At 43.4% G+C, this 144,179-nt stretch overlaps 3 protein-coding genes and 1 long non-coding RNA gene across 12 annotated transcripts in view; 2 read left to right on the top strand and 2 right to left on the bottom strand.

Annotated features, from left to right (window-relative positions):
• Gigyf2 (GRB10 interacting GYF protein 2) overlaps positions 1 to 73,551 on the bottom strand; it is a 129,484-nt gene extending 55,933 nt beyond the window's left edge. For 3 of the 8 annotated variants that reach the window (XM_013359165.4, XM_021727065.3, XM_021727066.3), the window contains exons 1-9: positions 73,430 to 73,551; positions 69,802 to 69,864; positions 67,987 to 68,050; positions 44,161 to 44,243; positions 35,080 to 35,209; positions 34,035 to 34,130; positions 26,370 to 26,481; positions 20,390 to 20,501; positions 19,572 to 19,612 (exon numbers count right to left, since the gene is read on the bottom strand). In XM_013359165.4, the coding sequence (XP_013214619.1) occupies positions 19,572 to 19,612; positions 20,390 to 20,501; positions 26,370 to 26,481; positions 34,035 to 34,130; positions 35,080 to 35,209; positions 44,161 to 44,201 (532 nt within the window). In that variant the 5' untranslated portion in view covers positions 44,202 to 44,243; positions 67,987 to 68,050; positions 69,802 to 69,864; positions 73,430 to 73,551. Of the gene's footprint in view, positions 1 to 19,571; positions 19,613 to 20,389; positions 20,502 to 26,369; positions 26,482 to 34,034; positions 34,131 to 35,079; positions 35,210 to 44,160; positions 44,244 to 44,663; positions 44,735 to 67,986; positions 68,051 to 69,801; positions 69,865 to 73,429 lie in introns of those variants that run through there. The other 5 variants (XM_078018244.1, XM_021727064.3, XM_005326424.5 and 2 more) reach the window with 5 other exon arrangements.
• On the top strand, positions 3,595 to 15,368 carry Kcnj13 (potassium inwardly rectifying channel subfamily J member 13). 2 transcript variants are annotated; one of them, XM_005326421.5, is made up of 3 exons: positions 3,595 to 3,748; positions 10,612 to 11,087; positions 13,017 to 15,368. In XM_005326421.5, the coding sequence occupies exons 2-3, from the start codon at positions 10,628 to 10,630 to the stop codon at positions 13,637 to 13,639; spliced, it is 1,083 nt and encodes a 360-aa protein (XP_005326478.1). In that variant the 5' UTR covers positions 3,595 to 3,748; positions 10,612 to 10,627; the 3' UTR covers positions 13,640 to 15,368. The 2 variants fall into 2 exon arrangements, with proteins under 2 accessions (XP_005326478.1, XP_005326480.1); XM_005326423.4 differs by having other exon boundaries at positions 10,612 to 10,851; positions 13,017 to 13,247.
• Positions 73,552 to 87,114: 13,563 nt separating the features above from the next.
• On the bottom strand, positions 87,115 to 126,390 carry Efhd1 (EF-hand domain family member D1). Its single transcript, XM_013359118.3, has 4 exons — positions 125,920 to 126,390; positions 102,388 to 102,535; positions 96,131 to 96,265; positions 87,115 to 88,280 (listed from the first exon to the last, which is right to left on the bottom strand). The coding sequence occupies exons 1-4, from the start codon at positions 126,264 to 126,266 to the stop codon at positions 88,146 to 88,148; spliced, it is 765 nt and encodes a 254-aa protein (XP_013214572.2). The 5' UTR covers positions 126,267 to 126,390; the 3' UTR covers positions 87,115 to 88,145.
• On the top strand, positions 88,258 to 91,023 carry LOC144365671 (uncharacterized). The gene is made up of 2 exons (XR_013424404.1): positions 88,258 to 88,469; positions 90,597 to 91,023. It is a non-coding gene; the product is annotated as an uncharacterized LOC144365671 (long non-coding RNA).
• Positions 126,391 to 144,179: the final 17,789 nt, after the last annotated feature.

Genomic DNA, 144,179 nt, shown 5'->3' with positions numbered 1-144,179 from the left:
CAGTGATAGTAAATACTTGTTTCTGCCTTAATGAATTAAATCTCAATAAGATTCTTCTAAAAATAAAATTAAGTTAAATGAAAATGCAGTGTTAGTTTCTGCCAGGTCTGACTGAGTGGACCTCCCGAGGAGAAAGAGCAGTAAAAGGGCACCTGCGTGCATGTTTGACTCATAGCCAAAAATGGTGTTTATGGAAAACTTCAGATGGAGCAGGGAGGCACTCAGCCAACAAAATCTACAGCTGTGAGACTTGGAGCTTACAAGTGCCCAATCTCCAAAAGCAAAAGGGGAATTATGGGACAGACTTTGAAGCTTGTTTATGTGCAAATTTTTTAACAAGTGATTTTGTATTCCTCTATTCTGATATATATTCTCTGATCAACACTAAAATAGCTGCTAACACTTAAAAAAAAAACAGTGAAAGGGAATCCCACTCAAATGTTGATATTTACTCCTCATCTCCCATAACACACTTGTAAATATAACTCAAAGATAGCAAAATTTAAATTCTAATTCCAGAGATCTACAACTTTTCTCTGAGCCAAACCCCTGAAGGGATAACAAAAGTTCTGCTAGTTAATATTGTCGTGAAAACACAGCAGATTCTAGCTAGAGAGGGACTGGAGAGGTTGTAGCACATAAGAATCTCTTTGAAAAGGCACCTGTGCAGGTGGAGTCTTCCCATGTCCTAGTGGTTCACACCCAGAAGCTACCTGCCCCTGGGAAGAAGAGGGGCTTGAACATGCAGAAAATGGGAATAGATGAAGCGTATCAAAAGCAAGATAAATTATACTGCCTAAGAAAGCAAGCCAGGACCAGATACCTATAAACAGAATCAGGATATTGCTCTACAACAAATGCTTTGCTGTTTTCAAGAACAATGTGGCATATATGTAGATTACATACTAGACTACTTCAGTCAGAAAATCAAATACCTTTAGGGACATAGAGTTGGATTTAATAAAGAACAATTTATCTGATCTTGGCATCTGGCTTAATCATTATAGTTCTGAATTTAAAAATTGGTGAATGAAAAGATATACAGCATTGATCTTCATTCATAGAAAAGATGTTTCAGAGCCATCTCCAGTCACCTTACTGCCAAATACCCCAAAGAGAAATCACCAAGTTTGTTCAGATGAGATGGTCTGTTTTAGGGTAAAGTTGGCATTATCACTGTGTCAATATCAATTTCATCCCAGCTAACCTAACAACCTCAAGCAGAAATGAATTTAAACATCCTGGATACTGTCATGGGAGTGCTCTGCTCCTCTGTGAGCACTCCAGCATTATTGTATAATATCCACACAGTTAGCAATATGAAGTCATTGTTTATAGAAGATCAAATTGGAAAAATACTGGAATCAGAAACCATCTTCACCTAAGACTTTTCTTTCTTAATAGAGGATCATTTTTATAGTATCATTTTTGTCTCAATATATTCTAAAATGGAGGCCCCTAACTAGGTGCACCTGTAATCCCAGCAACTCAGGAGTGGAGGCAGGAGGATCACAAGTTCAAGGACCACCCTGGCAAGTTAGCAGGACCCTATCTCAAAATAAAAAATAAAAAGGACTAGAGATGTGGCTCAGTGGTAAAGTGACCCTGAGTTCAATCCCTACCATCAAAAATAAAATAAAATCAAGCCCCTAAAGTTGAGTAAAATCTTTTACTATCTTGTCTACTCTAATGTCTGTGTAAGACACATATAAATGCAAGTGTTTCTACTTTCTGGAAGGTAGTGTTACACTATAGTTGCTTCAGTATGTTTTTTTCCCAATCAGACAGCTGGGAAGTGACATAAAATATAATTCCTACTAACACATGCAGGGAATGCACCTCACACTACAAGTCCCTCCCTGAAGCATTTGCCTTCCCTAGTTCTGAAGGTCAAAGTTTCCAATGCTGTGTCTGAACTTGTACTGAAATGTTTGGCATTAATAAAACAAAGAAAGAATTAATATATTTTTTAAATTGTGGGGGAAAGGAGAGGAATCTACAAAGGCGGATTTCCTTAAGTAGCATTATATTAGTCTACATTAATAATTTTCCCAGCAGGCCTTCCTTGATTTTACTTTGAACAATCACAGTCTTTGTTTCTCAGATCCTCTTACATGTGACATTTGATCAAAGTTTTAAAATCAGCAGCTAACAGAGGAGGAGAAAAGTACTGCTCACTAAGGCATTACACAAAGCCATACTCAGTTCACTTTGAGGCTGATACAAGCTGGATCACAGACATTTCCAGCTAAACATTATCTAAGTGTTGAGTAAAATTTTATATACCTTGAACACTATATTTTACTCTACTTCATCTCATTTCATGGAAACATCCTCTAAATATTACTAAAACAATCTTTAAGAAAGTTCTTCAGTTCCTTGAAACAGGTGTGCTTTTTTTTTCTTTTTTTTTATTGGTTGTTCAAAACATTACAAAGCTCTTGACATATCATATTTCATACATTTGATTCAAGTGGGTTATGAACTCCCATTTTTACCCCATATACAGATTGTAGAATCACATCGGTTACACATCCACGTTTTTACCTAATGCCATACAAGTGACTGTTGTATTCTGCTACCTTTCCTATCCTCTACTATCCCCCCTCCCCTCCCCTCCCCTCTTCTCTCCCTACCCCATCTGCTGTAATTCAATTCTCTCCCTTGTTTTTTTTCCCTTCCCCTTCACAACCTCTTATATGTAATTTTATATAACAATGAGGGTCTCCTTCCATTACCATGCAATTTCCCTTCTCTCTCCCTTTCCTCCCACCTCTCCTCTCTGTTTAATGTTAATCTTTTCCTCATGCTCTTCCTCCCTGCTCTGTTCTTAGTTGCTCTCCTTATATCAAAGAAGACATTCAGCATTTGTTTTTTAGGGATTGACTAGATTCAGTTAGCATAATCTGCTCTAATGCCATCCATTTCCCTGCAAATGCCATGATTTTGTCATTTTTTTAGTGGTGCGTAATACTCCATGGTGTGCTGTTTAAAGATAAGTACAAAGCAATAAACAATTATTTTTATTCCCAAGTCAAGGTCTTTTTATGCAGTCTTCTTAAAAAGTCTGTTTCTTTAAATTAAAAAAGGAATGGGAAAAAGGTTTCAGTTAACTCAACCACCTATATTGCTAGTTCTGGAATTAATAGAAGCAATTCTGATGAGATGGGACAGAAAAAGAAAAATTATTATTAATTTATGACTAAATATCCTGCCTTATATAAACATATCTACCCCAAAGAAATGATGGAAACAAAAAGATTAGTGAAGGAGATATCTCACACTTTAACATGCTATATAAGGAAAGACGGCTGAAAGGAAATCTTGCAGGGAATTTTATCCCTTTGAACTTTCAAATAAACTCTTAAGTAAGATTATGCAAACTTACTAAAAACCGGTCCTGATTAGAGGGAAAAAATGCACCCCTTCTCCAAGTCAGTTCTAGAGGCTTTCTCCAGAGTTGTTAAGGTTTGTGTTGGGTAAAGAAAGACCTCCTAACAAACCAGCATTCTTTTCCACATGATCAGAGCTAATTGGCCCCCCTGCAGACTAAGTGACCAATCACATCAGCTTCAGCTGAAACCAGCCCCCACAACATTATAAACACAGGAATGTAAGCTGTAAAGCCAGTCCAAGAAGAGAACCTACAAACTAGACTTGTAGATTTAAACTACCTAACCAAAAAGAAAGATTGTGCAAGCTTCCTTAGGACCTACCTTGGTATACAGACTGACCCACAAAAGAACTGGTGAGTACATGAAATAATATTATTTCTTTCCTTAAGTGGAACAGGTAAAGAAATTGACCACCAAACAGAGACAGAGCTAGACTAATTCCAATAGATTTTAAAAACAATTACCATCAAACAGAGACAGAGCTAGACTAATTCCAATAGATTTTTAAAATAATTACCTGTAGGTTCATACATTAAGGTTCTTTATTTTCTTTTTCCTTAAATTTTAAATTTGGAATAACAGCCCTACTGAAAGCATTACTGGCAGTTCTCTTAATTATCTTATTGTATGTACACTAGTTCTCTTTTAAAATATATAAATTCAAAGAGAAAGACCCTAGATTAAATTCAGTGGCTTAAAAAATAATAAAAAATGTCTTTTGGAAGGGATTATAGGAACACACCAAAATGCCTAAAGAATAAATCACTTTGTTTTAGCTTTTTCAATCCATGAAAAAGTGATGAATATTCTAATTTTAAAGTTCTTTTAAAGAAAGGAATTTTTACTAAAATTTGTGGATGCTTTTGAAAAATAAAAATATGAAAGGAAGAATGAGCTTATATAATAGGGTAAGAATTCACATTGTTTGCCCTAATTACGGCAGGAGAGATGATTATAAGACTCTCAATATAGTCTTAAAGTGTTAACATCAGATGTGAACAATATCATATTCATTTAACATTTGTTAAGTATGTCCTGGATCTTAATTGCTTCATAAGAACTACAGAACTACTTTAAGTTACGGCAATAGAAAATACATAATTTTAAGGGCTACAATCAAATGAGTAGAATGAAAACATTATTTTGATGACTAATGAAGCTTTTTCAACTATCACTTTTAAAATAAGTACTGTTTTTTTTTCTACCAAACAATTTAAAAATGGGCGAATATTTTACAGCCCACACATAGAACTGCAAGCAAACTTTCCCAATATTCCATTCTATTTTCTATTGAGATTAGTTGATCAGTATCATATAAATACAAACCAAAATAAATACATTAAAAAGCACTTGTGGGGGGGATAAAATTAACTTAGAATTATAATAGTATACACATATTGTATATTCATTAGACACTTTTAAAATTGATGGGAAATCCTATATATATCAGGCAACAATAATATAATTTTTAAAACTGTAAGTAGATGGAAAAAATCATAGAAAAAAAATGAATGAAATCTCTGAATCAGCTGAAGGAATTAGGAATAAGTTTACAAACTTACGAGGCTTTAAAGAATAGTGTTTAATTCCCCCTCCCACCCCCTTTCTTTGTTTAAACCTAAAGACACCTGGCCAAGAGGACCAGGTGGCTTGCCCAAGATGACACACCTTCGTAATCAACAGAAACAGAATCTGATAGCCATAACCCTTGTTTTGTGTTCTTTATAGGACACCACATGAGTCCAGTGAATAGTTATCCAGGGTAAACTATTAGGTGAGAATAGAAATCTTACTTCTCTCAACACAATCCAAACAAGATACAGCAAAGTTTTATGTGGGAAAAAAAAAGATACTGCTTCACTATTTTGATAATGGCCTTCGGATTTTCCTGGTCATGTCTTTTTCCATGTTATTTAGTTGCTACAGAAAAAAATGAAATTTTAAAGAATCTAGATTAAGACTGCTATAAAAACTGTAGATAATAAATAATGGTCCTGAAGAAACTTGAATGAGAATAATTAACTTTGTAAAGTACAGAGTATACAGAAAGGCTCTCTAAATCTCAGAACGTTCAAGAACAAAATAGGCTGAAATCAAGAATAATTGTGGAGATCTTCTTAAGATTTTTTCAAACACTGAGCATTTAGTAGTATTCACAGGAGAGTGGTTTGTTCCAAAAGCAGACCAAGCACTAGCAGCCAGCACCAGCAGGGCTTCCACATGGGAGGAAGCAAGGCATGAAGGACAACAGAGTGTTCGTACTCTCTGTAAAAAGAGCGAACTAGTCTTTCATGGTTTTATCCTTCCTCTTTTGAGTGTCAAAATAGTTTCTTTGATAAAAGTATGCTAATAGCATTGTTTTTAAAATTATCTACTCACCTGGCAAAATATAAACCTAGCAATGCTACATAATAATTCTCCTCTCCTCATTGTTTAATTTTACTGGTCTGCAAAATACAACTAAACTAATAATTCTGATTAACCTCTAAGTCTTCAAAGAAGTCTTCCTTAAGTGAAAACTCAGTTCTTACCTTCAAATCAAAGGTCTGAACCTAATAAGCATTCCTGAAGAATAATCCTGTAGAGGCTCTTGAACAAAACTAATCAAATAGAACACTGTTTTTCACAAAGGCTAACCAGGGTCAAATGTCTGTTTCTGAGGCAATGTAGCAGCAGCTCTAGATTAACACCCACCACTTACTACCTTTGTGATCTTAGGGAAATTCACTGTGCTGCAGTTTCATTACCTGTAAATGGGAATAATGGAATTTTTTACTATGAGAGTAAGGAAACATTAATTAAGGCAATTTACAATTACTGAGAGCTTCTTCTATGCCTATTGCCTTCACATAAGCAAAATACTTGTGAAGTACTTGCTATGATTTCTGTCAAATAACAAATACTAACTTCTATTATTAACTATTACTGTCATAAGAATCATGTATAAAGGTAACAATGGTTAGGTTAGTTATTTGAGTTTGAGGGTCAAAAGGAGCATCAACTAAAAGTGCTAAAATTCTGGCTACTGAACACTAGCTTTACAATATAATACCAATCATCTTAGGAAGGATTTTTATTTGACCAAACTATGAATAGACAGCTTCTTATAGTTTAAAAAAAATTTTTTTAAACTGGCTTTGCACTTGGGCAGACTTGAGATAATAATTCAAATAATACAAAGCACTCATTTATCTTGCATAAATTTCTAAGTCCAGGTGGCCTTATCTGAAAAATAGGGACAGTTAATGTCTATATTCCTGAAATAAAGATTCAGAGATAATGCAAGATTAAAAATACCTAGCATAGTGCCTATGAAGATTTTGTTATTATTATTGCTGTCCTTATTGCTAAAAGGACAGAGATCAGGTCTTTTAAAACATTTAGATCCAGAGTGCTCTTGCCTGAGATGAGCAGGCTGGGCCACAACTACTGTCACCATTGTCATGGGCAACAACACTCTTGATATGAGCTGGGCTAGGAACACCAGGCTCAGACCCCAGAGTGCTCTGTGCTATGTGGAGACGGGTCTGGGCTAGATGTGGGCTGCAGAAGCCAGGGCTGGTTTGGGCTACCTGCCTGGCCCCAGCCTTAAGACCTCTCTCAGGTACTTCCTATAGGACTCTGTGATTAGATGCTAGGGTGCCTGAGTTTACCATTCCAGTAGCAGGTCCTTCCTGACAAGAAGCTGAGCCATTGCCTGTTGAGGGGTGAGGGGTCGGCCCCTTCCCCTGAGTTGGCAGCCTGGGCTTCCCCTAGCCAGCTAACACACTTGGAATTGTGGGGCAGGCTACCCACCCTATTCTCCTAAGGGCTCCAGGCATTCCCTTCTGTGACCCTCTCTCTGGGTGTTGCCCTTAAGCTGGAACTCCTGGAACAGAAGTACATGAGTGCTATCAGGACATAAGTGGGACCAACCCCCAATATCTGCACCTAAAAGTCCCTCAACCAGCCCCTACACCTTTCCAGCTACCTCTCAGTTCAGGTAACAACTGCCCCACCACCACGGTCAGCCTGGGCCTAAGTTGGGTATGTGGCTAGGGTCTCTGGGCTGCTGTGGAAGGAACCACAAAAGTGCTTGCTGAGCCATGCTCCCTACCCCAAGCCCTCCACGGAAAATCCCCCCAAAATGGCCAAAGCTTCAGCACACACAAACAGAATGGAAAGCTATGACCTTGGCCTTGGCCACCAAGTGTAGGGGCTCTTGAGGTCAGGAGGTTGAGACCGGATTCCAAGTTCTGGGCCTGGTGAGGGTTAGGGAGGGCTGTGGTTCTTAGTTCTGCCCTTTCCTTTTGCTTTCCTCTCCAGCCTTTGACCCCTCAGCCTTATTTCTACCTCTGTGGCAGTCTGGGGGAAGGGATCTCAGGGAGGACAGACAACCCAGCTAAGTCCTGGGGTAGCTCGCCCTTCTGGAGGAGGCCTGCAGATAACGCCAGAGGCACTGTTGCCCCCTCCCACCAGGTTCAGACAAAACACCTGACCCTGAGGTTCTTCAGGGTGTGGCTAGACTGGGGAGCTGGAAACCTGATACTCAAGGACTCTTGTCCTCCACATCCAGCAGGGTAGGGCTAGGTGGGGTGAGCATCAGGCTGGATGTCCCTGGCCCTGGGATCAGGTACCTCTCCTGCCTATCCCTAAGTGGGAACTACAGGAGGGAACAAGGAGAAGCCACCTGGGATGACAAATAAGGCAGCCTCACACAACTCTGAAGATGCCATACTCAAAAAATGGAAGTTTCCTTTTGTGCCTAGGGCCACAAGGCTGGCTGGAGGCTGGGACCAGGCCAGCTTGAGAGCACCTGCAGTTGCCCACTGCTCAAGCTGTCAGCTTCTGGGCAAAGGTCTTGGCCTGGGCTTGGTCATCCAGGACCTCCTAGACTTTTGCACAAAGGAAAATATATCTATCTAAGCCCTCAAAGATCTGTGTGTGGCTGGCCCGCAGTTCTGGCCAACAGCCTACCCATTCTGTTCCATGTGCCCCCACTCTCCCAACACTCTCTTTCCTAATTCAAGAGCTGCCACTGAGAGCATCCTTAGGTCCCCGCTCATCTGCTACCCACACCAGACCTCTGGGTACTATACTTCTCTGGCATCCCTGCATCCTCTGCATCATTCCATCATCAAGCGAACTCAAGGCAGTTGCAACCCCAATGGGGCTGGGGATGTAGTACAATGATAGAGCAAATCTGCTTAGCATGTGTGAGGCTCCGAGTTAGATTCACAGCACCACAAAACTACAACAAAAAAGAGCCTAACAAAATAAGGATATAGCTTAGGAGTGTGACTTGGTGGTAGTGTGGACCTAGCCATGGTTCAATACCCAGTGCCAAAAAAACAAAGCCAAGTAAAAAATATACTAGATAAAATAATTATGATAACTTGCCAGGGTAATAAGTTACAAAACATTAACACTAGGACTGGGGAACCTAGTTCAGTGATAAAGCACTTGTCTAGCACATGAGGGTTCAATGTGCAACACTCACAAATCAATCAACAAACAAAAAAAGACTTTTTAAAAAATTTTTAATATTTATATTTCAGTTATTGGCGGGCACAACATCTTTGTTTGTATGTGGTGCTGAGGATCGAACCTGGGCCGCACACATGCCAGGCGAGTGCGCTACCGCCTGAGCCACATCCCCAGCCCAAAAAAAGACTTTTTAAAAATCTGTAATATAAAACTAAAATGACGAATCTAAATAAAATGAACAATCATCCTAGTGTTCAACCAGTAGTTCAAACCTAAGGAAAATACAAAAGACTGTCTCTAGTGTCCCTGAAAAAATATTAAGTTAACCTGTGGACAAAAGAGAAAGCTGCCCAAAAGAGAAAGCTGTCTAATTCCAACAACACAGAGAGGCAACCTCCACAGCCCCAAAGTCCCAAGACCCAAAAAGATCTAGTAAACCCATATGATAGCCTTGCTCCACAAGTGTTCAAAGGCCCTTCCTAAGCATCATTCAAAAGGCAAGAAAGGGTATGCGATATCCCCAAAAGTATCTACTTCTGAAAGAAGAGTCAAACAGAAACTCCTAATGCTACCTGCCTGCAGGAAACAAAAGGAGGACTCAAGCAACAGGCTACACATTTTCTGGTGTGTTCCAGGGAGTCCCCTTGTGACTATCCTTGCATGTATGTATGCAAGGATAGTCACAAGGAAGGCACATATTATATTTCTATTCACAACACAGACAAAAGCATAACCACTGATGAAAACTATTCAGCAGAAAAATTAAATAACCTATTTAAGACTGCCACTTGATCCCTTAATGATTACTCTGATTCATTAACTCTGGAAACCTTTTCCTCTGGATTACTTATTTCGAAGGTAATGTTACTGAGACTGGGCTTACAATTCAATAGTAGAACATCTCCCTAGCATGTGCAAGGTCCTGGGTTCAATTCCCAGAATTACAAAAAAAAAAAAAAAAAAAAAAAAAAGCAAAATAAATGCTACCTAGAAATGTCCTACCTTGAATTTTTTTATTTTGCAAAGAAAACAATTCTCTCTCCACCCATCAATCTAGTCAGAACCTAGAATATTCAAAAAGACAACAATCTGTCAGCCAGGGCAGACAGAATCCATGAATATCTCTATAGAGTGACAAAACAAACCCATTATGAAACAGGCTAATTACAACAGGCAATAAGGACATTAGAACTGTGGACCCCTAAAAGCTTATCACAAACATGTCTTATCCTAGTACTAGATTGGCTTCAGAAGTTTTGCACACAGTTTAATAGTATTTCCAAATGATTTCTATTTATTCACAAAGAAGAATATTTATATGCTTAAACATATTCCTTTTAATTATGAATTATTCACACTTAAGAAAAGCTGTTAATTTTACACATACTATTTGCTCAAAGCATTAAATACTTGATGTTTAGACTTGTGCAAAGAAGGTATAAGAGTGTTAAATAGGCACAAACATAATCCTTACTCACTTCAGGAATTCCACAATATACTTAGAAAATGTTAAAATATTGAACAATATTTTAACAGTCATTCAGGGAAATGGTAAGAATACCCTTGGGTAAAATATGATTAACTACCAAAATAATGACTCAGTCAGTAAATGCTCCCTTATGGAATGGGAAAGTCTGCCCAAGTTATAGTCAAGAGAGGCATTCTCAAGAAAGCAGAAAATGAAGGTTTCAAACTTATGAATATTAACTATAAAAGAGTTAAGGGCTGACTAATTTACTCTTGATTTCAGAGAATTACAGCCTGAAATGGAAAGCAGTAATTGCAAAGTCATTGCTCCCCTCTTAAGTCAGAGATACCGAAGGATGGTCACCAAAGATGGCCACAGCACACTTCAGATGGATGGTGCTCAAAGAGGTCTTGCGTATCTCCGAGATGCATGGGGAATCCTAATGGACATGCGCTGGCGCTGGGTGATGCTGGTCTTTTCTGCTTCTTTTGTTGTCCACTGGCTTGTCTTTGCAGTGCTCTGGTATGTTCTAGCTGAGATGAATGGTGATCTGGAACTAGATCATGATGCCCCACCTGAAAACCACACTATCTGTGTCAAGTACATCACCAGTTTCACAGCTGCATTCTCCTTCTCTCTGGAGACACAACTCACAATTGGTTATGGTACCATGTTCCCCAGTGGTGACTGTCCAAGTGCAATCGCCTTACTTGCCATACAAATGCTCCTAGGCCTCATGCTAGAGGCTTTTATCACAGGTAATTGTCTTTATTCTTAAAAAAAAAGCGCAAGCATTTTGGAAAGGGCATAGTCAGTTATAAGTGATTCTGATATAGAGTAATTTATTCATATAATTAGCAGGTAATGCCTAAGAAAGAAAAAAAAAGTAGTCTAGGATCAAACAATAGACTGTAAAAGGAATTTGATGCAATACTTATATTTTACCTACTGAAACTACTTAAGGGAAAAATGTGGGGAGGGAATGGGGATCATTCTGACACTAATTTATAGGAATATCCTATGAGCAAAAAGTATTAACAGAAAGGTCCACAAGTAGTTTTTTTTTGCATAAGCTAATCATTTTGTTAAATAAGTGAATAAATACATTCAATGAATATTTTGACAGTCATGTTACCTAACAGGAATTTGATTTTTTTTCTTTTTCACTGTGCTAGAATTTTTTCCTCTGAGATCATCTATTCAACATTTACTCAACATTAGTGAGCGTACAGCACCACAGGTAGCATTATATGTTAGAAAACAAGTTATATATGTACATCTTAAACAAAATATGGCCATAAAGATCATGAAATCTTGCTTATAAACCGCTTAACATGCAAGACTCTTTAATAAAGTAGAACTTGTGTCCTTTTTATGTGACATATACAATTAAGAAAGAAAGAACAGAAAAACTGGCTTTAACATTCTATCCAAAAATAATCTGAGAAGGTAAGCACTGGCCTTCCACAGGGTGATCTAGAATGAAGTCCCAGTGTGTTAGCAATAGGCTCTATACCTGAAACAAATCACTTAACTTCCAAAAAAGTTCTTACACGGGGTCAGTTCTTGGATAAAATAAGGAATCTGTGAATTCAGATGGGAAAAACTTATAAATTTTTGCACTAACCCTTAACTAAACTTGGCATTTCCTTCAATTGTGAATGTAGGCAATAAAAAACAATAGTGTCTACTGCTACTAATACAAACAGAAATTACAGATTATTGAAAATATCAACCAATAATACTTCAAAATCACAGTGTTAAATCCACTGCTAGATTTTGTTATTTAATGCATTATTAAAGAACATTTAGTATTATATTGTTTTTTAAAGCATTTAACTCAATTCAGTATACTTTTGTTTCTTCTGTATTCACTTTACTTTTTTGGGGGGGGGGGCGGGGGGTTGCTGGGAATTGAACCTAGGGGCACTTGACCACTGAGCTACATCCTCAGTCCTTTTTTATTTTGAGACAGGGTCTCACTACATTGCTTAGGGTCTCTCTATATTACTGAGGCTGGAAGGGTTGCACGGGTCTTACCAGCCTGCCAATGAGATCTACTGGCACAAAAGTGGTTAAGAAACCCTCATCTATAGCTAGGGTCACAGGAAGATGTACCTGAGTGATGTGCTAAAATCCCCTTATAACCAGAGTCTTCAGCAAACAAAAAGAGTTATAAGTTTCAAGGTTTAAAAATTCTTTAGTGTATATCACTCTTTGTACTGATCCCCTCCTACCTCAAATCATTCTACTTTGAATCATTCTAGCTCCATTCCAACTTGAAATCATCTGGTTGCAACCAAATTGCATTTATTTTCTATAATTTTTTTAAAAGGGTATGAATATAGGTAAGGATCAATTCTTTGACTCTTTTAAGAAACTAAGTGTAAAGTTTTACATTTTATGTTACAAAATCAATTCTGTCTACCCATTTTGAAATCATGGCTTTTTAAAAGAAATGTATGTATACTCTGAAAAATTCTTCAGGCAATTGGGACCATCCAAAATAATAATAATAATAATAATAATAATAATAATAATAATAATAATAATGTTAAATTCCTGACTCACTGGAAAGCATAACACCAAGAAATGTATAATTATTTGTTATACTCCTCTCATTCAGAAATAGTCATTGATATTTAACATCTTCATTCTAAAAAAATATTCAATGATTTCTAATTTAGGTGCCTTTGTGGCGAAGATTGCCCGGCCAAAAAATCGAGCTTTCTCAATTCGCTTTACTGACTTAGCAGTGGTAGCTCACATAGATGGCAAGCCTAATCTTATTTTCCAAGTGGCCAACACACGACCCAGCCCTTTAACCAGTGTCCGGGTGTCAGCTGTACTCTACCAGGAAAGAGAAAATGGAGAGCTCTACCAGACCAGTGTAGATTTCCACCTTGATGGCATCAGTTCTGAGGAATGTCCATTCTTCATCTTTCCATTAACCTACTACCACTCCATTACCCCATCGAGTCCTCTGGCTACTCTGCTCCAGCACGAAAATCCTCCCCACTTTGAACTAGTTGTGTTCCTTTCAGCAATGCAGGAAGGCACTGGAGAAATCTGCCAAAGGAGGACGTCCTATCTACCCTCTGAGATCATGTTACGTCACTGTTTTGCATCTCTGTTAACCAGAGGCTCCAAAGGTGAATATCAAGTCAAGATGGAGAATTTTGACAAGACTGTTCCTGAACTACCAACTACTCTAGTCTCTAAGAGCCCACATAGGACTGACATGGATATCCATATCAATGGACAAAGCATTGACAATTTTCAGATCTCTGAAACAGGACTGACAGAGTAACACTTATCCATGGCATCCCATTGTCTAATATATTAAATATACCCAGCCAGTATGCAGCTATTTCTCCTTCACTGTATCTCATGTTTTCTTTTTTTCAATGCTGATTACATCTCTCTGATTATATCATGATAATCATGCCAATACCCCCCCACACACACACAAAGGCTGAGCTAACAATACACATCCTGAAAACAACATTCTACCTTTCAAAGTTTGTATCTGTGTTATCTGCTGAAATCAACATGATTCAACTTGACAGATACTTATACAGAAATGTTGCTGATGAATTTATAAGGATGTGGTATGCCACCAGTAATGAATGGAAAATGGGCCAAAGTTTAACACAATTGAACTGTAAGAAAATCAACCATAAATCTCTTATTTTCATCTGTAAATTGGAGCAGTATGATTTCAAACCTGGCTCCCTGGGTGGAAAAATGATTTCACAATAGTTAGTGAACATCCTTTTATAACTGTTATTTTTTTCAAGACAGCAAAGATTATTCCTTTGGTTCTTATTCATATCACATCCTAAATTTTTAATGGCTTAGAATGGAAATTCAAAATAACAACAGCACAGATTCATACATAACCCATAAAAGCATTTGAACATAACTCCCAAACACATGTACATATTCATGTATTTGTGGCAGAAAGTGATCAGAGCAAGTAAGAGAAGCTCTAACCCAAACCTTCAAGGTGATATTTGTGGAAAGGAGATATAAATTATTTGTGCTTTAACACTCACTTGCATAATAATCAAATAATGATTTAGAACCTATAATCACCTATTCATCTGAATGGCTTCTAACCTAAGCAAAAAATTCATTCAATGACATGAAAAACCATGATGGCTCTAAATAGTTCATAAATATGCATATGTTTAAGTTTTTATAGATATATAAAGGTTTAGTTAGATATAAGTCAACTAGGAAAAAATCTCCAATAGATAAAGCAAAAAATAATTGGGCAACAAAGTATTTTCAAACCCAAATTCCTGTTTCCAACATCAAATAGTTTTTTCTATAAACACAAAATGAGTGTTTATTCACCAGTAGGAGGTTGGACTAGATGATCTCTATTATTTCTTTCCAAGTCTAATGTGCCATGAAAATTATGCTTTCTCTGCCTTGGTTTTCATTTATATATACTAAGATGAATACTTTCTCTATATCCAGCTTAAGACATTTCTTTGAATTATTTTCATTTCCGTTAAAAAAATGAAGCTGTCCTCAAGCAAAACAAGAACCAAAAGCAATGCCCTATCAGATTTCAAACAGATTTGTAGCTGCTCTTCTTTTCTGAAATTTCCCTTATTCAGGCTCATGTGGAAAAGCGAAAGATTAACCTTCCCCACTGGTGATGACCCAGGCAGGAATCATCTCTTGAAATAAATACTAGCTGAGAAAAGGCAAGCAGTTGTAAAGAGCAGGGCACAGCAGCAAGTCACATTTTTCTACTCTTTGACCAAAAGGAAAAGAAAATAATGAAGAACTTTGGAATGGTCTAAGACTGATAATAGCAGAAGAATATCAAGGACACAGAAACCTAATTATCACGGACTTTGCTAGTTAAGAATCTTAGGCATTCATTAAGTAGGAGTCAGACCAACAGATTTTTTTTTTCCCCAACCCAAAACTATTGTAACACAACAGCAGGAATTCTTATTTCATTTATAATAAATAAACAAGATTTGCCTAACCTATGAAAATAAACGCAGTATCAAAGACTCACGTGGTATGTTTTTTTCCTAAGAGCACTATGTCACCCACACAGACAACTATTTAAACAGGTGAGTGAAGCTGTTCAAGGTGACACAACATGCCAAAGTGTGAGGCCTGAGCTCTGAGTCTCCCTCTAGATGCTTGATGTTCCCATTTAAGTCAGTCTCATATCACCCAATTCACGCATAAACTTTACATAAACTTGACATCTGAAAAACTAAATGTGACTTTCCCCACCCATTACCCCCCCCCCAAAAAATTAATGCTGTCAGTTAAATTAATGCTATTAAAAAATATTTTACAACTAAAAAATGTGTTCATAAACTTCAATGCAGGGAATAGAAAGCTTTTTGGAGCACTATTCATCATTTTTCAAAACAAAAATCACAGTCTCCAGCCGATTTTCTGCAGAGACCATTAGTCTCCCAGAAAAATGGAGAGGAGGAGAAAACTACTATAAAGTACGAAAGGCAGCTCTACCTTCCAGGGCTGTGCAGTTCACTAACCTGGGTCACCAGGGAGCTCATACATGATTAGATAGACAACTCTGGAACTAATATAAAGTAAGTCTTAGAAACCAACACAGGTGGTCTGACAACTCTTAACAAACTGAAGACATGTGGTTTCTAAAAATTATAAGGTTCTAGATTTATGTATGTAAAAATCCATATTATTTACTGCCATAAATAGTCTACAACCAAAATTTCCTATCTGTTCCCAAGTATTTCATACCAAAATGCACTAGTCAGTATGACACTTGGCTAAGCTCATTTACTGGTATTATGTGGATTATTCATTTTACAATATTATCCCCAGAGAATCATACTACAAGATTATTACAAGAACTGATCTCCCCCTGTGCAGTAATCAATTACTACTAATTATACAATCCCAACAACACAGGACTTTTTCTACCTCCACATTGTCCATGGGTATTCACAAGGTTATACATGACTCTTACCCCAAATTATCAGTAATTCCACCATTTCTCTTCTTATATAAAGCAAATACAGGGGGTTGGGATTGAGGGCGGGATACATTTCAATGATAGTGTTTGCCCAGAGGTATGAGGCCCTGAGCAGCAAAAAAAAAGGCAAATACATGATATGAAAATCTCAAAATTTTATAAGAAACAAATCATTCTGGAATCTTCAAAGCTTGAATTATCTTAGTTCAATGTCACAGATCATCTCACAAGTGACTCATATATCAAAAGTGTTGCACGAACTAGATTAGTACTGAATAATCTTTTAATCCATATTACTTTCAACAAAAAGATTATGTGATGAAACAAGATCAAGATCCTTAGCACAGTTAACCTGAAGGAGCATCTTATCAAAAAGCATTCAATAAAAGCCACTATAAAAAAAAAAAAGAATATGTGCAGCTAGGCATGGCGGCACACGCCTGTAATCCCATCAACTTACAAAACTGAGGCAGGAAGATCATAAGTTCAAAGCCAGCCTCTGCAAATGCGAGGTGCTAAGCAACTCACTGAGACTCTATCTCTAAATAAAATACAAAATTGGGCTGGAGATGTGGTTCAGAAGTAGAGTGCACCTGAATTCAATTTCCAGCCCCCCATACCCAAAAAAGAACATGCAACTATATACTATGTGTGCCATGTTTTGTTGTATTAGTAGCTAGCATATCAACCTCCTTAATGTTCTTGAAAACTTCATGTCAATTTGGTTTTGTGAAATTCACCTCTTCAAAGTTATTCCTATGGAGTACAAAGAAAACCACCTTTATTTTTAATAGAGGGAAGCTAGGAAAATTTGTTGGATTAACAAAAGAACTAAAAATAATGATGAAAAAGAACTTTCACTCATCTATTCCTATCACAAAGTGTAAATATAAATCAACAAAATAAACTTCAGATATTTAGTCATTTTCAGACAACTCTAATTATCAGAGAATGTATCAAATACCTTCCTCCTTGAACCTTCCATCGTTCAGCCTCTTTCTGTCCTTGAGACTCATGCAGGTTAATTCTTAATTCCTCTTTCACATGATCATTTAGCAAATATTTGCAGACCGTGACCCTGTAAATCCTGCTGCCCACTCTGCCCAATCTACAGCCTTGCCTTCTATATAAACAGCCCCATTTTCTTTATGCAGTCCTCATCACAAGGCTTTAAATGCCTGGACCACCTACTCCAATATATGGACCTTTCAAGGTGTGGCCCCAGAAATAAACAGAATGTTTAGGTTGTCCTGTGACAACATAAATGACAATGGGCCTCTGCACCTGAGGAGACTTTAGGTCTAACAAATACTGCACTCAGCTTTGAGGACACCATCAAGCTGCTGATTAACATGAAGCATACTATCAGCTGACAGAGCTGAGCCTTTCCCAAGTAGGCTGTTACACACAGCTACTCTACATTTTAAATTCAGTAACTTATAAGAGAGCTTTTTCTGCTGTTCAATTTCCATTTAATTAGACTCGGGTTTTTTGTTCCACCTTAATTCTGATCCCAAGTCCAAACTGTACCACTCTATAGCTAGCCCTCTTAATATTGAATGATTTGCAAATCTAATCATCATACCAATGTCTTCCAAAGAAAAGGAATAGGTATTTAGCACCTAGAACAAGGGCAGGCACACAATTAGGAATTCCAATATTTGTTGAATGAAGAAATTTCATGCAGTCTCTTTTAATCCTAAAAATTTCTTCAGTCATTACCACCTTTTTCATTATCAGATTAATAAACATCTCAGAATTCAGAATACCCAATCTTTTGTTTCTAAATCATCTATTATTTAAATCTCGATGCCTCTCCCTACTAACTGGTAAAAGTACTGAATTAGACAAAGTTGAGAGCAGAGGCCCTAACAAGTCCTCCAAGATAACATTCATCCAATAGTCTACAATATGGATAAAGCTGACAACAAATTATCCACACAGACTGATTCAAATTTCTTCATGCCTCACTCATGCACTGTTTTTTCATTAATATAAAGCAAGTATTTCCAAAGCCATGTAAATGAATAATAAATTGAAATCACTGGGGCTGGGGATGTGGCTCAAGCGGTAGCGTGCTTGCCTGGCATGCGTGCGGCCCAGGTTCAATCCTCAGCACCACATACCAACAAAGATGTTGTGTACGCCGAGAACCAAATAATAAATATTAAAAATTCTCTCTCTCTCTCTCACTCTCTTTAAAAAAAAAAAAAAAAAACAAATTGAAATCACTGATGCGTTTAAATAAATTTTATATGGAAACAATAAGGCAAAAATTGTTTAATAACTACTTTGTTCTCAAAACAGTCTGCAAATCAATCTATGAAAGGTATTTAAATACTTAACATATTTGATGAGAAATGCTTGTCACTATCATACAATAACACTGAAGAATTTTTTTGGCACTTGGAGGAATTTAGAAATTGCGTGGTAATTTTCATAACCCCAACAGTAGTATGAATAGGGTTTTTTTCTCTCAGATACTAATATCTACAGGCAGTATATAATGCAGTGCCTTTAATCAGTCTGAAAACCATCTTAACATTATAAATTATTTTATATAAACCATGATTAATTCAGCAACACTGAATTCCTGTTCCCCTTCTCCTCTTCCTCTTCAGTGAGTATCTTAACTATATAATTTAATTGCTCTTAAAACAAGAAAACAGAAAGTATATACCACATACAAAAAAAATTGTAGATTTAGCTTTTACTACTAAAGCAAAGATACTAGCATTTTCCCTATTTCTTCTCACATATGAGATGCTATATATCCTAGGAATTAGGATTCCTATCCTGAAATTTCAGTTCAAAACAGGGTCCTAATGCCAGGGAACAGTAGCACACACCTGAAATCCCATCTACTTGGGAAGCTGAGACAGAAGGATCACAAGCCCAAGGTCAGACTTTGAAAGTTAGCAAGTCCTTGTCTCAAACTAAAAAGGGTTAGGGGTATCCCCAGGTTTAATACCCAGTACTGCAGAAAAAAAGGGGACAGGAGGCTTAGGAACAACATAGGCCTTGTAGAGAACACACAAACCTAACAAGTAAATCCTAAATGGTTCATTCATCACCTCTGGTTTCATGCAATGGAGACCTGAAATAATCATAAAATTCTAAGTGCAAACAATGCTATAACCCCATCTACTGGAGAGGTGTAGGTAATGAATCAATTTTTAATAAATTTATCCTTTCCTGTGAGCCTTGGAGGGCCACAAAATATTTCAAGAACCTTACTTACCTACATCTTTTCGCCCTGGTTTTTCAAAACGTCTGTCACCCCTAGAAAAGATAAAACAAGTTTCAAACAAGGTTTGCGAATAATATATAGACTTTCCATCCATGGCATCTACTTTCCTGTATTTCCATTAATAGTAGATTTTTCTTTCTTCAAATGTGTGGTATTGCCTAAATTTTAGAAAATATAGGAAGGAAAGTACTACACCACAAACCAAGATAAAGCTTCTATTATCCTAGAATATTATTTCTTTTAATTAAACACATGGAACCTGAATGTGCTTCCCCATAATCATTAAACATGTTCAAAAATCATCCTTATCTTTGTTATATAGTATTTTATTTATAGCATTTTATTTTACACCATTATTATCAGGGCAATGTCAGTCTGTTTCACTTGTTTTCAAATATTTTATAGTATAAATGTTATCAGAGTGAACATCTTTGTACATTCACCTTTGTGCAACTGTTCTCACTCATCTGCACAGACTTCATATAAAGTTAAACAATAAAACGAAGATGCTTTTACAATGCAGGTTAATTCTTAATTCCTCTTTCAAAACGGCAACGCTTCCCACTGAACACTAATCAAAAAGCAAACTGTCATCCATACTGGCACTAACATTACTTAGTGCCAGTATGCATCTTCTTTTAAATAAAGATCATTTAAATTTTTTTCACAAATTAATATTCAATAATTAACAGCATTTAAAAAATAAATAAAACCTTGTAACTACACAGAGGCTTCTCTGCAGAAAGCAAAAAATAAGTACGTTTTATATACCAAGAAATCTTTACACCAAGATCTAAATCCTTCATTACCTTTCCTCCCAGCTCTGTGATCTATGCATTTCCCTGCCACCTCCTCGACCGAACACACCCTCTACTTCATCAAAACTTCTTTGGTAGAAACCACATTCACCTCTACCTCTGCCTGAAAATAAGAAAACAGGAAAAAATGGAAAGTAAGAAGTCAACATCCAACATGTTTGACAAGACAGATTATCCTCTAAAGTTCTGTCTCTACAAATAAGATATATACATTTAAATATTTTACAAGGCCTGATGGATCTTAACCTGTGGGACCAATGATAGCACCAAAGTAACTACCCACCCAAGGCTGAAAAAATAATAAAAATAAAAAACTAAAGGAAGAGTCCCACCCAGTCCTGAGCAATAATGAAAATTAACATAAACTCTTGTTGTTGTTGTTGTTGTTGTTGTTGTTGTTTTTGGCAGCGGTGGGGGTTACCAGGGTTTGAACTCAGAGGCACTTGACCACTGAGCCACATCCCCAGCCCTATTTTTGTATTTTATTTAGAGACAGGGTCTCACTGAGTTGCTTAGCACCTTGCTTTTGCTGAGGGTGGCTCTGATGTCTCAATCCTCTTGCCTCAGCCTCCCAAGCTGCTGGGATTACAAACCAAGATATAGCTATGCCTTACTTGGGTATATAAACCATTATCATCAAGAAAAGTCATCTGAGAGACATCAATTTAGAGAAGCAATCCCCCATGATACATAAGGAAACTTAAATATAGAAAGTGAATAAAGGAAAGGAGAATACAAAATAATGCAGTAAGAACAAATTCAAGCTGAGAGCCCTTGTTATCATTGTTTTAAATTTGCCACTGTGCCTGGCAACATAAGCTCTTTAATAAAACTTCAATAGTGAAATTCTAAGTAGATCCATAAACAGTTACTGCAAATTAAGCCTTTTATTGGATTGTTTTCAATCAAAATGAGAGAAATCTTAATCTGAAGAGTGTGAAAAGAGAAACTACAGTAAAAGAGTCAAGCAAAATGTTAAAGAAATTTATCTAATCTCAGAAAAAGGATAACTTAATAGGGTCAATTCTAAAACTGTCAATTTCATAAAAGAACTTCTTAGAGGCCAAAAAAAGCACCCTCTACCTTCTACTCAAATCTTGAGATAAGGAAAAGTATCAGGACTAAATTCCAGCCACAGAGCTTATTACTGTATAGATATAGGGATTTAGATGATCTAGTGGTTCAAATATAAACTGGCCGTTACTAAAGGTAATTTGGCTAAATCTACCAACATTTGACTAAACAATTCTTCTCAAAATTTATCCCAACAGAAATACTTGCACAAATTTGGTCAATTTTGGACTGCTTTTCCAACAGTAATTAATCAGATTACAATGGAGCTGAAAACTATCTATCTACCTGTAGAGACATCCTACCAACATAATGTTTTAAGAGAGAAATCCATTACTCACATGTTTGGATAATGTTGCTGCTACACTGCCAGTCATAAAAATATGGCACATACAACAATGTACAACCCACAGTACTTGGTAACAATAATAAATGACTATGTCAGTGGCATATGTGTTTATTATATTATACTTTTATCACTATTATAAAACATTTCTTCCACTTATTAAAAAAAAAAGTTTACTGGACTGGAGGTGGTGGCACATGTCTGTAATTCCAGCAGCTTGGGAGGCTGAGGCAGAAGGATCGGTAGTTCAAAACAAGCCCTAACAACTTAGTGAGACCCTAAGCAATTAATGAAACCCTATCTCAAGAAGAAAACAAAACATAACATAAAAAGGGCTGGGGATGCTGCTTAGTGGTTAAGCACTCCTGCATTAAATTCTTGGTACCAAAAAAAAAAAAAAGGTTTACTGTAAAACAGTATGTCATGTTACACTGGCAGCAGCCTCATACACTTTGTCTCTCTCAAGTGCAACAAGGAGCCAAGTCAAGTAATTGAGAAATACTATCTAGGTTTGTGTAAGTATACTATAGTGTGCACACAACAATGAAATCAAAATCATCTAATGATGCATTTCTCAGAATGTACCCCTTAAGTGATACATAATTAGACATGTATATGAAAGTGTTCATTGTAATTTTTAAAAATAGTAAACAACCTAATCAATAAAGGATTGGCTATAAAAATTCTGATAAATCAATATGGTATAACATTATGAAGCCATAGAAGACAAAGCACTGATTCTAACTGAAATCTACATTATGCTACTGAATAACAAAAGCATACCATAGAGAAATGCATATAAAAATTATTCCAATATTGCTGCACAGTTAGGCTCAGGAAGAATGACTATCCAGTTGCTGGATCTGGAGGCAGAAAGTAAAATATATACTCTCAGCTTTATACTTCATGTACTATATTCCTAACTAATGTACACATTTGTATCTGATACACTGGTGAAAAAAATGGAGGAGGGATAGGGGTTGGGGGATGTACTTATAACTAGAAGAAATCTTAGCCATCATCCCGAACTCAATTTCTCCCACAGTACAAAATGACTCAATAGAAAAATGACTGATCTTTTTATTTATTTATTTTGTGGTGCTAGGGATGGAATCAAAGACCCCATATGTTAGGCAAGCACTCTATTACGGGACTCTATCTCCAAAATGATGGATACTAAATAAAACATGAATGTATTCCAAAGCCAAATAAAACTGAGTTAAAATTATTCCAGTTATTCACTTCTTCCTTACTATCTATCAAGAACTAACAGAATATATCTGTACTTTTCTATGACCACATTATGATATATTAAAATAATGCACAGAATTGTAATCTTAGGAACTTTGGTGACTAGTCTTAAGTCTCCACCTCTTCATCTGTAAAATGGAAGTGAGAACCACAGTTGAACTGTAACAATATTAAAGTCACCTTTCAGTTCTATAAAATTCACTTTAAGTCAACTTAAAATCAACTCACAATTTAAGAACCTTTCCCCTTCATGAAATGTATACATTTTATAACAGTGCAATACAAACTATAATGTAAGAGCAGGGTATTCCACAATGATGATCTGGGGATTAAAAAAAAAAAGTTCCCTCTCCTTTTAGAGAACAATTTTTTCAAGGAAGCCATTACACATGTATCATCTTAAAGAAGATTTTTTTTCTACAAACACATTAATATAAAAAATAGCTTTCAAGTTACCAGGAAAACACATATAAAATATGTTCTGCCAGTACTAGCACTGGTCCTGGTCCTGGTCCTGCTTATGAAATTGAAGCTTGATTAATGTACACATAAAAAAGAGTCAGATTTTACAGCTTCCCAGTTTATCAAATTTAAATCATTTACAAATATGGTTCCCAAGAAAGAATAAGAAAATATGTGATGAACCTTTCAAAAAGCTAAATTTAACCAGGTGCAATGGTGCACTCCTATAATCATAGCTACTCTGAGTAGGAAGATCACAAGTTTGAGGCCAAATAAACTAAACAGGGCTGCAGACACAGCTCAGTAGTAAAAAGCTTAAATGGCATGCCTGAGGCCCTAGGTTCAATCCCAGCACCAACAAAAAAAAAAGGACTGTCCTGTTGTCTGAAATTTTATATCATTCTTTGGGGAATTTAAATATGCTTCCTTTTAATAATGCTGAGAACAGTGGTTGACAATTGTACAGATCTGTTTTCTTTTTAAACATCCAGACCAGATAAAAAAGAAAGACAACATTATATTGTTTCCTCCAACCAATTGTTTAATGATTATTTAGAAATCTACAACTCAATTTTCACACCAACATTTCCTAGAGTTGGAAAGAGACAAAATAATCATCTAATGTTAGCTCTGTCCATGCAAAGAAAAGCTGCAATAATCATTATTTAATCACCAAATTAAAACTAAGTAATTGAAAAATACAAAACCACAGATTTAATAATTACAACCTTCTTTTGTAAAATGAGCTGCAGAGATTACTAAACAGAACTACAGGTGGTTGTGACAATGGAGTTAAAAGTATTTTTCACAAAGTCAAGTGCATTCATTTGACTAGTTTTATGATTTTTCACATTATACACTGATTTAATCACTAGGTTCTTCTATGTCACAGCATGTATTTTATACATACTCTATTTAAGTTCTGTTATAATCCTCATTTAAATAAAACCAGAAAGCAAGAGAATCCAATTGTTTATCAATACGTAGGGTTTTTTATAAGGACCTGGAGAGACTAGTTCATATTTGCAGCACAGAGAATCAGTGTGACTCATACTTCTTGATTTAGAAGATCTCTCTTTGACAACCTGAAAGGCACTGGAGGCAAAGTTGCCTGGGTGAAACCTCTCTTGTCACATTAAATAGGAACACACAGAAAATGCACAACTAGAGGCAGAGCCATGAGGACTCAGTCACATCCCCAAACACCAACACATCACCAAGATGCAGAGATCTCAAGCAAATTCTGAACAACAGGAACCTAGCCAGGTGTGCAAACCTGAGCTGCCTATGGAGGTACTGCAGCACAGATACTGTGGCAGAGGCATTTCCTGAAAGTCCTATAGATGAGTCTAACAACTTCTCAGGTTAACAACCACTGTTCTAAAGATAAATAAGTAAATTCAGAAGAAAAAAACATGAGTAGGTAACACTACCTACAAAAACAAGTGAAGAGTTTTAGTTAACCTCTTCACTATTTATAACACCTGCATTCCTACTTTGTACATAAACTACTAAAAGAAACATAATTAACTAAGCGTGATGGTGCACATCTATAATCCTTATGATTCAGGAGGCTGAAGGAGGAGGATCATAACTTTGAGGATGGCCCTGACAATTTACCAAGACCCTCAGCAACTTAGCAAGACCCTAACTGAAAATAAAAAATAAAAAGCACTGGGGATGCAGATCAGTGGTAGACCGCCCCTGGATACAAATTAAAAGAAATCTGAGGCTGAGGTGAGGTTGTAATGCAATGGTAGATCACTTGCCTCAACGTGTGAGGCATTGGGTTCACACAGAAATAAATAAATAAAATAAGAATATTATGTCCATCTACAAAGAAAAAAATATTTAAAAAAAAACTAATTGTATATAAATTACCCTATTCAGAAAGCACACTTTGTTTTTTTTTTTTTTTTGGTGGTGCTGGGGATTGAATCCAGGGCCCTAATGCATGTGAGGCGAGCACTCTGCCAATTGAGCTATATCCCCAGCAAAGGCACAATCTTAAAGTTGCAAAAGGAATTCAGGTACCCCATATCATGATCAAGCCAATGTGGAGGTATAAGAAATGGGGAAAATGGTCTGTCAAAGCAGACACTACATTCTTCTACTTCTAAAGCTTCTCTTAGAGAAAATGAGATACATTCAGGCTACCACATAATTTAACCAACACAGGGTTAATACTCAAATAAATTTTTATATTATAATATCATGAATGTCTTTATTTAGCAGAAAATCACTGGGCCCAAAATAAGAAGCAGATATCAAAAAAGCAAGTAACAGTAAAACACAAATTACTTTTCTAAGACATAAATCTATAAATGTATGTTATATAAGTAAATACTGCCTGATTGTTTTTTGTTCTATTCCCTAAAAAGTTCCCAGCATCAATGAGACAATTTTTGATGAAGTCCCTCTATGGCTGAGGTCATTCCTAGCACACAGCTCTCATATATAAAGTCTATGCATGGAGACCACAGGGGCCTCAGTACTGCTTCAGCAGCCAAGACCCTTTAGGACACTCTGATTCCCAAAATACAGAGCCCTCCAGGGAAGAGAAACATGGATGACTAGAATTTTCACATATTAACTGGGACTGTCCAGGCTCCCTCAAGTTCAAATATCTACCACTGGAATTACTCTCCTCTGCTCAAAACCAGGGACTGCAGAGAAGATGCCTTGAAATTTTGTTTAGGGAAGACATGTGCAGGGCATTGAGTATGCAGTTAATGTCAAAGAGCAATTGTTGTTTTTAAAATAAGCATTAAAATATTTAGTAAGTGATTTCCCTATCCTCCTCTTCCTTCATCATTATTTTTCATGTGAAAACTCGCTCACCTCTCCCTCTTGAAGAACTTCGACCTCTAGGAGCCCCCACCACTGTTCCTCCTCCTCCTCGTCCTGTCAATCGCAGGACAGCGGCACTATTTACAGACATGGAAAAGTTTCTCTGCCAAAAAATAAAAAAAGAAAGAAAAATGGATAAAACAGATAAAACTACATGTTGCTTCTCCCCACCTCCCACTGCTAAGTATAAAATGGCATCTAAACACTAGCAATGTGAAATCATAACTACACAAGATGCACAGATAATCCAAAACCTGGTTTTACCTGACAATTTCAAATTAACATTTCAGATCAATACAATGAAAACTAATACCTTACACGATGCTAGGTACATTGAGGAAATACACAAGTAAACAAACTAAATGCTGTATATAACTAGAAGCAAACAAGGTAAACAGGCAACAGAGGAAACTTGGTAAGAGAGATCTCATTTTGAAGGGTCCTTTCAACTAATGAAAAAATAAAAGAGTCATAAAGTCCAATGCACCTGTAAACCCACCAACACATGAGGCTAAGGCAGGAGGATCACAAGTTTGATGTCAACCTCAGCACTTCAGTGAGACCCTCAGCAACTTAGCAAGACTTTGTGTCAAAATAAAAAAGAACTAGAGATGTAACTGGTAGAGCACTGCTGGATTCAATCCCCAGTATGAGGGAGGAGGGCCTAAGAATCTGATGAAAGAGAGAATGATAGAGAGGAAAATTATCTTTCTGCCTCATTCTGTCCAGCACTGTGAATTAGCAACTCAAAGGTGTATTTGACAGAGTGACAGGAATCAGAAGTGAATGGGCAAAGGCCAACTAAGAATCTATATATAAGATCTGCTACATGAAAAATATATGAATGAGAAGGAAAGGAAATGCTTTTTAAAAAAATCCAATCAGTCATTAACATGCACTTACACCCACAGTAAATCTGGAATAGGGTCAAGTACAATGTGATAATGGTGGGGAGGTAGGTATCCACACCGCAAGAGGAGAGGCCAAGAAATAACCCTTTGGAATAAGTGGAATAAATGGGGGCTTATGAAAAGGTAAACAATAAATAATCATAAAAATTTTGAAAAATAATCTATAAATAAAAAAATACTTGGCATTTGATGGAGAATTTTGCAAGAGGGTTTTAAATTAAGAACATGCTGAATCGGTGGGAGGCAGGGAAGAAGGGGGGAATGCTGGAGAGTGATATTGGCCAAATTATATTGTTATATTGTGTGCTTGTACAAATATTTAACAATAAATTCCACAATATGTACAACTATAATGCACTAATAAAAAATGTGGGGAAAAGGGCTAAGATTGTGGCTCAACAGTAGAGCACTCGCCTAGCACATGCCAGGCCCTGGGTTTGATCCTCAGCACCACATAAAAATAAATAAAATAAATGTATGTGTCCAATCAACTACAATTCAAAAATAAATATTTCTTTTTTTAAAAAAAGGTGGAGAAAAAAGGAAATGTTGTAATAGGTCCTTCACTCCTTCTGTACCCTTGGAACCTAACAGACATTTGCACAAAAGTACAAAGTAGTATATTGGGGAAAAAATGAACCTTGTGTTGCTGAAGTCAAGAGCCCTCATGGGAAAGGAGTGAGTTTCAGAGTTGGAGTGAATAAGAAACCTTCAACTCAATTCATGCTTTAATCCTAAGTGGTTTCCAGTGATTTTTTTTATTATGACTTCAAACCAATTAAAATGATATCCATACCTCTCTCTTTGGAAGACTATATATGGATTTTAAAAAACTACTTTCTTTATTGAACTTTCTTCTAGTTCTAGGCCATTTTCTCACTGTTCGTCTTTTTCAAAATTTTATTCAAAATAATGTGTTCAAGTAAATTTTAGAAACCTTATCAAGTTTTTTTCCAGTTTTATACATATATGATCATACAACAGACTTAAGATGTAATTGAAGAACGAGAAAGCACCTAACCAAAAATATCTCATTTCAAATTATACTTAAATAAAACTAAATTGGTTGAAACATATATAACTTACCTATTGCCAGAGTACTGAACAATGCCTCTAGCTATTACTATAGTAAGCAAGACTGCCGTCTCCAAAATGTGATTTACATACTGTAATACTAAAATAAATAGGTCAGAGGTAACTGCAATTTATATGCCAGTATCCCATGCTAATGATCACCTTACTACCAAATTATCACATGCATTAAATCCAAATACACCATCTAGAAATGGGGGAAACTCATGTTTTTTCATATACACTTTAACATTACTGCTAAAAGTGCAAACTGATAAGATCTTTTTGAAAGGTAACTTCTCAAAATATATTTAAATGCTCATACCCTGTGACACAAAAATTCCACCTGTTACATATGCAAAAAATAACATAAGCAGAAAGATTTTAACTACAGTACAAAGCAAAGCAAAAAAAAAATGGAGACCATCTATATATTAATCAATAGAGGCTAAATGAAAAACTGTAGGCTTAGAATTCCACACTTGTTTACAAAAACGAGGAAATTCTATTTCTTAAGTTGGACCATATGAAACTTAATATTCATCCATTTCTCATCTACCAACACTACAATTTCCTATGGAGAGCCTAACATACAGGGATACAGAGTATTTTTATCTAACTTAGGGGTTGTTGCAAGTACTCTACACATTAAATGCCAAGTATTCAGAACAGCGTCTGAAACATATTACAACTCAATGTAAGTATCTGCCATTATCTTTTAGACAGATGCTCAGGTTAAAACCATAAAGTGTAAAACTTCATGCACAGCATGCTCCCATTCATAGTGTGGAAGGGTTTAAAGGAATATACAGATGGTTGTAAATGTCTTAAACACCCCTGAAAAGAAACACAAGCAGGGGAAAAAGAAAGAAAAAAAAAATGGTTATCCCCGAGGAAAGTAACAGTAAACAAAGTTTACTTCTCCATTATTTTTGCTTCTTTAATTTTTTTTTTTTTTTTTTTTTTTGTGTGTGTGTGTGTGTGTGTGTGTGTGTGTGTTATCTATTTAAGAATGCAAATTTTCGGGGCTGGGATTGTGGCTCAGCGGTAGATCACTCCTAGGCAGGGCCCGGGTTCGATCCTCAGCACCACATAAAAATAAATATATTGTGTTTTGTCCATCTTCACCTAAAAAATAAATATTAAAAAAAATGCAAATTTTCTTTGATGTCAAATAAATAAAATTCACCAATCTCCTCTAAGGTTTCTTGCCCCCATTTTTGGCAGTACTAGAAATTGAACCCAGGATTGCCCTCCCATTGAGCTTACATCCCAGTCCTTTTATTTTGAGAGGGTCTCACCAAGTTGCTGAGACTGGCCTCAAATTTGCAATCCTCTGCCACAGCCTCCCAGGTAGCTGGAATTACAGATACGCACCACCGTGCCCAGAGAATTTACCAATCTCATATTAGTTACTTACAAGTGTAGTAAAGAGAACCATCCTTCTCAAATTGTGCTAGTCAAAAGAAATACCAAACCAAAAGAACTAGAAGATCTTTGAATAATAATTTGGATCTAAGAAAACATTTTTCTCCCTGGTTATATTTGATACATATATATAAATATATATACACGTACACACACAGAGAGACAGAGAAAAGGGAGGGAGAGGCAGAAAGAGAGGGAGGAGTGGGGAGAGAAATAAACCACTTTTTTGGGGGGTACTGGGGATTGAACCTAGGGATGCCCTACCACTGAGCTACAATTTCCTATTCTCTCTGAATTTTTTTCTTTGAAACAGAGTCCCACCAAGTTGCTTAGGACCTTAAGATCCTTGGGCATGTGCCACCATATCTGGGGAAAGAACACTTTAAAGACAAAATTACCTCTGTCAGTAAGCACACAGCCAAAAGCTCACTTTATATCATTATAAATATTTATCTCCCTATAGGAGTACTGAAATAAAAAGTATATAAAACTCTGAACAATGAAGATCTACACAATCCCTGGAAGGGTAACCTAATCATCCAAAGAACAAATATCAAATTTTTGATAAATCTTTAGTCAGGCATAAGCAATGATTCCAAAATATTTTATAAATAACAAAGGCTACCAAGTAAGTACCAGGAAATCCTAAATAATGCCATTTAAATGCCTCCAAAGACAGACCCTAATGATCTTCTGTGGCTGCAGTGAAAATCTCCCAATCCTCATATTAAAGCTAGATGATCGTAAAATGTAGCCCTTAACACAAACAATTCTATAATAAAAAAAAAAAAAATTAAGACCTGATCCTTAAGTTATTCTAGAACTAATTTTGGTGTGTAGGTGGAATTCATACCTAATTTATTCATTTCTAATAAATTTCTAACAAAACTGTTATTGGTTAACTTTTGTTAACCAACAACTCCCAAACATTAATTTATTAATCTTTGATTTTCCCAAATGACTTATATAGACACTTACTACATTCTAATTTCTTAGGAACGTTAAGGGATATTTCTGGATGATTCAATTACTTATTCTGTTGCTTAAAAGTCCACCAGGTTTTGGTAACTAGTAGCAAGTCAACTTCCCTATTCATTATGTAGCTTTTCTGGCCCAGATAGTCTCTAAGAAATCTAGAGAATCATTTAAGAAAAAAATGAAAAAATTTTTTAAAAATTACACACACACACACAAAACAACTAAAAAATAGAATAGAACTAGTATACTTAACTACATAAAAATTAGGGATGTAGATTTTAGTGGGAAAGCATCTGCCTAGAACACACAAGGCCCTGTGTTTGGTATACAGCAGTGCAAAAAAAATTAGCTTCTGTCTTTTAATAATAAATATAATTTAAAAATTCAGAAAACCTATGGGGCACAGCTATGCCAATAGAAATATAAGGAGCTCACATATATACTGTAAATCAACAACAACAAAATAAGATCCAAAAAGAAAAACTGGCAGACAAAAAGAAAAAGATTAACAAAAATATCATCAATTAATAAATATTTGATAAACTCTTCACTGTTATGAACAAAAAAATGAAAGATACAAAAATGGAAGAAATTTTTTCCAAATTTGCAGGGAATACATTTAATAAAAATATTCAATCTTGGGCTGGGGTTGTGACTCAATGGTAGAGTGCTTGCCTTGCACGTGTGGGGCACTGGGTTCAATTCTCGGCACCACATATACATAACTAAAGGAAAGGTTCATTGACAACTAAAAGAAAAAAAATTTTTTTTAACTCAATTCTTGTAACAACAGAACAATGTTCAGTCTGTACTGCCACTTGAAATTAAAGGAGGAAAATACATACATATATTTGCTTGCAAAAGTCTAGAAGAACTGGGTGCAAAGAACCAAAACCCAGTGATTACAACACACTTTAAGAATGATCACTGCAGAGGCTGGGCCTATATCTGACAGAGAACTTGCTTAGAAAGCAGAAGGCCCTGGGTTTGATTCCCAGAACCTGGTGGGAAGATAGGGAGCACCAGATATGGTGGTACACACCTGTAATCCTAGCAAACTGGGAGGCTAAGCAGGAGGATCCCACATACAAGGCCAGCCTCAGCAACTTAGCAAGACCTTGTCTCAAAATAAGAAAGAAAAAGGGCTAAAAATGTATTTCAGTGGTAAAGCACAACAGGGTTCAATCTCCAGTACAAAAAAACGGTGGGGGGTGCAGGTGGAGAAGAATATTCACTGTATCATAAGCTATAGTAGCAACAGCAACTTAAAATAACCTAAATATCCAAAGATAGAGGATGGGAAAAACTGTGGACATTTCTCATACCACAGAATGTACTATAAAGCATAGATGACCAATTGACAGCTACATGTATCCACATTGTTAAATCTAAAGATCAAAATGTTGAGAGAAAAAAGCTTCAGAATAAACATAAAGTATGCTAACTTCAATGTAAAATGTATAATCCTATAAAATGAAAATATTTTTATGGCACTTGGATAAATATGTAACAAAAATAGGAAAACATGAATAAGAAAAACCAATTCATGGTAATCTCTGGGAAGAAACAGAGACATATAGCCCTAAGAAGTTTCAACTATATGGAAAATCTTATTTTTTAAAACCAAAAAAAAAGGATAGAGCTGGACATGGTGGCTCACTCCAGTAGTTCCAGCAACTCGAGAGGTTAAGGCAGGAGGATGATGAGTTCAAAGTCAGCCTCAGAAACTTAGCAAGACCCTATCTCAAAATAAAAAAAAAAAAATCAATAAAAAGATTGGGTGCATCGGCAAGAAATTTCAGCAATCACAAGAGACAGGGTTCTTTCTTTCCAGTGTTCTTTACAGCATAAACTACTGTTTTGTCAATGAAAATATCCATTATGATCCTAGAAGATAATGGGTTTTATGAATGAAGATAGAACTAGCCTGACTTAGAAGCTATAAATAGAACAAAACATGTTTATGAAATTTAGGTGCTAAGGGCTGGGGTTATGGCTCAATGTTAGAGTGCTCGCCTAGCATGTGTGGGGCCCTGGGTTCATCCTAAGCACTGCATATAAATAAATAAAGGTAGTGTGTCCAACTACAACTAACTAAATAAATAAATAAATAAGTCTGTTTGGTTTTTTGGTTTTTTTGGAAGGTTGGTCTGGGTATTTACTCTACCTTACTGCAGGAAGCATTTATAGCTACTTACACTAAAAAAAAAAAAAAAATGCCCTTTGTTTTGTGAGACAAATATGTCTTTTATAAAACTTATAAAAATGAGGTACATTAAAATTTCTTTCCTCTATATTCTTTCTCAATTTATATAAGGATGTAAAAGAAGTTGTAGTATTTAGGTGCTAAGAAAAAGAATCACCAAAGATGACTACTATATCTTTCTTAGATCTTAACACAATTCTAATAGAGAACTGTTTTAATAAGCTGCTCCCTCTTGATACAATGGCTTCATCCATGAAAAACATGAGTTACAGAAAATATACCCATTATCACAAAACATAATGATGAGAATGTTCTGCAATTAAGATAGCAGTGACAGCTGTGTAACTCAGAGATACACTAAAAGTAACTGGCTTATATACTTTTAAAAGCATAAATTGTATGGAGTATGAATTATATCCCATTAAAGCTATTTTTTAAAAGTCATAATAATTTTTTATTTAAATTAGCACTCAAGCATTCCAAAAAATTCGTTTCTCCATTGTAATACAATCATCATAAGCTTCTTGAAATCACTCATTTATCTTTGCATAGGACACAGTGCACTATGAATAGGGAAAATACAAAATTTGTTTCTTTCCAGCCCAGAAGTTTTTCTCTCTCACAGTATTATGAAAAAAAGACGACAGAAGAGTTTCAGCTGTACTCTTGAGATGAAGATCATTTTTCTTTAGTGGTAAAAAGAATGCAATAGTGAGAATACAGGTTGGCACTGACTTATGGAAAACTATGCTTTTCTACAAAGTTGAACTTCTCCTTACCCTTCAAAAAGAATCAATTCTTCTCTACTTATAATACATTATAAGGGATAGTTCTCATTATCCTTAAGGCACAAGAAACATTTCTCATCTCTATATGATAGTCCACAGCTTCAAATGCAAACTCAGGCAATTCAAAGGCATCCACATACCAAGAAATAGTAAGAAGGAAACAGACCCGAGAAGACTCGGGATAATCCTTGGGGCCAAAGTACTAGCTTCCCAGTTTCATGACTTAACAGAAAGGAACAAGCATTTGACATGTGACTCAGAGTTAAGCCCAAACCTGTTCTTCTTCTGTAAAGGGTACCAGAGCCAATGGTGGCAGGGGGTCTTCCTGTAGGATAGGCAGAAATTCTTTATCCAGAAGGTCTGAAGGTATCTATATGACAAACACATGACCATGAAATTAATGCTATTCCTCCAACTGAAAGAAGATAAATCAAGAAAAAAACACTCTTCATCTATTATTATTATAAACTTAAAATTTATTCAGCCACAATAAAATTCTGTCAAATATTAATAAGCTGAGTAGAGTGCTCGCCTAGAATGCACAGAACTTTGGGGTTCAATCCCCCCAATCCTTATCTATATAAATTAAAAATCCAGTAACAATCCCTCTCCTCTCATGAGATGACAACTTTTGGATTTGGCATTAACTCTCATATTCCAGAGCACACAGTGGAGGAGTAAAAATCTCCACATTTAACTCAAGGCAGATGGTAAGGACAGTTTCATAAGCAACTTTATCTGTCCTTAGCAACATTAAAATTAAAGAATCTCCATCCATTAATGCAGGAAAAATAAAGCATACTGGAAAAACAGAATAGTATTTCTCTCAGTATTGTTACACTGTTTCAGTTTAATCATTTACAAGTGACAGAAATATAGTATTACATCTTAAGATTTTTCTCCACTAAAAACTATATTTAACTCAGGGAAAGGATAGAAAAGCTACCCCTCCTCTTGTTCCTGGCTTCTAACTGGAAAGGATAAGAGGTGTAATACAGATAAGGGAAAAATTCTTCATTTCTCAGCCATTTAAACTGGGACAAAAATAGAGAAAAAAGGGAAGTTAAGAAGAAATTAGCTAGAGAAGGCATGATGCTACTGCTATCTCTTGCTGTATGCTCCTATAAGGACACTGAAACATGATCTTCTCTAAAAAGAAGAGAATAGCCTCTGTTAACACTGTCCGTTTCAATGCAAGAAAAGGTAAAGTGGAGGATAAAAATACAGGTCAATACATGAACAGAATAAATATTTTCCATATATCAACATATCACTACACAAGTCTCATTCACAATTTTAAATTCTTCCTACTTTCTCACCTTGTTGTCTTTAAGAAAAAGTGCTAACATTTCTTCTCTGCCATAGCGATAATCTGCTAATTTATACTTCGGCAATGCTGGAGAAAGAGGAGGGGACGTAATACTCCCACCACTGGATAGAGCTCGGAGCCTAGAATAGGAAAAACAAAATACAAAATGAAGTGGCAAATATTCTGGCACTATGGAGTTTGTACTCTATATAATACACTGCAAAGAAATTCATTTTAGTTCCTGAGAAGAATAAAAATAAACCTTATTATCTCGAGGTAACAAAGATTTGACCTCGACTACAACTTGCTATCACAGCACAGAGAGAGCAATTCAATAAGAGGTAACTAACTAGGCAAACCCATGGCAATTCCCTAACTTAAAAGGTGTCACAATATGTTCCTAAAAGCCTGGGAGTTAGGAAGGGGATAGTTTACCAAATTATAAAAAAGTGAGGTGCCACTTTCCCACTAGATTCATAAAATAAGTCTAGCAATACCAGGTATTGGTAGGGATGTAAAACAATGAAAAGTCTCAAGCAGTGCTGAAGGAGATCACTGAAACAAGCAATCATTCATAATCACTAATTATTTAAAAGCTGTTAATAACAGCTAATTGTTAATAGTTAAAATGTTTAATAAAGAATATGACATAACAGCAAAATAGAAAGACTTACAATAAAGATAACTTTTGTATAAAATGTATATATCACATATAGGATTATACTATTTATAGACATACAAAATATGGTAAAAGCACAGAAACAAACATGAAATTGACAAAAACAACATTCAGGATAAGGTTATATCTGCAAAGGGAAGGAAAGTATAAAAGAAGCTCTAATTGTACCTTTAATAGCCTATTTTATCAGCTTGGTGACAAGTACATGGAAGCTTGTTATAATTGTATATACCTGTGATATTTCATAATATATTTTAATAAAGGCAATTAGTGTATTTATTGCTAAAAATAAAAAATAAAAATGTGCTCCAAGCTGACACTGCCTCTAAGGAACAGAAATGGGAAAGAAAAAAACATTTTGATTTTTAATAATATTTTTATGAAAGAAAAACCTCAGCAAAAAAAAATGACAGAAGTCAGATCCTACTGCAGCACTGTGTCAAAGAGCATGTGGAAAAACTAATATTAGAAGCAAAGTTCTATAAACCTGGTAGATGCCAAGGGGAAAAAGAACCAAAGTACTTTAAGTGGGTTTGCTAAAGAAGAAATCCAATAAAAAGCAATAAAAGTCATACCCCAAATTGTTAAGCTCTTTTCACAAAAGTAAAAGAAGGGAGCGATCTACTAAATTATAACATATTAGAAGCCCGTATGAAGGCCAGGTAAAAACACAGTAAATATTTGCATAGTATTAAAAGTGGCAAGAAAAAACATGCGTACTAAACATAAAAATGTATTTCCACATAGAAAGTAGTACAAAAAAAGAGTGAGACTATAGGGGTTTTTTCCAATGTTTCTATTTTCTCATTCTACCTTTTTTAAAAACCTTGATACCACTTTGAAGTAAACCTTTGGATTATCACTCTTCTTCTCATATTTTAGAATCTCTTAAAAATAGGGACTTCTTTTAGAAGTCTGGTTTTCCTGATTTGACCCATGATGTCCTCTGCATTTCATGTAAATTGGCAGCTGGGTATAAAGACTTAAAATGTGGGTTTTACTTTTTTTTGGCAATATTTCATATGTAGTGGTTTATGATTACATTAGGAGACATACAGTGCCTGGTTGTTTTTGTGATGCTAAGTCATTCAGAATCAATGCATGGATTCCTAACTTCACCAAGGTTGTTGCAAAGTGATTCTATTCTATAATTCCTTCTTTATTTGCTGGACTATTTTTGCAAAGAGAAACTTCCCTCTTATACTATTTGGCCTAGTTACCCAATGGCAGTTTATACAGGGAAGGAAGGAAAATCCACCTTGACTATTTCCTTTAAATTTTTAGTTTTCAAAATAATGGCTTGGTTTACTAGTATCCTTCAACATTAACAAAATACTTTTTATTAAGCTGCAATTACTCTTAACAATGTCCAAATTGTCTCATCTTTGACCAGTGGGCAACTCTAATCTTATTCCTGGGTCCTTCTGACATAATTCTATTAATCTGTAACAGTGTTTGCTCTGATATGTCAAAATCTTCTAACTTATCTTGTATTATCTTGCCTCAGAACTGGGATCATCCATTTCTTCAAGGAGCCAAGACTATCTCAAATTACTAAAAAGGCCACTATCTGGCTACTAGGAATGCTCATTACTACCTGATTGGTCTTTGTTTCCTCTGAAATTATTTTTGGGCTTAGAGATTATTTAGTACAACCCCCATAAGACAGGTTAAACAACCAGTAAGAAAACAACATGACCCAAAAGAGCCATCCAACCACTGCTGAAGAACATTCCAGGAAACACCTCTTAACACAGCTCCATAAAGTTGGGCTATACCCTAAAAAAGTAAAAGTAACATCCCCTGAAAACTGAAGCTGGGAATTTTATACATAATTAGCTCATTTGATCTTATTTTTAAGTTTCATAACCTCCAAATAACAGATAAGAAAAATGAAGCTGAGGGGTTAAACTTCTAACACATAGTCACAGTCAGCAGAACAAAGATCAAGCCTAGGTTTTTATGGCAAATAGAGCATGATCTTTCTAATCATGAGGTCTCTAAAAGTGTTTAAAATAGCCACAGTTTATTTACCAATTTTAAAATATATATTTTTTACTAGAAATTATTTTAAACTATTTTCCTTATACCAGGCTAACATGCTTCCCCACAACTTCTATGGCTGAGGGCACATCTAAGCCCTCTTTCAAGTGAAAATCATTCCAATCCTGGCAAAGTCGCCATGTCTCACTAGAGACTCCCCCTAGTGGCTTATCATCTCTAATTTCTTCAAATGCTCTTCACAGAAAGTTTTCAATTCCATTTACCACCCTGTCCTGTCAATGGATCCTGGATGCCCTTCCAATGTCCAGGACTAAACAATTCTTGTAAGTACTAGATCTACTGAGAGTAACGTGATTGATAAATCCTCCAGCTGCTATAGAAAGATTGAGAAAGGTGACAATGAGTCAAATTAAGAGGGTCCCCTGTGTTAGAATAATGACTGTGTTCTGACTCAGTCATCATCAAGTTCTATTCCAAGTCCTCATTCATATACAAATTCTTAGAAAAGCCGAAATATATCTGGGTTACATCCTTCCCTAAAAACCCATCAGCAGTCTTCGTCTCCTCCACACAATCCCCTCATCTAGAAATCCAAGACCTCCCTACGTTTCCCATTTATAAACTCAGCTAATAGTGATATTTAATGCAGCATTCCACTTCTAGCCATACACTCTTCATCTCTCCTCTTCATTCCAGAAGTATCCCTACTTCTTTACTTCCTTCAAAACCCACTGACAGCTGGCTTCTCTCCCCACTCCACTGGTCTGCAAAGTTCATCAACATTGCCAAAAGTGAAGAAAACTGCCTGCCCTCAAGAACTTCACCTCCTTGTCTGAGAGGTTTTAACACAGGAAGCCCTGCCCTACCATAGGCAGTAACTGATAGGTAGCAGTGGCAGGACTCCTAATACCCCAATACCCCCATATTTGCCCCCATCTACACTTGCTAGTGCTATTCAAACTCCAAACTTCAGTTTTAAAAAGCAATGTGGAATGTCAATATAGATGTGTGAAGGTTTGGGAGTCAAAAGGCTCTCCTGCATAAGTTCATGATTCTTTTAAGTCCAGCTCTGACCTCTCCTGCAGAGGCAGGTTTCATGTTGAACCATAGAGAGGCCATCAGGGTCAACAATGCCCAAACCTTACTCATCAGTTCATTCATCCCAACCACCATTCCCAGAGGCAGTTAAGAATTCCACCACCCAATCAGCACTAAATAAGAGTCTAGAATTCACCCTTTACTCTCCCCTCACAATCTACCATCTCTTATACCTCCTTATACGTCTTAACAAATTCTAAATCTCTTAAGTCATATTTTTTTGTTGTTTTCTAAATGAGAATTGAATCCAGGGATGCTAAACCACTGAACCATATCGCCAGCCCATTTTGTTATTTTATTTGGAGACAAGGTCTAGCTAAGTTAATCTACACTAAGTTGCTGAAGCTGGCCTCGAACTTGCAATGCCCCTGCTTCAGTCTCCTATATAACAGGTGTGCGCCACAGCATCTGGTTTCTTGATCCAATAACTTCATTCTAATTCATATTTTTATTTTTGTAACACCATCCTAAATTATATAATTAGTCTTATTCCATCCTCCACATTACAAGGAAATTTTATTTCAAAAGCAAATCTGGGGCTGGGATCTTAGCTCAGTGATAAGAGTGCCTGCATAGCACGTATGAAGCACTGGGTTTGATCCCTGGCACCACATTTAAAAAAAAAAAAAAAAAAGCTAAATAAGCAAAATAAAGGTATTGTGTCCATCTACAACTAAAACTATTTTTTTAAAAAAGGCAAATCTAAATAAAACTCTCTAATTCTTTATTGGCACACAATAATCAAACAAAACATTGAGATTCTTAGAAGGGTCACCTCCAAGCTCATTTCACTCACATTTCATGTTACAGTAAAAGCAAATATCATGGAGTTCCTTTTAAATCTACACTTTCTTGCCATGTTGTCTTTAAACATGCCCTTTCTGCTGTCAAGAATATTTTTCCTGAACTTTTTCACCAATGGAGGAGAGAAGGATTCTAGGGAGAAGATAAGCTACGTGGGAAGAACAGGGAAGTAAAGAAAGGCAGGATAAAGAGAGGCAGAATAAACAGAGGGAGTTGAGAGTAGTAGGAGAAAAAGGGAAGAAGATGAGATCTAGACACAGACACAGAATACAGCAGGTACTTGATAAAGTGTTTTCTATATAAATCCTAGTATTCTCTTCTAAAGTATACCTTTAGATAATATCTAATTTACTACCCTAGTTTACTACTACTTATACCCTTCTGAAACCTGGGAATATTAACACATTCCATCCTCTAGAACTTCTCCCAATTTTTCACAATTACACAAAGATTCTGAATAGTAAGCTAGCTAGCCATCTCAGGTTTGCATTCTCCCCCCCAAAATAAAAATAAATAAAACCTAAATACTTTCATTCAACAAACACTGCCTACATCTGGTACACTAAGCTAAATAATGGGCTTGGCAAAATTCAGAAACACAGGTCTCTCTTAATAAAATACTTCTTTCTGAAGCAAAAACGAATAGAAAGAGATCAGCCACAAAATGGTTAACTTTTTTTTTTTTTTTTAAATCTAAACAAAGTATTCTGGAGCAGAAAAGTACCTCCCTCTTTTGCAAGGTCAAGACCTGGGAAGACATCCTTAAGACCAATGGAGAGATGAGACAAAAAAAGAAATTCCCTTGGCTCCTCCCCCATTAAACCAGGTCTATAGTTTCACTCCCTACAATAAAATTATTATCTAAATTTATCTAGGTAGATTTTTTGATCTTCACAAAATTTTGTAAAACCCAAATAAATCAAGTAAAGTTGAATTTGTTTTATAAATATCTCAAAAGTATACTTTTGCAAAGAAAAAATTAATAGGATTCAAATCAATGTTAGCAAAGGCTCTTTGGGTAGTAGGATGAAGGGCAACTTAAATCTTTTCCTTTTTTTTCCTGTAGTATTGTTTCCTCCAGGTTTTCTGAAATGGGTCTTTTTGTTTTGTTATAGGGACCAACAAAAAATTCCCAAAGACCTAAATCAAAGGGATTTAGCATCAAAAAGTTATCAAGATAGTACAAAGTGTTTTGTCAAGGGTGAAGTAAACACACAGAAAATGGGAATTAAATTAATCAACCTGCCCATATATCATTCAAAAACCTCAAAAATGAAACTTGTTGATTTAATAATGCCACTTTCAAGGAATTAATCCAAAAAATGATTAGCAATACAAACAAAACCATTCAAGAAAAAATGTATGTACATATATATCATTTACAATAGGAAAACATTTAAAACAACTTTACTTTCCAATAATTTACGCATTCATTTAACAAAAGTTTATTTAGTGCCCAACTATGTGCCAGGCACTGGAGATACAGCAAAGAACAAGCTATACAAAAATCCAGACCAAGTACTTGCCCTCAATGGAGCTCACAGTCTAGTGAAGGTTGAAAATAAGCGTATAAAACATTTGGCATGTTACACTTTGATACAGACCATGAAGAAGCCAGGGAGGAAGGGAGTGGGGTGGTAAGTTGTTGAGATGGGTCAGGAAAGGTCTAAGGCAACAGCATTTGTTCAAAGGCTTTGAAAAAGTGACTCCTGTTTTATACCTAGAAATGAGCAACTTCTCCATTAAATTTATCACACCCTTTTAAACTGATTGATTCTGATACATCTCTTTACTTCAAATATAATCTAAGACCTAACGAATTCTGTCTTGGTCCAAGTCTCTCTAAGTCTTCAGAGTGTAATCCATTCCCACCACAGATGTTCACAGATGTTCTCTCATCTTCACAACTGCCCCAAGTATGAATAATCTCTTCATTTTGTGCATATATTATTAAACATTGTATTTTACATTATTCATTAAAAGATGATGACCTTAGTAATGAGATCATCACTAAATGGTTCTGTATGGTTCAGTTACATTGAATCAATGTAATAACTAACCCTTTATTCTTGAGTACTTTGAAAACAGTTTCTTACCTCATGTTTCATAATGAACATGTTACTTGCAGAAAAATATGGCAGCAGTCTCTAGTTACACTGCAGCTTTCTAGCTCACGGTTACTTGAGTTATTTAAGGGATTCATTTATTTCCTTTGCCAAAAGTAATCTTGATAGATGGTACAATTAAAGAATACCTACTCAGACCTCCATTCCTCAGTTCCTGGGCATTTAGGTGACTCAGTGAAGGGTCCTAAATTCTAATGCTTATCGGGTAACAGAGGTAACAATTAGATAAAGTTACTGCTTAAGGATTTAAGGAACTGGCAAATGCCCTCTGCTAAAGCTCACTCAATTCAAAATTTTGTTTAAAATACAAACAAAATTCAAAATAGCAATGAAAAGGAAGATGTGTAAGATGCTGCTGACAGACTTGGTCAATGACACACTAAAATGACTATTTGGGAACATATGGCGAAAGGCATAAGCGAGCAAATTTTTTTCTTTTTTTTGCCCCCCAACCCCGAATTTTTTTCTATAACAGGCCAGAAAGAAAATTAAGCTCTGCAAATCAGTTGGCTTCTGATATAACTATTCAACCCTGCCCAAGTAGCATAACAGTAGTCAGATAATATGGAAACAAATGGGTACAGCTGTCCTCCAATAAACTTTTATTTACAAAACTTTATTTACAGTCCCACAGGTCACAATTTGCCAACCCTCATTTTAAGACACTAAGCTAAATATGAAGTAATTCTACATCATCACCAGTTTTGTTCCTCCTTTGTTTCAGTTAAATTTCTAGTGTTACTCTCTTGTTACCTATTAACAGTGATTTTTTTAAAACTTTCTTAAACTACCTAATGATTTTAATCATGTTTTTACAAAGAAAAAGATATGAGGGTATATAAATACAAAAGAAGCAATAACAAATTCTAAATAATGACAGAAGGGCTACACACAAAATGGTTTACAAACTGAACTATATAAATTTAAATTCAGTTGGTAAAAGAAGTTAATGAATTATCAATAAAGATTTAGCTATAAGAATGTTCATTAAAAATACTTTTAGAATATTGAAAAACTGAGAATAGCTTTTATATGCTACATATGGAGGACTAGTTAAATAAATAATAGTACATCCATACAATGCAACTATTTAATAGAATAGAAAATATTTATTGATAAAAAAGATGCTTTGGAATTACTGATTTTTTAAAAGGTTACAAAATTTAATGCACAGCATGATCCCATTTTTGTAAAAATAAATGTACACATATACAAATAAGATACATAAAACCACCTGGAAAAATACACCAAGATATTTTACAGTGGTTACCATGTATGGTGAAATTATGGTGATTATACCTTCTTCTGAATTACTTATAATTTCTAATTTTTCTAGAAACATGACCTAGTAATAAGAAAATTAGTTTTAAAATATAAAATGATAACTGAAAACAGGTACAGTATTAAGTCAACATATTCAAAATAAAAATATAGGAGTTCCATCAGTTCTCAGGACTTCAAATAGTGATTTCTCCTCAGTCTCCAAATGCTAGCTATAAAGATTAAGAAAATCTAGGAATCACATATAAAAAGAAATGCATATAATAGGGCAAGTCCTCCAATAAAGAGCTACTACAAGATGTCTACGTTACTTATCAAACCACCAGCACCTGAACAATAAAGGATGTTTAAGACACTACTCCAATTTATCCATACTTTAGACACTGCCTCTGACATTGCCAAAAGGATTGTTCGAGGTATAAATGAAAAAAGTAACTATCATTATTCACGCCACTGAAGAGAGGATCTTCAAGCACCAACTTTTGGGGAAAAGGAAGGGGGGGGGGGAAAGTCACACTACAATGTGATGGATCTCAAAATTCCATGAGAATTCCATATTCGGAGTCCAAACACATCTGTAAGAGACTCAAAGGTCAATTAATTGTTATTGTGGAAAATGCTAACTCAATCCTAGATTGGCTACTGCTAACAACCAGTATAATTCTGGACCACCTGCCTAGCCCATCAATAAAATAAAATTCAAACAATATTTCCATACAAAACAATTTTTCAAATGCATCTATGAATAGCAATCACAACACTATAGCAGAAAACATACACATTAAAATATTACAATTATATAAAATTTAATATGTACCAAAAAAATGTACCTAGACAAGGGCTCGAACAAAACAAACAATTTTCTAGGGTGATGGAGCTGTAGAGTTTGAATTTCATTCCCATGACATAGCCAGACCAAGAAAAACATTCCAATGAAGTATAAAAAGGAGTCATTTACCAAATATAATTTATTACTAGTTTTCAACTAGGCACATGAAGCAAAGTCTCAAAAATGTGTACATGTACACACCACCCAGTACCTGATCAAATACCTTTCTAGTCATCCAATATCAAACAGGATGAGACTTTGAAAACTCACCATTCAGGCCCAAAGTTCAGTGTCTGCGTCTCCGCTGCCATTCTTCTCCGTATTTTTATAAAGAGTTTTATATGGGGAGAAACCTGTTAAAGAGAAGAATAGCTGCACAAATTAGTCAAGATTAAATGCAGAATTCCAGGTCAGAAAGCACAGCTACGAGTGCTTTGCTTATGTTCCTCTCAAAACAGAATAACAAGAATTACATTTTTTAATTCCTATTTATAACAGTAAAGCAGGCAAAATGAAATGAATAAATCCACCCACAGCATAAGACTAAACTTCCAAGACAGGTAGAAGCAGACTATGCAGGGAACTTGGGACAAATTAAAGGATACTCTCCTTTAGTTTCTATTAGTTCCTTGAGAAGGGTACCCATCGCCATAAGGGACACTAAAGATTACTAAACTAAGAAGCCTCCTCACCTATCCCACAGCCATCTGTCATATCTTTTCCCCACTATCTACTCAGCACTTTATACCCCGGTGACGCTTTAAAAAAATCACCTTGTGAGGGCTGGGATTGTAGCTCAGTGGTTGACTGCTTGCCTCACGTGAATGAGTCACTGAGTTCGATCCTTGGCACCACATAAAAATAAATAAAATAAAATATTGTTTCTATCTACAACTAAAAAAAAATTGTTTTAAATCATGTTGGGGGGCAGGGGCTGTGATTCAGTGGCAGAGCACTTGCCTAGCACATGTGAGGCACTGGGTTTGATCTTTAGCGTATACAAAAATAAGCACATAAAATAAAAGCATGTTGTCCATCTACAACTACAAAAAAATTTTTTTTAAATCACCTTGGTTCATCAAGTTAAAATAAGCTAATGAATTTCATGAGTAACAATTCAAAAACAACTGTAAACCAGGCATGGTGGCATGCATTTGTATTTCCAGCTTCTCAGGAGACCGAGGCAAGGAGATCAGGATTTCAAGGCCTTGAATTTAGCAATTTAGCAAGACCCTGTCCAGGCAAGAGGGGATCCCACAATTTTAAGAGATTAGATCTTAGAAAATGGAAAATGGTATAAAAAACTGTAAATATATTATGCACATTGGCACATTCCTATAACTCAGGAGGCTGAAGCAGGAGGATAACAAGTTCAAAGCCAGCCTCAGCAATTTAGTGAAGCCCTAAGCAACTTAGTAAGACTCTGTCTCAAATAAAAATAAACATATAAACAGGGCTGGGGATGTGGCTCAATGGTTAAGCACCCCTGGACTCAATCCCTAGGTACAAAAAAAAAAAAAAAAAGTAAATAGACCATAAAATAGTCTTAAAATAACATCAAAAATGGAAAATGCAGTAAAAAAATTACACATTTTCTTTTACATTTTAACTTCACTGAAGTTAGATTGCATTTTAACGAGAAGTTATGTTATAACTGCCATTAGTTGTATGGCAGTTGTGCCAGTTGTCTGCACACAAGCTTATTTTTAGTTTTAACTGCTGCTTAAAGTCTTCAAAATGTTTACAAGATGATTCTGAAATGAAATAAAACTTATTGTCTATTACAAAGGAAATAAAACAGCAATGGGATACAGTGAAGTAACTATTCATAATTAGATGAATAATTCCAAGTGCTCTATAGGACATTAAAAAAAAAAAACACAGCTGCTCATAGACAACACTGTGCAAACCACATGGTCACGTGCAAAAGCCCTGAAGTATTTTAAAGGGTTAAAAATTTACCATGCACAGTGGTAAGCACCTGTAGTCCCACCTCTTAGGAGGCTGAACCAGGAGGATAGCCTGACCCTAGGAATTAGGGGCCAGCCTGGGCAACATAATGAGATACCAATCTCTTAAAAACAAAACAAAACAAACAAATAAATAAGTTAAGATTGAAATCACTGGGCTGGAGTTTGCCTCCCATGTACAAGGCCATGGGTTCAATCCCCATCAAACACAAACACACACACAAAAAAAAAAAAAAAAAAAAGAAAAGAAAGAAAAACTAAAGCACTTAAAATGCTTTTAAGAGATCACAAACATCAAACCACTAAATTTAAAATTGATAAGAAAACTCTGGAGCACTCCCTTAAGAACTGCTGCATTGTCAATACTTTGTTACTACGCTGGTGGGGAAAGGAAAAGAAAGGAGGGAGACTTCCATAATGACTAGCTGAAAAGTGATTTGTAAGAGTCAGACTTTATGAAAACCTTAGGACCATTTAACCAATTTATTTCACTTTGCTATTATTAGTAATATATAATAAAAAGGTACTGGGCTGGGGATGTGGCTCAAGCGGTAGCGCGTTCGCCTGGCATACGTGCGGCCCGGGTTCGATCCTCAGCACCACATACCAACAAAGATGTTGTGTCCGCCGAGAACTAAAAAATAAATATTAAAAATTCTCTCTATCTCTCTCTCCTCTCTCACTCTCTCTTTAAAAAAAAAAAGGTACAAGTGATATATAATAAAAACCTGCATTCATTTTCTAAATAAATCTAACAACGCTTCAAAAATGCAAAACAAATCAAAAAGTGAAAAAATTTAGCAATTAAGAAAGGTCTGTTAAGAGTTTACTTGACAGTATAATTTCTAAGTAATGCATAAAACAGCTTCAAAACTGTTTCAACTGAAATTATGGTACATCTCAACTGAAATAATGCAGTAAAATATCCACTGTTCAAACAAGTATCCTGGGGCTGATGTGGCTCAGTAGCAGAGCGCTTGCCTAGCATATGTAAGGCACTGTTTTCAATCCTCAGCACCACATACAAATAAATGAATAAAATGAAGATACATCAATATCTTAAAAAAAAATTAAAGTATCCTGCTTACCAAACTAACGACCTACTTAACCATAAATCAGCTCAGTATGATTTTTATATAAACCTCCTTAGCCACTAAACAGTGCTGTAGAGCCTATATCAACTTTAAAATTTTTTATAATGCAAAATACCTTGAAAAACCATTTTTTCCCACCATTTTAAACCTAGCTAAAGGTTTTAAACTCAAATACCTAAGAGACTTCTGATCACTGGAAAATGGTTCTGAATTTAAAAACCAAGTCAAGGTGTGAACCAGACTGAAATTTAAGTGATTAGATTCTGATAAAAAGTCAATATGGGGGCTGGGGTTGTGGGGTTGTGGCTCAAATAGTAGAGTGCTTGTCTAGCACATGTGAGGCACTGGGATCAATTCTCAGCACTACATAAAAAAATTAAGATATCATGTCCATCTACAACAACAAATATTTTTTAAAAAGTCAATGTTATTTGTGAAAATATTAAAATAATGCTTTATGATTTTTTTCCTTTTTAACTCACTACAAGGCCACCACATATGGTCACATTTTGCATAAATATAAAACTCTGGGTGTGCCATTAACACAAACAATACAAATGAGCCCCTAGAATTGTGTAGTGCACACCTGCCCAACTGCAGGTAACAGTCTTGGACTACAAAAAAAGTCCTGAATTCAGGCAGCAGGTAAGAAACAATGAGTAAGGAAATCCTGTTCCAGTTCACTTTACTATCCAGCCTATAAATCAAATCTTTAGGTACTGTAAAACTCCCACAATACACATTAAAAAGCTCAGAAGTTTTTTTAAATGCCTTAAGCTAGGAAGCCAACTACCATTTACAACATCTTCCTAAGAAAATTATTTCCTAGTGTAAATTTCTAAAGAACTCTTAAGAACTTAATAATAAGCCAAGTGATTTAATTATCAAAGACCAACACTGCCCTGAATAGTGCTCTGTTCATTTTCCTTTATAAATTAAAGCAGAAAACCTAAGAGGTATGACTATTGAAGATATTTAACTTAAGCACTTAGTACCATACTCTGAGCTCCCCATCCAGAATTGTTCCTTCCCAAATAATTTAAATAAACCCAGATTTAATGGATTTAAATCTCACACAATGCCTCTCAATTATTAATTAGGTTGGAATGGAAACTGCACCTTATTTCTAAATACTCTTCTAAAGTTAAAAAAAAAAAAAAAAAAAAGAAAACCTAAATAGTCTTTTTAGGGATGTTAGAAAAGACTTCACCACCTCTCCGAATGTTTTCATTTCAAACTCCTAAAAGCCTGTGGTTTTCAGCTCTGGATTTACGAAACTATTCAGGATTGTGAGCCAGAATTCTGGTGCTCCACCACATTATTCTACTTCTTCAGACTGCAATCTCAAGAAATTACTTCCTCCTTTTTCTTTCATGGCTAGCACTAGCCTTAATTTCCTTTCTATTACATCATCATTCCCAAATTTCCTCTTTTCCTCTTTTCTTCATGTTCCTCAGAGTACTCATGGTTATTTTAATTATAAACTCTGTTCAGATTCTACCTTGAACTTTTCTGATCTATAGTGGTGCTCCCTATTAACCTTGTGGATAGAACTCTGCCCACAAAATTGTGGAGTGGTAAAGAGGGCATAGGGAGTGGAAAGGTCATTATAACAAAAGCAATGAAAATTCTCCCATGAATTTCAAAATGGCCCATTGACAGGGGAGGATCCCCACCCCTGTCCTAAATTTCAATTTTTATTATGTTCTATGACATCACCAACTGATAAAGGTGGTGATGGGTATTTGGGGATACAAAAAAAGTCATATGGAATCTCAAAAGAAGTACCCCAAAACCCTTGGAATGCAGGAAACGCCCATGAACTTTTGAATGCAAAACAAGCATGTAATCCCAGCTACTCAGGAGGTTGAGCCAGGAAGATCTCAAGTTGGAGCCCAGCTTGGGCAATTTAGCAAGACCTTCTTTCAAAATAAAAAGGAAGGCTGGTGTTGTGGCTCAGAGGTAGAGCATTTGCCTAGGATTCTCAGTACCACATATAAATAAATGAATAAAATAAAGGTCCATCAACAACTAAAAAATAAAAATAAAAATTTAAAAATGCTCTGAATAAAATTAGATTTCAAAATAAAAAAGACTGAGGTATATATCTCAGTGGCATTCCTAAGTTCAACACCAACTCCTGCAAAAAATAAAGAAGAAAAACATGTATGCGAGCAACCCTGCCCATGTCTTTAGCTTGAGAGGTTGCTTGACTCATGCCATTGCCTGTAAAAAGTAACATGAGAGCAAAACCAGGGAAACTTATGCAAAATTGTATAACTCTGCCCTGACTTCACCTCTAGTCCTACCCCTAGCAACTGTCCCTCTATAAATATTAATACTCTACACCAAGGCACTGCTGTCTCTGCCTCTGAAGATGGCCCACAATATTCTTTGAACGTACAGTCCTTGCTTTATCCCAAAGCTTCTCATTCTCAAGATGGCCAGCATTCTCCCTTGAATGATATTTCTTACTTTACTCCAAAAGACACCTCTCCCTTGAGATAGCACCCATTCTCTCATGAATATGTGTCTAGCTAAATAAATCTGTGTCTGACTAGCACATGATGAAATTCTTTTCCATCATATCCCCTGGTCCTGAGGTAGGATCCCCTTTTCTGGAAATTCCTCCAGTGACACCACTGTTTTCAGTTTATTTGACAGTCAGGCTTCAAATGAAAATCCCTCCTTTCTTCTAGCCCTCATATCCAGTCATTCTGCCACAAATTTGGCTAACTCATAGATTTTTCTTGCATTCTTATTTTGTTATAAAGGTCCAAACCCTTTTAACTCATGTCTGAATTATTACAATAAAATTTCTAATTTGCTTCTTAGACTAAGCCTCAAGGTCAATTTCCCTAAAACACCCCCATGGTCACAACATACATTTCCCTTTATTTATTTTTTTTAATACTTTTTTTTTCCTAGTTGTAGTTGGACAATACCTTTATTTTATTTATTTATTTTTATGTTGTGCTGAGGATAGAATCCAGCACCTCGCATGTGCTAGATGAGAGCTCTACCACTGAGCCACAACCCCAGCCCAACTTCCCTTAATTTTTTACTTATTTATTGACGTGGGGTGGGGGAAAACCAGGGACTGAACCCAAGGGTGCTTAACCACCAAGCCACATCATCAGCCCTTTTTATGTTTTGAGACAGGGTCTCTCTAAGTTACTGAGACTGGCTTTCAACTTGGAATCTTCCCACCTCAGCCTCTCAGCTGCTGAGATTACAGGTGTGTGCTACCACACCTGGCTTCATAGTGTGTTTTTTTTTTTTTTATTTTAACTTTATTGTTGGTCGTTCAAAACATTACACAGTTCTTAATACATCATCTTTCACAGTTTGATTCAAGTGGGTTATGAACTCCCAACTTTACCCCCCATACAAATTGCTGTATCACATCAGTTACCCTTCCATTGATTGACATATTGCCTTTCTAGTGTCTGATGTATTCTGCTGTCTGTCCTATTCTCTACTATCCCCCCTCCCCTCCCCTCCCCTCCCCTCCCCTCCCCTTTTCTCATCCCTGTTTAATGTAAATCTTCTTCTCAAGCTCTTCGTCCTTACCCTGTCCTTTCATAGTGTGTTTTTAAAGACCTAAGGTAGGGCTGAATGTGGTGAGATTCTGTCTCAAAATAAAAAATTAAAAATTAAAAGGGCTGGGGATGTGGCCAGTTGTAAAGCCTCCTGGGTTCAATACCCAATACCAAAAAATATACACATACATACAACATATGATCAAAACTCCTAGTATTTCAGGTTCCTATTATCTGATGACTCTAGCCCACCCAACTCAATCCATTACTATTTAACCACTCATCTAAAAGTCAGAAAAAAACTTCCTATTATCCACTCCATTTAACTTGTTTAATTGTACTCATGCCATTCCCTTCCCACAGAAATCAACCCACCCTCCCTCAGAATAGTTGCAAAATCAAGAATCCATTCAAACTACCTACTCCATAAAATATTTCCCAAAGTAGAAAAAGTACTGCTCCCTCTGGAAAAGAAAAGTCTAAAACAGGATTCAGAAACAGAATAGAATATGTAAGATTTAATACTTGGGGTGAGGAACTTTTCATATCTATATTAAAAAGCCTAAGCAGCAGCAGAAAATAGAAACTAATTTGGAGGGGAAGGACTTTGAGTATGGTTTTGGAAAAAAATAAATGTGAAGTGCCTGACAAGACGTCCAAAAGACCTTGAACTCTGGAGTTGAGTTAGGATAAGGAGACACACATATTTGGAAATGAATCCAGAAAGTTACAATAAAAAATTCAATGAGGTTACCCCAAAGCAGAATCAAGATGGGACTAACACAAGGGACAAGATCCAAACATCATATACAAAATGTACAAAAGAATACAAGAAAGAGAAAAGCATATGGTTAGATACCCAATTCAAAATTTTTTTTCCTTTTTTCTTTTTTGATACCAGGAATTGAACTGAGGGGCACTCAACCACTGAGCCATATCCCCAGCCCTATTTTGTATTTTATTTAGAGATAGGGTCTGAGTTGCTTAGCACCTCACCATTGCTGAGGCTAGCTTTGAACTCACGATTCTCCTGTCTCAGCCTCCCGAGGCACTGGGATTACAGGCATGTGCCACCAGTTCAAACTTTTGACTTAAATTTCTAACTTAAACTCAACTTCACTGACTCCAGATTTCTACTGAAGGTACCCCAGATATACTGTTCTCACTGTAACTTTAACACTATACCTACAACACAACACATATTAACCTCCAAAAAGTTAATAATCACTATGTTAACAGCCTAGAAAGTGTCCCTCCATGTTTCTATTCACATTCAAACATGCATTCACATATATGTGGTAGGGCAATTAACCATCTGCTTATACAAAACTAGAATCAAACCACCTACTTTTTTCAGAAGCATGCATTTCTCTCAGTAAACAGATACAGAATTAAGCCATGTATTTTGAAAGCTATATGAAGTTCCACAGAAATTGATAATTTTCAATTTCTTGCCTTTACTAACAATGCTATAATAAACAATCTTTTATACTTATGCTTTCACTATTGGAAAGATTTCCAAAATTCATGGTTTACTCAAAATAATACACAAGTTATGATTTCTTTGGAGAAAATCATTCAAAGGTCACAACAGTGAATTCAACATAATACACACTGTTCATTTAATACAGTATTTTAAGTTTCATATTTGTTATTCTCGTGGTGGAATTTTTTTGGGGGAAGGGGAGTACTGGAGATGAAACCCAGGACTTCACACATACAAGGCAATCCTGAGCTATACTTCTCAGCCTCATACTGCTATTTTTATTTAACTTTTCATTTAACAAACTGCTAGGTTTTAAGATTTCTTTAAAAGATAGGAACTCCATACTATACTAGTGTTTTGATTCATTCAGAATGATAACAGTAGTTACATACAGTAACCATTAAAATATATGCTAAATAGAACACAGCGGAGCAAGCTGTAATCCCAGCTACTCCAGAGACTGAGGAAGATCCCAAATTTGAGGCCAGCCTCAACTTAGCAATACCCTGTCTGAAGATCAAAAGCGTTGGAGATGTAGCTCAGTGGTAGAATGTCTCTGCATTTAACCCGGTGTCACTTAAAAAAAAAAAAAAAAAAAAGTTAAAGTTCAGACCCAGATTACATGAATATACTCTATACTAAAGGTTTAAAGGGAATTGGGGATGGAGATGTAAAGCTTAGTGCCCCATCTGTGTGAGATCCAAGCTTAATTCTCAATGCCACCAAAAAAAAAAAAAAGGCAAGGTAGATGGACTATTAATATTAAGACAACTTTAGTGTTCAAAAGTTTGCTGAAAAAACACATGTGAACAAATTACATGCAAACAAGTCAGTTTTCAAAAATAAGAAGTCTGGTGCTTCTTTACTTCCTTCCTTGAGTATGAAAATATGCCCAACTGGTCACTGTTCCTTTGAATGGACTAATACATCTTAAAGAATAAAACTTCAAAAAGCTAAAACAAGAAAGATATTTATATTGCAAAATGACATTGGTATACAAAATTCATTAAATACCTACCAAGTGCCAGTATCTGCTGAGCCCTGAGGACACAGGGGCATTGCACTCAAGGAACAAGAGCTCTCCAGAGGAAAACCAACTCAAGGCCAAGGGAAAAGAGCCATGAAAGGCTTTAGTGAAAGTGACAGAAGGAACAGGAAATGAAGTCTAAGAACCAGAAGAGCAGAAACTGAGTCCAAGCAATACAAACAATTCACTTCTATAACAGCTTACCTAAAACAACAAACTATAGGATCTAGGACTGCAGAGGTCTGCAACAACGGGGAGCCAGGCCTGGAACTTTTCTTGAGCATGTCTAGGCTGACAATTTATATTGATGTTTACTTAACTGTATGTATTGTGTCATCATATGAACAGTGAGCTTTAACTCTTATGTTTGGCATTTTAAGACAGTTAAATAAGGACCAATTTATCATTTTACAACTAGGAACTTCCTAAATAGAAGACTAATCTAACAGATCATTTTTAACCTGAAAACATATTAAAATAGATTTTTTTTCTGAAAAGCATGTATGTTCATGTTCCTAAATACACAACAAAAATTTTTGTGGAAGAATGCATTAAAAAAAACATAAGTACCTCTGTGAGAGGGACTGTTGGGATGAGTGGCAGAGCATTTGCCTAGCACTGAACACAGAAACATTCAAATTTTAAAATTTCTAAATCAAAAAAGACTGAAAAGTCTTCATTCTTCAAAAGGGGACACTTGTGACTTTTAAGAATAGTTGTAAGAGGTGGGGTAAGGGGGTAAAGTCAGACTGTAGTGGGGTGAGTAGGCTGGGTGAGGAAGGAAAGATCACAAATGTAGTCAACTCTTTCAAACATTTTAGCTGTAAGCTGGACACAGTGCCATACACAATTCCAGCAATTTGGGAAACTGAGGCAAGAAATTCAAAGCAGGCCTTGGCAACTCAGAATAAAAAATAGAAAGGGCAAAAGGATGTGGCTCAGTGATACAGCACCCCTAGGTTCAATCTCCAGTACAGAGAGGCAGTGGGGGGAGGAGGAATCTTAGCTGTAAAAGAGTGAAGAGAAAGAGTAGAAAGAAAATTTTCCATACCTTAAAAAAGAACTAGTAGAATCAAAAGATAAAGAAACAAGTTAGCAAAACAAATATATATATATATGTGTGTGTATATATATATATATATATATATATATAGTATTTGAGAAGGCACAAAAGATGAAGATTTCAGAGAATAAATAGGGAAAAACAACAACAAAAAACAAAAAACCTTTACTCCTATTCAATTGTGATAAAAGAAAGTAGATCTAAATGACACGATTGCCTCCAGAGTTATTTTCATGGGTGGTTTTTGGTGGGAAGAGAATCACATTTGATGGCCTGAATTTTTCTAGAGAAGTGAATGACAGAGAAGATGACAGCATAAAAGGGTTTGAATGAAGAAGATAACCGTTTCCCTACAAGAGTGTGGGGTTTTTTTGTTGTTGTTGTTGTTGTTGAATTTAAGGATGCTTAGTTTATTTTAAAAAATAATAATAACAAAAACAATATAGAGTTCCCTCAATTTCCCCTAATGTTCATACTTAAAGAACCATAGTACAAGCCAGACCCTTGTATGTAATCCCAGCAACTCAAGAGGCTAAGGCAGGAGAACTGTAAGTTTGAAATAAGTTTCAGCAACCCAGTGAGGCCCTAAACAATTAGGCCCTGTCTCAAAAAACAAAAAGAACAGAGGATGTAGTTCAGTGGTAAAGCACCCTGGGTCAATCCCATTATCCCAAAGCAGGGCAGGGGGACACCACCCATTCATCAAAACTAAAGAGACCAACATTGGTACATCACTATATAAACTCCAGAGGTTTGTTTTGTTTTGTTTTGTTTATTAAGATTTCACCAGTTTTCCCAACCATGTTCTTGCTCTGTATCAGAATCCAATCTAGGATCCTCAAGGAGATCCCAGTCAAGATAGAGCACCTACTTGCAAGGTGGTAGGCTTCTCTCTCCAACTTAGCAGCCTAGGTATAGGACAGAGAGGGCTAACAAAACTAAACATGGGTTAAGGTTTTGTCAGCACAGTAAGAAGAATAAAAGAGCAAAGCAGAAGCTTGAGAGGCTGAGGCAGGAGGATCATGAGTTCAAAGCCAGGCTCAGTAACAGCGAGGAGCTAAGCAACTCAGTGAGACCCTGTCCCTAAATAAAATAAAAAATAGGGCTGGAGATGTGGCTCAGTGGCTGAGTGCTCCTGAGTTCAATTCCTGGAACCAAAAAGGAAAAAAAAAAAAGCAAAGAGGATAGCAAAATTCTGACTTAGGAATCAAGGGGAAGAAAGTAAAAACAGAAGTTGACGTATGTGAGATCCTGATAATGTCAAAAAGGTATACTAGGAATAAAAATGAAGCACCTGTCCATAGGAAAATCTACAGAAAATCTCAGAGGGCAAAAGGCAAAATTACCAGGGGAAGATGAGCTTAAGAAGGCCTGAGGGGCTGGGGATGTGGCTCAAGCGGTGGCACACTCGCCTGGCATGCGTGCGGCCCGGGTTCAATCCTCAGCACCACATACAAAACAAAGATGTTGTGTCCGCCGATAACTAAAAAATAAATATTAAAATTCTCTCTCTCTCCCCCTAATTCTCTCTTAAAAAAAAAAAAAAGAAAGAAAGGCCTGAAAATATCTCATGAATAGCTTACTACAATGTAGCTGTTCAACAAAAAATGACATTTCAGAGAAGTCAATGTAAAGTCTTAAAAAAGGCTAGATGAAGAGAAAAAACTGTGGTATGAGGGTAAGACAACAACAAAAGATGAATAACCAGAAAGACTATCATTCCAGACAATGACAGGCAGAGACAGGAAACAAGGTATATAGGAATTAGCAGGCCCCAAGGATTCTGGGAGAACTTGTCCTAGTTCCTTTGAAAGACAAAAATCACTCACACCTTTAAGGAAGAGTCAGAAAAGGACGGAAAATGCCTCTGAGAGAAACTAGGCAAAATATTCTCATAGTTCTGAGACTATCTTAGATAGCTTATCCTTAAGATATCTTAGCATATCTTTCTCATGCTGAAACCAACTATGACAGAGTAGAAGACAAGGCTCTCATCTCCCTCCTGTGGTCTTTTCTCACCTGTAGATATCCTAGTTTTAAAGATAAGGACTTCAAACAAAGGCCTCTCAACAAATTTTAAAGAATTGGCCTAAAGAGACCAGAAACAGGGCTGGGGATGTGGCTCAAGCGGTAGCGCTCTTGCCTGGCATGCGTGCGGCCCGGGTTCGATCCTCAGCACCACATACCAACAAAGATGTTGTGTTGAACAACCAATAAAAATAAATAAATTAACTAATTAATTAATTAATTTTGAAAAAAGAGCTTTGTAATGTTGTGAACAACCAATAATAAATAAATAAATAAAAGATGTTGTGTCCGCCGAGAACTAAAAAATAAATATTAAAAAAATTCTCTCTCTTAAAAAAAAAAAAAAGGATACATTCCTTCAGTTCTTTAAAAAAAAATAAAATTTAAAAAAAAAAAGAGAGACCAGAAACAGCTGAGGGCAAAGGCATATACCTTTAATCCCTGCAAGGCTGAGGCAGGAGTATGACAAGTTCAAGGCCAGCCCAGCAATTTAGCAAGGACCTAAGGAACTTAGTGACACCCTGTCTCAAAAACTAAAAGGGCTAGGAATGTGGCCCAGTTGTAAAGTACACCTTAGTTCAATACCCAGTACTGAAGGAAAAAAAGACCTGAGAGAATATTTCTATGTGACAACTATTTCTGACCTTGGCCATTACTCAAAATTCCTTGTAAGTGAATTCAAGTAATCTGATCCTTATACAATTATCGGGAAATCTGTCTTCTTCAATAAACTGCATCCTTGTACTTGATAATGTTATGTAGTCTGATCCTTTTGTCAACTTTGAAAAGACTATGAGCTAAATTTACCCCTTACTATTGGTTACTTTATCTCTGATTATTAGCATAATTATTTTTGCTTTTCTCTGCTTTTCTATTGTTTTCCTAGCTTCCTCATCTTTGTTAAGCTCTTCTTTGGAACTTCAACTATCACTCTGTACTTATAAGTACATTTTCAAAGAAGGAGAAAGAGAAGAAATCAATCTTATTGCTGGGTTTACAACAAAGAGAAGACAGACTCTGGTCTCTCATCTACCTTAAGAAGAGAACAGAGGAGCTAGATGACGTGTAGGTTCAGGTAATCACTATCAACATGAAGGAGCTGCAGATCTATGTGTTAAGTTTCATGTTAACGAACACACAGCAAGGAGAAGACAAAACAGATGCAGAATCAAAATATGACACAGTGTCTAATGGTTCAACTTCGAAAGTATTCCCTAATACTGACTCCCGGAAGTCTTGATAGACTGATTAGCTACCACCAGTGTTTCACTAACAATTCAAAACATACACGCCTTTGAATATCTCCCAAATCTTACCAAAATCATCCGCTATTGCAAATCTCTATTTTCTAGGCACATAAAACCCAGAAAAAAAAGACAAAACCTCAGTTGGAGACCAGCCAATATTATGCAGTCTGCCAACAAGAATAACAGAATGAACACCAAAAAACCTGAATCTGCCCCTATTCTCTACCTTTCTATTCCCCTAGCACCCTTCACGTGCCAAATAAATGAATAGTTCTGTCCCCACTTCAGCAGTGTACTATTTTTACCTTGACCAGATCTAGACAAAGATAACACTCCATTATTAACTTCACCAGTGCAACTTAGTTTAACCTACTTCAAAAGAGTTCATGCATTATCTATTAAATCTAAATATATGCCCACCCCATATCCCCATAATCCACTGCTAGGCATATACCCAAGTAAAATGAACTCAAAGTTTTACCCAAAAGACAGAAGATTTTCAATGGCATAAGCAAGTGAATGAATTAATAAATAAACTGAAGTATATTCATACAGTAAAATATTACTAGGCAATTTTAAAAAAAAAAACTAATGTTAAAATATTGTATGAATCTTCCAGGTACTCCCCAGCATCTTTTGTTCAGCAAAGGAAACCAGCCACAAAGGAATACTTCAGGTATGATTCCATATGCGATGTTCAAGAATTGGTAACAGATGTCTGAAAAGTGCTCTCCATGGGAGTAGGGACTACTGACAAAGAATAGGAAACCTTTTGAGGTGCTAGAAATGTTCACTATCTAAAAATGGTGATAATAGAGGTATACACAAAATCCAAAATTTATCAAACTATATACTTCAGATTTATGCACATTTACTATATTTTAATCCACAATTTTCTTTTTTTGGTGCCAGAGATTGAACCCAAGGGTGCTTACCCACTGAGACATATCTCCAGGCTTTTGATTTTGAAACAGGGTCTTCTAAATTGCTGAGGCTGGTCTCTAATTTGCAATCCTCCTATCAGCCTTCTGAGTCACTAAGACTGAAGACATATGCCACTGCACTCAGCTCAATTATTTTTTAAAAAGGTTAAATTATATAGAATAGTACAATTAAATATATTCAGTGATCATGAAACTACACTATTTTAAATGCAAATTTTCTGATAACATAATAATTTCATTCCCTACTTAAATTTTCCCATAAAATTAATACCACCACTTTGAGAAAATAACCTTCAAATCTGTTTTTATTTTTAAACATGGTGTCATTTTTTTAATACCTTTATTCTGTTTATTTATTTACTTAATTTTATGTGGTGCTATGGATTAAATCCAGTGCCTCACAAGTCCTAGGCAAGTGTTATACCACTGAGCCACAACCCCAGCCCAATTTGCCAGTTCTTTAAGACCATTAACAAGGACTCAGAACACATTTTCTCAAACTTCAGAAAAGAACTAAGTAAAAAGATGAAAAAAAAAGGTCCAAACATGAAGGAGAATCACATACACCACATCACTAGAAAAAGTAGAACATTCACTCAACAGAATACAGATACAATAATGTTTATACACAGAGTGTAATTAGTTATTATACTTATGCCAAAATAAGACAAAGACAACACAAGATCAAGATATATTAGTGAGCCAGGTGTAATGGATCATGCCTATAATCCCAGTAGTTCAGGAGGCTGAGGCAGGAGGATCATAAAGGTCAAAGCCAGCCTCAGAAACTTATCGAGGCCCTAATCAACTTAGGGAGACCTTTTTTCAAAATAAAAAATAAAAAGGGCTAGGGCTAGGGATGTGGTTCAGTGGTTATGTGCCCCGGGTTCAATTCCTGGTATCAGAAAAAGAAAAAAGAGAGAGAAATATTAGTGAGAGTAATGTTTTTTTCGTCCACTTTCATAACCCGCAATAATATTCTTGAATTACTTTATAACAAAATATTTTTAATTACCATAAAAATAATATGCCTGGTCTATTATGAAATACTTATACAGCCCCAAAATAAACACAAAGTTAAATATTCTTTTCAATATTAATTCAGTTTAAAAAAAAATGGATGGTACTGGGAATAGAACCCAAAATGCTTTACCACTAAGCCACATCCTCAGGACTTTTTTTATTTTGAGACAGGGTCTTGCTACGCTCCTAAGGACTTTCCTAAGTTGCTGAGGCTGACCTTGAACTTGCTATCCTACTGCCTCAGCCTCCCAAGTTGCTGGGATTACAAGGCATGTGCTACTGTATCCAGCTAAAAAAAAAAAAAAAAAAAAAAATTAATGAAATAAAACAAATTTTTAATGAAAAAATAAGACTCAGGAGAGGTGTCCAAGCAACTTGGGATGCTAAGGCAGGAGGTGAGAGTATCAATCACAAGTAAGGTCAGCCTCAGCAATCTAAGGAGACACTACCTCAAAATAATAATATAAAAAAGGTTGGCAAGATACCCAGTGGTAGAACACAACTGGGTTCAATCCCCAGTACTATTAAGTAAATAAATAAATGAGTTCTTCTATTATAGCAAATATTATTAACATATCATTAATATGTAAACATTTTAATAACAAATATGTTAACACATTTTACTAATTACAAAATTCTATGAAGTAAAATTAGGCTTGAATTATTCACTTTATTATTAAACACTTAATCCAAGGAACTAAAAACAAAGAATTTTTTTTCCAGAAAGTACCCAAAAATCCAAGGAAGAATCTACATATCAGGCCCACACATTGTATCTGAAATTATTCTTATAGGATTATCTTTTTAAAAATTACAGATGTACGGATAACTTTTCCTTATCCTAAAAGGAATGTAAATTCCTAATTTGTAAGATTGTGGCAAATACTGCAACCTAGTACAACTCAGAACCATTATCCATACTATAAAACCAAAGTCAACTTTATACCTAATATTCCAAAAATCAAGATCAATGTAAACATTCACCCACAAATATATGGATAAATAAATACTGTAATAGTCTTAACTTGGAGTACTCTTGGCATTTAAAAAAAAGCAAACTATCAATATAAGCAACATGGATGAATCACAGACATTACACTAGGCAAAAGAACCCAGACACAGAAAAGATACATACTGGATGACTCGGAATGATTCTGTTTACATAAAATTCTAGAAGAGACAAAACTAATCTAGTTCCAGAAAATAGATTATTAGCAGGGGAAAGGACACAAAAAATCGGAGAAAATTCCTGGGGGGATGAGAGGTTATTTTAATTGAAGTGACGGTTACACAACTATGTATATTTGTCAAAACTTATCAAAATGTACACTTAACATATATACTTAAAATGAAGGCCTTTCATCATATATAAATTATACCTCAAAAAAGTTAATTTTTATAAAGACTACGCTGGGTTGGGAATACTGCTCAAAGGTAGAGTGATGGCCTAGCATATAAATAAATAAATAGATAGATAGATAGATAGATAGATAGATAGATAGATAGATAGGTGGGAAAAGGCTAAGCTTATTGAAAATGAATAGACTCCCCCTCAAAATAAAACAAAGTTTAAAATTCAGTTCTGCAAGAGCACAGGTGGAATACAGTGGACAAAACATGATAGAGTATCAATGTTAATGACCATCAAAGTCAACATGGATGGTGACAGGTCATGTTGACAGTATGTGCTCTTGATATGAGGTGATATAAATGGCTCTTTACTTCCTCTGTGATTTTTCTTCTAAAATCCACAATTCCAGTCTAACCCTAAAAAAAACAAAAAATCACTCTTCGAGAAGCATTCTACAAAAATACTTGACTAGTAATTCTTTAACTTGTCAAGATAATCAAAAATAAGAGAAATCATCAGAGCTAAATGGTGCCTGAAGAGACAGGACTAGACATAATATGGTATTCCTGAACAGGGTCCTGAAACAGAAAAGTACACTAGGTATAACCAGGGAAATGTGAATAAATGATGAACCCTGGTTAATAACAATGTATCAGTACTGGTTTAGTAAACTATAACAATGTACCACAGTAACATGTTAATTTCAGAAAATTCTTTGTACTATCTCCTCAATTTTCTATATATATAAAATAGTTTTAAAAAATAAAGCCTATTATAAAAACAAAGAAACCTAAGCAGTAATAAAAAGTTCTTTTACATTTAAAAAAAATAGAATTCGGGGCTGGGGATGTGGCTCAAGCGGTAGTGCGCTCGCCTGGCATGCGTGCGGCCCGGGTTCGATCCTCAGCACCACCCACATACAAACAAAGATGCTGTGTCTGCCAATAACTAAAAAATAAATATTAAAAAATTCTCTCTCTCTCTCACTCTCTCTTTAAAAAAAAATACAATTCCTTGGTAATATTTGTCCTATCTCCAGTGCCAACAGACACACATGGCATAGCTACAGTACTCAACAGTGGAGATTAATAGGACAGTTCCATCACAGCTGTAATTCTGGTAAACACTGCTGGTATTAAGTTATTTTTAAAAGAATTATAACTGATCACCACTTCCACAAATCACAATCTGCCAGCACTAAAAAACCCTCCATGACAGCTGCGGATGCAGCAGTGGTAGAGTGCATGCTAAAGTATATGCTAGGCCCTGGTCAACTCCCAGCACCCAAAAAAAAAAAAAAAAAAAAACAACTAATTTAAAAATGTTTTAAACACTCAATGATATGTTTACTCCTATTTGAAACAATTTTTAAATCATTCTTGGGGCTGGGGATATGGCTCAAGCGGTAGCACGCTCGCCTGGCATGCATGCGGCCCAGGTTCGATCCTCAGCATCACATACCAAAGATGTTGTGTCCACCGAGAACTAAAAAAAATAAATAAATATTAAAAATTCTCTCTCCTCTCTCTCTCTCTAAAAAAAAAAAAAAAAATCATTCTTAAGAACGCAATGTAATGTGTAAATATAACACTGAGAACTATTCAAAGCACTCGTTCACAAAGTATAGCCAGTGGACCTACAGACTCTGTTTCAAATCATTTTCAATGTCAAAAATCATATTCACATCAAGGGCAGTGAGACACACCAATAATCCCAGCAACTCAGGAGGCTGAAGGAGAAGGATGTTAAGTTGGAGACCAGCCTAGGCAATTTAGTGAGACGCTGTCTAAAAATTTTAAAAAGACTTAGGGTATAGCTCTGTGCACTTGTCTAGCATGCTCCAGGTCCTGGGTTTGAGGTCCTGGGTTCCATTCCCAGTATTGCAAAAAATACATTAAAAAATTGGAATTCTGGAAAACTTTTATTTACCACCAGGAGATTCAGTTTTCCAGTTTTCCAGTACTTAGATTCTTAATAATTTAAAAGCTTTTCTGATGAGTATTGATATTAAAGTATTCTGACACTATATAAAATAGGCACTCAATATACAAGACTAATGAATTTTAAGATTAGAGCACAAAAAAAAAAAATTCACTGGTATACTTCAGATTTCACAGTCCAACAAACCTTTAAAAAAACTGCTACAGCTGAGCACGATGGCACATGCCTGTAATCCCAGCATCTCAGCAAGACTCTCTCTTTAAATAAAACCTAAAAAGGGCTGGGGATGTGGCTCAGTGTTTAAGTGCCCCTGGATTCACTTCCTGATACCACCCCCCGCCCCTGGCAAAAAAAAAAAACCTACTGCTTATCCAATTTTATCCTAATATCAAAGGATACACAATTATCTGAAAAAGCTGCTAAGATACTCCTTTTTCAACTACATACCAAACTTATAAGGATGATCTGTCTTCAGACTAAATAACAGGCAGATATGTGAACCAAGCTGCCTTATATAAAACCAGACATAAAAACAATTTACAAAGGCAAAACAATGACATTCTTCTCACCTGATTTTTTAGAAAGGTTTTAGAAAATAGGTATTGTTCATTTAAAAATGCCTTTGTTACCCTACAAATTTATTATTCTTAAATGAATCAATTGTTTTAAATTTATCAAGATAAATACAGACAGATGTAACTAAAAAAAAAAAAATTCTTTGGGGTTCTTTGATAACTTTTTAGAGCATTAAGGAATCCTCCTGTGATTTGAATGTGTCTCCCAAAGTTTTGAAATAATCCCAGTCCAAAAGTATTGAGAGGTGGGGCCTATTACAGGTGATTAGGTTACAAGGGCTCTGCTGTCATGATAGGATTAATGTTGTTAGGCTTGAAGTTGGTCAGTTATTGTTGTGAGTTTAGCCCCTTATTACTTGCTCACTCTTTTCCTCTTTCATTGCATCATGGATGATGCAGACTGCAGGCCTACACCAGATGCTAGCACCAGACTTCCCAGACTCTAGAACCAGGAGCTAAATAAATTCACTGTTCATTATAAATTATACAGTTTCAGATATTCTATCATAGCAATAGAGAATGGAGTAAAGCAGGTCCTAAGATCAAAAAGTTAGAGAGTTGGAGATGAAGCTCGGGGGTAGAGTACCCGCCTACCATGCATGACTCCAAGTTCAATCTCCAGCACCACACACACACACACACACACACACACACACACACACAAAGAAAAAAGTTACATCTGCCTCAGAGGAAGAGGGAAAAAACAGCAAGAAAAATAAATTAATAAATTAAAACAAACAGAGCATATCAAGGAGCATAAAATATCACACAAGGACACCAAGACCCAAACATGACACTTCCTTAAGAAATATGTAGGGTTTTAGATTGCATTTTTTCCAAGAACAGAAGGACTTCACACTTTGAATTTGATTATGTGACTCTCCCACTAAACTGTAAGCCTCATAAAGCCTGATAGAATGTTTTCCCCACCATTAGGGCTAGCCCAGCACCCAGTACAAAGCAAACACTCAAATATCTGTTGTATTAAAAAAAATGTTAAAAAAGATCTGCAAAAAGGGCCAGGGGTATAGTTCAGTGGTAGAGCATTTGCCTAGCACATGTGAGGCACTGGGTTCAATCCTCAGCACCTAATAGAAATAAATAAAGTCATCGTGTCCATCTTCAACTAAAAAAAAAAAAAAAAAAAAATCTACAAACAGAACCCACTGACTTAACTATTCAAAACTTCTAAATATAAAATTTTACAATAAAAATTTACCTATCCACATAGTAATAACAATCATAAAAACTACCATGCGGGCTGGGGATGTGGCTCAAGCGGTAGCGCGCTCGCCTGGCATGCTGCGGCCCGGGTTCATACTCAGCACCACGTACAAACAGAGATGTTGTGTCCACCAAAAAAAACTAAAATAAATAAGTAAATTCTCTCTCTCTCTCTCTCTCTCTCTCTCTCTCTCTCTCTCTCTCCTCTCTCTCTCTAAAAAAAATTGTAATGCATAAAAATGTATAATGGCATAAATTGGCATGAACATACTTTTAAAAATAAAAAAAAACTACCATGCTCTGAGAGCCTATTTATTACATGCCAGGCATTGTACTGGGCACTTTAGATTTTTTAATTCCCATGACAACCATGGGGTATACTTTACAGGTAGAAAGGTAAGGCTGTAAGAGGTTAACTTATCTAAAATTATGTGAAATAAGTAACAGAAAATTAAAACTATATTTTTGCTCAAAAACATCCACGCCTTTTACCACCTATTGATATGGGGCTTAATACTGTTTGGTTACCTTTCTTTCTACTTCTTGGCAATTTTTTACTAGAACCTGTTTTGTGAAAAGTCACTTTTTCCTCCTTTTCCCAGTCTTCTACTCTGTTCTCTGTCCCCAAATTCCCACCCCTTTACATCATTCAATTAAGCAATATATTAAGCCTACAACTGGAGATAAACGTATGTTCTTTTTTTTTTTTTTATTTTTTTTTTATTTTTTAGTTCTCGGCAGACACAACATCTTTGTTGGTATGTGGTGCTGAGGATCGAACCTGGGCCGCACGCATGCCAGGCGAATGCGCTACTGCTTGAGCCACAACCCCAGCCCAAACGTATGTTCTTATAAAATACTATCAGAAACCTCATTAAGAATGGTGAGAGCTGAGGATGTAGCTCAGTTGGTAGAGTGCTTGCCTAGCATGCACAAGGCTCTGAGCTCAATCCCCAGCACCAAAAAAAAAAAAAAAAAAGGAAAAGTATCAGTTTCCAGAACACAAATTAAAGCTCTCTGACCCACTGGTCTTGCAAGATGGCTTCACATCCAGTTACACAGAGTACACATGGCCATGGTTTGGGAATCCTTTCCCAAGGAACTGATCATGAGAGTCCCTGGAAATCTCTATCTCATCAAGATCTGTGCCATGATTCTCTAATTAGAAAGCACTAAACCTTCAGCAACTTAGCGAGACCCTGTCTCAAATTCTTAAAAAACAGGCTAGGGATGTGGCTCAGTGGTTAAGAGCCCCTGGGTTTAATCCCAAAGAGAGAGGGAGGGAAGGAGGGAGGGAAGGAGGGAGGGAAGAAGGGAGGGAAGGAAGGGAGGAAGAACTGGGGCTGGGATGGTGGCTCAGGGGAAGAGTGTTTGCCTAGCATGTGTGAAGCACTAGGCTCGATTCTCAGCACCTCATACAAATAAATAAATAATTTTTTAAAAAAAGAAAAAAGAAAAAAAGAAAGTACTAAGATGGTATGTATGGCTGTCAATTCCTTGTCAGTCTCTACAACCAAAGGACCTATGCTAAAGAAAACAAAGCTCCCAAGACTTCCTCCAGGTCCAGGAGAACTTGAATAAACAGAGCTTTGTCTCCAAAGAACGTCCTGACTACTAAAGATCACCCTGTTACCATTACTATCATTATCCCTATGGTTTCCGAACAATATGTAAGCACTTCTCTTCCCCCCCTCTCTTAGTGAAAAGATAAAGAGTAAAATTAGCAAAAGTGAACTATTCTAGGAAAAATTACAATGCCATGTTATCTGAGAATCTCACCATAAGCCAATGTTTTCCAGAGAGGAATACTCAGTTTATAAAAGTTTTACACAGAGTATGTTGAAATAGTATGTCTTAACTCAATGTCTAGATTTAAGAAAAATGCACAATTTGAGAAAAGAATCTTTAAAAAAAAAAATAGCTAGCTGCAATTTATTAAAAAAAGAGCATCCTTAATGAAAAAAAAAAAAGTATCAGGGCTGGCTCAGGGTAGAGTGCTCACCTAGTGCGAGTGAGGTTCTTACTAGGTTTAATCCTCAGCAACATATAAAAATAAATAAAAATCAAGGCACTGTGTCCACCTACAACTAAGAACTATACACTTATAAAAAAAGTATCAGAGGAAGTCACATACATGGCCTGACATTAGACATATTACTCAAAATCACTTTTATAGTGATATGGGCTTTGCATAGTCCTAGCTAGGCTTTTCATTGAAAAATCTAGATATCTGAATATTAACTAAAGTTAAATAATCTTACTTATTATTTTACTTATTTCTTAAGAAAGATATTACCAGTATATAAAAGCTACAAACACAAAAAAAAAGACTTCAAATAATTCCAATAAAAAACATTTACAGCTGGGCACAATGGCACACACCTGTTATCCCAGTGACTCAGAGGATGACACAAGAGGACCACAAGTTTTAGGCCAGCCTGGCAATTTAGCAAGACCCTACTTCAAAAAATAAAAAGGGCTGGAGATTTAACAAGTAGTAGAGTACCCTTGGGTTCAATCCCCAGTACTGCAAAAAACAATAACATCTGTTAAAAAAAAAAATGAATCCAGGAGCCGGACGTGGTGGCGCATGCCTATAATCACAGTAGCTCAGGAGGCTGAGGCAGGAGGATGGTGAGTTCAAAGCCAGCCTCAACAACTTAGTGAGGCTCTAAGCAACTTAGCAAGACGCCAACTCGAAATAAAATATAAAAAGAGATGAGGATGTGGCTCAGTGGTTAAGCACCCCTGGGTTCAATCCTGTGACCAAAAAAAAAAAAAAAAAGTCTAGAAGCTTCTAGGTGAATCTGCCTAGAATAGCCATTGCTCTACCTTCCCTAAGAACCAGCAGAAAACTGAACCAAGTACAATCAATCAAATCTTCCTTCCCAGGAATTTAAAATTTAGACACTGAGCTAACAATCAATTGGCTAGTGGCACTAGACCTTGGGTTCATCTGTGGCTCCAGGAATGAAGCAGCTATTTTCTTCCACTTCTTTGTTAAAGCATAAAAGGCCAGACTACAGAAAGACAACTAAGGCAAGACAAAGAGACAGAGGATACTTCTGAACAACTGGGAGTAAAATGCTATCTAAACTACCTTGGTTCCTGAATACATCCCAATTTCTGGTTCACATCCCTCATGAAGCCAACTATTCTTGGGTTCTTTCATGATAACTCGGCCCCTCAGCACTCCTGACCCAAAAGCATGCCTCTTCCTGTTTCCAGCTATCAAAAAAATCATTAACAGTTTAAAATGCAAATTCACACCAGGATCAATGTAGAAACAGTATGTTATTCTTACAGTTCATAAAGGATATAAGAGGTACCACAAAAGAAATTTCTAATCACTAATCATAACCTCAGGAAAAATAAGGAAACCTAATATAGCAAAAATCAACTTTTGAGCACAAGGATTTAACTCTGTGGTAGAGCACCTGTCAGAGCACTTGCCTAGTATGCACAGTGCCCTGGGTTCTATCCCCAGCACCACACACACACACACACACACACACACACACACACACACACACACACATCACCTATTAAGCCCTCAACTTTCAGCTCCCCTTCCAGCTTACCTGTTCAAAAGTTCTGCTGGTTCACAGCAGGAGGTTTGAGCAGATTTTTCCGGCCCTTTTAACACTGTAAACAATAAAAGTATTAATGTAAATCATCTAGCAAAGTTTAAAAGTATAGCTTTTTGTCATGAATATATTTCACAGGAAATGGTTTTCAAACTTGGTTAAAATATTACAATCAACTGGTATGTTTATTATAAACTTGATTTCCTGCTGGGTCTGGAAAGCCTATAGTCCCAGCTACTAGAAGGTTGAGGAAGGAGGATTACTTAAGCTCAAAGAGTACGAAATCAGTCTGATCAATACAGTGAGAGTCTCATCCCCAAGAAAAAGACAAAACAAAACAAAAAACTAGATTCCCTCATATCTGGAGACCTGGGTAACACTTGAGTAGAAATGAGAAGTAACTATTTTAAACAAAATTCCTAAATGATTCTAATGAAGCAGACAAATGACTACCACTACAGGGCTTCAAGAAAATTATTATTATTATTGGGAGTTTCATTCAAAACCACATTATAGCCAGGCACAGTAGCACATTATCTGTAATCCCAGCGGATTAGGAGGCTAAAACAGAAGGATTGCAAATTCAAGGACAACCTCAGCAAATTGGAAGGGGCTAGTAATGGGGCTAGTAAGGTAAAGTGACCCTGGGTTCAATCTCCAGTACCCGCCCCCCCCCCAAAAAGCATCTATTATAGGGCTTTGATAATAATCTTTAAAGAATAGCTGATAGAAAATGAAGTAGCATCAATGGCCATATGCGAATAATTACTGAGCCCCCAGAAATCTGACTAGCGCCAACAAAATGTCCAAGGAACAAAGCTCCAGGTGCACTTCCAGCTCCAAAATTACAACATGCTTTTAATACTGTGTTGAGGCAGAATCTTAAAAATCCACAAGATGGTGATATTTCAAGTGACAAGGAATAGACTGAACCACAATAGCCTCAAGTGGTATCTTAGCTAAAATCAAGATTCTTTGAATACTATCAAAGAATAATTTAAAAAGTTGTTAATTTTATTAGCAGCAAGAAAGCAACTTGAGAAAGCCATTTCCACTTTTGATATAATTTTGCAAAGTAGCCATATTATAATGTTCAACTATAGCCCTTGCATCCTACCTTTTTTTAAGATCAAAAGGAAAAGGGGGGAGAACTAAATAAAAAAAAAAACTTCTACAGGCCTAACTCAAGAGAACAAGTTCCAGGTTATCTCCTATTGTAAGTACAAATTAAATTCAAGTTAATAAACCCTGTAATCAACAAGAAAATACAAAACTGTGTTCTTTATTTAATTACTTTAAGGAAATATGTAATACCTTATATTTTATAAATATGTTCATAAAATAAAGTTTGGTCACTCAAAGGATTAGTCTCTTCATTTTTTCTATTGCTACTCCTTTTCCCAACCTCACACTAAATTATGGGCAATTCATTAAAAATATAATTTTCCATTACTACATAATTAATCTAGTATATTTCTCATTCATCTGAGAGTATGACAAAATAGAAAAAACAATAATCTGATCAAGAATACTGAACACTTCCCTAGCATGCATGAGGATCTGGGTTCAATCCCCAGAACCATAAATTAAATAAATAAGCTTATTCTTGAAATAAAAAATTCCTTTTATTTTTAAAGAGAGTAATTCTTCAGGGCATTAAAAATGAATGGAAACTCCAAAACTTTATCAGCATAAAGTACTAGTCAAGGGGAGGGGAGGAAAAAACCTTGGGTTCAGTCTTTTACAGCAATGATCAAAGAATGTTAAGGCAATTCAAAGTGTTAAAAGGAAAATGGACATTTAACTTGCCTCTATGACACCTGGATTAACACCAACATAGGCTGTAGATTCAACCTAATGAGACTGGTCCCACTATAGAATAAAACAGAAAGTACGTAAAATTTAATCAGCAGGGACAAATAGAGATCTGCAAACAAACTCAGTTTTTGAAAATGACATCAAATATCTTTTTAGAAGGAACAATAGGAATCTTTTCACCCAAAAAGGTCCTCTTAGACAGCAATCACTATCAATAGTATCATCTTCCAGTGTGAAGGTCAATAAAAAGAGAATAGATATTTGGAGTATTAAAATGCAGAGTCATGAGAACAAATGAACTGATTATGACATCAAAGTAATTAAAATTTGGAAATGTCATTTTGAAAATTCAAAAAAGGAACAAGAGGGAGAAAGGCAATTAGCTAAAACACTACCTCATCACTACCATCATTGACTGTGTCCCCTTTTATCAAGGAGCTCCATTCACACACTGACCTTGTTAATTCTGTCTTCACATGATTTTGAGGCAAACCATTACAAATTATTTTTCATATAGGCAAAAAAAATCAGCAAAAACACTTCAACCCTGAAGTATTTAATTCTTCCAGTAAACTAAAATGAAAGGACATTTATCAACACTTAGGAATAAGAATATGGAGATAAACTGGAAGAAAATCAGTAAAAAAAAATTTTCCCCAGGCTATTAAATATTAATTTGAGAACTAGTCTTAAAGGTAAAAGGAATAAAAAAAAATCAGCAAAAACAAGTTTTACCCACGTTAAACACTTTATAAAGTAAATAAATACAAATTAGTGGGAGAGTCCCTGTGGTATTTACAACTAGACAAAACAGTACAGAATTAAAAGAAATTCTTTCCGGATCAGTTAAAAATAACCTGCATTAATATACTGATTCTACCTCATTATATTCCTTAATCACCTATGTCTAAACTTCAAAGGAAATCCTCATTACCCTATATTTTCAAATATTCTTCAATTTCCAAAGATCCCTTCCTACAAATCTTTCCTTTCAAAACTGTTTCAAGGCAGTCTAGCATCAATCTCATTTTAAGTCTTCTTTTTTAAATTTTTTTTTTATTTTTTAGTTGTAGATGGACAGAATATCTTTATTTTTTATTTTTACATGGTTCCAGGGACCAAACCCAGTACCTCATGCATGCCAGGCAAGTGCCGTACCACTGAGCCACAACCCCAGCCCTTAAGTCTTATTTTTGAGAAAAAAATTCATTAACAATTTTCTAAAATATGTGAACATCCTGAATTTTTCCAAATGTGATTTCCCAATCACATTTGGAAATGCTGGTCTAAATCTCCAAATCTGATTTTCCTAAGAGTCATAGAAAAAAGGAAAAATTCCAGGACAGCGAATGCCACATCTCATCTTTGTACAAGAGATGGTAGGTACACACACTGCCTCCAGCCTTCCAGTCTCCCTCCCACCTCTAGGTGAGCCTCAGTGCTTTGCCCAACTTGGTTTTTGTCTCAGGGTCTTTGTCCTTGCTGTCTCTAAGCCTGAAGCATTCTTGCCCTTATCCCCCTTTTTTTTTTTAAATATTTTATTTTTTAGTTTTCAGCGGACACAACATCTTTGTTTGTATGTGGTGCTAAGGATCGAACCCAGGACGCACGCATGCCAGGAGAGCATTAACCCCTCCCAACTCCCTATTATCCTATTTCCCTTTCTCATTTTTCTCCCACATCACTTACCACTATACAGATGGTCCCCAACTTAGAATAGGGTCATCTTATGTCTTTTCAACTTGACTATGGTACAAAAGGCAATACCCATTCAATAGAATCCATTCTTTGAATTTTGATCTTTTCAAGAGCTAATGGTACGTGGTATAATATTCTCTGGCAATGCTGAACCTTGACAGTGAGCCACAGCTAGTAGCATGCAATTATGAGAGTGATCAACCAGTGTAAACAACTGAGACTCTACAGTAGTCTATGTTGCTAAGTTGTGATGTGCACTGGTAAGTATGTTAAATGCATTTTTGACTCAAAGTATCTTCAACTTGGAGGGTTTATGGGTATGTAACTTCATCCTTAAGTCAAGGAGCATATGTATATTTTACCTAAGTTCATAATTATCTGTCTAGAAATGAGCTCCATGAATGTTGGGTCAGTTTTTTGCTCCCAGCACCCAAGAGTGTATTAAGTACTCAATATTTGTCAAATGAATGAATGAATATGAAACACATAGTGCCTTCTCCCTCACCAACCTCAAAACTCTAAAAGTGCTTTGTCAAGTAACAAAAGGGTGTGAAGGCTTTTCCTTTCTAGTGAATCACTGCCATCATCAGTGTTAAATGTCAAAGGATCATATGACATTTTCCCGATACATGTCACTTCTAAATTTTTTTTCTAATGGGCTCTTCTGATGTTAATATGTACATATTCCAGCTTAAAGCAATCCAAAAGCTGCTACATTAACTGGTAAGTCACGTAAAAACATCAATGAGAGAAAACATTTACATTCTAACCAAATCGGTCAAACTCTTCAAGACCAGAGCTGCAAATATTATAGGATGAAAGCTAATATACAGAAAAGATATCCAAAAACAAAATTGGGGTTGTTTTTTCCCCCCCTAATCTAGGGAGTCACTGGAGTGAAGCTAAGAGGGAAATACTACATAAAGAGAGAATCTCCCCTCAGTAGGAGACTGAGGACCAAAACTCCCATAATCCAAGGTTCACAGCACGGGACAGGAAGCTTTTCACAGGTTCTAGTCCCTTACCTAATCCTCCAGTTAAATTAGCATACTTACCTTTCTCTCAGAGAAACTAGGTGTGTTTGGGAAAGCTGGGGAGAGGACCGGGGAAATGCAAAGCCACGTTATTTATCGCCAGACACGGTCATACAAACCTGCTTCTTCATACCCTCCTTCCCTGCCCATTTGATTTTTCCAGTCACAAAACTAAAGTGTCCAGAGCGGTTCGTGGGAAACTGCTTACAGTTAAGACTAATGCCCATTTCAACCTGAGGTGAACGTTCGGGTCCCCAAAGCTGCCACCGGCTCTACACGCCCAGCCTCGGTGCCGGGTTCCGATCATGGCTCCACCTGGCCTCGGGCCTGGTCCCGACCCAGTCCTCTCGCCAGGGAAGCAGTCTCCCCGTCCAGATGCTCCGCGGGGAAGGCCAGGGCGCACCTCCCGGGGCAGGTGCGGGCTGCAGGGCCGGCGGGAGCAGCTGTCCGGCCGCAGCAGCTGTTACCCGGGCACGCCGAAGCTGGGCGGGCGTCCGGCCCCGGGGAGCGGCGAGCGACGGCGAGCCCACTGGCCTGGGCGAGCCGGCCTGGCGCTGCCCACCCCTCGCCTCCTCCCCTCCTCGGCTCCCCCCGCCATGCCACGGGGGGCCCGGCGGAGGGGCTGCCCGCTGCTGAGACGCGCCCGGCCCTCGCCCGGAAGGAGACTCCCTCCTGCCCCGCACCAGACCTGTCCCATCGCCTGACGCCCAGAGCCGACCGCGGCCGCAGCCGGGGCGGCCTGTGGGTGTCCATGCGGCCCGGCCGGGTCGGGCAAAAGCGGCGGGGACGTGAGCGCGAGCAGAAGGCCTAGGAGGCCCGGGCCGCGGCGGTGGGGCCAGGGAGCGGAGGGCAGCCGGGCTGTGGAGCTAGACGGAGTCGCTGGTTACCTGCGGTCCCGGACAGGGAGTCTCTCAGAACCCAAGTCAGTCCTCAGCCTCAACAACACAAGATGGCCGACACGTCGCCACGCACGTCACGTGACAGTGCGCTCTCGGTCACGCCCCCTGACCCGCCCCCGGCCCGCCTCACTCCCGCCCCTCTTTCCAGCCTCCCACGACAGCCTTCCTTTCCGAAGCCGCCCGCCCCTCTGCCCGAACACGCCCCTGCGCGAGACCCGGATGAAACGCTGACAGAGGGCGGGGCAGCACAGTGCGCAGGCGCTTGCTGGGCCACTTCCTGTCCTTGGGTTGAGTCCAGAGTTGGATCCTGGCCAGGGACCCTGTGACTCACTATCCTATGCACCCAATCCATGGCCAGTTTGCAATTCAAAAGTCTCCGAATAACTGAGGGACTGATCTTTCAAGCTAGAACTTTTCCGCAGCTTCATCCAGCACTTTCCTGCCAGTTGATCATAGGCGATGGGGCAGTGACAAAAGCTGAGATTCAAAGCAATTTTATCTTTGAGGGAACTGGGAGTTCATTCTGAAGTGTTGGAAAACGACAGCTGGGAAGGACTTTAGAGCTCAGACTCCCGCCCAGTATCACTGGGCCTACAGCCCTTTGCTTCAGTGCTCCGTTTTGGGGTAAAACACAGGACACCCAGCAATATTTGGAACATAAACTAAAAGGTTTTTTTTTCCCAAAAATTCAAGTTTAACTAGCATCCCTGGTTGTGTGTGTTGTTGTTGTTGTTGTTGGCAGAGCTGAGGACTGCACCCAGGGCCTTATATATGCTACCACTGAGCTATATCCCCAAGCCTGGGCATCCCAAGTTTTGATTCGTTAAATCTGGTAACTTTACCCTTCCCATGTCATAATTCTTTCCTGTGCCATCTGTCTCTCCCCTTCTACAAGATCTTTCCCAACAACTTAAAAAAAAAAAAAATCCTCAAATTTATCTCCCATTTTAAAATTTCCCTTCCAGCTACCTCTTTGTGCCTCTGATCCCTTTCATAAACAAACAAGCACGAAAGAGTTGTTTATATGCACTTTCAATGCAATTTCTGTCCTTATCTATTATACACCTATAGCTTGCCATAAGAACACCACAATTTACAGATAGATTACTGGAGATTTTCGGTTCTCATCTTGACTTAGTGCTCCTGTCTTCAAAGTGATTGACTACTTCCTTCTTTCTGAAATACTTTCTTCCCTTGACTCTTAAATCCTTGCTGCTCAAAATGACCCAACAGGATCATCATCATCACCTGGAAAAATGTTAGGAATGCAGAATTTCAAATGGGCTCCTTACAGTCCCATTCTGCTAAATTCTACCCTCTAACATCCATGCTGCCATCTTTTCCTGTTCTTCCCCCAAGAATGTAAGGCTCCAGATGTGCTGTTGTTTGAGGATCCACCAACATGCCATTCTATCTGAGCCTTTGCACAAGCTGTTCCCTCTTGGTAACAATGCCATTCCCTACACGTGTCCTGCTTTTCTCCAACCTACATAATTCCTGCTCATCTTTAAAAGCCTAAACCATCCAGGCAAAATGGCACACACCTGTAATCCCAGCAACTCAGTAGGCTGAGGCAGGAGGATCACAAGTTTGAGGTCAGCCTCAGCAACTTAAGGCCCTAAGCAATTTAACCAGACCCTGTCTCAAAATTTAAAAAAAAAAAAAAATGGGGGGGCGTGCTGGATGTGGCTCAGTGATTATGTGCCTTTGGGTACCAAATAAATAAATAAAAGCCTAAACCATATGTTATTATCTCTGAAGATTTTCTTTCTGATACTAGGGATTAAATCAAGGACTTCGAACATGCGAGGCAAACTCTAAGAAACAGCCCCACTCCTTTTTATTTTATTTTGAGACAGAGTCTTGCAAAGTTGCTGAAGCTGTTAGAAATGCAGAATTTCAAATGGACCCCTTACAGTCCCATTCTGCTAAGTTTGATCCTCCTGCTGCAGTCTCCTTAGTAGCTGAGATTACAGTTGTGTCACACCTAGCCTTTAGTATTGCAGGTCGTTGGCTTACTAATACATGGTTTTGGTTTTGGTTTTGGTTTTTGGTTTTTAAGATTTCTTTAATCCTTTGTGGGGCTTTTTGTTTGTTTCTTTTTTGGGGTTTTTTTGTTTGTTTGTTTATTTGTTTTTGGAAGATGGGGCGGCAGGAATTGAATCCTGGAGTACTTAACTACTGAGCCACATTCCCACCCCTTTTTATTTTTTATTTAGAGACATGTTCTTACTATATTAGTTAAGGCCTCACTAAATTTTTGAGGCTGGCCTTGAATTTGCAATCCTCTTACCTCAACCTTCTGAATTGCTGGGATTACAGGCCTGTGCCACCATGCCCAGCTTGAACTATCATTTTTAATAAAAATAATAAATAACATTTGTTTTGTGCTGACCACCTCACTAAGTGCTTTACTTGCATTTTCTCTTGTAAATCCTGGTGACAGTGCTATGGAACTCTGAGAAGGCCAAAGAGGCATTAGGAGAAGTTCTAACCATCCCCAAATGTCCGCCAGCACTTCCAAGCCCAACCTGGTTAATTGCAGAACCCATGTCCTTAACTATTTTGGCATAACACCTTTCTGATGCTTTGCCACCTATGCGTTGCCTGTGGGATTTTTGGGGGGTTTTTTTTTAATATTTATTTTTTAGTTTTTGGCGGACACAACATCTTTGTATGTGGTACTGAGGATGGAACCCAGGCCGCATGCATGCCAGGCGAGCGCGCTACTGCTTGAGCCACATCCCCAGCCCTGTTTTTTTTTTTTTTTAATCAAGGTAAAACACATAGTAAAATTTATCATTTTTATTGTATATTTCTGCAACTTTTGACAAATGTCCACAGGTGTGTGCAGCCATACAAATCAAGATACAGAATGGTCTTGTCATCCACAAAATTTCCCCCAATGACCATTGGAAATGAGCTCTTACTCCAAACCCAGCCCCTGCAACTACTGATCAGTTTTATGACCTTAGGGTTTCATCTTATAATGTCATATATGTTGAGACTGACTTCTTTCACTTAGCACATGCATGATCAACCAGTGTTGCATATGTCAGTACTTCCTCCTTCTTGCTGCTGAATAGTATTTCCCTGGGTGTATGCACCACTATTTGTTTATCCATTCCTTATCTGTGGGACATTAGGGTTGTTTCCAGTTCAGGAAGATTATTAATAAAACTTTAATAAATACTTACAAGCAGGCATTTGTGTGGACATAGGTTTCTGCTTCACCTGGAAACATCTAGGAATGGGATTGGTGGTGATGCTTCTTTAACTTTCTCAGAAACTGCCAAATTCATTGTCAAGAGTGCCATGGCCATGTTTTTAGCCTTAAACTACAAAGCAGGAACCAATTCTAGGGAATGATGATGACCTTGATGGTGATCAAAGCTGACAACCCCATGGTTTTAGCCAGTATTCACACTGCATTCTTCAACTTTGAATTCTCAACAAATGATTGTCCTGGTGCAGAGTAAATGTCCAACAAATCCCTGGACACTAAAGCTCTGGATCCTCTGCTCCTTAGGAAGGATGTACTCTGCTTCTTGTTCTCCTCACAGTCTCTCCAGTGCTTCACTAAGTAGTGGTTTTTAATCTACAACCGTAGGCTGATGCATGCCGGCTGCAGCATGCTGTCATCAGGGATGATAAGAAAATTTCTACTTTACTTCGCCATCAATAGGAACAGAAGCTGTGAGGAATGGATCATTTGGTAATGGGAGTCAAGGGAAGGAGTCTGATCTGGAATAGTTTGATTTGTAATGAAGTCAGGCCCATCACTTGGGACAGATTGCTTTTTCTGAAGATGGCTGTGATATCTTCCACTTGACATACTCTTCTAGACCATTTACTACACTTTCAAGAGGTAGAGTCAAGTTCCCTTCCCCTTTGCCCTTCTAGCCAGTGGAAGGTGGTAGAAGTAGTTTGACTGGCCAGGAGTGGTGGTGCACACCTGTAATCTCAGTGACTCAGGAGGCTGAGGCAGGAGGATTGAAAATTCAAGGGCAGCCTCAGCAACGTAGCAAGACTCTGTCTCAAAAAATTAAAAAAGGGCAAGGGACGTAGCTCTGTGGTAAAAAACACCCCTAGGTTCAATTTCCAGTACAAAAAAAAAAAAAAAGCAAGAAGAGGAAGTAAAACAACAACTCCTGGTGCTTGGTCATGAGAGGTGGTCTAGCTTCCACCCCCTGCTTGCCAAAACATTCCCTTTGGACGCAAAGCTGACACATAATAAGTCCCAATGGCCTGAGGCTGCCTGGAGCCTGACCACAAGGAAAGGCCCACAAGTAGTTGCCTTATCTACAGCCCTGACTGAAGTCCCAGCTGACGCCAGCACCATCCGCAACCAGACATCTGAGTGAAAAATGCAACCAGATGATTCCAGCCCCAAGCGTCCAGACATCCTCAGCATCAAATAATGCCCAAGACATCATGAGGCAGGGCAAGATCCTCACCATGCCTTGTCTGAGTTCCCAAATCACCGAATGTGTCAACCTGTTAAAACGGTGGATTTAAGTCAGTAGATTTTGAGTGATAGTGACTAGAACATCCTTGTCATGAACTGAATTATATCTCTCAAAAACATATGTTGAGCCAGGTATACGCCTGTAATCCCAGCAGCTCAGGAGGCTGAGGCAGGAGGATTGCAGGCTCAAAGCCAGCCTCAGCAACTTAGCAAGATCCTAAGACCCTAAGAATAAAAAAATAAAACAGGTTGGAATGTGGCTCAGTAGTCCAGTGCCCGGGTTCAATTTCTGGCATAAACAAACAAACATGTTGGCAACTTAACTCCAAGTGCCTCAGACTGTGACATTATTTGGAGATAGTTTATCAAAAGGGTTAAAAGAAAGAAAGAAAGAAAGAAAGAAAGAAAAGAATCACAGAGCACAGTGGTACCTGTCTGTAATCCCAGCTATTAGGGAGGCTGAGGCAGGAGGATGGCAAATCTGAGGCCAGCCTGGGAAACACCCTGTGTTGGTTGTGTGGGAGACTCCCCGCTGAAGTTGAGTTTCTGGTCATGGTCACATCACCAAATCCCTTACCCCTCCCCAAGGGCGCCAAGATGAAGAGTGAAGAGCGCCAAATTCAAAGGTTTTCTCAACCAATCCCCACAGGGCACAGTGCTGTTCCTGAGTCACCCTGCCAATCAGCACCTGCCCGTCCCCTATGCAACCCTTCTTAAGCAGAAGCTTGTAGCTCACGCTCTCTTCTCTCTGCCCTCTGCCTTCCTCCCCTTCTTTCTCTCCTCTCTGTTCTCTTCCCTCTTCTTCTCTGCTCTCTTTCTTTCTGCCCTCTTCCTCTCCTCTCTCTGCCTCTCCTTTTCTTCCCCTTTGGGCAGCCCCTCAATAAAATCTCTTGGGTTGGTGAGTCACTCACTTTTCACCCTGTCTCAAAATAAAACATAAAAAGGGCTGGGTGTAGCTCCATGGTGGAGTGGCCCTAGGATCAATCCCAGTACAGGGGAGGGAGGGAGGAAGAGAGGGAGAGAGGGAGAAAGAGAGGGAGGGAGGGAGGGAGGAAGGGAGGAAGAGAGGGAGGGAAGGAGAAAGGGAGGGAGGGAAGAAGAGAGGGAGGGAGGGAAGAAGAGAGGGAGGGAGGGAGGAAGAAAGGGAGGGAAGGAGGAAGAGAAGGAGGGAGGGAGGAAGAGAGGGAGGGAGGGAAGAAGAGAGAGAGAGGGAGGGAGGGAGGAAGAGAGGGAGGGAGGAAGAGAGGAAGGGAGGAAGAAGGGAGGGAAGGAGGAAGAGAGGGAGGGAGGGAGGAAGAGAGGGAGGGAGGGAAGGAGGAAGAAAGGGAGGATGGGAGGGAGAGAGGGAGGGAGGGAGGGAGGAAGAAAGGGAGGGAAGGAGGAAGAGAGGGAGGGAGGGAGGAAGAGAGGGAGGGAGGGAAGAAGAGAGGAAGGGAGGAAGAGAGGGAGGGAGGGAGGAAGAGAGGAAGGGAGGGAAGAAGAGAGGGAGGAAGAGAGGAAGGGAGGAAGAAAGGGAGGGAAGGAGGAAGAGAGGGAAGGAGGGAGGAAGAGAGGGAGGGAGGGAGGAAGAAAGGGAGGATGGGAGGGAGGGAGGGAGGGAGGGAGGAAAGAAGGAAGGAGTCATGAGGGGCCCTGTACCAATATAGCAGGTGTCCATGTAGACAGAGGGTAATTGACACCACACACACACACACACACACACACACACACACACACACACACACAGAAGCGCACCATGTGACCATGAAGACAAGAGAGATGCTTCTCCAAGCTAAGGAACACCGAAGGTTGCTAGCAACCACCAGAAGCTAAGTGAGGGGTGCACAGCCTCAGAAGGAACCAAACCTGCCCACACATGGCTCTTGGACTTGCGACCTCCAGAACTAGAAGACCATCAGTTTCTGTTTTAGGCCACCCCTTCATTGAGTCATCTCAAAGGGTGAGAAGCCATTGACATGAGGAGGTTGGGGGGTAAGAGTTAAAGATCTGGGTGAGGGTCATCCATGGAGAGGAGATGTCTGAAATCCAGGGAAGCATCCATAACCAGCAGCCCCAGAAAAGAGAAGTAAGGAGCCCAGATAGGCTCTTGGGAGGAAAAGGTGTGGCTGCTGCCCAGAGAGAAGTACCAGGTAGACCAGGCTAGACGCAGGGGCAAGTTCAGAGCAGAAGGGGAAAAGGACCAGTTGGTAATGTCGCATCGGCAGAAGCATCAAGGAGAATGGGGCTGGCCAATGGCCACAGATGTGGAGGCTGAATGTCCCCTGCACAGTGAGAACAAAGAGTTGGGGTGATGAGGAAGAGGGTGTAGAAGTTTGAAAGAAGGTAGAGGGGAAGGGTGGAACTCGAGTGCGGAGGGCAGTCGCCGTTGGATTGGGACTCGCTATGGTTTGGAAGTTTGTCCCCCCAAGTTTCCTGTGATAATGTTAGGAGACAGCGGTGCCTTGAAAAGGCAGGGCCTGCTGGGAACTCATGAGCTCAGGGGGTACTGCCCTCAGGACAGAAGTAGGGTCCTTCTTCCTGGGATTCCCAGTTCTCCTGAGACTGAGAGGCCCTCCCCACTCCGGGTCTTCCCGCCCTGTCTAGGAGCTCTTCCTTTCACAGGCTCCCGCCATCCCCTCACCACGTGTGACACAGGCTGGGCCCCGCCAGGACCAGTGCTAGGCTGCACCTTCAGCCGCTAGAATTGTGAGCTAAATAAACGTCTTTTCTTTATAAAGTCCTCAGGCATTGCTCACTGTGGTGGAAAATGGACTAGCACAGAAGCCTGACAGGGCTGGGTACCTCCTGGAGAGCAAAGGGAGAACACAGGGAAAAGAATGGCTGAAGAAAACGCTCCAGAGAACTGAGCGGCCATCAACAGGACTCAGAAATGGTGCTAAGGAAATAAATTCACTTTTGTGTTTGAAAAACAGGTTTTATCATAAAAGTACTTGCATATTTTTTCTTTTTCTTTTTCTTTTTTTTTTCATACCACGGATTGAACCCAAGAGTGCTTAACCACTGAGCCACATCCCCAGCCCCTTTTTATTTTTTGAGACAGGATCTTGCTAAGTTGTTTAGGGCCTCACTAAATTGCTGAGGCTGGCTTTGAACTGGTCATCCTCCTACATCAGCCTCCCAAGCCTCTGGGAATAAAGGCATGTGCCACTGTGCCTGACGCATGCGCTCTCTCTCTCTCTCTCTCTATATATATATATATATATATATATATTTTTTTTTTCTCATTTCCAAACTCTGGAGGTAAAAGACAATTAAATCATTTTTAAAATCTTGAAATATAGTAAATGTGTCCTTTCACCCAATACCCCATGATGTGTCCCAAAAGGTTAACCATTTTCTTCTGCGTCTTTTGCCTATTCAGGGTTTCATTTTTCTGTTGCCCCTGAGGGTTCTTCCCACATGTTGTTTAACATTCTTCTCATTTTCTGTGTGGTCATAGATTCCCCTCTCTTTTTTTATTAGCTGTTAGTTAATAAAAGAGTAGTGGCCATGGTGGTAGTTGTTATCATAGCAAAGCAATATATGTCTATGGTTTTAATAGAGTTCAAAGCCAATCACGTTGGTGCAGGTCTGGAATCTTAGCAACTTGGGAGGCTGAGACAGAAGGAACACAAGTTCGAGGCCAGTCTTCGGCAATTTAGTGATACCATCTTTCAAAATAAGAAGTAAAAAGGCTGGGGATGTGGCTCGGGTGGTAGAGCACCCTTGGATTCAATCCCTAGTACCACATGCAAAAAAAAAAAAAAATTTAGAGTTCAAAAACATATACAAGAAAATTTAACTCCCTCAGACCTATAGGACCCTGGGGTTGTCTTCCCCTCAGTTTTGTATGTCATTTTTCCCGAAATATTGTATGCATAAATACAACACGGTACGATGCTGGGAATACAATAGTGGTCCTAAAGTCCACCTGATCTCTGACGTCATGAAGCTTGCAGTCTTCTCAGGCAGAGACGCGGCTTCCTGTTCCGCATTACTAGGCATACTGCTGGGCTCCAGGGCTTTCCCAAGGAACACTCTGCCTGGAGTCCTCCATGTTTTTGTGTATTTGATAGTGAGGATTGAACCCAGGGGCTCTTAACCACCCAGCCACCTCCTCAGCCATCCCCTTCTTTTTTTTCAGACAGGGCTTTAGGCTTCGCTAAATTGCTGAGGCTGGACTCAAACTGCCTCAGCCTCCTGAATTGCTTGGATTACAGGTGTGGGCCACTACGCCCAGCTCACATTTTGTTTTAATGGCTACCCAGCTCTGCATATTTAGGTGTCTGTACCATGGTGGCTTTAACCCATCCCATGCTGATAGTCGTTCTGATTATTACCACATTTTAGCTGTGGCTAACAACACTGTCATGAGTAGTCCCTCAAATTCATCTTTTTTCATATTTATATTTACCTATAGGACAAATTCCAAAGTCAAAACAGTGAACATCTGCTGTTTTTCACGACTGGTCTGCACCTGAAATACTTTCCCAGGTTTGGGGAAATGCGAATCTTGGTGAGAGGCAGGACCTACCTCCTTTCACAGAAAACACAAAATGGAGATGGTACACCTTCCTGCCCCACCCCCACCCCCCACACAGGGCCATGTGACTGGACTCGCCTGAAGCTGAATCTGGAACAAACGACCTGAAGAAGCAGGACACCGCAGAGCTCTGGCCAGCCAGGGCAGCAGCACCACCCCTGGCTGGCTCCCAAGACGGGCTTTCTGGCCACCCGTCAGCTGGCCTCCTGCCTGCTTGCTTAGGTCGGCCCCCAGCCCTGCTAGCGAGTCTGGGAGCTCCTCGGTGTGTCTTCAGTCAGTCCCTCTTCTGCTTACGTCAGTCTGCCTTCGATTATGTGACTGTTGTGTAAGGGCCCTGATGGATTCTGTGGTGGTCAGCTCCAAGATGGCTCCCAGTGATTCGTGCCAAGAACGCTGACCTATGCAACCCGCAAGTGTGATTAAGGACACTGTGGCCTACGCGTTCCTCTCTCTTGTAGTGTCACCACTGTTGACCGGTGACGAGTCCTCGCTTCCCCGAATGCTGAAGTATGACACCAGAGAAGCCCGCGGAGGCCAGGGGAGAGTGGACGGTGGACGCTTTATTAAAGGACAGCAGAGAAGACTTCTCCCTGGAGGGAGAAGGGGACCGCAAGGCAGAATCCGTGGAAGGGGGAGGTCTTCCCTTTCTCACAGCTAAGGTCACTTTTACTCCTCCCTCACTCCTGTCCTTTGTTGCCCTCTGTCCTGCAGCGATGGAATGCAGGTGGGAAGGCCCACAAGGTGGGGGCTAGGTGGGCTGGAGGAGTCCTCTGGGCAGGAAGGGCCTGGGGTGGCTTTGGATTAGCACTTCCCTCCCTGTTTGCTGGGAGCTGTTTCATTAAGAGTTCCTTAGGATGGTTCCAGCCCTGGGCACAGTAACATTTCAATTTCCCAAGTGCTGCTCTGCTTTCCTGGACTCCCTTCTCTATAATGGCCTCCATTGTATTCATCTTACTCGGTATTAGACCAGATTTACCTAGCCTCACTAACTACCTATCCTCAAATCTGGCTCCAGTAGCACTTGCTCTGGGGGAAGGCAGCTGCCATGGTGTGAGGACACAAAGCGGCCCCCTGGAGAGGGTGGCGTGGCAGGCAACTGAGGCCTCTTGCCAACAGCCAGCACTAACTTGCAAATCCTGTGACTGAATCACCTTGGAAGTCAGTCGCTCTCCAGCCCCAGTGAAGCCCTGGGATGATGGCAGCCCCATGAGAGACCCCGAGCCAGACCCACCCAAGTTAAACTACTTCTGAATTCCTGACCCTCAGAAATTGTGTGAGACAATACGTGTTAATTATTATTTTAAGTAACTAAGTCATTAGGTGAATTGTTAGTGCAAAAATAAGTAACTAATACAGATGCAATTTGTTTTTGATTTTGTTAGTACTAGGGATTGATCCCTAGGCCTTGCACATACATGCTAGGCAAGCACTCTGCCACTGAGTTATATCCCTAGCCCTTTAGTAAATTTTTATTTTGAGACAGTCTTGCTAAGTTGCCCAGTCTGGTCTTAAACTTCCATCCTCCTGCCTCAGCCTCTAGGAACAGGGTTCAGGCATGTGCCATCATGCCTGGCTTACAGATATACTTTTTAATGTTAATGGTCCACCAAATTGCCCTTCAAAAAGGCAACAGCAGGTCAGGGGCTGTGGTACACACCTATAATTTTAGCTACGCAGGAGGCTGAAGCAGGAAGATTACAAGTTCTAGGTTAGCTTGGGCAACGTAGGTTAAAAAGGGCTGGAGATGGGGCTGGGGTTGTGGCTCAGCGGTAGAGCACTTGCCTAGCATATGTGAAGCCCTGGGTTCGAGTCTCAGCACCAACTAAAATAAATATATATATTTATGGTCTGGGGAAGTGGCTCAAGCGGTAGCGCGCTCGCCTGGCGTGCATGGCGCTGGGTTTGATCCTCAGCACCACATACAAATAAAGATGTTGTGTCCACTGAAAACTAAAAAAAATAAAATATTTAAAAATTTAAAAAAATTGGGGGAGCTGGAGATAGAGTTCAGCATGGTGTGCCCTGGGTTCAATCCCCAGTACCACAAAAGTGACTGGTTTCTGACAACACTGGAGGAAAGCCCTTAATGAGTTTCCATCCTCCATACCTCCTCAGGCTGGAGAACCCTGAATGGGCCCCTGAGGACCCCATGGCCATTACAGGACCCAGAGAATATCTCTGGAACCATTGGCCAGGTGGGCAGAAGTGGGCCAAAATCTGGCCTGGTGGACAGCAAGGAGACAAGGTCAAAAGCACCAGTTCCCATGATCAGGCCCAGCGAGGTCAGCAATTGCCAGCTGCAGGATCACGGCAGGTGAGCAGACACAGGGTAGGAGTCTCCCTGGGCTGGTTAGCAAAGAGCCCCAAAAAACTAGGTAAGTGGACATCTGCCCTTGGGGTCAAGACAGCATCCAGGACTGGACATTTCTGGGTCACTATAGCTTGGACGGAAAGAGAGAGTGGTGGATAGAAAGGAGATCCGTGTGTACTGAGCACTGATCATATGCCGGGTCTCAAAATAAAAAAATAAAAAGGGGTGGGGATATAGCTCAGTGACAGAGCACCCCTGGCTTAACTTCTCCGTTCCACAAAAATAAATTTAAAAAATAAGCTTTCTGACACCAGTGGTCAGGAATCTCGCCTTTCCCATCCCTCTCTGCTGAAAAATCCCATCACATTCTTGTGACATCAACATGCAGGGACTGTGACATGCCAGGCAACACGCTAGGCCTCTGGCAGTGGGCAAGGCCAAGCTCACGTCCACAGAAGAGTTCATGGTTCAAACAAGAAGGCAGAGGAGTCAGGAGCGGGATACCGAATGCTGCTGTAGGATCGCAAGAGAGACCATCTCAAGGGGAAATGGGAACCCTGGACGGGGCTCCTTGTCCAGCATGGGGGCACCACGTGGGCTTCCTGATGATACTCTCAGGAGTAGTTTGCCATGGGAGGGAGGAGGAGAGAGGGAGGGAGTGTCAATCAGAGGAAGCAGCATGTGCGGGGGCTGAGGGGGTGGCACCTTCCAGGAGCTGCCTAAGCTGGCTGTACAGTCCCTGTTCCCAGGACCCAGGGAGAGAGGGAGGAGCAGGAGGCGGGGCAAGGCCAGTAGGCCCCAGATCTGAAGAGTGGGAATCAAAAATGGAAGAGAAGATGTTAGGATGAGATTTGCATTTTATAAAGATGATTCCAACTGCAAGGTGGTCAGTCAGGGCAAATGAGGGTACAGAACATTGGGTTTCCTGCAGAGACCCAGGAAAGGAGCCAGGAAGAGTTGTCCTTGGAGTGGAAGCGGGAACCTGTTACGGTTTGCATTGCAGTGTCCCCCCAAGGCTCCTGGGTTCGTGCGGGAATATTTGGAGGTGAGATGACTGGATTGCGAGAACTGTAACCTAAGCCGTACATCCTGGTTTGAAGGGACTGACTGGGTGGTAACCATAGGCAGACGGGGAGGGGCTGGGGCACTGAGAGGGGGCGCTAGAAGGGTTCCCCTTCCCGGCCCCTTTCCTCTCTATGCTCCTGGCTGCCGTGAATGGAGCAGCACATCAACCTGGCCTTGTGCCATGATCTGGCTCTCTGTGGGCCCAGAACAGTGGAATTGACCACAGAACCTCTGAAGCCATGAGCCAAAATATACTTTTCCTCCTTTAAGTTGTTTCTGTTCGTTATTTCAGTCATAGCTACTAACAGAACCATAGGTGGGAGCAACTTCGGCAGGATGTGATGACCAGATGGGAACAAAGGCAGTGTACGTCTGGTTTTTGTGGTTATCTGACCCAATATATGTCCTAAATCCTTTTATGTTACTTTTTTTTTTTTTTTGGTACCAGAAATTGAACCCAGGGGTGCTTAATCGTTGAGCCACATCCCCAGACCTATCTATCTATTTATTTTTATTTTGAGACAGGGTCTAAGTTGCTTATGGTCTCACTAAGTTGCTGAGGCTGGTCTTGAACTAGAGATTCTCCTGCCTCAGCCTCCCCAGTTGCGGGGATTACAGGTGTACATTGCCACACCCAGCCATATTCCCAGCCCCTTTCATTTTTTATTTTAAAACAGGGTCATGCTAAATTGCCAAGACTGGCTTTGAATTTGTAATCCTCCTGTCTCCACCCTAGAATTTTCTGGGATTACCGGCCTGTACCACCAAACCCCACTCTCTCCCTTGGGTAAATTTGAAGGAGCACAGTAGCTGGATCACATGTTAAGGACCTCTCTATTCTTTTTGGGCCCTCCCCTCTGATGAAGAGATTTGGAATGTGACCCTAGGTAGAAAAACAATGTTTGAGAATGGTAGGTTATGGGTTGGTGCAGAAATAGACTGATCCTCTGGGAGAGCAAAGGGTGTTCCCTTAAGGCCTGGGTCCTTACACACGTGGCCTGAGCATCCTGATATCATACCTGGGAGAGGCACTGACCTTGTCAGCATTTCAAGGGGTTAGAAGCTAAAGGATTAAGCTAGAGATATGACCAGTGGCTGGAAGCACGCTCGCTGGTGTGAAGGAGGTGCAGGGGAGAGCAGCCGACAATCCTCGTACCCCGAACCTCCAGTGAAAACCCTCCCTCCAGTTCCGGTTCCTAACTATGCTACAGGAAATCCCTGTCAACAGAAGCCCAGGGCTGGACTTGGCCCCCATAGAACACATGCTTCTTCCTCCTAAAGTCAAAGAAGACTCAGGTACATTGCTCTGATGGCCAAGTTCATTTGCACAGTTTATTTAAAAAGAAAGAGCTTTAAGGTAGAAATGCAGATGGTTTCTTTACCCTAAAGAGAGAAGTTGCAAAAGAGAAGTAATAAATATGACAATAGGAAATATTTTTTTAAAAAAATACAACAAGACCCTGGTCCGTGTGAGCAATCCCAAGAACTCACAAATATAAAAATCTATCATAGGGGTAAGAACAGATTTACCTCAATACCTTGAAGCAGATGTTGGAAATTGGCTCGATGGAGAGGATGGCCATGACTTTGGGGATTTCAAAAGGCACTGGTTGTGTCCCTGACCTCGTGGGAACCTGAGGGGTCCACTGTAACATGATCTGCAGAGTTAGAGTGGACCTGGAACCCCTCTACTCATTAGCAGTACTTCTAGTGATTCCTTCCTTCTCACGGGTGAGTGGCAGGCACTTAGGTGTGGAAGACAGAACCGCCCAAGGAGGGAGACACGGAGCAGGGGAGTGAAGAGGGAGGGCCAGGGGGGTGCTGCAGGCCAGTGCTCCCCGTCTTTATGTCAAGTCCTCCCCATGCTGGAGAGCGGGTGGGCAGTGGTCCACCTGGCCTCCTTGGATCTTGCCACCACTACAGAAGACCACACGAAAGCAACTGGCAGAATCTGACCAAGAAAGACAACAGAAATGGGAGGAGAGAAGGATTTCCCAAGAAAATGGCGAGCTAACATGTCCTCTGAGGACCACAAAAGAAAGAATTTCTATACAAATGAGCACAACAGGCTACTCACTGGCGTGGAGCAAGGGAAGGGGAAGGCTGAACCTGGCTTCAGGGGAGGGCAGAGAGGTGAGCAAGGGGGACTTGGCCATCCCATGACCCTCTTGCAGGGGCAGAACAGTGGCGGGGCGGCAGCCCCTTGCCACCCAAGTGAGGCTGAGGAGAGGCCTGGGGCCAGGGAGGAGGCTGGAGGGGCCTGCAGGGGTAAAGACGCTGGGCCATCCCTCCTGGCACCGGGGAGGCAGGCTGTGGGCGGAGGTCAGGGTCTGCTGGACTAAGCGCTGAAAGCAGCCTTGAGCTCCCGGAAGGCTGCCTGGCGGAGCCTTCTCTTCTCCTCCTCCCGCTTCCGCTCATCTTGCTCAGCTTTTAATTCGGATTCAAACTTGCTGGCAGAGGACAAGGCCTGGGCCTGCAGAGAAACGGCACACACGGACAGTTAGGTGTGGGGAGGGACCGGTGCGCCCGGACTCGCCTGCCTGTGGTCCTCACGAGTCCCCTGCTGTGGCGCACATGCTGCTGGCTGTTATGGCTGGATCTGAAATGTCCCCCAGAGATTCGTGTGTTGAAGGCTTCTTCCCCGGGACAGCAATGCTCAGAGGTGACTGGACATGAGGGCTGGTTCCCGGGACTCATAGCTGAATGGATTGTTGGGAGGTGGTGGGACTGCAGAGGGTGAACCTCGTTGGAGGACATGGGTCCTTGGGTGCACACCTTGTCCCTGGCCCCTGTCTTTCTCTCTTCCTGGCTGCCGTGGCCGACAGTTGTGCACCACCACACACCCGGCCACGGGGCTCTGGCTCACCACAGGCCCAAGCCATGCAGTCTGCAACCGTGAGCCAGAACCGACGGCTCCTCCTCTAAGTTGACTTCTATCCTCTCAGGTTGCTCTCTTCTTTTTCAGGATACTGATTAACATCCCTGCTAACTGCTCACTCTGTGTGTGTGTGTGTGTGTTGCTGCTGGGAACCTTGGACATGTTCCACAGGCATTCTACCTCTCAGCCACACCCCCAGCCCTTACCCACAGCCTCAGCCCTTACCCACTTTTACATTCCTTGAATTTCACAATAATATTGTAACCTTCTAGGGGAAAAGGCAGAAGCAAAGGCCCCCTTGCTGGGTTCTGGTTGGTACTGCGTCCATCTATTGTGGCGAAGGGAAGCCCTTACCATACAGATTCCTGCAAAGACTTCAGTTTTTATTGTTGCCATTGCAGTCTGAGTTTTCTCTAAATCAGTCATTCTAAATTTACTTACAAATATTAACATGTTTTTGTCAGGGCTGGGAGTAGAATGTGGCACCATTTGGGTTTTTTGGTTTTTTTTTTAAGGTTGTTTGGTGAAACTACACATACACATTATTATTATTTTTGAGGTGGACACAATCTCTTTATTTCATTTTTATGTGGTGCTGAGGATCGAACCCAGTGCCTCATGCCTGCCAGGCGAGCGCGCTACCACTTGAGCCACATTCCTAGCCCCCAATTTGGGTTTTTTAAACCTAACAATTTGTCTTCAAAAACCATATCAGATAAATCCATCTAAAAATCCTTTATCCTAGAACTGATTACCTGCCACCGTGTCTCATCCATTTGGTAAAATTTCTTAACAACACATTGGGTGTGGACCTTATTTTAATAAAGACTATTAAACTGCTCTCAAAAGTAGCTATTCCTACTCACACCCCACCATCACGGACCAGAGGTGCTCATTTCCCCACAACTCTGCCAAGATTATCATTAACATTCTTCCCTCTTGCCAATCTGATAGGCCAAAAAAAAAAAAAAAAAAAAAAAAACCTGGCACCTTTTATTTCCTCTTTGGTGAATTGACTACTTGTATCCTTCACCCATTTTTCCAGCTGGTTTTTTTTTTCCCCCCTATGTGCAGTTCTCTGTTAGGTATTAACTCTTGTTATATTTTTAGTTACTTTCTCCCTGTCTTTTGTGTGTCTTTAACTTTAAGGTGTCTTGACCACAGAAATATGTAAGATACATAATTTTATTCATTTATTTATTGGCAGTACTGGGGGTAGAACAGGGGGGTGCTCTATCACTGAGCTACATCCCCAGCCCTTTTTATTTTGACACAAGATCTCACTAAGTTGCACAGGCTGGCCTCAAACTTGTGATTCCCCCACCTGCAGTTGGGAGTACAGGTGTGTACAGGTGTGCACCAATGTGCCCAGCTTTTTTTTTTTAAGAGGCCTCACAAAGGTAGTGCCTGGGTCCACTGGGACATGAGCTCTCCTCTTCAGGCTGGGTCACCAGTAGGGCTCAGCCCTCCTCCCTCATCTCTTTCCCCTTAGCAGTCACCCCCTTTCCCACTCTTTTTATTCTCCTTTCGCCTGCCCCTGTGCTTAGGAAGGACGGGAAGGCCAGACCCTGGGCTGTTCCCTTAATGTCCCTGAGTCCAGGGGCCCACTCTGGAGCTGGCTGTACCTGCTCAAACACCAATGGTGTTCCAATCCTCGTAAATTTTGTGAGTTGGGTATTAAATACAGCTATTATAAAAATTAAATTATTTGAGACTATAATCATACTAAAAGCAAAAGTGTTTTATCTATCTATCTATCTATCTATCTTTTGGTATTGAGAATTGAGCCCAGAAAAGTTGCCATGTCCTGCTCACATTTTTACATTTTACTATTATCTATGCCTTTAGTTACCTATTTCTTCTATACCTCTGTGATGTTGTTTTTGTTGTTTTTGTTTGTTTTTGTTTCAGTGCTGGGGATCAAACCCACAGCCTCGCACCTGCTAGGCAAGCCCTCCACCACTGAGCTACATCCCTAGCCCGGTACCCATAGGATGGAAATACTGATGGTGATGTATCATTGTTACCGTGAATCTCCCTTGAAAGCAACTGCAGTGTGTCAACACCATAGAGAGCCACTGAAGCTACATCTTTGGGCTTGGCTTATTGTTTCGTTGATTGTCTATACAATCTTGTTTTAAAGCAATGGAAAATCAGGTTTAAAGTGCCCATGAAGGGCTGAGGATGTGGCTCAAGCGGTAGCGCGCTTGCCTGGCATGCGTGCGGCCTGGGTTTGATCCTCAGCACCACATACAAACAAAAGATGTTGTGTCCTCCATAACTAAAAAATAATAAATATTAAAAAAATGAATAAATAAATAAAGTGCCCATGAAACTTGGAAGTTTGTGGAGTCTGTTGCCTTTACATAACAAACAGCTCTGAAAATTTGAGAGAATATTCTTCTAATATTCCATTCATTAAGGAATGAAGCTTCAAAATATATCCTTTTATTTGTTTTCTTACAAATTAACTTAAAATATCAACCAACATTCATATTGGAACTATATTCTCTTGTGCATTGCAACCACAAAATAGCTATAAATACAAGAGTCCAGCAAAAATCAAAGACTGCATTCTCTGAGAATTAATAGGCTGTGCCCAATTGACAATAAAAGCAGTGTGTATCCATTGTTTGTGAATTTTGTGCTGTATATTGTTTATAAAATTAATAATACACTTACAAGCATGTATAAGTGCATATTGTGTGTGGAGGGTCAGCTACTAGGCATTTACTGACAAACCACTAAGCTTCAGCTCCCTCTGCAAAATGGGACCAAACACGTACCTCTAAAGTTTTTGTTCAGCATTAGACAAAACACGAATCTCAAGCACTCGGCAGAGGGTGTGACCCAGCACCAACTCCCCTGCGCTTGTTAGTCACCCAACCTCCCCACCCTTCCTGGCCAGGTTAGAGGAGGGAAATTCTTGCCATCTCTTCACTTGAGGTATTTCTTCTGTCCACTATAAAAGTCCACCTGTTCTCTGGATCCTATACCCCCTAAGTCCTTGTTTTATCCAGCAACCCCCCCTTTTTTTCCTTCTTTCTATTTTGGTACCAGGGATTGAACCCAGGGGTGCTTAACCACTGAGCCACATCTCCAGCCCTTTTTATGTTTTATTTTGAGACAGGACCTCGATAAATTGCTGAGGCGGCCTTGAACTTGAGATCCTCCTGCCTCAGCCTCCCAAGCTGCCCGGATGACAGGCATGCACCACCATGCCTGGCTAGCTACCCCATTTTGTTCTTGTCTTCTGTGTCTTTGTCTTCCCAACTGCTTCTCTTTAACCTGAACATTCTGACATCTTCCCCAGGCTATGAAATAAACCAAAAACTTCTTCCCTGAACCCAAGCTACTCTCCCCACCTGGGTCCAGACCTTTCCTTGACAAGATGCCCAACTAGCAGGCTCTCCCTCCAGTTCCCGTTCACTCTTCATCCTACTGAGATCTGGACCTCGTGTGAACCTGGGCCCCCAAAAATCTCTTCTGACCCATTTGTGGGGCCCGAGACTTCTGTTCGGGCCTCATCTGATTTAATCTGTGTTTCTCTGTTGTTTCCTGTTTGTTTTTTCGGCACTGGGAATGACACCTAGGCAAGCACCCTACCCCTGAGCCACACCCCAGCACTAATCTGAACACCGCTCGCTTCCGCCAAATAAGTATTTCTTTAGGGTTTCCTTGGACCTCGGATGACGCACTCATTCTTCTTCTCTGTGGGGAAGTGCCAGCCTCCCCCACAGTCCCGTCCGTCATGATCGACCATTGGTCAACCTCCTTGAATTCTTGGTTTCACCTTTTTACTTGTGAAGAGATGGTTCCCGCAGTCTGTGACACTGGATACCTACGAAGTATCCATTTCTTCCCTTCTTTCTTCCTGTGAGAAACTCGCCTGCATGTGGAGAGTGACCCCGCTGCTCCTGACTCCAGGAGGGACCCATGGGGCAATGACATTCTAGCCCTTGCCAATGGTGGGGTCAGGAAGGGACACGTACTGGAGAGTTACTGCACAACCCTCGATGTCCAGTACCCCCATCCTCCTAGTAGCACACTTACAAGTGGGCACATGGTTCCCAGGGGAAAAAGACTTACTTGGAGCTGTCTATGCAGCCAGTTTCTGTCTAACAAGATGTGGTCAAAAGCCATTGGCACCAACGTGACACCCATCGAATACAGGCATGCCTGAAGTCACTTCAGACCTGACACCCAAACTCATTTTATAACTTTCCGTCCTCAAACCCTCCCGTGGCGGGAGGCAGTCTTGAAGTAAAATCTCAGTCCCTTTCCCCACAGCTCTCACACCATGGCCCACAACTTCTCAGCCCCCACTGGGTGGACATGAACACAGAGAGTTCTAGAGTTCTGGGTTCAGGTTACCTCCCTGCCCCAGGCCACGGCCCTCCTCGGACCTACATTCTTCTCCAGACATCTGTGGAGTCTCTTCCCAGGCAAGTCCACCCTTGTATTGCCACCCCTGGGGCATCAAGGACCTGCTTCAACACCCCCGGGGTCTCTGGGGCCTGCAGCTGTGCAGTCCACTCCTGGCCGTGCCTGGGACCAGCCTGCACAGCTGATCAATGACACGTTTCCTGGGCCCGGGAAGCTGGTCCACAGGTGGTCCTGATGCTCAGAGGCTGGGGAAAGGCCTTCCCAGCAGGTGTCCCTCAGCCTGGGGCAGGTCAGAGCTCCCTGAGTGTGTCCCTTGCCCCCAGGAGTCATCAGCCTCAGTCATCTACCACATATGTCACAGGCGGCCAAAGGGTGGGAGGTGCTGGCCCAGTTCTTTCATCTCGGCTTCCACTCCAGACACATCACCAGCCCTGCTCCCTCACGCATCCCATGTCCTCACCACTCTGAGACACCTCTCCATGACACTCCCTGCCTCCGTGCCTTGGAACCCTCACATTTGCTGTTCCCACGACCAGAATGCCTTCCCTTCCTTGATTACAAGGTGAATCCCCATTCATCTCAGAACATCTGTCACCGGTGTCAGCTCCTAAATGGCCTCTCCCAACTTCAAGCCGTGATGCCCTCCATTCGTCATTCAAGCCAACGTTTATTGAGAGCTATTACGCACCAGGCACTGTAATTACAAAGATAACACGCCCACGCTGCCTTTGAGTCTGGCTGAGGAGGCAGACTTAGAAGCATAACGAGTGGAAAAAATTTATTGTTATGCTTTTCGTCTTTTCTCCTGCTTATAAAAATAATATGCACTCGTTATAAAACATTACAGAAATATAAAAAAAAAATCCCTCTGACATAACCATGACTAATAGTTTTGCATGTAATTTTCCAGGTTGTATTTAATATTTCACAAAATCATGGATGGCATACATTGCTTTGCTTAATTTATTTTGGACATCTGTCCACACAGAGACGCTGTCACATCTCATTCTTTCATGACGGTGCAAGCACGTGGCAGCACCACAATGGACTCTTTCTGTGATAACAGAAATTTTGGTTGTTTCCCATTTTCCTCTGTCATCCACAATGCCAAACAGAAGTTCTTGTCCAGACATTCTATGTGCATTTGCATGAATGCTCACAGATAAAACCCCAGAGGTAGAATGTTAATGGCGAGTCCCAAGCTGCTCTACAGAAAGATCAGTTGGTCCTCACTGCGGCTGACCATTAACAGCTCCATGTGCACTAGAGGCCCACAGGGCAGGGTGGACTTGCCTGCCCTGGAGGGTCAGGAAGAGCAGCCTGGAGGGGCCAAGCCTGAGGGCAGTTCTGGAAGGAGCAGAGTTTGCTAGGCAGAGATGTTAGGGTGGGGCTCCAGACAGAGGGACAGTGAGGTCCAGGTGTGAAAAGGGCCTGGCAGCACTTGAAGTGGGTGGAAGGGGCTGGAGCGGGGGTGGGAGCTGGGTTGTAACAGGTCCTGAGTGCCCCTTAAGACGCTCCCTGGGACTCACGCACACTTTACCTACAGCCCTGAGCACATGCACCATCCTGGTGTCTCAACCCCAGGACTGTGCCCAAGGCGTCAGAAGAGCTCTGCACATGTGCCTCCATTACGAAGGACCCAAGCCAGCAGAACGGACCCTCCCTCCTCTGCACTCGCTCAGTCAGGGGGAGTCCCCCTGGGGAGGACAAAGAGTTTGTCCTTGTGAGGGAGCTGTATCTTAGAGCTTAAAGCAGTGCCTGGCTTTGCTGGGGATGGGCCAGTGAATCAAAGGGAAGGCAGGAAGGAAGGGTCAATCCACTTAAGACTGGACACACGATTCTGGTCTTCAAGGCACATGGAGCGGTTGGCCTGTCCCTGACCCTGTCCAGTGAAAGCACTAGAAATTCAGCTTGTGGGGTGGCAGAAAGACGACAGAATCCATCTCTAAGCAGTGACATGGAGAAGGGAAAATATATGGGGAGCAGTGGCATAAGACTTCACCTAGCAAATTGGGAGGCTGAGACAGAAGGATCACAAGTTTGAGCTCAGCCTGGGCAACTTAGCGAGACTATTTCTCAAAAATAAAATTTAAAGAGAGATGGGGATGTAGCTCAGTGATAGAACATTTGCCTTGCATGTGCAAAGCCTAAGATATCTCTCAGCGCTGAATAATATAATAATAACAACAACAACAATAATGAGAACAGAGCCCTGCTAAAGGGTCTAAGCAGACTAGGATATGTGACCAAGGACACTTTGTCCCTAGATAAGATCCCAGAAGCTATTTCCTGCCTGGAGTGACAGGGATTCCCCACAGCTCAGATCACCCAGGGAGTTCTCAGTGAGCCCACTTGCCCAGCACTTCATGAGTGAGCTCATCTAATCCTCAGGAATGCTCTTGTCAGCCTCAGCCCCATTGTACAGATAAAGAAACCGAGGCACAGAGAGGCAACCAGTAGAGGAGGCAGGATCTGCACCTGGGCAGCACGGCTGCAGAGCTGCATCCTTCCCCCGGCACCCCGGGTCTGCTCAGCTCGGATGTGCAGGACTCTCCCGTCTGTTTCTGCAGGAGTGCTCTGCAGAGATGAAGGTAAGAGGGCAGAGGCCAGCCTCGTGTGGAGAGGCACATCAATGCCCAAGGACAGCGTGAACTTGTGAATGGAAGGAAGCACCCGGAAGGGCTGCGGGGCCACCCCTGGGCATTCCTCCCCAAGTCTGGACCACTGTGATGCGCAAAAACCCGTTCAAGACAAGTCACCCTGTGCACGCCCGCACCCCACCACCCATGTGTTTAGCACCAACTCATCCAGGGCTGGGTGGAGATCTTTGCCGGGTGTCTATGGAGCGCTGACCGGGAGCACTGCCCCAGGGGGTCTGTTGAACCTGACCAGGACCCAGCGTATTTACTCTTTGGTTGTTTTCTGATTTGTGTTGACTTTTCAATGGCACAAGGACACGCTGTTATTTCCCTGAGCGAGGCACTGGACAAGGGAGCGCCTGTCCCTCAGAGAGGGTAAAGGAGGGAGCGCTGGCTCCACGGAGAAGAACAGGAACGTACCTTGGCTTCAAAGAAGTCCTTGGCACCCCTGACGCCCTCCAGGGCCACATCGATCTCGGAGAGCTTGGCCAGCGCCAGCAGCCCGCTGTCTTCCTGCAGCTCTCCCGCCGCGGCCTTGTGGAAAATGAGCAGGAACTGCAGGAGGAGACAGAAGGACAGGAGCCGCTGTACCTCGGCCTCCCTGAGAGACCCAGAGAACCCCTTCTTGCCAAGCACTGGAAAAGGGCGTTTATGTGGTGTGTGATGAATTGGTTTGTTCCTTATCAGATGGCCAAAGAAAAGACAGGGCGCTGGGTGAAGCTCAGGGGTAAAGGGCGTGCCCAGCATGTGCTAGGGCCTGGGCTCCGTGGCCAGCACCCAAAACTATATGCCAAAAATAAAATGCTGGGGGCTGGAGCACAGCCCAGGGGTAGAGCACATGCTCAGCATGAACAAGGATCTGGGTTCCATCCCCAACACAAAATCACACACAAAAAAATAATCAAATAAAATGCTGTTCATTTGCCCAAACACCAATGCCATGGCTGGGAATTTATCCCTCAGAAACTCACAAAATAGTTTTAGCATTATCAATACAATTGGCAACATCCTAGCTTATAGCTACAAAAGGAAAATCAAATAGATCTATATATATTATTTTGAAACAAAATAATATTTTTGATATATCTTAACTACTTTTTTAAAAGTATTTTTTAAAAATGTTTATTTTGTTTTTCAGTTGTAGTTGCACACAGTACTTTTGTTTATATGTGGTGCTGAGGATCGAACCCAGGGCCTCGCACATGCTAGGTGAGCGCTCTACCACTGAGCCACAACCCCAGCCCATTAACTACTTCTGTTTTACTTGTGTGTTCCACTTTTTATTTTCTTTCTTTCTTTCTTTTTTTTTTTTTTGGTACTGGGGATTGAACTCAGGCGTGCTTAACCAGTGAACCACATTACCAGCCCTTTTTATGTTATTTTTTTATTTTGAGACAGGGTCTCACTAAGTTGCTTAGGGCCTCACTAAATTGCTGAGGCTGGCCTCGAACTTGTGATCCTCCTGCCTCACCCTCCTGAGTTGCTGGGATCACAGGCATGTGCCACCATGCCCAGCGTGTATTCTACATTTCCATCAGATTGCTTATCTTTCTGTTGGCTAAGAGATCTTCACAAGACCTGCTAAAACTTTAGCTCTGTCACTTGCCCTTTAACTGTGCGTACAGTGAGTTTTGACTTTCAGAAGTTTTAAATAAACTCTTTCAAATCTTTTTCTTTCTCTCACCAGAGTTATGTTCAGAAAAACCTTTCTTGCCACCAAGGTTATATGAACAATCACCTATGTTTTTGTCCACTACTTTTATGGCTTCTTTAAAAAAAAGTGTAAATAATTAATCTCTGAAATTTCTTCCATCTATCCTGTGAGGGTAATTATTAACCTTATTTTCTTCCAAATGGTTACTTAGTAATCCCCACATCATTTATTGAATAATCCTTCTACTTCCTCCAGATTCAAAACGTGACCTGAAAGAATTAATCTTTGAATGCAACTTGTCCTAAGGCCTCAACAACATCATTTATTAAATAAATAAATTGACCAGACATCAATGGCAGGCCCCCCACTTTCCTATTCTCTCCTGAGGTGATTTTGTAGATTGAACGCAGAGGAGCTTAACCACTTAGCCACATCCCCACCTCCCCTTTTTTTCCATATATTTTATTTAGATATAGGGTCTTGCTAAGTTGCTAAAAGCCTCACTAAGTGGCTGAGGCTGGCTTTGAACTTTCAGTCCTCCTGCCTCAGCCTCCTGAGCCACTGGGATTACAGGTATGCACGACCATGCCTGACTTTAGATTCTTTTTAAATAATTTTTATAAATCTACCTGTCAAACAACTACCACGCAATGTCTATTATTTATTTTCCATTTGGGTATAAACTGATAGACTCCATATCATCAAAAGAGGATTTCTCCAGGTTTTCAGATGAGACCTAAAATATATGTGTCTACAAGGAAATTTCAGGTTTCCAGGTCTTTTTTCACACCTTTTTCCTGTGTTAAAGGACATCACTGAAGCAGTGACAAATCCAATAAGTGGGACAGGCTTTCCAAAGCCCAACTTGGCTCTACCCCAAGGCTCTTGCACCCACCCTCACAGCCCCAAACGCCTCGCTCACAGACCTCTGATCTGGGTGCAGTGACACACACATGTCACCCCGGCCACTCGGGAGGCTGAGGCAACATACTGAGACCCCCTCTGAAAATAAACCTTCTCAGGTTCCTCATTCCAGGGCCCTCAGTCCACTGAGGACCCCCCCACCCCCCCGCAGTACTAATCGATGCCCAGGAACTTGGAGCTTCGCTGAGGCATGAGCAGGAGCTTGGATGGACGGAAAGGCCACGTCCATCCACCTGCAGCTTCTAACCCTCTCACTAGAGGACGGCAAAGACTCAGTCTGCTGCAGAGGATCGGGCCAGAACATGGCCCAAAGAAAACAAGCCTGTTCAAGGAGGCCAGGCCCCCAGGAATAGGATCAAGGCCAAAAGGGCGGGGACAGCAATGACCAAGTTCTCTCTGGGAAGAGATTGAAGCAAAAAAGACTTCAGTGTTTGCCAACGTGAGCTGTGGGCAGGAGTAAAATGCCAGCCCTTCTGTACCCTGCAGCCATAGTCTGTCCCCACTAGCCACCACTAGAACAGTGTTGAGAGGCAGTGGGCCTTTAAGAGGTGATTAGGTCATCAAGCGGGATGAAGGCCTTTCTGCTGGGACTGGGCGGGAAGAGTGGATTTGGCTTCCTCTGCTCTCTTACTTTCTCTCTCACCATGCCATTTCTTGTCCACTCATGGCCTGGCCTTGTGATTTCGACCATGAATTTCAGTGGCACCCGAAGTTGGCAGATGCCAGCACTATGCTCCTGGACTTCTAGATCTATAGGTCAAAATAAACCTTTTTTTCTTTCTAGATTACTAGCCTCAGGTATTTTCTTATAGCATCAGAAATTTGACTAAAATTATGACCTAAATCATTTTGTTTACAGAACCCTCTCCCCTGTAGCTCCATAAGCAGATAGCTCTCCGAATATCAGCTGCCCCATGAAGCAGCTCAGAAAAGAGGGAGCAGCGCCCTGAGCTCAGCACCAATCCAAGTGACCTCAGGGTTTCCTTCTGTCCCCAAGACTCAGTTTTCTCACATCTGAAGAACAGGCAACAGAATCTGTGTTCTCTGGAGGGCTCTGTGAACTGGAAACATTAAAGAATTCCTCACGGCTCTTTTCCCTAAAGCTATTTCCTCTGAGCCTCAGGTCTGGGGCGGATCCAGCTCGTGGGCCCTGGCTCTGCCATCTCAGCAGATTACCCACAGTGGCCCATCATACTCCAGGGTCTCCTGACCCCAAATAAGAAAAAAAAAAAAAAAGAATCCAGTTCAACCTGAAAAGGTCAGCCTTCCATGAAGCGCGCCAGACGTTCCCATTTGACTTTATCACCGTCACTCACTGCCCCTGAATGACCATCTCTCCAATCGCCCAGCCTCGTCTGTCTCCCTATTTATAGTCCACAGAGACTGGCATGGTGTACAAGAACTGGAAAACGTCCTGACTGTGACTGGAGGAGGCGGAGGCGGGAGCTGCAGAACAAAGAGCCAGAGAGAGCTCGCGAAGCCCGAGGCCCCCAGCCACAGCCTGACGCCTGGGGAGATGGGGGGACTGTTCACCCTCGAGGCTCTGACAGGTGGCACAGAGGCTACCCCTGTGTTAGCCAGAGCTCTGAGGTTGAACTGACAGAAATAAACTTGTTGGCTGAAGCAAAAAGAGGTGTTTGTTACATGGGGATGCCTCAGGAATCCAGGGGCAGCAGGTACCGGCCCGGAGGAGGCCTGAGAGCGGCACAACTCTGACCAGGGACGACATCCCCTCTCCATTGGGCCTGTGTGGTCCACGAGGCAGGCCGCGGCCACCCTACTTTGAGTGGGAGCAGCCACCTGCAGAGTCATCAGGAAGTGAAAGTCTAGGAGAGGAGAGAGAATTTGCCTGGACTAGGGTGGCCAGAGGCCCGTCATGACTCCATCAACCATGACTGGGCAGGTGAGACACCCAGCCCCCCTAGGGCAGCAGGGACCCCGTTTTCATCTGCTTGGGCTGCTCTAACAAAACACCACAGACTGGGTGTCATAAGCAGTAGAAGTTTATTTTCCTGCAGTGCTGGAGGCCGGAAATCCACCACGGGGTGATGGGAATGCAGTTTCTGGTGAGGCTTCACTTCCTGGCTGGTCGATGACACAGAAGGAAAATCAGTTCTTGTCACCGAGGCTCAAACATAAAAGACCTTGGCCAGCACAGTGGCGCCCACCTGGTAATCGCAGCCACTGGGAGGACGAGGCAGGAAGATCACAAGTTCAAGGACAGCCAGGGCAACTTAGTGAGACCCTGTCTCAAAATAAAAACTAAAGGGCCTGGGGGCGGGTCTCCATGGTGAAGTACCCCTGGGTTCAATCCCAGGTTCAAGAAGAACGACGATGACTTGCTCAAGTGACCCAGCGCCATGTGGCAGGCCAAGAGGGGGCCACAGTCTGGGCTCCTCTCACTGCGCACAGTGTGGCTCCAGCGGTCCCCAGCCCAGGCAGAGACCAGTGGTGAAATGACTCAGCAGGAGGCCAGGCAATGAGGCCTGAGGGCTGGCCTGTCCTTGCACTTTCAAATCCCCTACTGCAGGTACAGTGGCCACCCACTGGACCACAGCAGGGCCCGGAACTGACAAGGATTAAAGCCAGTGCCACTGGAGCTCTGGGAGGGGCGGAGAGCTGACAGGCCCTCTGGAGGTTTCCAGGCCTCGGATGTCCACAGCCTCGGGAAGTGGCCCAAACCGCAGCTCGTCCAAGGCGAGCCAGGTGTCTTAGACTCAAGAGGAACAGAGGTGGGCAAAATGGGACCCGCAAGTTGGGTCTTAGTTCAGCTGGTGGCTGCACAGACCCTAAGCGTGCCCCCCATGTGTTGTTCCAGACGTCACCATTTTGGGGACCAAAGCAGAGCCTCTTTCCCCAGCGTCACCTCAAGCTTCACCAAGGCAATGCTTCTACCTCTGTACCCCAGGGGAACCCGGGTCGAGAGAGCCCATGCCCAGCAGGGGGCATGAGTATACCCCACAGGGCTGTGAAGACCAGCCACGGGTGCCAAGGGCAGGCTGGGCAGCCCCACTCAGCCCTGCGCAGGGGCCTGACCCCGGGCTGGGCCTTCCTTCCATCTGACATGAGAGAGCTGGCTGAGGCCATCTCGAGGGTTCTGCCAGCTCACGCTTTCTGTGATGGACTTTAGTGACACGGGGTACAGAGCCAGCGTGACTTTCCCCCTCTCCTCACACAGTACTTCGGACCCCAGTACGTGGGGTCTCCTTGCACCAGCAAGCCAGCGATTCTCTAGGGGCAGAGCCGCCAGCAGACACCGGCTGGGCGACCTCGAATCTGATTCAGTCCCAACACTACCTGCCTGCGAAGGCATCAGAGCCCCAGTCAAGGGCTCAGTCCCCAAGACTGCCTCCTTCACCTTAAGATGGCAGTCCCAGGGACAGCCTCTGGCCCCTCACCGCCCCTCAGGTTTCCTCTCAGTTACTCAGAACCCCCCAACTCAGGCCTTTTCAGTCTCATGGAAATTCTATACATAGACACGACGGATTCAACCCCTGGCCGATGGTGATCATTTAACCTTCAGATGGTCTGCTTTCCCAAGAGGTTGCTCTTGGTGCTTCCTGTGACCAGCCCCATCCTGGATCTACCTAGGGGTGGCCTGCTGCCATCTCATTAGCATGCAAAAGACACTCTGGAGATTTCCAGGGTTTAGCTGCATGTCAGGAGACACAGTGCCCACAGTACAGAGTATGCAGCTCCTGTCTGTCTAGGGTGGGAAATGGTCACTCTATTCCTCATTTAATAAAAACACACCAAAACTTTGTGCCTATAAATATCCACTACGGATATTTTGGTGAAACATCCTTCTAGATTTCTTACCACTTTACACAAGTCAGGTGATTTTCAGTCTGTTTCCTGACCAGCTCAACACCTGCCTAAAGTGGAGGAGGCGGGGGCTGGGGAGGGAACCCAGGGCTCAGACATTCTAAGCCCAGGTTCTACCACTGAGCAACACCCCGCCCCTTGAGCATAGTTTTGAAAGCAGCATTGCAGGTTAAATTTCCAAACAGCACTCTCACGAGGCAGACCCGTTTGCACCCCAGAGGGCTGTGAACTGGGGGTCCCGCCCCAGGGCCCAGGAACAACACGATGCAGATACCTCCCGGAAACTGAGCTTGCCGTCGAAGTCCTCGTCCACCTCCTTGATCATGCTCTTCAGGCCCAGGTGGGTCTGGGGGGCCCCCAGCTTCTCCATCATCAGCTTCAGTTCCATCAGGTCGATGAAGCCGTCGCGCCCAGCATCATACCTGCAGGGTGGCAGCAAGGCACGGTCAGGAAGAAGGGACACTTGTTAGTCTCCCAGCCACATGATCCTTTGGCCTCATTTATGAGTTGGTTTCTTCTTGTGTGTGTTGCTGGGATGGAACCCACGGCCTCTTACCTGCTAGGCAGGTGTCCTCATCCCCAGCCCTCGCTTACTGAAAAACGACTCCAGTATCTCCCACTCAGTGTCCAGGTCACTTCCTCAGAAGGGACCTCTTTGAGCAAGACACCTTAGGGCTTAAGAGTGGACTCGGTGGTACACATGAGTGTCACGTCTCTTATCTCCTCCAGGCCACGCGTTTCCCCAGGATGAACACAGGCCTCGTTGACTTGACTTTCCCGGGTTCAGACCAACGACACCATGGGCGCCTCATGCTGGGGGAGCCTCATACCGGGGGAGCCTCACTCTGGGGCACCACACTTTGGGGGAGCCTCATGCTGGGGGAGCGGCACAAGGGTGCCCACAGCACCCTCTACACTCACAGGACAGAACCTCCAGCTCCCCCAGCGTGAATTGGGCCTGGTCCTGGCTTAGATTTCTGGCTTTGCCCTCGGGGTCACTCGCCAGGTCTAAATGATCACGTCTGTGTGATCGACTGTCCTTTCACAGAACCTCTGCTGGCTGTCCCACCAGTCCCCAGCCCCCTCTAGGGACCAGCCTCATGAGGTGAGGGGTGGGGAGGCATCTCCAGACAGCTCAGCTCAGCCTCCTCCGCCCCTGCCCAGCCCAGCCCTGTCCCTTCTCCACACACCTGACCTCACGGGGCTTCCCGCAGACCCCCTGGCTCCCCTCCCTTGAGGGCCCTCATATTTTTGATAGCAAGAGGCCTCTTGCTGCTCAGGTCTGAATGCCCTGCTTTAAAGAGTCAATCAGGTCTCCACAGCCAAAGGGTGGGAATGACCCACGGAAAGGACACCCCGGCACATTCCACCACAGGGAGGACCCTCAGGGACGTAAAGCTGAATGAAGTCAAGCCAGCACAAGAGGACATGCACGGGGGGGGGGGGGGGGGGGTCCACTACCGAGGGACCCGGATGGGGGCGGAGCTGGGGGCTCCTGTGTGATGATGGGAGAGGTTCAGCATGGGCTGAGGAAGAGCGGACAGTGGACAGTGGGCAGTGACGCTGGCCTCACAGTGGGAACGCACTTAACACTCCTGAGCTGTGCACTCAAACGGTTAAAACGGAGAATCCGTTCCACACATCTCACCATAATTTTCAAACTAAACTAGTCATAAGCAAACAGCCTTCCTCACTATCCACCTCTTCGTACACCCACCCCCAGGAACACAAACCCGCCACTGTCGAGAACCACCGCCGACGCCCACCAAGAAATGCAGCCGTGGGCCTCTGGAAATTGGCCACTGGGGGCTGTGGCATTTCTAGGACCCACACAGCCAGGCCAGCGGGGGGAGGGGGGTCAGGAGTCCCCACGGTGCTCCATGCCGGCCACTGTGGCCGGTTCAGGCCTCTCCTCCCACCCTCTAGCCCGCCCTGCTCTGTTCTGTGGCCTTCTTGCTCCCCAGAGCCCAGGGCCTCCCACTTCTGCCTCTGCTGTCAACAGCACCCACTGTCTGTCCTTGTCTGGCCCCAGCACTCACCACCTCCTCTGCTGGGCATGTTTCATGCAAGTCCTCCCCACCCTCCGGGTGCAGCCTCCTTGTTGGAAGAGTTATTTCATAAGGTGCTAAAGGTCACAGAGGAGATCCCTGAGTGAATGCTGGTGACCTCTGAGCAGCCCTGAAGACAGGTGTTCCACATCTGGAAACGAGCAAGCTATCTCCAGGCTGCCAGGAAGTAGGTAGAATCTACACATCACAAATGGATCAGCCCAGGATCTAGTAGTAGTATCAAAGAATGGACTATTCCCAGCAACTGGGGAGGCTGAGGCAGGAGGATCTCAAGTTCCAGGCCAGCCTCAGCAACTTTGCCAGACCCTGTCTCAAAATAAAAAATAAAAATGGCTATAGATGTAGCTCAGTGGTAAGCTGCCCCTGGGTTTAATTCCCAGTACACACATACACACACACACAAAGATGGATTGTGAGTACTTTAAAATGGAAGCAATGAGCCAGGCAAGGTGGCACATGCCTGTAATCCCAGTGGCTTGAGAGGCTGAGGCAGGAGGATCGTCAGTTTAAGGCCAGCCTCAGCAATTTAGTGAGGCCCTAAGCAACTCAGTGAGACCCTGTCTTGAAATAAAATGTATATATATAAAAAAAAAAGGGCTGGGGATGTGGTTCAGCGATTAAGTGCCCCTGGGTTCAATCCATGGTACCAAACAAACAAACAAAACGCCAGCTTGATTGAGACATAATTCACACATTATACTATCTCCTCCTATAAACTGAACAGTTCAGTGGTACTTTTTTTGTATTTCTGGAAATTGAACCTGGCCATGCTCTGTCACTAGCTGCATTCTTGCTGAGACTAGCCTCTAACTTGGGATCCTCCTTCCTCAGCTTCCCAGTTTTCTAGGATAATAGGCATGGCCACTGCACCCAGCCCGTTCAGTGGCTCTTAGTATATTTACAACTCTATGCCACCATCATTACCATCTAATTCCAGAATATTTTCATCACCCTAAAAACAATCCATAGCCATTAGCACTCATTCCCCCCGCTTCTCTCTCCCTGGCCCTTTAGCAACTACTAGCATTTCTGTCTCTGTGGATTTGACACCTAGAAATTTCTCATAAACGGACTCACAATATATAGTTTTCCTGTCTGGCTTCTTTCCCTTCACTAACGTTTTCAAGGTTCACTCATTTATGCAGCGTGCATCCATCGACTTTATTCCTTTCTGTTGCCAAAAAACGTTCCACTTGCAGACACACGCCACACTTGGTCCATCCCTTCATCAGGTGACGACCTTGGGCCACTTCCACTTTTTGGCTCTACAAATAACGCTGCTTTGAACACTGGTACACACGTGTTTGTGTGGAACTCCCTCTTGGTTTCTCTGGGTAGACATCTCAGTGCAACTGCTGGGCCATGTGGCTCATGCCCCTTTGAAAGCTGGTGGTCAAACGGGCCCAACAGAAAACCATGGTCGACTGGAGTTGCTGCTCGGGTGAGCAAGGCCCTCTGTCAGGCCCTGGGCGGGAGACCCACAGGGCAGATTCCCCATCGGTCAGGTGGACCCTCTGTGATTGAGCCACCCAGAAAGGTGGCAAAACCCCGTCCCCAAACAAAAATAAAAAGGGCTGGGAGTGTGCCCCTAGGTTCACTCCCTAGTACCATAAAAAGAGAGGAAGGAAGGAGGGAAGGAGGGGAAAAGAGAAGGAAAAAGAAAAAGTTCAGGGACCGGACGATGGTGAATGTACTTAATGTCACTAAACTGCATATTTGAAAGTGGTCATTTTGGGGGCTGGGGCTGTCCTGTAGCTCAGGGCTTAAGCATTTGCCTAGCATGCACAAGGCCTTGGGGTTCCATGCACCAGAAAAAAATTTTTTAAAGAAGTACATTTTACTTTACACACACACACACCTTACTACAATTAAAAATTTTTTTCATTTAAAAAAGATCAAGGGGGCTGGGATTGTGACTCAGATGTAGAGCGCCCGCCTAGCATGCGTAAGGCACTGGGTTCGATCCTCAGCACCACATAAATGTAAAAATAAAGACATTGTGTCCACCAATAACTAAAAAATAAACTTAAAAATCATGTGGCAATAAATAAAGGAGCTTATTAAAAAAAAAAAAGATCAAGGTCCCGAAACTAAGACCCCAAGCCAATTTCAGAAGCACAGAGCTTGAGGAAAGAGCTCAGTGGCATGTGTGACCACACCCCTGGAGGCCGGGATACCACAGTGAGTCCTGGAGGCCACATACTCATTATGGTAAGAAGGAAAAGTCCCAAACAAACAAACAAAGAATGATAGATCTAATAGAATATTCCAGATGCACTAGAAAGATGATTCCTGTGGAAATGGCCAAGTCCACCTGAACATTAAATTCACCTACTCCCACCCACCCCTTGACGCCCTGCTCCACCCCATGCAGACCCCACACTCCAGGGAAGCTGGGGCTGGTCAGTGGAGGCTCCCAAGAAGGTGGGAAGGCCTAAGACCCTGTGCAAGGACAGAGGGAGAAGGGACCAGGGGTCTTCAGCTCCAGGAAGAAAAAGAGGTATCTCTGGACGTTGCCCAGGGGCCCAGAGGCAGCCAGAACGGAAATGAGACCCATTTCCACGAGGTGCAAAGAGGATCTTTTCTCTAAAACAGCTGACCAGATCTGGACCCGGAAAGTCAGGAGAGCTCTCACAGACAGGCTGAGATGGACAGTCTCCATTACAAGGAGTCCGACTCAAAGAAAACAGGTTTCCATGGTGTGGAACTTTCCAGAGCCTTCCATGTGGTCATGTGTTCAAAATTCACCAGAGGGAAACAGCACAGGCTCATCTGACCACAGATCCTCCGCCTGTAGTGATTTTCCACTGCAGAGGGGGCAGTTGACCTCAGAAGGGGCAGCTCCAGGTGGCACAGTGCTTGCCCAGGATGCACGAGACCCCAGGCTCCATCCCCAGCATCACAAAAAATAAAAGAAGGGGTGGCCCAGTTAAATGACCACTAAGTTCCCTGAACGTAGAGATTCTGAGTGAAAATCTTCTGCCCTGTGCTCAGCACAAAGCCTGCGTTCCAACAAAGCTCGCAGAGGAGACCAGAGCCTTGCGGGCGGCACCGTTAAGACGTGAGTCTGTCCAGGCACGGGCAGGAAGCAGTGTCAGCAGACACTGGACAGCAGAGAAGGAAGGAGGAGAGGGGAATCTGTGAGGGAGCAGCTGAAAGGCTTAGGTGGCAGGAAAGAGGCGTACTGGGAGGGTGGGGATGGGAAGTAAAGGTCAGGGAACAAGGCAGGGGTTTGTCCTCAGTCAGACGGGAGAGCACTGAGTGGCTCCCAGCTCGCTGACCTAGAGATGGCACTGCCTGCCGCAGACACAGAGGCGGGCAGTGGGGCCGAGCCAGGCTGGGGCTCCTCCAGTCACAGAGAGGCGTCAGCAAAGCCGTGCCCCCACTCTCCTTTGGGGTCTGGAAAAACTTTCCTCTGGATGCTCCAACCCAAAACTCTCCAGACTGACAAAGAGCACACAAGCCAGAAAGGACCCTCAGCCAGCTCTGGGCAACGGCTTCGAGAAAGTCCAATTTCTATCTGGTGAGAAGCCTGGGTCCAACCCCTTTGGAGCCCACCACCGAGTGGGCAAATCCCAGACAGGAGAAGAGCCAAGGCTGAGGCCCACACAGGCCTGGCTGGGTTCTGCTGGGGGCAAGAGGTTGGCACAGGGATGGAGCGGGCGGAGACATGGAGGGGACATCTCCAAGGCCGAGAGCAGGAAAGAAAGGAATCGTGAGCCAGCCGCCCCTCCACTCCCAGGTGCTCAGTCAAGCCTGCCTTCCTTTGTTCCTATTAGAAGCATCGGCCTAGTGCCATCTATTGAAGTCCTGGCAGGACTATAAAGTGACCACACATCAGTGGCATCCCTTTCCCTGTGGAGCCGGGACTTGAATTCAGAAGGGCACCCGTCTCTTCAAAGTGACCCTCTCCGAGGGCTGGTCTACAGTCACTTCCTTCAGGGCCTAGATTTGCAAGACAGGCAGGAAAAAAACTCTGACAGGTCCCTTTCATCTTCTCACTGTTTTATCTCCTCCCTCGAAACACCCCCCCCCCCCCGACCCTGCAGAGCCCGGGACACAGTGGGGCTCAAAGCGTTCAGCAAGTACAACTGCTCTCTTCACAGCTGACCACCTTTGTCTCACAGGCTGGTCCTTTTGATCTTTAGGACAGTCCTGTGAAAAGTTTTAATACAAGCCACCTGCCCTTCTTGTTTATTGAGAGCTCACTGAAGGCCAGGCACTGGGCTAAATGACCTCACTAAATCCAGCAGTGCTGGGAGGTGGTAACCAGTAGTCCCACTCAGTGGACAGTGACAACTGTAATAAGTCGCAAAGCCACCTCTAAGGGAACTGCACTGGCCTGGGGTTTTAAGCTTCTATGGGAGCAGGGAAGGCAAGCGTGGTCATGAACTGAGTTTATTCTAGGTACCCCTCAACTTTCAAGAGACTAGGGGAGGTCTACTCAATGTCCCACGAACAGATCACTGTCATCACCGTGCGCATCATGCCTCCTGTGGTTAATATCTGAAGACTTTGGCAGAAATGACCGCGCAGTGTTTGTAATGTTCATGGCTTCTCACTTTGTCGGTGAAACACGGTGCCACACATTACCTACACATGCAAAGCAACTCACTTGTGATCCAGAGTGCACTAAAGTTGCCACCTTACAAACATTTGGAGAAACAGTTCCCCATCTGGGCATTTCAAATAAATAGCATCTGTTTTATTCTTAAACCCTCCTCTAAGGGGTATGGTACTGCTGGGCTGCTGAAGAAACCTGAGCCCATCACCATCAGCCCAAGGTCACCAGGCCAGGCAGGTAAACAGGGAGGACCTCCTCCCCAGCCTGATTTCCAAGCCCTCAGCTCTGCCCCGGGCTGGGCTGCAGGGCTGAAGGTACCATGTCAGGCTTTAGGGTAGGGGCCTTGATATTCAGGTTGGTCCTTGCAATGCCAAGGCTGCCTCTCCAGTTAACAAAGACAGGAACAAAGTTATTAAAACATAAAGGCAAAGAGAGTGTGGTTCAGTGGTAGAGTGCTTGCCCAGCAGGGCGGAGGCCCCCAGCTTCCACCCCCAGCAGGATGGTGATGATGGAGGAAAAGAAACAAGATGCAGGCCTCCCTGAAGGTTTTAGGAGGCCACCATTGGTGCATCATAGGTGGCTGGAGGTGAGGACCCGAGCAGGGCCTGCAAGCCAGGGCCCTGGGACCAAGCACACTTTGCAGGGGAGGGCGATCCTCATCTTTAATCTGCACCAAGGCCACCCTCTGCAAACCAGTGAGGCATGCAAACCCTTAGACAGACTGACTGCGACCTTGCACCAAGTGCACTAATGTTGCCACCTTACAAACATTTGGAGAAACAGTCTCCCCAGCCAGGCATTTCAAATAAATAGCATCTGTTTTATTCTTAAACAGGCCAATGCAAGTGAATTTGTTTCCTTCACACAAGAAACATCTGTTGCTCCCCTCCCCACGAAAATGCTATCACCTTCCCTGCAATTGGAAATCCAACCCTCTAGAAAGGGGACAGAGCCTAGAATACCTTGCCTGAGTGGGGGCCAGGGCACCCCCCACCCCCAGAGCCCTGGGGTGTGGGACCTGGCCCCAGAGTAACCTGGAAGTGGTCAGCTGGGGAGGGGGACCCTAGCCCCAGCCCCAGCTCCATCTGACTGGGGCTTGCTTTCTTCCTAAAGCTGGGCCTAAACCTACATTCCCCCTTCTTTTATTTCAGATCCTCAAGGTACCACGGCCCTGATCATCACCCCAAACACACAGTTGGCATCTTTCAAACACTTTCAGGTTCACTGGAGTCCCCGTGAGCTCCTAATCCTCCTCTACCAACTTCTCAGCTCTTTTTTCTTCCCTGTAATTTTGTGGGTTCTTTTGGTGCTGAGGATTGAATCCAGGGCCTTGCACACGCTAAGCAAGTGCTCCATCGCTGAGCCACACCCAACCCCCAGATCTTTCTTTTTATTTTTTATTGGTTGTTCAAAACATTACAAAGCTCATGATATATCATCTTTCATACATTTGACTCAATTGGGAAAGGTAGCAGGTCTTTCTTATTAAAGGCAACCCAGAGCAGTAAAGGAAACCCACACATAACCCCAAGACCCTGTGTTGCCGTTGCCTGGGGTGTCCTTCTGCACTGTGACTTCTTTCCATGTTTACCATTGTCTCCGTCTCTGTGAGGGACTCCATTGGCACTCAGGATGGTGACACAGACACAGACGGGTGGAAACCTTTCCCTGACGGACCCTTGAGAGAGACCTGACCCTTCCGGGAACAGTGATCCCAGCCCTAAGTGCCTTATTGGGCTGTAAAGGAGTCCGGGGGAGCTAACCTTGGCTGGCGCCTGTCACCCCCTGTAAGGGGCTGGTTTTATGAACTAGCCCCTGTGTGTAGGCGCCAGGAGAAAGCACATGCCTTCCAGCGAGAACATGGTCCCAAAGTGCCTCCACCATCTTCAGTAACTGGCCGCTTGCTTGGGTCCCTGGTCCAGCACAGCCCTTTCCAGGGATGAGCCCACTGCCCAGGCCTCCTGCCTCTTTCAGGACAGGGGCCATCTCTGAAGGTCTGGTGGTGAAGTGGGCTGAGACCCTCACCTGCGGGCCCCTCACTGAGCATGCCCATCACCTGGAGAAGCCCCCAGCTTGCCTGAGTGAACCAGGAGATTCCTAGCCCCAGCCCCACGCGGCCAGCTACAGAGGAGACAGTGACCAGGGGACAAGGGCCGGTGTCCAGTGTCCACCCAGTTTCGGACCCCTCCTGAGTCCATGAATCACTTGTTCTTTTGGCTTCCACTGTGCAGAGCCCCTGGGCCTTCTTGGTTTTCACCTCACCAGAATAATCCTGCCACTAATGAGGAAAGAGAGAAGCCAGCAGCCTTTGTGTGCCCGAGGCTCAGCCATCAGAAACTCCCCGAGGGACCCCTGAGGTGGGGGTTCCCAGGAGGGTGGCAGTGCCCCAGAAAATGCCTAGAGCTGGGGGGTGGCTCACCCCAGCAACCACCAGGACCCCTGCTTCTCTCTACACAGAAGGGCCTTGTTAGGAACTCGGTGAGTTTTCAAGCAGCCAGGCGAGCCACTCCAAGCGCAGCTGGGACAAGGGCGTGGAACGGTTAGAACTTCAGAGTCTCCGCAAGCCTCCAGGTCTGCTGAGTGAGAGGACCTGCCCTCCACAGCTCCCGGTGGCCTCAGGCCCAGAGGGAGGCACCGCAGGCTACAGCTACCAGCAGGTGGTCCCTTTGGGGACCATCTGGGATCACCCTGTGGGTGTCCCTAACTGTGCCTATCTAGCAACCTCAGGGATTCCCCAAGGTCCCTCTGCCCAGTTCTGTTTCTGGCTTCCATCCTTCTTGCCGGTCCCCCTGGCTGTCACTCACCTGCTCTCCCTCCTTCCCATGTGATGCGGCAGGAACCGTGGGCGCTGGGGGAGGAAGGCAGAGCTCTGAGGGGTGAGGCGCCACAGCCTGGGCCCCACACTTCTGATTTCCACTCACTGGCTCCCTGCCACTCCCGGCTCAGGAGCTCCGGCCTCTCCCGTGCTCCAATCACTTGCTTCCTTCTCTGGCTCCCTCTGCACCTGGCTACCTGGGCCTCCAAGAGCCGAAGAAAAGCTCAGCCAGCCCCAGAGGCAGGCGGACACAGAACACGGGGCGAGAGTGCAGAGAGCAGGGGGCCCTGGGCGAGCGGAACCAACAGGGGGAGACAGCAGGGCCGAGGAGGGGGCCTCTGTCGCGGGTCCAGTCCTGTTGGGGTGCTGGAATGTCCACAAGGCACCCGGGAAGAGATCTGTCTTCCTCAGGCGCCTCCAGAGAGCCTCAAGCAGGGAGGCAGCTCCAGGCGACGGCTCCGGCTCAGAGACAGGCTGGGTCTCTTGGGGGCGGGGGCGAGTGGGCCACAGCAGGGCCCGGATGGGAGGGCGAACGCACAGGGCTGGAGGGGGCGGGAGGGTGTGGGGTGGCACGAGGATGGCATGGGCACAGGGCTGAACTCGGCTGCATCTGCTGCTGTGAAGCCAGGGCTTCAGGGCTCCCTTCTGGTAAATTCCTCTCCTTTTCTGGTAAAAGGCCAACATTTTGGCAGGCTGCAGGGGACCCGTGGAGTTTGGGACACCACCCTCCAATCAGCCACCACACCCTGTGCTTCCGTATGCTGTGTCTGGAAGTCCATAAAGACAGCCAGGGCAGGACAGAGCCCTCTACTCCAAGGACCCCCGTGAGCTCCGCACCCTGCAAGGCAGCAGGGGCAGCAGGGGCAGCACTACCCTTCTTCCACATCCACCTGTCCCAAAAGCATGCCTGGGAGTGCCCTCTTACCAGGGCTGTCACATGGATTCAGGGTGGTGGGTGACCACACAGGAGGGTCATTGACCACACCCACCTCCCCAGCCTTGTGCTCCAACTGGTCACTGGCAGCCCTGGGTACAGAGGGTTCGACTGCAAACAGACTGCCCACTGACACCAGCCACCCAGGATGGAAACAAAGCAAAGCAGCCCATGACCACCCCAAAGAAGCATCCCCACCAATAGCCCAAAGTGCTGCACACAGAAGCCAGAACCCCCCCGTGATGGCCAGGGAGGGGCTGGCCTCAGACAGCCTGATCCAGCAGTGCAAAGGTGCCGGGTGGCTGAGAAGTCCCTGCTCCTTCCAGGAAGGTGAAGCAGCAGGCAGGTGTGCGCTCTTGGCGTCACGTTCCCTGTCCAAAGTCCCAGCACCCTCACGTGCCAGAGTGGTGGCTCTGGGTGAGGCACTGGAGCTCTCTGGCATTTGATTCCTCCTTTGTCCAATTGTTGCCAACATCAAAGGCAAATAAGCGCCCCCCCCGCAGGGTGCCTGCGGAGCCATCCCTAAAGGTGGGGTGGGATAGGCACAGAGGCTTCTCCACCAGGGCTGGCTGCAGTACAGCAGAGGGAAGCCCACCCTGAGCTCTGCATACTTCCCCTGGGGGTCCAGCTGGGGAAACGCAGCTGGAGGCTCCTGGGAACTAGTCCTGGGACCGCCATAACACAGGGTTTCCACAGGCACTCCTTAGTGCCAGGCCCCAGCCCAGGCCCCCCTTGGACTTCCAAGCCCAGGAAGTCAGAGAAGCTGGGGTGGGCACTGGGCAGAGGTGGCAGAGCAGCAGAGAGAGCATCCCCAGAGGCGGAGGCCCTGCCCTGCCAGCCCAGTTCCATGTTGGGGCCCCGCTGCTCCAGGTAGGAAGGGAAAAGCTGCCCCACCCGCCCTCAGAGGCCCCCACTGCACCCACCCTTCCCTGCCAGCAGGACCCTGCTTCCTCCAGGCTGGCACCACCTTGAACCCAGCAGCCCTCACGTGGGGCCTGAACTAGTGACCTAATTAAAGCCCTGACTGTACACCTGAGTGAGTGGTCACTTGATCTTGGGGGCAACCTGAGAAGGTGGTCACTTTCCTTTTTCCACATCTCAGTTAACAGGCGTGTGCCCAAGTGGAGGTGTGGGCTCGCCTGCTTCCCTGGTGGTGATGAGGGTCCTGGCAGCTGCAGCCACAGAGCACAGAGATCTCTACAGAGGTCAAGGCTCCCAGCTGTGCATGGCGCTGAGTGGGCGCTGGGTGGGCCCTGCGGTGGGGTGGGGCCCCGCGGTGGGGTGGATCTGCAGAAAGGTTAGCTTGTTTCTGCTTTCCCAGGGAAAACTCTGGAGGATGTCGGGAGCTCCACAAGAATCAATAATAACTGATAGACTGAAATATAATCAACTGGAGAAGCTCTGAGGGAATTAGCCCAGTTGAGAGTGGAGACAGGCTGGGAGAACCAGTGAGAAAGAAGAATTCAACAGCCAGCTGGGGTGAGCCCTAAGGGGCAGCATGAGGAGCCTGACACCGTTTCATGGGCAATAGGGAGCCACTGAATGTTGTATGTTACCTCCAACTCACAGGGCGGCTGAAGAGGGAAACACAGTATCGAGGCCTGGGTGGTAACAAGGCCCTTCTGGGTACAACATTTAGGATGGACAGGAGAAGGCCAAGTATGAGGTAGGTGGTCTAGTGGGGCTTGCAGGCCACCTGCAGAGGCGGCACCAGCTCCCCTCTAGCTGGGGATGGGAATGTGAGGGAGGCTCCTGACGCAGAGGACTAGAGTGCAGGTAGCCTGGATCCGAATCCCAGCTCCACCACTTGAAAGAAGCATGGCACTGGGCCAGTCCCCTAGCTTGTCTGCGCCTCAGAGTGGGGGTACCAACAGCACCCACCTCAGAGGGCTGTGAGGAAGAGGTGGGTTACTGTGTGCACATGGCAGGAGTGGAGCCAGCACACGGTAAGTGCACGGCAGCTGCTGGGCTGTGCCCGGGAGCCCAGAGCTCAACATCCTCAGCTGTTCTGCGGGAGGGGGCATGAGGCATGCAGGGAGGGGCAGAGACTGTCACCGCCAAGGCCACGCTGGGCGGGATCCAAGGCCAGCATGGCTGATCCAAGGAGCTCACAAGTCCCCAGGGGGCCAAGAGCCGGGACTGTCAGCAGAAAGATATGTGGTGAGAGCTGCCCAAACACAGTTCGGTAGCAGTGCTGGGGGTGGGGACGTCTAACTCCAGCTTGGGGACAAGCTGCAGCCCTGGGGTGGAGGGTTCCTGGGTTGCTTCACCACCAGGAAAGGGCAGAAGGGCCAGCACACTGGAGGGAGCCCCTGAGACTCCACCCCGCCAGGCCGGCCCCAGCCTCTCCCTGGTCTACAACCAGGAACGGGCCTTGAGGCAGCTGCTGCTGTCGCTGGCAACCAGGTCTCATCTCCAAGACCAGCCTTAAGTCAGCAACTAAGGGCGCCAGGTTAGGAGAGTACACAAGGCCCCGGCCCGGCTCAGGGGAGCGCACCCGCCTAGCACCCGGGAGGCCCTGGTCCCATCCTCAGTCTCAAAAGCAAAAGACAAACCAGACACAGACACACACTCACACACACATACACACACACACACACACTCACTCACACACGTGCACCCTGGGCTTTTACAAAGACCTCCATGCTGAGAGAAGGCCCTTAACAATAGAATTCCAGGCCACCACTAAAGGAACAAGGTGACTCCCAGCCCCAAATGGCAGGCTGGCCGCAGGCACTCCCCACCTCTCCACCTGGAGCACCTTCTAAGGGAGAGGAAAGTCAGGGCATGGTGCCCATGATAACGAAGGGAACACAGGAGGTTTAGAGGGTGCTAGAAAGAAAGCGGAGGTGTCAGCACACACTCTCCACAGGCAGGAGGCAGGAGCAGACACGGAGAACCAGCTGGGCTCTCCAGAGAGGCAGGGTGGGTGGCCCACAGCGCCCACAATTCACAGAGTGGAAGGCAGCACAAGGCTAAAGTCGGGGGGTAATGAAGGATGGCCTAGGGAACAACTGACAGGGGTCCCACCAGCCCCAGGCAAGAGAACAGCACAGGGGATGGTCATCCATGACCATGACAGGAGCGTCCCAGAGGAAAGGCCTGCAGGAGCCCCCAGTGATGGGCTGCTCCTCCCATCTCTGGAATCCCCACCTGCCACCAAAAAGCCCCTCGGGTACACAAACTCAGCCAGACATGAGAGGCAGGCACAGTACGAAGGCCCCCCCATATTTCTTATTAACAGAACCCCCAGTGTAGACCACAGGGAAGGGGGCCTAACCCCAGCTCATGCAAAACCAGTGATGTCACCTTCCCTGGGCAGTCACTGGACTGCGACTGGGTGCTGGCCAACAGCACGACAGAGGCTGGTTTGGGGACACATCTGAGGAAGATCCTCCCCCCCCCCCCGATGTTTAAAAGAACCCAAAGTCTTTTCTATTTCTAGATTTTGCCTCTGCTAGGTATTGAGACAGAAACTCAGAATATTGAGATAATACTGAGTCTCTAAAGGGAAAAATGTCCCCTTGGGAATATGGAACTTTCCATCAGGCACAACCCGTGAGCCTGACAGCGGCACCCAAGGAAAGAGACCGTTAACCTGGTGCAGCTGACCCTGGCCCGATGGACCACCTGACTGCCAGGGACTGTGAGAGAAGCTCGCACCCGCGCCAGACCAGACCCCTAGTGGGCCAGACCCCTAGTGGGCAGGCGCCGTCTTGCTCAGTGTTTCCCACTCCCGAGGACATGCAGCGCACCGCACCGGGATCAGACATTCTCTACCTAATTCTGTGCCTAACGACAACCCAGCCCCCAGCCTGACTGTCCCTCTCTCCAGGGCTCGCTCTCACGCTCCCCTTTCTGGAAAAGCTCCTCCTCTCTCTGCTAACGCCTGACGCATCCCTAAATTCTTCCTGCAACCTGTCAAGAGCCTGGGAGATCCAAGTAGAGGTCTCCTCCGCCTCTGGAGACACCTCCTCAGACTTCCTTATGGTGACGGTACGGGATGGGGAACCTCACTATTTTGCCAGTAGCCCAGGAATGACACCAACACAGGGGCCTGTGGAATGCAGAGGAGTCCTTGATGACAGCAGCAACCCATTGCACCCAAGGCCATTCTTGTCCTTTGGACTCCCTATTACATGGGACAATATATTACTTTTTTTTTTTCCAGTATGGGGATGGAATCCAGGGGCACTCTACTGCTGAGCTACATCCGCAATCCTTTTTGATAATTTTAAATTTTTGAGACAGGGTCTCACTCAGTTGCTCATGCCGGTGGGCCTCAAACTTGTGATCCTCCTGCCTCAGCCTCTGGAGTAACTGGGATTCCAGGCATGTGCTCTTGTACCTGGTGGGATGATACATTTGTTCATTGATGAGTGAGTTTAGGGCAGGGTTTTCCATCCTTTGAGCCCAAGGTCTCCCAGTTAATACCTGGCAGAACATCACAGTCTCAACATTCTTTAAGAACATGCACCAGACCCAGCAACCTGGGAGGCTGAGGCAGGAGGATAACAAGTTGAAGACCAGCTCCAACAACTTAGTAAGATCCTGTCTCAAAAGAAAAAATAAAAGGGGCCAGGGATGTGGCTCAGTGGTAAAGTACTTGCCTAGCATGTGCAAGGACCTGGGCTCAATCCCCAGCACTGCAAACAAATAAAACACCACAACATAAGAACATGGACCAAGCCAGTTGGTATCAGCTTCCACTCTCTTAAGTTCTAAATACCTGTATTACTTTATAGGAAATCTTAAACAGGGAGCATTATACTCATTATTCTTTAATGATGAAAAATAATTAACTTTTATTTAAACTGCAAGATTCTTATCTCCTATTACCCTCCAAACCAGTGGACCTTTCCCTGGGTCCAGGGGCCACGTCTCAGCAGATGTGTGTGGACAGTGCCATACAAGATGTCTGAGGGTTTGAAGACTTGAGTTCAGGAACTGCAGCTCTTATCACGGGGCTCAAGGAGGCAAGTGCCCAAGGCCAAGTTCCACATGCCTCCAAATTAGCTTTCATTTTTCCTTTTCCTCTGGAGTTTTTAAACTCAAGCACACCTTGGGCTATTTCTCTGGGAAGGTGACCCACGGAGGATGCAAAAGCCACACCAGGAGCCCAGCCGGGGGCATCACCTGCCGGGCTTCCTTGGTGGACAGGAGAGGCAGACACAATTCTCATTCCTGCTCTGGTGCTAATCTCCCAGTGGCAGCTCTGGGGTCCCAGGATTACGACTTGGCCATATTGCACACCAAACTGAGGGGCTGTTTCCCTTTGGGACCTAAGGCCTGTCCCAGTGAGTGAAATCCCAGCCACGGGTGGGGATAAGGGCCAAGAGGTGAGGCAGGGGAAGAGTGAAGCCTCCCACAGATCCATGAGAGTCAGCATTCAGAAGATTCTGGAATTACTGCCTAGACGGGGCTGCATGGCTGTAACCCACCACACCGAGTCATTCCACACTGTCCAAGCGGCTGCTCTCACATAGCAATGGCAGAGTCAAGAGTGACCACAGGACTCCCAGGACCCATGAACCCAAGAAGATCTCCTAGCTGGCCCTTGACTGAACAGGTTGGCTCACTCCTGGCCTACAAGGAAACTTGAAGGCCTCTGAGCCCCGCCCCCAGCCTCCCGTGTGCCTTCAACTCCTCCAACTGCAAACCTCATGCCAGGAGCCAGGCCAGTCCCCTCCAATGACACTCAAGAGAAAGGGGCCTCGTGTGGTGGCACACAGCTATAATCCCAGCAACCCAGGAGGCTGAGGGAGGATGGTAAGTTCAAGGCTGGCCTCCACAACTGAGCAAGGCCCTGTCACAAATAAATAAATAAATAAGTAAAAGGGCTGGGGATGTGGCTCAGGGGTCAAGTGCCCCTGGGCTCAATCCCAGGTAACAAACAAATAAACAAACAAAAAAGGCTCACAGCCTTGAAAGATAGTTTTTCCCATTTCTCAACAACTCCAGGCCTAGGAGAGCTCGCTCTTCCCTACAGCTATAGCTTCCTTTCCCTGAGTCCTCACTGCCACCTGCTGCCACCTAAGGCCAAGCCAGCTACCACCATGGGTCAGGTCTCAGCCTCCATCTTGTCTTAGAAGGTTCGTCCCCAAGGTCTTCGCTTCTGCCTCTTCTCGGGGCCTGAATCCACTCTCAGTGCTGGTAGCCACTCTTCCCTCGCTGTGTTCAGAATGACCACGACCCCTGGCCTTGAATGCTGCTGCCTGAGGTCATACTGCCCGTGTCCAGCCCACATCCACCATCTTCGCAGGGTCTACAGTCATGCTAGCTCCAGCCCACTGGGCTAGGGTGCAGCTCAATGGCAGAGCACTTATCTAGCCTGCATGGGGCTCTATTTGGTCCCCAGCACTGCAAAAAAAACCCAAACGAAACAAAACAAAAACTTGACTAACTGCTTTCAATCACTCCATTTAAAAGTCTTGTCACTTAAATTCTCATAAAATGTGATATTGAGGAGCCTTGACTGAGAGCAAGGTGGGGAGCAAGGTGGGGGGCAAGGGAAACTCCTACGGAGAAGAAGGCCAGCAGCCCAGGGCGCCTCTGCCCGCAGCTCATTATTCACAGGTGCAGGAAGATGAAAGCACCCAGTGCTTAAACCAAGGCGGGGTCCTCCTGCCAGGGACCACGTCCCTAAACAGAGGACCAGCCTGGGGCTGCACCCTCAGAAATTCAGACCAGCTCTGGATCCAAAAGGACCTCTGGATCAGTCCAGGGTAATTAAAGTTTCCTGTCTAACCTTGACTCCCTCAATTCAAAATAATCAAATGTACAGAGAGAGAAGTTCAAATCCAAGGTGAATCACTGGCGACGGAGGCTACCATCAGGAAGAGTCAAAGTCCTTGCCTATCTCCAAGGAGAAGAAAAGCGTTTACCTTCCATTTATTTCCGTCCACCTTCTACTTTTTTTCCCCTTCGGTGCTGGGATGTTCGGGGCCCAGGCTGCAAGATCCTCAGCGCGAGCTCTACCCCCCAGCCCCCTCCTTCCCATCTTTAAAGCCAATTCCCTCAGAAGATCAGGGTCTCAACATGCGGGTGCCTCCCTCCGCCTCCCTGGAAAAGCTCCCTAGAGGGCAAATCCCCAGTTTTCCAACGTCCACCGCTTTTGGAGGCGTGGGGTGTAGCCCAGGAGTAGAGCCCGTGCTTAGCATGTGCGAGGCCCAGGGTTCAATTCCTGGAACCAAAAATGCCCCAGCGGTCTATGCCCCTTTCTTCCTTCCTCCCTCCTAGACAAGACCAAAGAGGATAAGAAGAAACGGGGTGGGGGTGAGGAATGAAGAACCCACCCTCCGGCCTCCAGTGCTGTGGGACAGTGGCGTTGGCAGGGGATCCATGACATCACCATCTCGGATTTTTAATAAAAAGGCAACCTTCCCAGGCAGAACGCTCTTCTCCCCACCCTCTCTTTGGGGAATAGACAAGCTTGCTGCATGCTGCAGAAACACCAGAGCTGCACTCCAAGGTGCTACGTTTGGGTCCTGCCTTTAAGTGACTGTCCTCATTACCTCCTTCTGAAAGGGGCCTCTGGACCAGTCCAGGGTAATTAAAGTTTCCTGTCTAACCTCGACTGCCCGGCCAGCTCAGCTCAAATTTCAGCCTTCAACACGCTCTGCAGAGTCAGTTTCTTTTAAAATCAGGCCACTATTCTCTTCTCCCAGCCCCGGTATCCAGTGACACACTTGGAAATGGAGAGGAAACCTTCTCTGGCCAGGCTGATGATGCTCCTGGCTTCCCACACTCATTAGAAGGTTCTTTCTTCTACAACATACTGTTTAGGAGCAGGCTCATTTGTGTCAGGTCCTAGGGACACAAAGATAAGCCACAGCCACGCTAAGTCCCCAGGCTGGGAAGGATCTATTTTGTTTTTTCATAAATTTCTTTATTTTTATGTGGTGCTGCGGATTGAACCCAGTGCCTCACACGTGCTAGGCAAGCGCTCTACCGCCGAGCCACAACCCCATCCATTTTTGTTTGGAAGCCTAGAAAATGTAAGAAATCTGCAAGCCACATTCGTTAAATTAAGAAAATCCAATTTAAAAGACCAAAGATGTTCTGCCGTGTCTGCGTGACAATCCAGCCCCCCTTTCCAACAACAAAAAGAATGGGTGTGCTTTGTGTAGTGGTCTCATCAGGTTACCCACTCCAAGGGCCCCATGTACTAGGCGACATCAGAATGTGAATCTAGAAACTGCTGAAAAGTGAAATTCTTGCTGAAACTAAGTGTGCGCCCCGCAGGGCTGGAACTCAGTTCCGCTGGGTTTGTCTTGTAGCTGGGCAGCAAGTCCATCTGAATCAGGGTGGGGAAGACTGGTTCTCCATGGGGTGGGGGGTGGGGGGGCAGGGAGGCTCAGGCTGGCTTTGGAGAAGTCTGAGATTCTGATCTTCCTAAATCAAGGTCCTCCTGGGAAGGTCTTCCCGTCTCCAGAGACATTGCCACCAGGACTGGAAAGCTCTGCTCATTTGCTGTGCTGGGTTGAAGAGCGTCCCCCCAGAATTCATGTCTACCCACAACTTCACAATGTGACCATCTCTGGAAACAGAATCTTTGCAGATATAAATGTGATCAAGATGAAGTTACGCTGGACCAGGATGGGCCCTGACTCCGGCAACTGATGTCCTTATAAGAAAGGCTAAGTGAAGACAGAGACGAAGATAGGGAGAGAGCACCAGGTGACCACAGGGGCAGAGCTGAAGTGCTGCCTCTGTAAACCAGGGCATGCCAAGCACTGCCAGCAGCCCCCAGAGGCGAGGAGGGAGGCAAGGAAGGACCAGAGCCTCCGGAGTACGCAGGACCCACCCAGGCCTTGGTTGAAGACTGTTAGCTGCCAGAACCAAGAGAATGGCCTCTGCTGTGTTAAGCTCCCAGCATGCGGCACTCTGTTCAAAAACACCAGAAAACACATGTGCTGACTCAGCACTGGAACTAGTGGTCCCTTCAAAGGACTCTGAAAGGAACAGGTAACCCCCCGAGTGACCAGGCCACCACTCCACAGCTCAAGCAGAAGTTCAATCAACTTCAAAGGAAAAATGAGACTGGCAAAGTAAGTTATTTAAAAAAGGACAACACAAAACTTCCCCAAATTACAGCTCTGGACGCTCACCAGCCCAGTAACTCAGGAGGCCGAGGCAGAAGGATCAAGATCAGAAGGATCAGAGTGCAAGGCCAGCGTCAGCAATTAGCGAGATCCTCCTCACAAAACAAAAACCTACAAAAGGGCCAGGGATGTAGCTCAGTGGCAGCACGCCCCGGGTCCCATCCCCAGTACCACCACACACACACACACACACACACACACACACACACACACACACACACTTACAGCTATGTGACATTCTGAAAATCAGTGACTAAAACTGACTAGGCCTCCAACGTAAGCCAAGCACTGAGCCAACTGCTTCATGCAAGTTAATTTACTGAATCCCCTGAAGGAGAGGTGGTCCTATTCTATTCCCACTTAACAGAAGGGGTACCTGAAGCAAGAGAGCTTTTAACCTCGTGCTCCAGGGAGCAAGGGGTGGGACCAGAGTGTGAACCTGGGAAGCCTGGACCCCAGCCCTGGTCCTCACAGTCACCCGGGACTGCTTTGCCATGAGTAAAATTCAGAAAGAAACCCACAGTGTAACAAGTTGGTCTGTTGTATGTTCTTTTTTTTTCTTTCTTTCTTTCTTTCTTTGTTGGTACCAGGATTGAACTCAGGAGCACCCAACCACTGAGCCACATCCCCAGCCTTATTTTGTGTTTTATTTAGAGACAGGGTCTCACTGAGTTGCTTAAGGCCTCGCTTTTGCTGAGGCTGGCTTTAAACTCATGATCCTCTTGCCTCAATCTCCCAAATGGCTGGGATTACAGGTGAGCACCACCACCCCCAGCTGTGTTGTATGTTCTTTAACTTTTTTTTTTTTTTTTTTTTGGCACAGAAACCAAAGGGAAATGAAGGAGAGAACATGCTCAGGTCTCGGGCAGAGGCACCGCGGGGACCAGCTGGCTGGTTGGACACCACCACACAGCCTGAGCAAGAAGGCCTTGGCATGAGTGCCACTGGCCTCAGGGGAAGTGCAGGCTGCAGAGGGACCCAAGGCCTGGGCAGGGGTTTCCTTCCTGGCCAGCAGCCAGTGGTCAAGTCAGCTGCAGATATATCCGTGTGGTTGGTGCAAGAGAAGCCTTTGGGGGGGGGGGCTGTGGCACATCCACATGGGGGAAACCTGGGAAAAGGGAGCCACCAAGCCTGCACACTGTTTCTAATTTTTTTCTTTAAAAAAGCTCTTTTAAAAAACAGTAGACAGAGGAAGAGGAAACCCCGGGGTTCAGTAAGTATCCTGGCTGGGCCACAGGCAAAGCTGGGACCACAGAAGTCATTAGCAACAGAGGGCCAGCTACAGGACAGGTGATCCGGCCCAGCCTGCATGCCACCCAGTATCAAGCTCCATAGCAGCTCTTCCTGGTATGTGTGGGTGGGGGGGGACCTGGAGCTTGCCCTGGCCTGGGCAAGGGCGGGGCGGGGCACACAGGGGACTGGTATGACCTAGCCACCACAGGCACTGCAGGCACTTCAGAAGACCAGGGCTTGTCCATCAACTGCGGTCACAGTCACATGGCCTCTATGAGGGGAATGAGGGCTACAACCAGATACACAGGAAATGTCCAGACAGCAAACTCATCCAGAATGGGGAGACCCGATGGGGTGGCAGGAGGAGAGGGAAGAGATTCAGTGGTTGCTCAGGTACACACATCAGCAGGAGCCCCCTGAGAGAAAGACAAGGAGCCAGCTGGGGGATCCTGGGGTTCACGGATGAATAGGGTAGTCTGGGATTACGTAGAGCTGTGGCAGAGCTGTGGCAGAGCTGTGGCGCTTGAAGGTAAGGCAGGGAGGGGAGAACAGGCGGTCAGGGTCTGGGAAAACTTCAGCTATGAACACGTGCCCCGCTTCAAGGGTTGGGGGCACAAGGTGGCCTGGCCCTGACTACAGCAGTCGGTTAGGAGCCAACAAGAAACAATAGCAGTCAAGAACAGTGGTGCATAACTGTAATCCCAGCATCTCAGGAGGCTGAGGCAGGAGGATCACAAGTTCAAGGCCAGCTTCAGCAAATATCGAGGCCCTAAGCAACTTAGTGAGACCTTCTCAAAAAATAAACAGGGCTGGGGATGTAGCTCAGTGGCATAGCACCCTTGGTTTCAATCCCTAGGGCCAAAAAAAAATTTAAATTTAAAAGGGTTAGGGACCTAGCTCAGGGTAGAGTGACCCTGGATTCAATCTCCAGTACAGTGCTAGAGAAAGAGGGGGAGAGAGGGAAAGGGGAGAGAGGGAGAGAGGGAGAGAGGGAGAGAGGGAGAGAGGGAGAGAGGGAGAGAGAGAGAGAGAGAGAGAGGGGAAGAGAGGGAGAGGGAGAGAGGGGGAGAGAGGCAGAGAGAGAGGAAGAGATGGAGACAACTGTAAAGCTACCTTCCTTGCAAATAAGTGACACACCAAGGCCTCTGCCGTGGATGCTCTTTCCCAGTGGACTTACTGGAGCTGCTGTGGCCACACTGCCAACACCAGGGATGAGCTACTTTAGAATAAGGAAAACACAGAGAGGGAGTGGCTTTAAAAAATAGAAACAAGGGCTGGATGTGGGTAGCTCAGTGGTAGAGTGTGTTCTTAGCATTTGAGAGATCCTGGGTTCAACCCATCCCACTGCACCAAAATAAAGGAAGAAAAAGAAAAAGAAAGAGAAACAAAGCTTGGATGGCATCTTTTGAGCTCCTAGATCCAGCCATACTTGAAGCTGATGCTGGCTTTTTAGTTTCAGGAGCCAAATAATTCCCCTTTTGTTTATGCCAATATTTGTTGCAAGTGACAGAAGACCCAACCAATGTCATAGCTCAAAAGAAATACTATGCAAGGTTCCTGTATGCTCTGTCGGGACCCCAGATCGCCTACTGTCTTCCTCTTAGCTTGACACAGAACGCTGGTCCAGCACCTGTTTTCTCACAGAGGCCACCTTGCTTGGTCTCCCAGGGCTCTCCCACCGGCTGGTCTTCCCTGCATTACTCTTAGGCAGCTAACAAACTTATCCTTCCTAAGACGGTTTTGCAGGAAGAGTGAAAGAAATGAAGGAGAGAGGTAGAAACTCAAATGATCACACAGCAATCTGAAAATGAAGGTCCGTCCCAGACGCCCTCCCTGAATCTGTCAAGGCCAGAGCAGTCTTCCCCTGAAAAGCAATGACCACAAATAAATCCCGGGGGGCGGACCGACCAGCCTCACAGACAGCTTTTCCACCTTGGCCCAGTCCATTCTTTGTCCCCAACTCCGTCTTTCCGAATTGCCCAAACGGACCCTGGAAGCCAGGAACAGAGAAATCTAGGTGTCAGGGAGGCTCCCAGGTGCCGCCTCGGTAGCCTTCAGAACAGGGGCAGTGCAGGCTCCCTGCCCCACAACGCCCGCCACAGCGCCTTTAAATAGAACCTCCTCTCAGAGGACAAACACATTCCAGGCGCTTTTAAAGACGCCCCGGCAGGACCTGGCCGGCGGCCTGCGCTCCCCCAGTAATTTTTCCGGTCTCGGCCCAATTCTGGAAATAATATTAATAGCTCGGTAGGAGCTTACGGTGTGCAAAATACTTGATGGCCTTAAAAGGCAAGGGACTATTACTGCTCCCACTCTCCAGATGAGAAGAGTGAGGACAGGGAGGTCCCAGGCAACAAGTCCCTTCGTGCCGCCTCTTTCGCCGGGTGTGCGGGCTCCAGGTGCCCCAGGTGGGCGATCCTCCGCTCACTATCTAGCAAGGCGCAAATGCAGCCAGCGGCCAAGGCCGGTTCTGACCCACACCTCGGGCCCCACAGGCAGGAAGCGGGGAGCCACCTGGCGACGCCCCCAGGAGGCTCCCGCGCCGCTCCGCGCTCCCGGGAGCTGCTAGGTCTCCTGGGAGCCTAAGGCTCCAGCTCTCAGCTCGCGGGTACCTGGGACCCCGCGGCGGCCAAGCATTCACTTTCCCCTTTTGTTTTAAAAGACAAAAGGACGTCAGGGGCTAGTTCCCCTAGGGGATGTAGATGGAGCTGGCAGGTGAGGCGCCCCGGCGCGGCTCCTTTCCTAGAAGTGGGGCTCAATGCGATCTCGGGACCTGCGCGCGGAGGGGGCGGAACCCGCCCCGGAGCCAGGGACACCCGCTTGGTGGCCCCAGGGCAACTTCTGGGTTCGGTCCGGGTGCAAAGGGCTCCCGCTCTCAGACTCCCGGCGGGAAGGTCCCTCCACCGCGCGGGGAGAGACCGGCGCGCAGGACCCGGCTTCGCTGGCTCAAACGCTAAGGGCACCCCGGGGCCCCTGCACCTCCTTCCTGCCCCGGCTGCCCCTCCTCCCGGACCCCTGCCCTCCTCCGGGGTCCTGGGCCCGGCCCCCGGGGGCGCAGCGCACGGGGCGCACGGCGCGGGCGCTCACAGTTTGAACTTGCTCTCCAGGTCCTTGATGAGGCGCCGGCTGAACTCCGGGAACTCCGTGTAGGGGTTGAAGACCCTGCAGCGGCGGGGCCGCGCCGCGCCCTCGTTGATGTCCAGCCGCCGGCTCAGCTGGGCGCTCAGCTCCGCGCCAGCGCTGGCTGTGGGCGCTCTGGCGGGCGGCTCGGGCTCGGGCTCGGGCTCGGGCTCGGGCTCAGGCTCGGGCTCGGGCTCCAGCATCGGGGCTGGAACGGCGAGGGGCGCAGGCTGGGGGTCGCCCTGGCCGCCTTCCTCAGCTTCCTGGAGCCGCAGCCGGCGCTGCAGCTTGCGCGCCAGCTCCTCGCTGGCCATGCTGGCGGATCCGGGACGTGGGGACGCTTGTCCAGGCGCGGGGACCGGGCGGGCGGCGCGCTCCTCCCAGGCTCGAGGCTCCGCGACACTCCGCCGAGACGGCAGGGGCTCGGCGGTTGGGAGGAACCGCGGGCGGGCGGGGCGGGCAGGGCGGAGCCGCAGACTTAAGGAGGCGCCGGTGCTCGGGGACCGTCAGCCGGGCGGGAGGCCCTGGGCGTCTTCGCGTCCCGCCGACCGCGTCTCTCCTCTCCCCGGCTGGGGCCGGGAGGCTGACCGCTCGCCCGCTTCGGGCGTGAACCCCGGGATCGACTCCGACCTTGCCGCCAGCGTCTGCTCCTGGGGAGCCCGGCGACCCCGTGGTCCCCCGGGGAAACGATAGCGGTCAAAATTTTCCCGACCGTTCGTTTCTAGCCCCCATGAAGTGTCCCGGACTGAGGAGCTCGCGGCTTGGGACAGACTGGGGGGAGGGGAGGTGAGCACCCCTGGTGACACCGCGTGCCCCCACCTGTCCCGAGGTCCTGGAGTAGGAGGCTCCAGCAGGGAGTGTGGGGCGGGAGAGCTGCGTTTCAAACACCCATGGAGGGGCTGGGGAGCAGCTTAGAGGAGGACCACTCGCCCAGCATGCCTGAGGCCCTGGGCTTGATTCCCAGCAGACACACCCGCACGCACAACCCAAAACAAGGCCTGGGGCGGTGCAGCAGGATCTGTAATCCCAGCCACTCCGGAGGCTGAGGCAGGAAGATCTCAAATTCAAGGCCAGCTTCAGCAGATTAATTAAGCGAGATCCTATCTCGAAAAATCAGAAGAGCTGACGATATAGCTCGAGGGTAAAGTACCCTTGGGATCAGTCCCCAGCACAAAATAAATAAAAAATTTTAAAAGCACCTCACCCACTGAAAAGAAGTTTTTCCAAAACATGCTAAAAATATTAAAAGCAAATAAACAGAAGAAGTTTTGGTTCCCCTGGAGGTAAAAGACCAGCTCAGCTGCAGGAGCTCTGGACCTATTTGGTTTGCTTTGCTTTGTTTTGGGTGAAACACACAAGAAGAAAAAGAAAAAACTTGAAAATAAGCAACAGTTTAAACAAGAGGGTAAAAACAAGTACAGTCGTCATTCTCCCCAAGGAAGCTGATGATCATGACGGTTACATCACCCAAGCACTGAGAAGAATCTTGTAAACACAGGGCGGGCTCAACTCAGACCCTAGCAGGCTGAGCACATGTCTATGACTATTTGGCCTGGAAACTTGAGCCAGGGTCCAGCCTCTGTCATGTGCATCCTATATGACACGTTGGGGACAAAGGAGATGGGGAGCATATATGCCTGTAATTAAAATGTTATTTCAGGGCTGTGGAGTGCAACTCAGGGGCAGAGCAACATACTTAGCATGCACCAAGTCCTGAGTTAGATCTCTAGCACCCAGGAGCAGTGGCTGACGCCTGTAATCCCAGCACTCAGGAGGTTCACAAGTTCAAAGTTAGCCTCAGCAATTTATTGACGCCCCAAGCAATTTAGCAAGACCCTGTCTCAACATAAAATACAAAAAGGGCTTAGGGTGTTGCTCAGTGGTTAAGTGCTTCTGGGTTCAATCCCTGATACCAATAAATAAATAACTTTAAAACCAACATAGCATAAACATATCTTTAACATCCCAACTAATTCTTTTTAACTGTTGTGTGAAACAGGTTTTGTGCATGAAATGGACAAACCTATTACAAGGTGCTGCAATTCCTAACCCGGTGGAGGTGACCAGCAGGTCTGCTTTGTTGTCACATCTGTTTTGAGCATTTTATGTGATATCCTTGACCAAATGTTTTTTAAAATTTTATAGACTCTATTAACAAGAAACTCTGCGTGAGGGCTGGGGCTATAGCTCAGTGGTAGAGCGCCTACCTTGCACGTGTGAGGCAGTGGCTTTGATCCTCAGCACTATATAAAACTAAATAGATATTGTGTCCAACTACAACTAAAAAATATTTTTTAAAAAGAAACTTGCATGAATAGGCAATAACATTTTAAAACCACATTTACATGCTAAAATTTATGCTTGCTCACATGAAAGAATTTAAAAGCTCTCCCTTGTCTTTCAACTTCCAAACATAATGTTGAAAATTCTTCAGTGAATGAGAGTGAGTTTTGAACAAAATTCCATTTTTTCATTTGAGTGTTTCCAAATGAGGAAGCGCTTTTGCATAATGCACATGTGTGATGTGAACAGTCACTGGGTACCATTCAAAGGCACATTCCCTGCAGGGAGCAGAGATCAGGGGCTGTGTCCACCAGCAAACCCCAGCCTCCCTACCACTGACATAGGGGTGGGAGACAGGACACCCTCTACGCTGTGTCCCACCCCTGACAGCAATTATTCACCAGGCAACGCTGGCTACCCCTGAGGATGAACTCAATGTGTCACCAGTGACTACTCCAGGTGGCCATAGTCATGGCCATCCCAGACACCCCCCAGCACGCCTTCTTTAACGTCCAGGGTGTGTGCCTGACAAGGAACTAAGCATGATCCCTGATGATGGACCAAGATCACTCTTTCTTTTAAGTGTGACTTATATTTTGTAACATAAGCTTCAATATATAGAAGAAAACCAAAAGGACCAAGTTATTAACAGTTGTTTTTAAAAATTCTTATTTTTCAGAATTTCCTATAATGAATATATAGAACTGTAAGAAAATAATTGTTTACAATGAGGAAGTGGACTTCTTGCTGGCAGCGTTTGTCTTGTTGTGAACCCATGAGCTCATTTATTGCACTAATGTTCTTTTGGTGTAGTTAAAGGAGCTTCTACCTTTTGTGGGGAAAACCAAATCATTGGTTTAATTCTAAGACTTCATGTTCATTTTTACCACTGTGTAACAAACCATTCCCACACTTCCTATATTCGGCTCACAGATCTGCAGCTGGGGCAGATCTGGGTGGGGAAATCTCTCCTGGAGTCCACTTCGTGAAAGCAGGGGCAGCACCCAGGCTGGGCTGGGGAATGCCCTGAAGACTTGTCCTCACATGTCTGGGGCCTGATGCTGCCGATGGGTGGCCCCTCTCTGGGGCTGTTTGCTGGAGTGCCTAGACAGGATTCCGAGCTTCCTGAGGCTTAATTACACTGTGGAAACTGAACACATGTGAAAAACTCTTCGCACCCTGTTACCTAAAAATCTATTGCTCTCAGGAGGAGGTTCCTGGAGGGTAGCATGCCAAGAGAGGTCAGGAAGCACTGCATCCCTTCTCCATACCTGGCCCTGTGCACCTCTCCATCTCTATCCTTTATCCTTTATAATCAAAGGATTTTTTTAATATTTATTTTTTAGCTGTAGTTGGACACAATACCTTTATTTCACTTATTTATTTTTATGTGGTGCTGAGGATCGAACCCAGGGTCCCGCATGTGCTAGGCTAGAGCTCTACCACTGAGCCATAACCCCAGCCCCCACTGAACCCTTTTTTATGTTCTATTTTGAGATAGGGTCTTGCAAAGTTGCTGAGGCTGGCCTGGAACTTGCCATCCTCCTGCCTCAGTCTTCTGAGTTGCTGGGAATACAGGCACGCACCACCATACCCAGCTGTGGACCACTTCTTAAGGATCTCTCTAGTTCACTCTCTCAGCCACCCCCTTTTTTTGTAATGCTGGAATTGAATCCAGGGCTTCATGCATCCTAGGCAAGCAATCTACCACTGAGCTACATCCGAAGCCTTTTAAATTTAATTTTGCCAGGTGCATTGGTGCATGCCTATAACCTCAGCAAGTTGAGAGGTTGAAGAGGGGGATGGCCAAGTTCAAGACCAGCTTCAGCAATGTAGCAATATCCTCAGCAACATGGCAAGACCCTGTCTCAAAATATAAAATAAAAAGGGCTGGGGCCAGGGCAATGGCACACACCTGTAATCCCAGCACCTTGGGAGGCTGAGACAGGAGAATCGAAAATTCAAAGCCAGCCTCAGCAACAGTGAGGCACTAAGCAACTCAGTGAGATCCTGTCTCTAAATAAAATACAAAATAGGGCTGGAGTGTGGCTCAGTGGTTGAGTGCCCTTGAGTTCAATCCCCGGTATCCAAAAATAAGGGGGGGGGCACTGGGGATGTAATTCATTGGTAGGGCACCCCAGGGTTCAATCCCCAGTACTGAGGGGGAAAAAAGTTCAATCAAAAAGTGTTAGCAGTATAGTCAGTCAGGTGAGACGTGGGGGTCAAGAGGATGCCTGCAACAGGAAGATGAGGGGGTTCTGAGCTCCTGTAATGCTCTGGTTGGCAACTGTATGAGTGGTTCACTTTGCACAATAACATCAAGCAAGAATCTCCTGATATGTGGACTTTTCTGCATCTGTGTCTGTGTAGTTTCACAATTTGGCCACAAATTAAAAACATACCCCCTGACCCCACCTGTCATCATCTAGACCCACTTATCAGAAGTTTCTCTTCATTTCTGCCTACTCTTTTACAGCGTAACTGCACACTAAAGCCAGCTAGGAATGCACAAACCCTTCCTTCCAGAACTCCCTAGTCCCAAGTTACAGGATCACACCTGGAAGGGTTCTTGCCAGAAATACCACAACAAAAATCAACACGGATTGCTAAGCAAACCCAGAAGCGTTGATCACCGGCGTCTCGTTTGGATCCACCACGCTGCGGCTGTCACTGAGCCACGTCTAGGAGATAAGATGTGCACATCCCACACTCCAGAAGAGGCTCCTCTCCAAAACTCTGGAGCTAAGGCACCTTCCTGCTGGTATCCACGTCCCTGCCTTTGAAAAATCATATAAAATATTCACGCCTAGGGTTAAGGGTGCCGTGGTCACTGAAGGCATGAGTCAACCACCTGCCAACAATGCCCACCTGCTGCCAATAACCGTCTTTCTCTGTTACTCTGCCTCTCGTTCATTGACTCTCCAAGGTGGCAGCAAACTGAACCTTTCGCTTACAACATGATTTGGGCTCCTACAACCGAAAGGTAGGATCTGCGCCCATCTCTCTCTCCTCTCTCTCTCTCTCTCTCTCTCTCTCTCTCTCTCTCTCTCTCTCTCTCTCTCTCAAATATTTATAGTTGTAGATGGACACAATACCTTCATTTTATTTTTTTTAGGTGATGCCAAGGATCAAACCTATGCCTCACACATGCTAGGCAAACACTCTACCTCTGAACCTCAGCCGTGCACCCACCACCCATGTCTTGAACCTGCATGCGCTCTTGTGACTGGTGGACCAAAAGCTTGAGGTAGAAATGGGGCTAGGTCACTCTGAGTTGTGCACTTGGAACCCTGAATAACTACAAACTGAGTCTGATGGCTTGAAAGCTGTCAAGCTGAAGGTAACACACGTGGGCTCCAGTCAACAACAGTCCAGAGGGACCTGTCTTTTGACCAGCCCCCAACCCTGCCCCTTTACTGTGAGTAAAGTCATTCATCTTGGAAGGAGGCCGTCTGTCCCCATCTCCACCAGCCCAGTCATTAGGATCACTCCAGACATCAAGTCACCCCAGCTAGCTCCAAAACATCCTAGAGCAGAGAGGAGCCACCTTGCCTATGCCCAAACTGACCCAGAGCGCCCAAGAGCATCAGGAGATGGTGGTATCTACTTAACCCTTGATTTGTGTCTTCTTTAGTTGTGTAAATCAAACATGATAAAACTGAGCAAGTTATTTTACGTGCTCAGCTTGGCAGTGTTAAGTACTTCCACGTGGAGCTCCGCATCTCCGGGACTTTTGCAAACTGAAACTCTGCACCCTGGGAACAACCAGTCATCCCCCTTCCCTGGCCCCGCCCATCAGTTTCCTGCTTCTGCCTCTGGAATCTGGGACTTGGGGTGCCTCACAGTGTCCTACAGTGCCCTACAGTGCCTGTCCTTTTGGGTCTGGCTGACTTCACCTAGCACAGCAGCCTCGAGGTTCGTCCCTGCAGGATTCCCCTCCTTTTTAAGGCTGGGTAACTTTCAGTGTCCTCCTATGCCACATTTAGTTGCCCCAGTCATCCGCTGATGGATGCCGGCTCCTTCTACCTGCTGGTTGTTCTGGACAGGGCTGCTGAGAACAGGTCACACCACTGAATTTGAGCTGTGTATGTTGTTAAACCACAACAAATAGCTGAAACAATCTTACCCTCAATAAAAGTTTATTAAAAGAAAATGACTATGCTAGGCGCGGTGGCACACGCCTACAATCCCAGCTGCTCCTGAGGCTGAGATGGGAGGATCCCAAGCTCCAGGCCCGCTGGGCAACTCAACAAGACCCTGTGTCAAAATAAAAAATGAAAAGGGCTGGGATGCAGCTCATCAGTACAGCACCCCTGGGCTCCATCCCCAGTACTGGGGATTGGGAGGAAAAAAAGAAAATGACTACTTCTTTTTTTAAAAAAAAAAAAAGAAATGTGTCACTAAGCAAAGCATTTCAAAGATCAGGGAACAAAATGCTCAGACAATTGCAGCCCCCGATCACTTCTTTAAAAAAGCAATATCTGGGCTGGGGTTTTGGCTCAGTGGTAGAGCACTCGCCTAGCATGCATGAGGCACTGGGTTCGATCCTCAGCACCACATAAAGATAAAAAATAAAGATATTGTGTCCACCTAAAACTAAAAAAATTTTTTTTTTTAAAAAAGCAATATCTGCTTTGTGCCTGATGCTACCACACAGAGGCAAACATAGACAAACAGTGTGGATGGACAAGCAGGCCAGGCGCCACTGAGGTCTGGGGCAGCCCAAATCTAAGTACAAAGACTAAAGAAGAGGGAGATTTATGGATACTCTGGTGAGTATATGTTATCAACCTTGACCTTGTAAGAAGAAAATATGTATTTTAGAACTATATGTAATACCACTTAGAACCATACACATGGCAGTATCCACCTGTATATAAAGAATATATAGAATACACACATAACTGTGCATAATGAAGAAGGTAGGGCAAGGCTGGGGACCACTGTGACAGAGCGAATTTCTTCCACTAAATAACAGGAAATTATCCATTGTCCATCCAGGCCCAACCCCACTGGACCCAGGGCCTCACATGCTAGGAAATCCCTGAGCTCCATCTCTGACCTTTTTTCATCTTTTGAGACAGGGTCTTGCTAAGTTAACTAGGGCCTCATTAAATCACTGAGGCTGGCCTCAAACTTGCCATCCTCCTGCCTCAGTCTCCCCAGTGACTGGGATTATAGGCCTGCAAACCATGCCTGGCTTCATCATTTTAAGTTACATTTCCCTCATGACTAATGATGCTGTTCAGATTTTCATGTCTTTATTAACCATCCACATATCTTCTTTGATAAAATGTTTAGGGGCTGGGGATGTGGCTCAAGCGGTAGCACACTCGCCTGGCGTGCATGCGGCCCGGCTTTGATCCTCAGCATCACATACAAACAAAGATGTTGTGTCTGCCGAAAACTAAAAAATAAATACTAAAAATTAAAAAAAAATGTTTATAAAAATGTTTTGCCCATTTCTAGTGGGTTGTGTGTCTTTATATTGAGTTGTAAAAGTTCCTCCTACATTCTGGATAAAAGTCCTTTGCCAGACGTATATATTGTATTGTTTTAAATTATTCTTGGTGTCTTACGAAGCTCATGCTTGTTTTATTCAATAAAATATTCCACAGAGTCAGGTATGGAGGTTCATATGATGGTTCCCAGTGAGTTGCAAGGCTGAGATTAGAGGATACCAAGTTCGAGGTCAGCCTCAGCAACTTAGCGAGACCATGCCTCATACAAAAAGTAAAAAAGGACTGGAGATGTAGCTCTATGGTGGAGCACCCTGGGTTCAATCCCCAGGATTGTAAAGATGAATAAATAAAACACCCCAAAGAGGGACAACTCAGTGTAGAGGTGCTATGTGCCCTGGTGGTTGGGTATCTCAGAAACTGGAACAGAACAAAACAGCAGTGATTCGAACTCTGAAATCATAACTCCTGCCTGGTGTTAAAAGCTTCTGAATCCTGGGCCAGGAAGGTCAAGGGCCCAAGAAGGTAACAGCCTCTGGCTTTTCTCCAGAAGGGGTGCTGGCCTGTGGAAACCTGCACCCATCTGGAGCGACAGCCCCATGCTGCCCCAGGTTGGCTGCTGCCACAAAGGTCCCCAGGCATGGGGCCTCAGCTGCCCTCTCTCCTAGATGTGAGCAGAGACCGGAACGGTGCTCACCTCAGGGGAATCAGATATGGTTCTCAGAATCTCTAGAGGTTTGGAGCAGACAGTACTTTTCTGCAAGGCCCTGGGATTGATCCTCAGCACCACATTAAAATAAGTAAGTAAAATGAAGGTATTTTGTCCAATGACAACTAAAAAATATTTTTTAAAATTTTTTTGGTGCTTGGCATTGAACCAGCGCCTGGCCATGGTAAATGCCCCCTTCCACAGAGCTACGCCTGCAGTCCCACAAAATATTCTTGACAATGTGTGAGGCACGATGTTGCCTGGTTAGTGCATCCACAACAGGTCCACAGAGTCAATGTCTTCAAAACAGAGGAAGGTCAGTGGTATTTGGAGACATCCAGCGGGAGCCACCAAGCTGCTTACCCGGTCGGCTACAGGAAAGCCCCAGGGGACTCGCCTGGACTAGTGACTGTCATCCCCACCCAAGCCGATGAGCCCAGGGGACTCTGTCCTCAGTGGCCCTGGAGGTCCACGGACCCCCGGCTGAGACAGACACAAAGGAAAAGGAAGGCACCAAGAGCCAGCAGCCCAGGGTCTCCACAGCCGGCGGGAGGGTCCACTCCACAGAGCGCCAGCCTCAAGCTCCTTCCAAACAGCCTGACAGCTGTAGGCCTGGCCCTCAGCTTCCCCAAAGTCACCTGGAAAAGGGACACCTGGGCAGGCCCATGGGTCTCAGAGCCACTTGCTCAACACAGGCAGCCAGTCAGCAGCAGCCAGCACCCCTCACCTCCCTGGCCTTCTGCAGCGCCCCTGTGAGGACACCAGCAGAATCCAGGACAGACCCAGTTCCCCAGGTGCTGGGGGAGGAGGTCTCCTCTCCTCTGAAGGGCAGCTCCACACGTTGTCTCTCTCCACAAACGCTGACCTGAGGTGGGCCTGGAGCCACAGACTGGAAGGGCAGCCTGCTCCAATAGCAGTGACAGCCATGGAGACCCTGTCTGAACTGTCCCCTTTTCCCTGACTCTGGGGCTCTGGAGGACTAACCTCCCTCTTGGCAGGTGGTGCGACAGGCCATCCACTCTCAGCCCCTCCTCTGGGGTTTCACAGCCGTGTGTGGGTTGGGACCCTGTCCCTTCCTATCCTGCAGAAACTGAGGGGACCGCCTGTGCACCACCGTAATCGCGAGGAGTCGCCTGGCCTGCTCTCTTCTCTGGGAGGGGAGAGGAGGGGGCTCATCTGGCTGGGCACCTGCCCACCTGTTTGTGTTGTTGGCTTTACAACTCCAGGGAAGGGCAAAGGTGAGGATTTATTGCAGTCCCCTTTAGCCACTGTTGGGAATGACAGGGGGACCTGGTCCACACCCACAGGGAGAGCCTCAGTGTCAGGAAGAACAGGAGAGCCTTGCCAGGGAGATGGCCTGAGGCGAAGGCCCAGGAGGTGATAAGAAGTTGGAAGAGAGCCAAGAGTGTGTTCCTGCCTGTCACTCTTAGTGGGGAGCCTCTTGGAAGCCCTTAGTCAATTCATCTCTGGATCTGCGGGGCCTCCACACAGTGCCTGACACATTTGAGCAATGGGGTAAAAAAGACAAGGGAGGGGCTGGGGCTCCGTGGTAGAGCGTCTCCCAGCGCTTTCGAGGCCCTGGGTTCCATCCTCAGCACCACATAACAATAAATACATACATAAAATAAAGGTATTATGTCCAACTACAACTAAAAAAAAAGAAAAGAAAAAAAGAGGGAGGAAGGAATTAATGAATAATTGTGGTGAAATTTACATTGGCCTTGACCTTGCCTCTCTGTTCACAGGGACTGGACAGTAGCCCAGTGGTGGAGTGCATGCTGAGCTGTGCAGAGGGCCTACAATCCCCAGTCCCAAAACAAAAATACCATATGTTTACATGAATGGACACTCACGAAAAAAAAAAAAAAAACAATAAAAAACCTTCTTGCCTGTAATAGAAGAGTTTAGCTACCCACAGGTATTCTGATAGTGGGTGTATTTGAAATTACTTATTTAAAAAATATTTATTTTTTAGTTGTAGATGAACACAATACCTTTATTTTGTTTATTTTTATTTATTTATTTATTTTAAACACATTTTTTTGTGTTTAATTTATTTGTTTTCATGTGGATCGAACCCAGCACCTTGAACATGCTAGGCGAGTGCTCTACCTCTGAGGCCCAACCCCAGCCCTGAAATTACTTTGTCACTGTGCTTTATACTTTTTTCTGAGCTTACACTGCAGTTTTCTGGTTTTTCTTTACCTCTCATTTGCTATATCAAGCAAGCATTTTCCCTCTTTCCCAAGTAAGTTTAATGTTATTCCACTACTTGTCACCTTAAATTAAAAAACAAAAATTTATGGCAAGGTTAGAGCTCAGAAGTACAGCACTTGCCTAGCATGCATGAGGCTCTGGGTTCAATCCCTAGCACCACCAAGTTTATTTGTTTGTTCAGTCCTGGGGATTGAACCCAGGGACACTCAACCACTGAGCCACAACCCCAGCCCTTTTTATTTTGAGTCAGCCTCTCATTAAATTGCTTAGGGCCTTGCTAAATTGCTGAACCTGGCTTCCAACTTTCAATCCTCCTGCCTCAGCCTCCTCAGTCCCTAGGATTAAAGGTGTGTACCATCACACCTGGCTACCAACAAATTTTTGAACCTGTATTTTCCTAAATTAACAAAGTCAAGAACAAAAGTTTCTTACTTCCTCCCCACGTGAAAATTGAGAGATCTAGCACATTCTTCCCCTCTTCCTGTTTATGCCCAGAAATTGATCATCCATTCAGTGAAATGATGAGTACACACTATCCTACCTACACTCTTGATTACTACTGCTAACAACAGTGAAAGCTCCTATTTGGTGAAAATTTACTATGTGTGGTACAGGACTTATCTTTACATACACGGCCTGGGGTTTTGCCATATTTAACCTTCCCACTCAAATGCCAAGTGACCTCACCTTAGAAGGACTTGATCTCTGCAGGTGGAGCCCGATCTGCCTTTTCAAAAATCAGATGGCCTGGCCTGTGCCCAGGTCGGAGTATCCCACTGGGGCACACCAACTTTACAAATGAGAGTCAGTGAATGCGACACTTGCTCAGCGCCCCTCCAGGCCTGTCGCGTCTCCCGCTACCACCCACCCCACGGAGCAGCGGGGGAAGGTGAGGAAGGAGGAGAAGAGCCTCCTCCTGTGGAGGACTTAGGCCCAGGGATTGCAGGAGGCCGAGGGGTCTCTAGGAGACCCGCCTGAGAGCCAAGGATGAAAGAGCCAGGAGTTCAAACCCCAGAGTGCCCCTAGTGGTGGAGTGAGGGGTGACAGGTACCTGGGCAACGGGGAACAGGACTGGCAAAGTTGAAGGGGGCTTTAAAGGGCCCCAGCTGCCACCGACCCTCCGTTCCCCTGCCCGCTTTCTTTTTTAGGTGCTGGTCATTGAGCTCAGGGCCTCCTCTGGCACCGAGCAACATCCCAGTCCGTTGCTTAAAATTTATTTGTTTGTTTGTTTGTTTGTTTGTTTGAGACAGGATGCCTTTTTATTTTTTTGCCCAGGATGGCCTCGAACTTGCGACCGTCCTGCCTCATCATCCTCCGGTAGCTGTATTACCGCTGTGCACCACCGTACCCGGCAAACCCCCATTTAATGTCGGGGAACATCTCGCCTTGAAGGCGACGCGCTTGGCGACGCGCTCTCAAGGTTACAGATGGTGACTTGAAGAGTGACACCGAGGAGAAAGGTCGTGGTTGATAGAAATAAGTGGGGTCAGGGCAGGAATGAGTGTTTCCCTGCCCCAGCACGGTTCTCCAGAGCTCGGTTCTCGAGCAAACCCCGCGTCGCCCCCCGCGAGTCCAGTTCCTGGGACAGGCGCCCGCCCGCGGGGGCGCCCTCTGCCGGACCCCGCCGTTTGGTCGGGGATCATCTTGGGAAACGCTCGGCAGAACTTCCTGCATCCATCGCACCCCACGCGTTTGCTCACAGGTCTCCATGCATTCAGCAAGGTTTATGGAAGACAGCCTGTGCCAGGTGCCGTGCTTCCTGATGGCGATTCAAGGACACGCCGGGCTCCGATTCTTGGGTTCAGAGGGAGACATGATAAAACCTTCACACAAACCGTGTTACCTGGCCAGGATGAATAACTGGGTAATTACGGGGGCCAGGAAGGTCAGGGATGGTTTCCTGTAGGAAGCGGCATTGCTCCTAACATCGAAGTTTGGAATTGAATGATGTCCGGCAGGCAGCCTGGTGTGAAAAGTGTGGAGCTTCTGCGAAGCCTAGGGCCACTAGGTCACTGACCTGGCTTGTGGCCAAGTGGCAACAGTTTACCACGGCATGAGAAGCAGGATCCTTCTTTGAAGTGTTATCAAGGACTGTTAGCTGGAGCCCATTTTAAATGGAAACTTGGAAAATTCCATCGTCTTTGGGACACTTTACACTGTCTGTGTTACTCTCCAAGGTTAAAATCATGTGTTCCTTTCTTTGCCAAGTAATTTTTCACTAGATGCCAGATATTGTGATATTTGTGTTTTAGGGGGTTGGACTTTGTTGTGCTCCTTTTAAAGAGCTTTGGAGGTATTTATTTATTTATGTATGTATTTAGTGCTGGGAATTTAATCCAGGGCACTTGCTAAATTGCTGAGGCTGGCCTCAAATTTACAATCTTCCTGTTTTAGCCTTCTGAGTTGGGATTACAGGTGTGTGCCACTGCTCTAGATTCTAAGAGCTTTGGAGTTTTCATGGCAGGGAATTCAGTTACTTGCAAATAACACCAATCTTTTTCAGACTTGTTTTCAAGCCTTTTCAGGATTGGTCTGGAGTAGTCTTTCCTCTCTGGCTAATGTAACCACACCTTCTAGGTGTGGCACCTCAGGGGTCTCCACTGAAGCAGCTGTGCATTCAATGAAACCTCTCTCTGGTCAGTGGGAGTGCAGACCCTCAGGTATTAAGACCATTGGAAATTGCTCTTTCCCTGCCAGTTGTGCCTGGCCTCCTGGCTTTTCACCCCGTGGGTGCCAGAGATTCAAAGGCCCTTGCTCCTTCTCTTCCCACTCCAATCCGCCTGGTCCAGCTGTCAGTCTCTTCAACTGATCTTTCCCTTCAACTTAGACCTCTGGGCTATGTTCAGGTTTTCCTCCTGGTCACAGCCTGGGTTTTACCTCCAGGAAGGAGGACTCACCTCCACTGATGATGTTGCAGACTCACCCCCTTTCGCCCTGTCCCAGCCCCAGCTGAAGCCATGGCTCTCGGGAGCAGTGGCTCTTCTGGATGGAGGACGGTGTTGCCAACCCAGATCTGGACTGCAGGTGTTCTGAGAGGTGAGCTGTGCTCCCAGGTCTTCTCAGCACATGCAGCGAGGTAGCATGTCTGTACACCCACAGAAACACACAGGCATGTGTATTTACATTTATGTTTATTACCTTAGATGTATTAAAAATCGTGATCTTAGACTGATATCGCCAATCCCAGTTCAACACGACAGGCCTTTCTCTTTGCCTGTCTGTCCTCTCCCAACCGAGAGACACCTGGCCCCATCATTCCCCAACATATTGACTTTCTTTCTCATTGTCCTGGGCACAACTACTCTCCCAACTCCCCCGGCTGCTTCCCCTTCCAGTGGCCCTCCATTCCCACCTGGGGCACCTCCCGATCCCTGGCCCCAGCCCCAGGGCCACTTCCCTCACTTGGACCTGCCTAGTGGTGTTTTGTTTCTGTTTTTGATGGAAGAAGGAAGGATGCCCATAATTAATATTTAATGAAGGGAAACGGGATGGGATACTTTTATTTTTAAAAGTTAATTAAGTTACATATTTCCCTCCCCTTATTGAGTAACACCCCTTTAGTGACTTAAAATATTGCTCTATTCTACAAAAAGTACAAGAGGCAGAGGTGGAGGCCGGCCTAGGAAGGCTGGGCAAGGGCTCTACGCGAAGCCACGCCCCTAGCCCCCAGAGGCGGGATCCAGCGTGTACTCCGGGGTCGGCTCGGGGAAGTGGACTGAGAATCATTTACGAAAGTCCTGTGCAGCCCGTTAATTTCCCCTCTGTTGCGAAGAGCTGCGGAGGAGGGCAGTCCAGGGCAAAGCTGGAAGGGCATGAGCCTTGGATTTGAGGTGATAGTGAAGCTACCTGGGCAGGGAGGAAGATAAGACCTAGCCTGGACCCCAGGTGACACCCGAGTGGCCCAAGCCCGCCCCCACCCTCAGCAGTCCAAGCCTGGCTCCAGTGGGTCCCCTGGGGGTCTCCCGCGCCTCTGTCTGGTTCTCTCGCTTCCCGGCGAGGGCTGAAATGCAGAAAGCAGAGGGTGACCACCAGAGGGCGCGGCTGCGCCCACTCCCAAGCGCCTCCAAACCTGCCCGCCGCAGCCCTTGAATGCCGGCCGCGCGCCCCGAGGGCTGGTCTGCGCTTGGGGTCACTGGAAGCTAACCGAGCTCACGGGGTAGGGAATCTTCACCTCCCATGATGGGGACTGCAGGTTCGTGCAGCTGGCAAGCAGCCACTCTGGCCCCATCCCAGAGACGGCTCCCGCTGCACCTGACCTTCAGGCTCCCAGGTGTCAAACGCTGTATTGAAGGTCTTTTTTTTTTTTTTTTGGATACGTTAAGGCCATAGAGCAAGCACAATCTTGACCACTTGGTCTCCCGCGTTTCCACCCTGGTGATGGGGATGCAAATCAAGGCCTCATGCATGCTTGGGAAGCACCCTGTACCCTGAACCCCAGCCCCAGCCCTCCTGTCTTTCATTCTTTAATATTCCACCCAGAAAAAGGTGTGCCTTAGTGTTCGGGTATCTTCCTTCATCATGGGCAAGGAAGAAAATGAAGGAGATGAGAGGACCGGAGGGCACTGGAGGACCTGGAGAGTGGGGCATTCCGAGCAGGGGGGGGGTTACCTGCTGCACCCCACGGCTTCCTGGGCTCTGCAAGTACTGGATGTCCAATCTGCCAATGTTTCTTTTCCTAGGGTCTCAGCTTCCTTACCTGTAAAACGGGATGGTGGCCTGGCTGCTGGCTTTGGGAGTATAGAATGAGACTGTGCTAACAGCACGTGGAGACATTGGTCCGTGCCAGGAAGTGCATTATGGGCAGTAAGGGGAAAGCACCCGCAGAGAGCGATCAGAGCAAACCAGCAGGATCTGGGAGTGAGGGACCTCAGGGTCTAGTCCAGTAGAGTCCTGGCTGTCTCTCCACAAGCTTTTTTTCTTTCTTTTATTTTTTTGCAGTATGGGGGATTGAACATGAGCACTTTACCACTGAGCCACATCCCAGCCCTTTTTTAGACAGAGACTCACTAAGTTGCCTAGGCTTGCCTTGAACTTGCAGCCTCCTTCAGCTGCACCAATGTAACCAACTATGATTATTAAAAACAATGATTTATAGAAATGGCCATAGCCCTGAACACAAAATCCATAGGTGAGCCCAAACTTATATGATAATATATGATAAAGATGCACAAGACTTTGGCTTGGGGCTGGGGATGTGGCTCAAGCGGTAGCGCGCTCGCCTGGCATGCGTGCGGCCCGGGTTCGATCCTCAGCACCACATACCAACAAAGATGTTGTGTCCGCCAAGAACTAAAAAATAAATATTAAAAATTCCCTCTCTCTCTCTCTCTCTCTCCTCTCTCACTCTCTCTTTAAAAAAAAAAAAAAAAAAAAAAAGACTTTGGCTTCTCTTCCTTGCACCAAATATACTTACACTCACACATGCATATGTATACACACATATGTATGTGTAAGTATGCATACATATGTACATTTTTATTTCTTGGAGAGAAGAATGTTTAACAAAGGGTATTTTAAGGAATGGGGATGTAGCTTAGTAGATAGTGCTTAGTGCTTGCCTAGCATGTACAAGGTCCCAGGGTTACTGTCTAGTACCACAAAAGCAAAAACACAAATAAATGGTGTTTAAAAAACACACCTACATCATAGAATGAAAAATAGGGTAGGATGTCTACCTAACACATTAACTTATTCAAGATCTATTAAGGACTTAAAAGCAAAAGCAAACAAACAAACAAGTACTGGATTTAGAGGAAGAAAATGCTTAACAGGTTAAAGTTTGCATAACTTTAAAAGAACTAAGCAAAAATAAACATAAAGGCATTTTTGATCAACTTAACCAGATAAAACTTTTAAATACTACAAATAAAATTCAAAGGCAAATGGCAGGCTGGGCACAGTGGAACATGCCTGTAATCTCAAAAGACTCGGGAGGCTGAGGGAGGAAGATCTCAAGTTCCAGGCCAGCCTGGGAAACTTAGCAAGACCCTCAGCAACTTAGTAAGACCCTGCTTCAAAATAAAAAGGACTGGGGATTTAGCTTAGTGGTAAAGTACCTCTGAGTTTAATCCCCAGCACACACACACACACACACACACACACACACACACACACACACACAAGCAAATGACAGGGCTTGAGATGTAGCTCAAAGTACAGTGCTTGTCTACATGCTTGGGGCTCTGACCTTCCTGGCCTTGATCCTCAGCAAAAAAAAGAAAGAAAGAAAGAAAGAAAGAAAGAAAAGAAAAGAAAGAAAGAAAAAAGAAAAACAAATGACAATGTGGAGAAAATTTGAAACAGATATGGCAATGTATTAATATTTTAATCCTAAATATATCACCAAAAATCAAACAAAAGCCAGGTGCAATGGCTCAGTCCTGTAATCCTAGCAACTCTAGAGGCTGAGGCAGGAAGATTACAAGTTCAAAGCCAGCCTCAGCAACTTAGTGAGGCCCTAAGTAACTTAGCAAGATTCTGTCTCAAAAGAAAAAATTTAAAAAGGGCTGGGGATGTGGCTCAGTGGTAAAGTGCCCTTGGGTTCACTCCTCAGTACAATAAAAAAAAAATTATGAACTTAATTTTAAACAATTACTTTGGACCTATGAAGTCTATATTTATATCTATATCATATCTATAATAGTAAATTGTATCTATGTATCTGCAACAAACACAATGCTCCTAAATAGAACAATACCATTTTTTACACATCTAATTGGCAAAGACTAAAAAATAATAATAAAACCCAGACTAGGAGACAGTGCAAGAAAACGGGTGTTTTCTAAAGGACAGTTTGCCAATATATATAGAAATTGTACGTTTGTTTGTTTATTTTGCAATGTGGGACTAAACCCAGGATGTTGGACCTTGCGCTTACTAAGCTCATGCCCTACCACTGAGCTATACCCCCAGCAAAGGACACTTTTGAAAGCTCTGTGATGAGGGTGTGATTCCCCATGTGCTGAAACCCCTGACACTTCTGCACTGTACTGTGAAAAGAACCCAGGATGATTATTTTATTTTTTTTATTTATTTTTTTTAAGAAGCATCTTTTTTTTTAATATTTATTTTTTAGTTTTTCGGCAGACACAACATCTTTGTATGTGGTGCTGAGGATAGAACCCGGACCGCATGCATGCCAGGCGAGCGTGCTACCGCTTGAGCCACATCCCCAGCCCCAAGGATGATTATTTTAATCCAATTAGGATAATGCCACCTTTTTTCCCAAATGGTTGGACCAGGAAAACCAGTTTAATTGTCCAAGAGAACTGGTTTAGGTTTAGCCACCTACTCTATCATAACCAATGAGATTCAAGCGGAGGTTTTCTGGGGCTATTGGGAAGGAAGGTTCCTTGTTCTTTGGCAAGAGCTCTTGGATTCCTGCCCTCCTTCCCTTTCTGGAAGGAATGGAATGCATTGTGAACCCTGGAAGCACTGCAGCCATTTCGTCACCAAGAAGGCTGGAATGGAAGATGAAAGCTGTCCTGAGAGAGACAGTGGAGAGAAGAAAAACACTGATTCCCTGATGGTACTGTGGGCCACTTAATCACACAGCCCTG

Source organism: Ictidomys tridecemlineatus, chromosome 7 (assembly GCF_052094955.1).
Source record: "Ictidomys tridecemlineatus isolate mIctTri1 chromosome 7, mIctTri1.hap1, whole genome shotgun sequence".
Lineage (NCBI taxonomy): Eukaryota > Metazoa > Chordata > Mammalia > Rodentia > Sciuridae > Ictidomys > Ictidomys tridecemlineatus.
The sequence above is the reverse complement of the archived record's forward strand: the minus strand, read 5'-3'. Positions and strand labels throughout refer to the sequence as shown.

What these genes read in the sequence shown, in the direction of transcription:
- Kcnj13 (XM_005326421.5), top strand. Translation starts at nt 10,628, where the DNA reads ATGGAAAGCAGTAATTGCAAAGTCATTGCTCCCCTCTTAAGTCAGAGA. An exon ending in GCTAGAGGCTTTTATCACAG is followed by an intron (nt 11,088 to 13,016) that starts GTAATTGTCTTT and finishes TTTCTAATTTAG; the next exon opens with GTGCCTTTGTGGCGAAGATT.
- Efhd1 (XM_013359118.3), bottom strand. Translation starts at nt 126,266, where the DNA reads ATGGCCAGCGAGGAGCTGGCGCGCAAGCTGCAGCGCCGGCTGCGGCTC. An exon ending in CTGGAGAGCAAGTTCAAACT is followed by an intron (nt 102,536 to 125,919) that starts GTGAGCGCCCGC and finishes GCCACCCTGCAG; the next exon opens with GTATGATGCTGGGCGCGACG. An exon ending in GCAAGCTCAGTTTCCGGGAG is followed by an intron (nt 96,266 to 102,387) that starts GTATCTGCATCG and finishes CTCCTCCTGCAG; the next exon opens with TTCCTGCTCATTTTCCACAA.